At 50.2% G+C, this 137,904-nt stretch overlaps 3 protein-coding genes and 2 pseudogenes across 3 annotated transcripts; 3 read left to right on the top strand and 2 right to left on the bottom strand.

The window, feature by feature from the left end:
• Positions 1-526: 526 nt before the first annotated feature.
• On the top strand, positions 527-12,269 carry LOC119101375 (neuronal acetylcholine receptor subunit alpha-7; the record flags this gene model as incomplete). The annotated part of the gene is given in 5 exon segments (XM_037224707.1): positions 527-667; positions 2,184-2,270; positions 2,712-2,798; positions 9,541-9,650; positions 11,180-12,269. Coding segments are annotated over 5 exon segments (914 nt in total), but the record flags the coding sequence as incomplete, so codon positions are not given.
• Positions 12,270-17,285: 5,016 nt separating this feature from the next.
• LOC119100724 (acetylcholine receptor subunit beta-like 1) lies at positions 17,286-66,268 on the bottom strand (annotated as a pseudogene).
• A 6,644-nt stretch (positions 66,269-72,912) lies between these two features.
• LOC119100723 (chromatin accessibility complex protein 1) lies at positions 72,913-80,091 on the top strand. Its single transcript, XM_037223813.1, has 4 exons — positions 72,913-72,940; positions 75,642-75,770; positions 78,771-78,891; positions 79,795-80,091. The coding sequence occupies exons 2-4, from the start codon at positions 75,642-75,644 to the stop codon at positions 79,893-79,895; spliced, it is 351 nt and encodes a 116-aa protein (XP_037079708.1). The 5' UTR covers positions 72,913-72,940; the 3' UTR covers positions 79,896-80,091.
• Positions 80,092-80,136: 45 nt separating this feature from the next.
• LOC119100609 (uncharacterized) lies at positions 80,137-108,271 on the bottom strand (annotated as a pseudogene).
• Positions 108,272-120,367: 12,096 nt separating this feature from the next.
• On the top strand, positions 120,368-122,062 carry LOC119100608 (basal body-orientation factor 1). Its single transcript, XM_037223686.1, has 3 exons — positions 120,368-121,288; positions 121,373-121,555; positions 121,586-122,062. The coding sequence occupies exons 1-3, from the start codon at positions 120,368-120,370 to the stop codon at positions 122,060-122,062; spliced, it is 1,581 nt and encodes a 526-aa protein (XP_037079581.1).
• Positions 122,063-137,904: the final 15,842 nt, after the last annotated feature.

Below are 137,904 nucleotides of genomic sequence, written 5' to 3'. Positions count from 1 at the left end.
TTGCCCTCAGCCGTATATCGATAACGTATAAATATTGATCAGAAGACGGACGTTGTACTATTTCTCCAATCTGATAGTGCCGTGCGTGCTCATCGCCTCAATGGCAGTGCTGGGGTTCACGCTGCCGCCGGACAGCGGTGAAAAGCTCAGCCTAGGTAAACAGCCGCCTGCCGCGCCAGCAGTGTGTTGCTCGCTCCTCGGAGGATGTCAGAAATGACAACCCCGGAGGATCTCAGAGGTGACGTTGCCGGAGGATGTCACAGCGCCTGGGACACGACGGCTCTCAGTAGCAGCGCCAGACGGCCCGCACCGCCCAGTGCTCTCGGTGCGATGTCCGCCGAATTTTCGAGCCAAATTGGGTTCATCTTGACCCGCATGCGGCGGCCACCCCGATCTCATGAAAGGCGCTCTGACATCTTGCCGGTGGACTCGCTGTGTATGAGCCGCATGTTCACGGGTGCGGATGTTGCAGGGATCCCAGGCCAGCGCAATGAGATCTCGTACGCCTGTTGTCCTGAGACCTACATCGACATCACGTACACTGTCCAGATCCGGCGGCGCACGCTCTATTACCTGCACAACCTGGTCCTGCCCGGCATCCTCATATCCACCATGGTGCTGCTGGCCTTTACCCTGCCGCCGGACTCCGGGGAGAAGCTGACTCTAGGTAGGCAGGTGGGGGGCTGCGCCGGCCCCACCGGCGGCCCGCCGGCTCCTCGCCGCGGCGTCAGCTGCTCTGTCGCTGGCGCGCCGCGCCCGGCTTGCGCTCATGGTCGGCCCGGCCAGCTCAGCTCGTTACGGTCGGCTCTCGGCTCGCAGCTATTGACGTTCCGCGGAGGCAGCGGCCGGCAGCGCCCGCGATGTGTAGGACACGCGGCCGCGTGGTCCGGACGCACCACTCGCTCCTCCGGGTGAACCGGGCGAAGCCGAGCAAATCGTGGCACGGCCATTAAAAGCGGCCGATAATTCAGGCTCCGTTTGAATTGATTCACCCGCGCAATGTGAGGGATAACTCGTCATATGAACATAGCTCTTCAGCCATCACACGGCTCTCGTTGCTGTTGACTCTGATTGTGTTTGTTGTCGTGTGGGCTGCTCTAAGATAGTCATTTAGCAGCACATTAAAATATACATGGCACAGCAACGAGGCACCCCGTCCATGTTTAAGCATTCCAATAACCCTGAAAATGGAGATGAGACATATATGAGCTGGCCGGAGCTGACCATGAGGTTAACGTAGTTACAAACGCTTCTCAAAACCATAACATATTCGCAACGATTGTATTGCATTTACTGACCAAAGGTCATTGCTAGCATGCGCACTTTGCGCATATAGTACATAAACGCTCAAGTAACGGGTGTGCATTTTGACCTATGCATAACTCAACTCAAACATGAGCACAGGAGGTCACTTAAACGGTCTTTGAGTTTGTGTTTTCTGCATCTGTGGACGTTATACCTCCATCGCCGAGGCGGCTGTTTCGTCTGCCAGTTGTGGCACACCGCTACTCAATGTCATACCTGGGAGCCTTCCTCTCACCTGACCCTGGATATCATCAGGTAACCACTGCGTGCATGCCTGGGGTGCAGTCTCTCTCTCTGATGCATATATCAATGCGTATGAAAATATGCTCTTCTCTGAAGTGCTACTATCGGTCGTTGAGATGAACACCACTTCAGCCTGTCACTCATTGCGTGCGTTCCTTGGCTAACACTGGAATGTATTCACGTGTTCCAGGCCGGGAACTGACGCTGATCCCGTTCAGACCCTGTGTTAGACATGTTCACCCTCCCCCCCCCCCCCCCGACACCGCCACAAACCGCCCATGTCCGCTAGTGTACCGCACGCGTTCCCCCTCCCCTACCCCCACAACCACCGCTTTTGTACGTCCGCTCTTCGCCTAGGCTGTCACCTGTTCTTTGGGTTTGGCTCCCTTGGCTCGGTCGGCCGTTTCTGCTTAGTTCGCTCGCCGGTGGCCGCTTGTGACGTTTCAGGCCGCTCGGGGCCGCGTTTGGTTCGCTCGCCGGTGGCCGCTTGTGACGCTTCTGGCCGCTCGGGGCCGCGTTTGGTTCGCTCGCACCTCGCTGCTTGTGCCAGTGCCGCCTCCGGCCTCTCGCCAGGTGCTCTGTTTGAGCTGGGAGCCGGGCACCACCAGGCAGATAACCGTCTTCTCTCCCGCCAGGCGTCACAGTGCTACTATCTCTGACAGTATTTCTGAACCAAGTCGCTGCAAATATGCCAGAGACCTCTGAGGCTGTGCCCCTACTAGGTAACCTACTAAACCTACTAAACCCACTGCCCCTACTAGGTGGGGCGGAGCTCGTCCAGCATTCAGGGCTCCGACCGATCACTCACCGCGCTAGACTCTGCTCGAATCGATGTGCTAATTGCCGTCAAATAAATCACCAAAAACTGATTTCACGCCCACCCCCGGTGAAATAAATCACGCTACCTAAATTCGTGCCTGCTTTGCTGTCCGCTTTCCGTTCCTGTATACGTTTGCACGCTCTACTCGGTGTGTCCTCCCCGGCGTCGCCTTGGCTTCTGTCCCGCCCGTGCCGGCCAGGTCGTCTCGCACTCGTCTCTCACCCGCCAGTGGCTTCTCTTTCAGAGTGGTGTCTCGAGGCCAGGGCCTGCGCGGAGCCGCCCGCCCGTCTCATCCTCCGCTCCACGCCAGTGCTTCCACTCACTGTTTCCTTTCCTGTTTTAGGTGTTACCATTTTACTATCGCTCACTGTCTTTCTAAATATGGTGGCCGAGAGTATGCCCACTACATCCGACGCTGTCCCACTTATAGGTAAAAACCTCTGTAGACAGCCCTGACACAAACCTTTATTGCGCCAGAGGGGACACCACAAAATTCTCGCTCAAAATTCCTCGGCGAAGGGAGGTATGACGCACAGTGATACGCACTGGCCTTCACTAGTCGTCTACACTGTGTTTCTTTGTGATTTCAGGAGTCACGATTCTACTTTCCCTGACCGTGTTCCACAATCTAGTCGCTGAGACTCTCCCGCAAGTGTCAGATGCAATGCCTGTATTAGGTAGAGAGCCTGCGCCGCCCCGCGCGGCGTGCGCGACGTGTGCGCACCTGTCTGTCGCAGTGGTGCTGCTGAACTCGCTGTGGCCAGGTGTCACCCTGCTGTAGATACATCGATGTGATCTCACTGTGCAACGCTCACCACGACCTCTGCTCTACTCGCAGTGCCCCGCCCTTCTACTCTGTCCCTTAGACCGAGCGTGCAGTTGTGCATCATTTTAGCTTTCGCCCTGGTCACTGCATGTCTTCTCCAGTCGTGTTGCACTGTCTCATTCCAAAGCGGCCGGACCGGCAATCGCAGGAGGGCGGGCCTGACCTGAGCCGTCTCGTTTTGCAGGAGCAGTAATCCCCCGCTCTCTGTCGTTTCGTTTGTGGTAACCGCCGCCTCGCTCAGCGTGCTCGGACGCTAGACCGGTCGTAGGGCAGCAGAACGGTCGCCTGCATGCGATGGTGAGAATGCCACCCGCACCTGGCTTGACTACATCATACCAGCTGCCATGCTCAGGACGCGTTCCACCCCGAACGCACGCCTACCAAACACGGCGCCAAGTGTCCCCGCCTCCACACTACAGGAAAACACCGCCCACATGTGACCTTATTCGTTCCTTAGCAATAATGCGTTTAGGGGGAAGCATATTTTGCCGAGATTAACTCCCGGTATGGAAGGACATGCCTACCCAGGGCCCCGGGGACGCTGGGGCCCACCATGCATCCCGCCTGCATCTCCAAACGAGTTCCGCGGAGCGCTCGTGTCTCGCTGTCGCTTATCCGGCCATATTTTACCGCGATATTTCCCGAAACTCTGACTTATGTTCCGATGTGACAGAATCATCTCGTACTCTTGCAGCGCTATAAATTTACCCCGGCTGGCACACAATGCCACGAACTTGCCTGAAGAGGGACTGAGATTGGCTCCAAATTTATGTATCCAAGAGCAACGGAGAGAAACCACGTCGGACCCATTTTCTTTGGATGCGCTCCCAAGGTAGCCCTGGCCATGTTTTGATGGCGATTTTGCTTTTTAACAACTTGCTGCGTTTTTCCTTGCTAGCACCCTTCATATAAGAGAGCTCACTCCAGAAATGAGCGTCTCCCTGGTTTGTCGAGTTACACGGGATAAGTCAAATTTAAATGTAATCTCAAGAAGGTGAGTGGTCGTTGGAGATTTTAATTGGATCGAATTGCAAGCATTTTAGACTGTTTCATTAAGATCGTAGATGAAGTCCATTTCATGTTGAACGGATTTCGACATGTGCGTGTTCAGCAGGCAACGAATATGGGTAATGTGATATAATTCCCAAAGGTAAACATCTTAGCGATAACTAGATGGCTACAAATATCGGCACAACTGTTCCAAAATGACCTGTATGCCACTGATGTGGAGAGTTGTTAATAGATGAGCCGAAACGCTTAAGTCACTTCAGTGGGATAAAATAATTGTTTACCCAGAATTTTGATTCGGCCTGATTATCGACTAAAAATGGCCTTGCTTTGACTCAGAGTCGTCTGCTATGAACAGTATACCGAGCAAATTTCATTGAAATAAACCGATAAAAGAACTAACAGAATGCATGCAGACGCAGAACGCAGGTTTTGAGCTGCGTTCGAGGCATGCATAATTAAGCCTACTCTGGCTAGCTGCTACAGCTCTCTGATGTGTACAGAATGATGGCATAATACTGATGAAACGCAATTCGGTCATGGGATGACATACTGAATACCACGCGACACTGGTCCTTCTACCAGCCACTCGCTCAGCACAAAATGCTTTTTGCATGGCTATCTTGAGGAACTTGATGAACCATTTTCCTTGAAAACAAAACGTTGGACTTGTTCATCGGCACAGGCTCATCACAAGTGTTGCGAAAATTCATGCTTCTTGAACCAGGCAAAAAATTGTCTGATTTGCATATTTAACCCTAACACAATAAGAACGGCAATATCGTCACTTTTGGCACCTTGTATTCAGTTGATCTGCTGTGACGTGGTGGCCAACTGCACTGCGATGCTTGAAGGTGGCATCAGAAATGCTACCATCCTAGAAAAAACTGTCATCTAGAGGTGCTCACGGGCAAAGTAATCTTTACCCAATCCACACCCTACCCATGGTGCTGTGCCCATATCCACACCCTACCCATGTAGCTGTGCTCATATCCATACGCTACCCATGGAGCTGTGCCCATGTCCACTCACTACCCATGGCGCTGAGCCCATACACTACCCATGCTTATCAGTTCCACCCACCCTTTACTCACCTGTTTGCATTTGCCAGCACTCTAGTCTAGGTTTCTGATGGGTTTCGGGTAAGCTTGCGACCAAACTTTTGTCTTGTGTTAATCATTGAAAAGCAACGCGAATGAAGGTAAACGTATATTTTGTAACCCAAGCAGTTGAGTAGTTGAGTGAACACTGCTTTTATCGTCCAAGGAGCTCTGTGCTGAAGCGAAAACGTCGTAGGGTTGTTATGCATTAAATAATGAAAGATTGGGGAATTTAAACTGGCTTAGAAGCGCTGAGTTTACCCAGCTTTTGAGGCACTGAACCAAAACACCGATTTTTTAGTTGGCCGTTCGATCCCAACACGCCTGGAGCGTTCCACTGTTGTTTGCTCACGCTTTAAAGTTCAGAGTCGGGACATATTCTGTAGATGTTGTCTGAACTGGCAAGCGCCGATGCGGGTATGCTTCGGCACATTTAATCTTCGGCGGCGTAATATAAGTCTGCATTACGATGCACTAACAAAGGATGCGCAAAAGAAATTGCACGACAGATTGCGCGAATATGACGTTTTAGCCTCTTAGAAACAAACAGAAATGAAGACGTGTCCTCCTCGTTGAACTGCTCCACCACTATTTTGGTGATCATCTCTAACATGCGTGACCCATGCCTTCCATCCGGTCGCCTGGTCAGATTCTGTTGCGCAGCCGAATAACAGCCGCACGAAACTCCGCCAACCAATAGGAGCCTCATTTCGCTCGGCCGAAGTTCGTATCCGGAATATGCGCGCGCTTCAGCCGCAAATCAAGCGGCGAATAGCGAATGTCTGCTTCTGAAACTCCTTAAATAACTGAGATCACGGAGATGAGGCCGGCCGTCGCGCTGGGAGGCGAGCCGGTTCTCCGGCCGTAGGCGTGTCTCGTCTGGCTGGACATCCCCAAGCCAGGACGAAAGGCTTTCGCTCCGAGTGGGCGGAAGAGCCACGTGTTTGACGGCGGCAGGCAATGTCTCCTACCAGCACGACTTGGCTCACGAGGCAAAATTGCGCTGACCATGCGCCATTTATTCACTTCGGAGGCGGAGGTGCTTTACGGAAGTCCCATATCTTGGTCTGAGCCGGTTTGGGAGGAAGCCGTCCGCTGGCCTATGGTGGTTTGGGAGGGTCCATCTCCCGGTCCGAGTTGGCCTTGGACGCTTGTCTCCGGACCAGAGCAGACTTGACAAGTCGCTCCACACGACACCCTCAGCGTCAGCTCAGCCACCAGACGCCAGACCAGCCGTTGTCCATAACTCAGTCAGGCCGGCGGGCCCGCGACCGAACTTGGATCTTTACATCCCAATCCAGCTCGTCTTCAGAGAAACCTTACGACCCCGGAGATGAACCGCCTCACGGTCCGTGCCGGACAGTTTGCACTGAATGCCGGTACCTCGGGGTCGGCCCTCATATGTTCGCGATGCCTACATCCCGCTGCAAATGCCAAACCGAAACTCACAAAGTTCTGCAACGCGCGCGGCCCACTGCACAGCAAACTCAGCCGCCTCGTGTCCAGTAGGGCACGGATCACGTATTTCGGCTGCTAGTCCGCGTAATCCATAATGCATGCTCTATTTGTGCCATGCCCAGCTTCATGTTGCATGGAAGCATGGCCGGATCCGCTGCGCGTCCTCAGCGCGGCTGCCCGCGGCTGCTTTTGCGCTTCCCCTGTAGCTGTAGATGAGTGGATCACTGTCCGGTAACAGGCAATGTATCTGATGTGCGCATAAAAACTAAAACAGCTGGTCACAAGTGCGCCGCCAACCTTCCCTGCTTACCCTCCCCCTTCCCCCCCTTCATTCGTATTCTCTCTCCTCTCCTCTCGCTTTCGTACCTCTGTTTCTGTATCTCTCTTATCTCTCCCTGCTCTCTTTCTGCTCACTCCTGTTTCTCTCTGCCTTCTGGGCTCTTCTCTATTTCCCCCCCCCCCCTCTCTCTTCTCTCTCTCTTCTCTCTCTCTCTCTCTCTCTCTCTCTCTCTCTCTCTCTATCTCTCTCTCCTCTCTCTCTCTCTCCTCTCTCTCTCTCTCCTCTCTTCCTCTTCTCTCTCTCTCTTCTCTCTCTCTCTCTCTCTCTCTCCCTCTCTCTCTCTCCTCTCTGTGTGTCGCCGCATGAACAGCGGCGGTTTCTTTAATAATCACATGCTTCTTGCATCGGCAAGAAGCCCCCGCTACATGACAACCCTGCCACAAATGTCCAGTATCGGAGCGACGGATGTCACACTAGCGCGTGCGCACTTGTGGCTAGCTTAAACGTGGCGGACTAACGTGAACCCGAACCGGTCTGGGTGATAAGACAATGGGGACATGGCTCCTAGTAAGCCAGTCACTATACAATCCTACAGTCCTGTGGTTGTCCCCTCTACCGCGTCAAAACTCTTCCATTACTACGCAATGTTCATTTGATGGAACTTTTACAGTCACTTTCTAATGTTTGTTGCCAGTTGAGAGATCCCTTTTTAAGATGGTTATTCTATGTAAACGGTGCTTAAAATATGCATGCATTAAACCGGAGATCTAAATAAAGGGAATTGCGTTTACACGTAATTCCTTTAAAATGTTAAATTCGAGCTAAAAATAGATTATAAGATGACAAGCCTGACTGCTAATGCATGGCTCATGTCATTCAGATGTTTGAAGCATGCATATTTAACCCTGTCGCTCTTCCCATAAAACGCCATTGCTATATCCACTGTACTTCTTGAGCCCAAACTGCGTGTACTTCTCTCACTTCGTCAGATATATTCGCTTGAATTCATAATACAAGTATGACGATGATGTCTTCACATTTAACGGGCAATACGTGAACTTCTTTGTGCCCCTCACTCAGTGCTCATCTCAAACGTGCCATGTTTTTCTTGGTGCTGTCTTTGTGTCATCTTGCATGTTTCTGTAATAACAAAAAATGGGGGGTATTATCCGCAAAGAAAAGCCTGCCTAGCGTGCATATACCCGGGCCAGTCCACAATGTCACACGCGGGGTCACAGGTCAGGCCCTCGCGGGGTCCACAGGTCAGGTCCTCGCGGGGTCCACAGGTCAGGTGCGTGCGGGGTCCACAGGTCATATCCATGCGGGTCCATAGGTCAGGTCCATACGTAGTCCACAGGTTAGGTCCATGCGAGGGCCCATAGTCAGATCCATACGCAGTCCACAGGTCAGGTCCATGGGGGGTCCATAGGTCAGGTCCATGCGGGTCCGCAGGTCAGGTCCATGCAGGGTCCACAGGTCAGGCCCATGCACTGCGGTTATGAATTGGAATGTGCTCAACAGTGAATGAAGGGATAAAGTATTCCGCACATGATCTTCTGCTAGCCGTTGCGACCATTGATAATTCGCTGAGATAGTAATTGCAGCAATAGCTGCGTTGTGCAACTGTACATGAGCAGGCGTCTCTTTGTTGGAGCTCGTCACAGGGCTCCGGCTTGGCGTCCGACTCTGTCATAGCTACTGTAATCGCAGTGGGTTTCAAAGAAAAAGGAAACAATTTGGAAAACGATGCGTCATCGTCTGCCTCTACTTATTCAGGGACCGGTTTCAAAGTTTCGGGCAAAGTTTCGTACCTGTGCTCTTCAAGGCTTAGAGACGGAAAGTGTCCTGCAGCCACTCAGAGGAGTTGGTTAAAGGTGTGAAAACATGCTGTTGCTTGCCGCAGGGTGGTTAGGATGCCTCTCACAGTAACAGCAAGCCCCAACATCCTTCTTGGAACAGCATACCTCACGGCACATTTCTGATCCCGTGCCCCATGGTCAAGCATAGGGGAAATTCTAATCCTTTCGTTGATTACGACAAGGCAAAATACGTCTACAGCACATCGCAACAGAAAAATGCCCTCATGTTGGCACTGCCTCGTACGCCGGGACAAAACTACGGTTCACTCATGGGGATGCAAACTTCTAGCTGATATAGGGTATCGATTTTCTGACATAAAAGCAAAACCTTGTTACGGCTCACTCCTCTGACAGCAGACTGGCTCTCCGCTATCGGCAAGCGCAACAGATTAGCGTCCATCCTATTGGTAGTTTGCATTGCAACACATAGGGATTTCTTGGCCTCTGCACTAACATTGTGAACGCATATGAATGGGGAATGGGTAGCATAAATGTGGGGTATTTTTGAGTAGCAAATGAATTTAAACAGTATCCAAGCAAGAAAACATGGCACGTGAATGACTGCGTGGGGTATTTCAGTTGTCTTCATGCCCCACCCGGAAACCATCATTTCGTGCTGCTAACGCCATCTGTGTTGCTAGGGACGTACTTTAACTGCATAATGTTCATGGTGGCGTCATCGGTGGTGAGCACTGTTCTCATCCTGAATTACCATCATCGGTCTGGCGAGACCCACGAAATGGCACCCTGGGTAAGTTAAAAACACACACACACACACACTTTCCTTACTCGGGTACCCATGCCACCATGCTATAAGCCCAGCAGTGACACACGCACACCCTGTACCTACGGTTCCGCGTTTTGTACCACTGGTCATTATGTGGTATCGGTTTGCTCCGCGATCCACCTCTTTGAAACTTGCAGGGAGCTTTTCTTTCAGAGGGCTCCATTTCTATTTCAATCTAGCTGTCTGAAATGTAGGATTCTTGTTCACTTTGGTAAATACAGATTTCAGACGGTTTCGCGCACATAAATGTTAAATTAACACGCGCTCAGGTAGGGGGTCAAACCGATCCCCCCTCCGAAAGTTTTTCCAAAATGAGTTCCGATGCTTTCCTAGGAAACAAAAATATTGAATGAGCAAATTGTGCGGAGCTAAGGTCAGATATGAAGGTCAGACCAAGGTCGAAACCAACCTGTTTTATTCTCAAGGGCTTGCTGTATAGGAGAGCTTCTGGTGCTCATTTCAAATTTATTGATAGCAGGAACCGCTTTATACATCCTCCAGGAGCTTTTTGAAGGCTACCATAGGTCATTGACCTAGTACAGCGCAAGTCAACATTTTGTTTTTGGACATGTTGCGTAGCGCTGCCTGTCGCTTATTTAAACGTAAAACTCAGGGCAGTCTTGCATGATTTTGGTCACCATGACCTTTAAAAGGTCAAACAAGGTCTTTGACCTTAGATGATGATGTGACCTTTTGCTTAGAAACAGTTAACTAGGTTCTGGGGGCACTTTGGAGACCAACCTGAAATTTGACCTTGTTTGATCTTCTTTAACCCGAAGTTCATCACCTAGGGACCTTAAACTTTTCCCTAAGTGAGGTCACGTACAGTTCAATACACCCTGCAAATTTGGTGTTTCTAGCTTTTTTGGTTCCCGAGATCTCATGAGGGTCAAATTGCCCCCCCCCCCCCCCACCCACCCACATGAGTGAAGGGTATCTAGCCGGCCACCCGCACGTGTGTTAAGTTTCTGCTACGTGTTTGGAGAGTCAGAGGTACAGGGTCTGATTCCTTGTGGTGTCCGGCCTTCCTACCAGGGTGAAAGACACGCGACACCATTAAGCCTCAGCATCTGAGTGCGTCGTGAAGTCCCCAATGGTCACAACAACAAATTGGGTTCGGGGAGCTCCCATAGTTTGAGGTGGTAGCTGTCTTGTTTTCATCGTCAGTCAAGCTCATTGGCTGTCGTGTTTTCCGTGCAGTGCCGTCGTATAGCTACGCTTGCAGAGGTTAGTTTGGCGCCGACCTGACAGGCGGCTGGGCGGCACGCTCGCTCCTGAGTGCAGACACCGCTAGGGTGTGTGAGGCGAACATCCCGTCAGCTTTGGGGGAGACTGCACATTTGCGTGTGCTTTGTCCATATCAGTTATCATCACAGTGGGCGGGCTCCCAGTCAACCTGAGTCTGGACTCCAACAACACTTACTGTGGAACCGGACCCCTACGACTGGCCTGCCGCTGCTCCCTCCTGACCCGGTCCGTGGCGTCGCCACCAGGTGCGGAGCGTGTTCCTGCAGTGGATGCCGTGGCTGCTGCGCATGTCACGGCCGGGCGAAAAGATCACGCGCAAGAACATCATCATGAACAACAAGATGAAGGAGCTGGAGCTGAAAGAGCGCTCCTCTAAGTCGCTCCTGGCCAACGTGTTGGACATGGATGACGACTTTCGGGGCCTGGCGCCGGCGCCGCTCTCGCTGGCCGCCAACAGCGCCGCCTACACGCGGCTGCCGCCCGGCCAGTCGGTCGACGACCTGGCAGCGCCCGGCTGCATGGCAGGCTGTGCACGTGAGCTGCACCTGATCCTGCGCGAGCTGCGCACCGTCACCGACCGGCTGCGCCAGGAGGACGACGAGGCGGTCGTCACCAGCGACTGGAAGTTCGCCGCCATGGTGGTAGACCGCCTGTGCTTGATCGTGTTCACGCTGTTCACTGTGGTGGCGACGGTGGCCGTGCTGCTGTCGGCGCCGCACATCATCGTGCCGTGACGTCAGCGCGCGCTGCGACACGTCAGCGTGACGTCAGCGTGACGTCAGCGTGACGACAGCGTGACGCTGTTAGGCGACAGCGGACGCGCGCCTCGCCGACAGTGCTGTCTGCTCAAGGCCGGCGGCGCGCCGGCCGTCATCGCCACCTGACAATACTGACGGCAATACTCGATCCCGTCTTGTTACCCTGTAGCTCCAGCCATCCCGTCTCCATCTCTGCCCTTCTTCCCGGCCAGGCCAGTCGAGTCGGTATTTTTAGCATTACGGGTAGTCGGGTGCGAGTGATCCCCGGCCTCACCACGTCGGAGCCAAATTACAGTGGGGTGTAAGGCAGTAGAGTCTCGTGCGCTCGAGCAGTTCGAGGAGCGGGCGCGCTAGCCCGTGCAAGCCTGCTCCCCATGTCTAGACCAGCGTGTTTCTGTGATTCTTCATCGGTATTCACCAGCTGAGACGCTGTGTCGGAGCCGCGCCGCCCTTTGCTGGAATCCTTGCCTTCTGTGATGCTTTGTTTCCATTCATATCGATTCAGACAATGACATAGGCTGGAGCGCGTTTTACGACGCGACGCAGGCGCGCGATAGCACATGTTTATCGCGGTCTGTGCAGCCCTGTTTGATATTGATCATGAGACCTGCCGGTGGCGTACTTGTCAGATATTTATACCGAGCCTTGTCGCTTTCATGCTAGGAGGTATAGTTGGGCTCATTTCAGTGACCGTTCTTCCGAGTATATCAGCATTGTTCTTAGACTTTGAATGTTCATGGTTTTATGAATAATGAGGATTTTCTTCTGAATGTTGCGCAAGAAAAAAGAGGAGATCATAATCGTTTTTTAGACAGTATCAAATCTGGCGATCGATTGAACTCGAAGAAAGGAACGTCACAATTAAGTATAAATAATCTCCCGATTTGTTTCTCATATGACCTCGGTACTTGTGAACGTGTTAACAGCACACGAAGACACTAGCACGTCGGCTGCCGAGAGCAAGCAAGCACCAAAAGCCATCCATCAGCTAGAGAGGACATTGGCTGTCGTAAAACGTACTTGAGTGGTGTAGGTTGTTTGTGACCTGTCAGATATATCGGCAGCGGCGGTTTGTGGCGGTCACTGTCCATGTTGTTCGTTCCACAGTTGTGTTTTCAACGCTTAGAACTCGCAAGTTCATCTTCGCTGATTTCGCCGAAACTAAGGCTGACCGAAAGCTTAATCTGGAAAACGAATACAACCACCGAGCGTGAGTATTTCCGAACTCCTTGTGGCAACGGTGTGATAGCCGTCCTACCCTCGGATCTTGTAAGCTACTGGAGGTTAATCACTAATGTAACGGTCATCTATGCTCAGGTGATGATGGGCGAGGGCGCGGGCCGAATGAGCTTTGTCTGAGCCGTGATAACGGCCATCTATGCTGAGATCATAATGGGCGAGGGCGCGGGCCGAATGAGCTTTGTCTGAGCCGTGATAACGGCCATCTATGCTGAGATGATAATGGGCGAGGCCGCGGGCCGAATGAGGATTGTCTGAGCTGTGATAACAGGCTTAGCTCGGAGTTTGAGCGGCCTGGCGCGGACCAGTGCGTGTAACGTTTCCAGTAATGTTGTCATGCTTTCTAGTCCACCCAGCCACACTCTTAAAACTAGTCATTTTGCAGTCACTAGTGTCAAGATCATGCAGCTTCAGCAACAGGGACAGTATTTACGACAATGTGGCACGTAAATTGTCAGACATTTGCAGCAGGCTAAACACCTTGTTCTCTGCGGGCCTTCGGATTTACGTGAACATAAGAGGCAAGGCAGAATCTTCCCCACTAGACATCCCGAGAATCACCGCTCTGAATTTGAAAATTGTCATTTGATCGAACTCAGCAGGACCTTCATTTTTTTGCCCGAAAAAGAACATGCTTTAAAATTGTAGTTTTAGAGGGCAAGAACTCGTAAATTTGTGGATGTATTTGGTAGGCCACCACTTGTATATTCAAACATCAAGTTACATAGCACCAATGTGGGTTAACTTGAAAAACATTCGTATAGTCAACACATAAGTTCGAAACCAAGGCTACAGTCAGCTCTAGGCAGTGCAAGTGAGGGTTTTTAACGATATAATGATATAGCTGTGCTCATTTGCATGAAAAAAAACATCAGATAAAAGTTGGCAGTCCAAGTTGTGACAGGAAGCTCAGTTCAAGTTCAGTTCAGTCTAGTCCAAGTTCAGTCCAAGTTCAGCAGGAAAGGCATGGACTCTCCAGGCTTTTGACGTAAGTTCCTTTACCGAAAATCATCGACCTTCAAGAAGCGAGGAGTTAGGAGAGGAGTTAGGTGAGGAGCTAAGCAAGGAGTTAGGTGAAGGTAGCGTCTGGCTCAAAAGTTGTAAACAATCATTCTTCTCAAAGGTATCGGCCTCCAAAGAAGTTTCTACGTTTTTGTTCTTTTTTCCCACCCATATCACCCTGAAGTGTATTATTACCATCCTGGTTGTTTTTTAACTATGCGATCATCCTTGGCCAAAGCAGTTCAAACTTTACCATACGGTTGGAACCTCAATTGCCTGTATCTTACAGATTTGAAAGGCCTTTCTGATGATTTTCCCTCATTGGCGTGGCACGTTTAGTTCTTAATGCAGCCCGAATGGCTAATGCACCAATAGCCTCTACTTTTCGATGTGATGTGGCACGTCACACTTAACATCTGTTGGCTATTGATTTTAAAGAACTATTCAATGCTATCATCTGCATAGTCGTAGCATGCCTGGGTCTTGAGATAACAGGAGAGGGCGCTGAAGTGCTTATCTGAGCCAAGGCCTTTGATATTACCAGGTAGTCATCTACATTTGTCACTACGGCGAATGCGTAGCAAGAGGATGTGATTGACGTTACAAGCCGGGAGCAGTTGAATCAGTATAAAAACTGCACATGCAGCAAGTCCACTCAAAAACCTTGCTTCGCAACTTGTTACCATGACTGTTCCTTGTAGCCTCAATGACGCCATCGAGCGTCCTTGTGGTAAGAACAACAAACACACGTATTTGGTAGCGCTATCAAATACGCATATTCGTTCGATGAGACCTGAGACATCTCTCGCTGCTTCAGGCCTGATCTGACCCCTTTGACGTCAGTTGACCCATGACAGATTTCAATCACGACTACAAATTACAACTGATAACGACAACTAACAGCACTAAGCTCAATTAAACAAACCATGAATGTTAGGAGTCATACCCGTGAAGCTTGTGCGCGTGCTGCTTTATCTGCCGCGTTGGCCGTGAAAGGGCGGATTGTGCAGTTGTGTCATAGGCAAATGGCATTGGGGCCATTCCACGCCAACTAAACCAGTAATAGTTAAATTTTGCATGCGACCACTGCATATCTGGACAACATTGGCTATGGTGGGTTATTTTGTGCTCCGACCACGATTCTGAGGCAACCTCCACACCTAGCCGCTTTTCGTTGATGATGACTGCAGAGCATGAGGCAACGACGGAAATGCGCTATGTAAAACGCCATGACTCCGCAATCATAGCACGTATTTTCTTTCAGAAAACAGCGTGACATAGTCCATACAATGCCCTAGCTGACAATATAAAGGAGAGTTAAATTACTTGTATCAGGATTGAACTGTCCTGTTTTGATAATAAACGAACTTGATTTCCAAGTTGATAGCATCTTTGATTTGTTAGACCTCCTGATTTTCGAAAACGCTGTTGAGTTGTTTGTCGGCTACCGTCGATAGAAAAGTGGAGACTTGGTTTACACTGGCACTGCGCGGACGAGATCATAGACAGGTGGAGCGGTGCGGAGCGGCACCCCTGGCTGGGCGATCCCGGGCGCCATCCAGCCGGCTGCCGGCCGGCCCGTCCCGCAGGCGGAGCGGCACCCCTGGCTGGCTGATCCCGGGCACCATCCAGCCGGCTGCCGGCCGGCTCGTCCCGCGCCCATACTACCACCAGTTGTCGCCCCCCACCCGTGTCGGTTCAGAGTGACGACTCCAGACGGCTGGAATCACCGCTTAAAAGATGACCGTATCGCGGCTACCAGCTTTCCCACCAGCTCTAATGGCATCGGTCACACCAGCTGTGGCTGGCAGCGCCGCGAGCTTTGTCTGTAGTTGCAGTCCTACGTGCAGAGGGATTATGAGGCATTCGTGCATTTCAAAAGGGAAGGTTCGCGTATGTAACAGAAACACGTGTATGACCTCCATCGTGCGTTTCGGCTGTGGGTGGACTCAAAATGTGCACTGAAACGAACAAGATATTCGTTGATATGAGTTGGCACTTCTTATTCTGAATATAGTCGACCTTCAGTTTAGCGAAGTGCACCTACCGGTAAATGGACATAATCAACCAGGTTCTACCTCCACTGGCACTACTCCTCGCTTCAAACATATTCCATGGTCTCGAGAGAACAATGCGAAACAGAGCGATGATAACTACATTAAAGCTCATTGTGGTTGCAGTATAAAAGTGATCGTGAAGTCTGTTTCTTTGAAGTTTTCCTGTGGGTTGAAGCCGGAATTTTTAGCTGATTCGTTGCTGATATGACTCAACCAGTGTAAGTAACAGCATGTCTTAAAGGAAATGTTCAACATTCCAGGATGAAAGATGGGTATTACCCCTTTAACCGTCGTCCTACTAGGGGGTCGATACGATCCCTCCCTCACCCCGGTTTTTAAAGATACCACTCCGGCATGGTACGCAATCGCGACCAACTTTGTATGGAACACTCATTGCTCGTGTTATGACACCAATAGCGTGTTCTTAGCTTTTATGGTGTTGGAGCAGCGGCAGTTTTTGTGGAGCACTGCACGGTGATCTACGGCCTGAGCGAGCGGGCGAGCGGGCGGGTAGGCGGAGACCGACGGTGCCGCGGAACGCGCGCGCCGGACTCACATCGTTACATTAGTGGAGCCATATATCATAAACAAATGCTCAAAATACATCAACATATAAACCATTGTACTCAAAGAAGAACAAAGAGTGCGCCTGTTTAGGTTTCGTGTCGCCATAAGGTATGATCTCGTATGTAAGATGTAAAGCTGAACAGTGCGATTTTCTGGAAAATTTGACTTTTGCCTTGGCGTAATGGGGTCAATTGTTAACCTGAAAACATACAACATGATGCCAATCGCGAGATACTTTTAAGACGAATCCACTGGTGTTTTTCACTAAGCTGTAACTTAATTGTGCTGGAAACGCCAGGGAGTCATATCTAGGGTTGATATTGTGACAGCGAGCATGCTGACTCAAACGTCCACAGTAACACGCAGGTGGCATTCTATCAAAATGCATGTCTTATATGGGCTTTTATGAAGTCCATAAAGTGGCCAATTTCCTGAACCGCCGTCCAAAGTATCGATCCCACCAAAATCAATATACAAATAGAGCATCGTTCCTTATTCGGAATCGTAGTCGACTGCAAATTGTGCTGCGTTGCTCCGATTCGAACCCGCAATCTGCTGCTTGCATTGAACAAATCTTGACAGAATCGATTCGACTTGAAATCAAGTCAAGCACAGGTCTGTGTGGTACTTTTGTATGGGTATGCGTGTGCAGTTATTTGTGTTGCGGGGCTGACCGAGTTAGGAGAAGAGTGCGTCGCTGGTTTTGACATCTTGGAAACATCCGGTCAGACATTTCGCATCATTTATTGCTAAGCAAATAGACTCCACAAAAAGCATGATGGCACATACCATACATACGCGTGTTTAAGATGGATATAAGACAATGCTTCAGTTGTGAGCAAAACTGTACCGATCTGATAAAATCTAGGAGGCAATACGACATGGTGTAACCAACAAAACCAAACAACATTATATTGTGTTTACGACATGTTTTGCTTCGCCACGTCGTGTTTGGCAGACAGCATTACGTCATCATTACGTCATCATTACCATTACAATGGTCGATATCCGACCATGCCTGATGCCTGATGAACGCGGTATAAAGTAATGGGCAGCGTGGATTTCGGTATCGATTCAGGACACTCAATTACATATGAAACGGCGAAAGTATGCCCACGTATGCGGTCGTGAGCAGATGGCTGCCGTTTGTAGAGATCATAATCCAGCACTGGTCGCGTTTTTAGTTGAACTGGACAGCACAAACAAGCACTTTAGCGCGTTTCTGCTGATGTTTTTGGGAGCTGAACACTCTTGTGATCTTTGGTGCACTTAGCCCGGACCGGTGTGTCACAAGCCGGTCATTGGATAATACGCAGCCACTTCGGACTGTGGCTTTACGTTTTTGAAAAAAGATCATTTCTGAGGTTTTTCAGCTAACCGCTTGCATTATATTGCATTGATCTAAACAAACATTGTTCACAACTTTCTAATGCTCTTAAAATACGAAGTTGGAGATAACAGGCGTAATGTACCTCTACATCCAACAGTTTTTATGGCCTGGTATAACAACGTTTTAGATTTTACCTCAAACGGTTCTGATTCCCCACCGCAGCCTTTCAAACCCAAGATATCGTTAACTGATATATTGGTTTTTGGCCTTGTCTTCGGTAACAACATAACGTCATGAATAAAATGCGGCCATGATGTGCATTCTTCTACCTCGTATTCGTATCATGCAGTTTCCATGCTGGGACCGAATCTTTGCAGGATTACTAGAACGTGGAGTGAAACGCTTGCAAATGAAATGCGCCACATGGATAATAAGTGTCGTTTCTATTCTAAATTTTTTAACCCAATGAAATCACACAATCGTTTCGTGGTGGACACAATCGTTTCGATAAACCAAACACAAACCCGTGATTTCCACCTTGGCAATTAAAATTGGTAAAATGCTCACTCAACCGGATTCGTTTGCGTTCAAATAAAGAACTGTGGTATTGAAAACTAAACGTTCATTATTCTTACATGGCCGAAGCGGTTTTTCCGATTTTCGGGTGGTTTAGGTGCAGACGCAAGCATATATGCAAACTTCACCTCGCACGTAATATCGAACACCAATAGGAACAAGCGGGGCTTTGTCGTACAAATCACAACAGCTCCAGCGAGACATACCGCGTCGGCGGGCAAGCATTGCTGAACATTCGCACGCACTCACAGCACTCAGTTGGCCGCGGTCTGTCAACACACTCCGCATTTCCTAAAGCTTTGCCGCTGCGCCATCCTCGCCGCGCTGCGGCGGCTGGGCTGAGCTTATCATGTGACGCCGCTCCCGCAAACCAGTACAAAACAGTCCCTCGGCTAGCGTGCGCGTTCAGCGCTTGCTTACTGATACATGGCAGTAGGCAGCACAGCAGGCACGGCCAGTGCACACGTGTACATCGCTCTCTAGCATGCCGCGACCACCGGCCAAATTGAGCATTTTCTGTCGCGAAACACCTATCGATCTTCTAGCCGAGGCGGACCCGTGACGGATCGCGCAGCGTGCCCCGGCTGCCGCTGCTCCCGTCAGCACGGAACGCACCGGCGTCCACGTCCGCGGAGGTGGACCCGAGGTGGCTCACATCAGGTCACTGGTGCCGGGTGTGGGCCTTACGTCGACCCGGCAGCCCTGCCGTTACCCGACAGGGGTCCTGGCACAGCTCCTGGCCCGCCCTGACAGGGGTCCTGGCACAGCTCCTGACCCGCCCTGACAAGGGTCCTGGCACAGCTCCTGGCCCGCCCTGACAAGGGTCCGGACACACTTCCTGGCCCGCACCTGACCAGGAGCGGAGGAGATGCCGTTCCCGCACTGGACAGAGGTCCTGACACGACTCCTGACCCGCCGCTGACCAGGAGCGGAGGAGATACCGCTCCCGCCCCGGCTATCAGGCGGACGCCGGGCAACGCTCCATTGTTTTCAGTAGGAGTGAGATGCCACGGTCACCTCGGACCGGCGCCCGACCAGGGATAGTTTCTTAAAGGAGCGGCGGTGACCCGTTGTGTCTGCTGCCCGCCGGCGGCGCCAGGCCGATGCTAGCGCCATCTATATCCAGCACGGCTCGTCTGGTTCGACATCTATCGACGTCCAGTTGCAAAGGCCAACGCCTTCCGCATGGTCTGCCAATCAGCGCAGACTCTGGCGGCTGCCGCTTTTGAGACGATGACAGATGCACTCTACCGGCCCTGGTATATCTTGATGATAGTGTCTTGGTCGACGTACTCGAAGATGTACGGCGCATCCATAAGGATGCCGATTGTTCCAGCCGTGGTGACTACGAAGAACAGGTACAGCTGGAGGCGGTCGATCACCATCGCGACGTACTTCCAGTCCTCACGGATCTAAGGAAAAGGCGGGGTGGTTGGTCGCAAACGAATGTTTTAAGGGCCTATTTGTTTTGCAGCAGATCAGTGCTAGGTGAGTTCTGTATAAGAACCTGGCACAGCGCGGAAGCGACGCAGTGCGTGCATTGCAGTGTGAGATGAAACTTGTTGAGTATCTCATACGCCGTATGCGGACTTGTAACTCTGAACAACTTGGCACAGAACAGCAAACATGGGGAGAGATATGGCACCGTCACAGAACAATATCATGCTTAAGATTGGAGCGCTTCAGGACAATGCAAAGGAACAATACAAAGCAGAGTTGCGTGTCCTGCTCAATATGAGGAAAAAGATGAAAATAGTTGTGTTCATCAAATATTGACGAAATTAATATGGACGGATGTAAGTGAAGCATAAATGCGCATTTAACGGGCATTTGGAAGATGGGTAATTCAAATACATCCCGTATAGGGATTCTGAAGCATTGAAGAATACAGACGCATTTTGGGTGAAGAATTGGCTTAAACTGGTCCGCAGGAAGGATGCAACCAAATATAGTTCCTTGTTACGTTATGCCATGCATATGGCTTCAGTCTGGCGTTTGACCATTTTATATGCCACTTGGAAGTTAAACTGAACCAACCGCTAGGAACAATAGAGACTGGAACACAAATTCGGGAGGAGTATTTATACACTCTGTTTCCTTTGAGTGTCTTAAACGGGGAATATATTATAGAAAATTATACGTTTTCAAGGTCAGACACTTCTTCTCGAATCCAGGCCCGGACCGGATGCACTGCGGTGCGAAGCAGTGCATTGACGTGAACGAGAGCCGAACAGACAGGACACCGGGCCGCCTGCCTCACCTGGATGTACTCGTTCTCGTTACGCAGGTGCTCGGCGATGAACTCGACGGCCTCGGTGGCCTTGTAGGCCTCGGCCGTGAGGAAGAGCGACTCGGAGGCGTCGCTGTCGCGGCGCGCGTCGGTCTGCGGCGGCGGCGCGTCCCGGCCGGCTGCGCAGTTCGGGTGGTGCAGGTCCGACAGCTCCATCGAGTCCAGCTTGGCCTGCGCGAACTGCGACGACAGGCCGACGCCGCCACCGAACGAGGGCACAGCGCCGTCGCCGCGGCCCGCCACGCCCGGACCCTCCATCATCCATCGCAAACGCGTCTTTTTGGGGCGCTTCATGAACAAGAATATGGGCGTGTACCTGAGGAAAACGACCCGCACCCAGTTGGGCATGTGGTGCGTGCGCGGTCCCCGAAAGTTCCAGTTGATGATGACCACCGTGACCAAGATGCTGAAGGTGTTCATCACAAAGGTGAAAAGCAGGTACTTGGCGATGAGGGGCAGCACCAGCGACGTGGGCGGCAGGATCTTGGAGACAAGCAGCAGGAACACGACCAGGGAGAGCAGGATGCTGATGCCCAGGGTGACCTTCTCGCCCGCCTCAGCCGGAAGGTAGAACACGAGCACGCACAGAAACGAGATCAGCACCGTGGGCAGGATCAAGTTCACCGTGTAGAAGAGCGTCTTGCGCCGGATCGTGATCCAGAACGTGATGTCTGTTTCCTTGGGCGACGTCTGGTTCTTGTAGTTGAGGTAGGCGGGCACCTCGACGATGTCCCACGTGCCAGACTTCCAGTAGTCGGAGAGGTCCACGAACTCTTTGTATTCGTACAGTTCGAGCGACACCTGGTCGCCGTTGAAGGTCCACGAGCCGAACTTCATGACGCACGTCTGCTGGTCGAACGGGAAGTACGTGACGTCGATCGTGCACGAACTCTGAAAAAGATGATGCGGTGTTAGACCAGGGACCACGGGTCACCGATACAGTACGCGATTGGAAGGCAGACAAGTGATTTCTGTTTGAGAGTGATAGTCATTTTTGCCTTTAATGCGGTGTTCTGTCGTTTTGTTTATGGTCATTTTCGACTTTATTGAAAGGTTGGTAGCTCACGGCCGGTTCTCCGGTCGGTGGCTAGCCGGTCCGGGGTACCAGTGGCTAGCGGGTCCGGGACCAGTGGCTAGCGGGTCCGGGACCAGTGGCTAGCGGGTCCGGGACCAGTGGCTAGCGGGTCCGGGACCAGTGGCTAGCGGGTCCGGGACCAGTGGCTAGCGGGTCCGGGACCAGTGGCTAGCGGGTCCGGGACCAGTGGCTAGCGGGTCCGGGACCAGTGGCTAGGAGGCTGAGTCGTCACCATTGGTGTCAGTTAAAATCTGGCGTAGTAAGCCGACCAGACGTCAGGGCTAAAATCTCCGATTACGGGCGCGAGGGCATGAACAATCCCCAAAATGGATTAGATTCAGAGGCCCTGAATAGCCCCTGTCCCTTAAGTCCGTAACTGGTTAGGCCCTTCTATTTTCTGATTGCGGACAATTTAATTGACATTTCTAGTATTTCCATTCCATGTCAGGCAAGAGGATATCGACCAACGCAAGTGGCTCCCTGACATTTAGGGCCTGGTTCTGTTCTGTGGCACTGACCTTGTCCCTGCCTCGTAAATGGGACCCCAGATTCCAGGCCGACTCAGAGCTAACTGCTCAGCATTGGTGATCTTGGACCTACATAGACGTATTTGTAGTCCCGGGACTACATATTTGTAGTCCCGGGGACCCCGACAGGCGCGACGAGTCCCTTTGCCTGACCTTTGGCCGTCAGGCATTCGCCGCGGGGTCATCTTTCGGTCAGCCCTTCGTACCCCCCAACTGGGCCCTTAATAGTTTGTGCCGATGGTCCCGAAAGGCAATTAGGACCTAGCCGGAACATATGTCCCTTGTGCCCACCCCCCTTCCCTACCAGCTGGCTACGTCCCTGGATGTGTAGGTATACAAATCTCAATGGTAGCCAGCGACAGTCGCTCTCATAGCTCAATTCCAAGGTGAATAATGGCGTCTGCATCCCAAAACACTCCCAACTTCATGCCAGTTTGGTTTAAAATATCGTCGTTTTTTACTGGCGGGCTGAAAATTCTATATTCTGGTACAGATTTTTTATTTCACACTACATCTTGGCGGTTTGTTTTTCCTATTTGCTGGAACTTGACCCAGTCTATTGGATGCTATTTTCCTCATGTATTGAAATGAATTTTCATCATATTATAAATATCTATGTATAAATATATACATATGTACAGATATGGATATGTACGTGAATATATATATACATGCATATATATATATATATATATATATATATATATATATATATATATATGTATGCATATAAAACGTCTGTATTGACGGCAATAATCCAAATTGTGGCAGAATGTTTACTTTGGGTGTGATCTGGTATCTGGTATCTGGTAATCTGGTAGAAGTAGCCGTTTCGGTTATTCTAATATATATATATATATATATATATATATATATATATATATGATGTATCTTAATCATGCATCATGGAGGCATTTCCTTCGTGTATTTGGTGACTTAGGTAGGCATCAACAACTGCGTTAGATCGGTGGTGAAAACGTCTGTATTGACGGCAATAATCCAAATTGTGGCAGATTGTTTACTTTGGGTGTGATCTGGTATCTGGTATCTGGTAATCTGGTAGAAGTAGCCGTTTCGGTTATTCTAATTCGTTTTTGGTTAACAGTCTATAGGCAGCCTTTTTGTCGTCTGGTTTCCGCAGTTGGCCGTGTCGACCAATCAGCTGATCGCTCGCGCTGTTCCGCCCATCGTCCTGCGCGTGGGAACAGTGTGGGGCTGCACGAAGCTGTACCTACTGGTCGGTCGGTGGGAACGTTCCCGGGTGTGGGTGTCCCTCGGTAGCAGACGGCGGATAAGTTGCAGATTGTTGCGCGCGGGGGGTTGGTTGGGGGGGGGGGGCAGACGGCGAAATCGGTGCAGGGTCAAGCAAGGAGCGTGAAGGGACAGATATCATTCGGCATATATGCATAGATATATGCATATATTATTGTGTATATAATATATATATATCATTGCACGCCGCGGTTAGTTATCGTCAGCTGCGGACCACTTCTTGGCGCTGAAGCTGATACATAACATGACGGTGCGCCCATTGAGTCACGCGGCGCAAATAGATGTTCCGCAAACCTTATTTCACAGCGCGAGCGCCTGTCTCTTCATATTTATTTTATGGAATCCGTTTGATGGCCTAAATAATGAATTTGGGGCGTAGCAACGAGGAGTGTCCGCATCAATTCACCAACGGTGCTACAGATATATCTCCCGTCCGGCAAGGAATGCATCCGCGCTAAACGCCATAACTCTGCAACATTGTGGGCTGGTGAGGAAAGCACAACACATGCCACACGAAATTTTTATGGGACTCAAAGACAACGCTACCAGTCAACATTTCGCCTGCAATACGGTACATGCCGACATATATTCGCACAAGCTGTGACTGTTCCCAGCCTAAAGACGTGCGTTCATGCTAGCCTATAAACATGCTGTCGTTCCGAGCTTGCAGACCTGCAGTTGGTCGTGTCTGCGGACGTGTGGCCGGTGCAGGTGTGCAGGCATAGTAAGGGCATGAGATGGTAGTGGGATGTGTTCATTTATACAAGAAGACCTGCGATCAGACTATATAGAACTTGTCTATTCGGGGTGTCTTGGCCTTTTTGGCGTTATGGTGTGCTTTGGTATTGGGCCTCTGACCGATGCGGCCAGACCAAGTAACAAACGAATTATCATAATTCAAAACAAGGGAGGAACAAGCAAATTTCAATAACTATAGAAAAACAATTAAACGCACAAGCCTTGACCTGCGTTGTTTGCAATTCCAGGATGTGTACGCAATGTGCAAGAAGGGATTTGAAATTATCGCACGGATATGAGCTTCTATTGGTTCCCCAGTAGCTACCGAAAATCGAATGAACTCACTTTCTCCTTTGAAAGTGACTCAATCAACTCCAAGACGGCAATCGCTAGTCAACCCCAATCCCCGTGTAGTTACGGATCAATGCTACCAGCTGCCTGGGTATTTGATGACATAACTTGACTGGGACCTCTGGGGCCATGTAGGCCCCACCCGAGGTCTCTTGGGCCTATGGACTGTTTTTGTTGCAAGCTAGCTGAACTCGCCTTGGATACGAGTTGCATTCTGTCCAATTACGTTTGGGCTGTAGAGGCGCCTGTTTCGGAAACGAGGCGGTAGTACCGGCTTAAGCATGCCAAACTGGTGCCAATAATTATTGTAGCGCGGCACCTCTAAAGGCAGACAACATGACCTCTCTTCGTGACCTCACTTGACATTAATTACCAAAATCCCCGCACAGGCTTTGACCTGCGTCGTTTATTTTGTAACATCATCTGACGTTGAGAATTACGGTCCACCAATGCGCGAAACCTCATAGGAGGCTCTGAAAGTTGGATGGACAGGACTGGAACTGTTCTAGCTGTTTAAGAAGGTTGGGGCTTAACCGTTGTCCCTCCAGCCTTTGCCGAACCAGATAAGTTTATCCGTCTTTTGTAACGTTCAGGTAGAGCGAGCTTTAAACATACCTGGTCAAGGCAGACACTAAGGACGTTAGTATGGGCGACACAATTTTACATTTAATTTCCCTAGAGTGCATAACTGCGCTGCAGACAGAGTCATTAAAAACTGATTTAGATGACCAGTTTAGTCATGGAATTGTAGCTGCAAAATTATGACCTGGGGACAAAATCAAAAGTAGCATGGCCGTTGACATGTGTTCAAGGTCAGATCAACCTGTGACTTGCGCCCTCATCTCTTGGATTTTGACTAACTTGACCATGCAAGGAATCAATAGCGTTAAGAATGCCTGTAAATTTGATCAAGCATCTAGCTTAAACACTTTCCGTTCATTGCCCCTCGCAATTTATTGTTGCGTTGCTGGTAGGGTATCCCTGACAGCGAATTCATCCACCGTAACGAAACGAGATCAGGAAAATGTGATAAATATGCGTGATAGCCACTATATCCCAATGCTTACGCAAGTTATAGTAAAATTGAGTGAACCATTTAAAAGGCGCTAACGAGTAATTTTCCGGATGATTTTGTACTTTACCTGTTGCACATGAAAGACCGCGTCTCGACGTACCAATCATAATGCAACAAAAAGGATGGTTTTCATCACGGAAAACTTCCACCTGGGCACTTTAAGACAACGCCAAACTATTTTTTTTCTCAAAATTACCGGGGCCTCGTGGGGTGCACGGCTGCGCAAGTAGAGATGCTTTGTGCCGGTCATAGGTGGCTTTCAACCCGCATCACGGTCATCAAATCATCAAATGGTCAAAATGTGCTGGTATTTTAGATGATAATGTGAGGTGCAAACGCTGCATTTCAGACAAAAACTATCTGTAATACGTTGTTCTGCTGACGCGCGTAGATTCACAACCTGTGTGAATATATATATATATATATATATATATATATATATATATATATATATATATATATATATAATATATGCGGCCTATTTCAGAAGCAGGGACGAGGCCGGGACTGGCGATTTGCATTTGTAGGGCCCACGTAACAATGAGGGCCGTACGTCAGTTACGAGCCCACAGTGCCGAACAAGAGGTCCTCTGCCGGTAAGCGGTCCCAGTAATTTACGGAAACATCTCCTGGACAGGGACAGGGAATGGACCCCAATTGCCAGAGGACCTCTTACATTTGTCGTGGTTATCAGTCAGTGCAAGGAGATATGATATCTCATAAAGGCGGCCCACCACATGCAATAGACGGACGGAGGGAGAAGCGTCAGCCAGGGCCCCCAGTACGTAACGGAGGCTCTCCACCCCAGTTCAGATAAGGGCTAGTTGAGCCGAACTTTTACATTTTATGGACTGTTGATCAGTTACCTTGTTGCGTCAATGAGGGCCTCTTTGTCAATCTGGAGCCGACTGTCAGGTCAGACAGCCTCCCGCTTCAGTGAGGGGACCAATGTATAATGCATCCGTCTGACGACTCCCGATCGGCCAGGAGACCCCACTTCTCGTCGCCAGAATGGCAGTCAGTTCGCACACCGCGCTGGGACGGAATGACCTCTGAATCAAGCTTGCAGGCGTGCATGGCCCTTGGATCTGAACTTGCGAGGACACCTGTTCACAATAAGACTCAAGGGCCAGCATTCCTTTGCGAAAGTGGGTTGGGCATCTCCATACAATTTTTACCCCATCTCTACCTACAGCCAACGTTAACAGGTCCTCAGTATTTCTGCAGAACTCAGAAAATATCTGTCAAGGACTCTGGACTTTATCGGATGAGAGGAAGAGTCTACTTAAACGTGGTAGAATAAATAGCGTCAGTGTCTTATTGCGTGCAGTCATTTCACGACCGCTTTGTTCAGGTAACTGACTTCAAAATACGAACAGAATGGTACTTCCGTTTGTTTTTCTGGCTTTTGTTCCAATCAATGAAGTTATTAATAGAAAAGCAGAAAAAAACGCGTTCACTCGAAATCAAATGGACCATGCCGTTTTTGGGGGGAGGGGGGGGAGCTTCACCATGAGCAACCTTTGCCCACACTGTGCCTCCCGCCCCCTACCAAGGCTCTGGCTTCGCCCATGCTCCCAACCTCAACCTCTCGGAATATGCCTGCACATCGACGTAGACAGTTGCGTTTCAAGTGCAAAATTACAACGCCGTTGCTCATTGGCACTTAAATGCCGTTTCCTGCTCAGTAACAAAAGTGCAGATGATCGCAGACAAACGCCAGATATCTATCCAGCTGTGAGCAGGTACGAACGCCGGCCCTGGCTTGTGATCTGTTCATAGAACTGCTCCCCTTAGTATCAGGATAGCTCTATGAGCTGGGGCAGGGAGGGACAGATAGTACCTAGGGCTGGTGTTGTTTGTATTGCTGCAATCATGCTGGCAGCGCACTTGTAAAAATGTGCATTTGTAAGACTCTGTAAAATAACAGGATGTATAAACCATAGGATCAATAGCATAGGACAACCAATCAAATATGGATATAGAGACAACCGGACCGGGTGAATACTGTCAGCATTGTGTCTCCATTTCGATCAATATAAAAATTGTTTCTATGCGATTTTCTTGCATATTCAACGGTTTATGCGGTTTCAAATACATGCTGCATCACCCAGACCAAAAATAATTATCATAGTGATACCACCCTAAGTTGCACCGAACGCTAGCACAGCTATCATGGCTCAGCCCTCCCCCTCTGGTGACTGAACGGTTATATGCCGACGCTATCACCTCCTTGATATCGTCGTTTAACGAGCGCCTTCCAGGAGACTGAGGGTTAGTTATTGTAAGAATGAAATATTCCAACGCACAACGCGTGGCAGGGGCTTTGGTTTGTTATTTCCTTGTACCACCCACATACATCTTCACACCATGCGTCAGAACCACTACAGTCGCGTGATGAGCGCTGCTTTCAGCAAACAGAGCGTGTTCCGTGCGACGGTCACTTGTCGCCGTCCACGCTCAGCATAAATATACCGATCTTTTGTGCGCGTGATGATCTGGGAACACGATAGCGCCGTCGGCTAATGATCGGAATTGGCTCTCTCTCTCGTGCCCCATTGTTCGCAGCACAAAGGGAGAGCTCGACTCGTTCATTAGGGTGCGTCGAGTGTTTGCCCACACTGCTCCAGTCCGCCGATAACGAGGGCGTCGTTGGGAACAGATGTGACGGAGTTTTGGTTGGAGTTGAGTGAGGAGTCATCACGCCCCGCCAGTCCCAAATAAAGCTCCGCGGCAGCGCGCCTCAGAAGCGACAAGTTTTCGTCAGACTCGTTAGCTCAGTAACTGGCAGACATTCGAGCGTTGTTTAAAATATACGAACGACGCTGTTGTTCACTAAGTACACTCGCCTTGAAATTCACGAGAAGGTATATAAGGAAGCGGGCAAGGCCTTCTGTTTTGTAATCCGAGAAAATTTTGTCTTAGGCCATTGTCCATTCAGCGCAAATTAGATGTAAAATAAGCGAATCAGCAGCGAGCCCCTGTGCCGTAATTGCACTATATCAGCCAGCACGTCGTTACATTTTCAGTACAAAAACTACTGAACACGCACGGTGGGGGATCTTTGCGAATTACATACGGGGGCCACGGCACCCCCTCTACCATCTCGGGAACTGTAAAGGGTCGCGGTCAGAAGACATAAATACTTAGGGTAGATCAAGGCACTACCTGAAAATTTGCTTGCGTAAAAATTTAATGACCCAAGCTTAATGACGTCCCGGTCGAGTGAGGTCACACACGCCCAGTTCTCGGATGTTTTGCACTGTTTGGCTTACGATACGTTGATAACCGAGACTGAGGTTAATTGTGCCGAAGTTTCCACTGGTTATATCATCGAAATCGATAATGCAACGATGTTATAATACAGAAATCCGGTCACTTATAAATAAACAAAGACGTATGACATGCAAAGTGTTTTTCAGAGGGTAGAACTGCAATTTCACAAATGTTGCGAACATATGTTGAACATTTTGAGCCTATTCTGAAATCGACTCGAGGTGACTTCGGTGATCTCGGCATAATGATGCACGCCAATATACAGCAGAAAAGTCACCAGTGTCGTTGCAACGTCCCCTGCTGTGGATCTACCAAAAACGCATTTGTGCCAATTTTGACGCCCTGGTGCAACTGCATTGCTGACTTTGCCGGCATGCAGTTTTAAAACCACTATGCCAATTTTCTTTTTCATTTCTTGAAACCATGCGCTATCGCTTTATTTGCGAGAAAACACATGCAGATCTGCTCACTCACTCCGGAGAAATTTACGAAAAACCGGAGGGGGGATTTCGTCTCCCTTCACTGCGGCGGCTACAGCGAGGATGGCATCCAACGTCGAACTAGAAAACATATCGTCGCTGATGTGCACTAAGACATTATCGCAATGATAATGTCTTATAATTTTTCTTAGAAAGAAGGATAATTTTTCGGGACGATTTTTTCGAAAATAATAAGGCTGGACAACACAGACCCCAAACAAGAAAATTGGTTCATGCAAAGTTCGTCCAACTTCAAACTTACACAAACTTACACTAGGATCCTAACGTTTTCTTAAAGCACCGAAAGACCACTTTGGATATGTTGTATGGTGTGATGTGTCGGATTTGCATGCGTGGCGATACAGGCCACATCCGCCCAGCCATCACAGAGGATCGGCATTTGTGCGAGGAGAAATATCTGATTCGTCTAATAAAGTTGGATTAAACGGTGGTTGCTGACTGCGGGGTGGCAATTAACTACAGGGACATGTGAGGGTTAAATTTGATGCACGGTAGAAAATGGGCTCGGAAGTGATAGGAAACGGCGATAAATGCAAGGATGGGGACATGTATCATAAGTACCAGAGATGTGAGTAGAGAGATAGACAAAGCGCCGCTTGGATTAGAATATCGTGGTTACATAATATGTCAGAGGTGAGAGGGAATCGTCCCATGGTGAAAACCAGATAACTAGCTAATGGGATAAGGACCGGGTGAAAATATGAAGGGTGGAGTCCAGAAAACACATAAAGGTGGTGGGATGAAGGCCGCGCAGAGAGCCGGTTGGTGATGATCAGATGGAAAGCTGATGAGATGAAGGTGATATAGAGAGCTTGAGAGATGACGATCAGACAGAGGGCTCCTCAGATGAAGATGGGATAGAGGTTTGTTGGGGATGGAGACCGGATGGAGAATCGATAGGGCGGAGATCGGATGTCTAAACTTGATTGGATGGAATTCATGCAGAGCTAGTATGATGAGCACTGGACTGGGACATTTTCTGGACATTAGAGAAAACTGGAGGAGATTTAAATGGTATAGGGAGATGGCAGACATTGTCAACATATTCGTGCGAACTGTGACGCAGCGCACCAATTGTGGATGCAGTAAATGTACATCTCATTTTCATCTCATCCCTCTCCATGTCATTTTGCTCGAAAGTTCTCCAGGCTACTGGGTGGGGGCAGCGCAGGCCTCGCTGGAGCAGCCTTGACCTGGACCTGAGATAATTCTCTGTCTGGTTCATCTGACCAGACGATAAGTGGGACACGGCGCCGTAATGAAGCTAGGTATGATGTGTCCGCCACCCCGTCACAGTACAGCACATAGGACCCAAGCTGGCGCTGCCGGGGTGCACCACGCTGACTGATCTTCCAGGGTCTTCACGACCGCGCATTCCGCAGGCCCAGTGCCCATACTCGGCTCAGCGCATTGGTTCTTGCGTTGGTGATATATAACCGGGGAATGATAAAACCTGCTTCAAACGAGACAAGCGAGGGTAGCCTGTTTCTGTCAAATGTTTAGTTTGGGTTTCGTGGCCCGCATCACGAGCGTTGCCACATGGCCGTGGACCGTCAGTCTCCACCGCGATTCACGTCCAGATCACACCAGATCACAGCATCTCGCTCAGCTGCCGATGCCGTATTGTTTCACGATCGCCAGTCGAGTACAAGAGTATTTAACACGACAGTCTTGCTGCAAAAAATGCAAGGTTAGTTCGCAATGTCATCGATATTTATTATCGCTACGTTGATCTCAGTCCGGACGGGACGTGGACTCGTAAAAAAGTAGTTCGACGCGGACTTCCCTGCAGCACATAAGACCTGGCTACGCCTCAAGCCAGTAAAAGTATGCTTCAAGAACGCATGAAGACGTGTGAACCAAATCCGCAGTTGGTATGACACCAGTTCGGTGTCATCTAAAATGTCCGTCGCCATTGGGGCTTTACGACGCACTCAGCTAATGGGACTATATAGCGTCACCTGCCTCTCACCCTGACAGGAAGGGTGGGAGTCTAAAATGTTAGAAAACCAGGATCAACAGGAGTGAAGCCAGAAAGAAGAGGCCATAAAGGTTATGCAGTTCTCCCTGAGCACGGAAATGTTCGCTATATATTGGCAATTTCTTAGGAACTGCATCCAAAGTCGCAGGAGTTTGAACAAATTTGCATTGCCCATGAGGAAAATGTTTCTCACATGCTTGATCAAAGCCTATTGTTTACCGTCAGGTCTCAAGAAAGCCTGGATTTTGCTTTTGCTCGAAGCGCGTTTATATTTTGCCATCATGTAGTACTTTGTCATTTTACGTTTGCAAATGGGGTCCAATGTAAATAACTCATAAGTTACAGCAAACCTGAAATGAACAAGTATTTGATGACAGTATGAACACCTCTAATGCAACATTTACCGGCTATTTTGACATATTTTGAGTCTTCAAAACACTTGAAGAGTTTCACATCCCTTTATCATATATTCAAGGTTGACGGGAAGGGCCTGGTAAGAAGGGTGATCTGTCAAAACCCCAGCAAGCCTTATGTTTCATCGTCAAGAAACTATTTGCCATTTTACCTTTGCCCATCTGGTCCGATGGAAACAAATCATAAGGTACAGCAAACTAAAAGGATGAATAGGTGTGTGATGGTGAAGTAAATGTGATGTGGATAATGCCTTGAAATAAATGATTAAGTATAATCCGTAGTACACTACAGCATATTTCATACGCAGCAATATTACTTAAGTAACAGACACAAGTATAGGTAATGGATGACAAAGCGTATGAGAAAATAATACAAGTGATAGGTGTATGCAAACGGATGTAAGCCTACTACGGATGTAAACCTCTACAACATGTCACTACACTTGTTTCTCTTTATCATAATTTTTGCGCAGTTCAGATAAGGAGCCAAATCAGGTTCCTGTTGACAGCGTGGAAAGAGCAATTGCTGGCAAAGGAGCGTTTGGACCTGACAGCGCCCATCAAATCATGGTGAAAATGACGTCACAACGCCCATCAAATCATGGTGAAAATAACGTCACAACACCCATCAAATCATGGTACAAATAACGTGACCGAAACCATCATATGGCACAAATAACGTGACAGCATACATCATACCATAGTGCAAACGTTTCACACTACCACGCATTTACAGCCTTTGTCGCACCACTCAAACATTTTAGCGGGCGTCTCCAGAGCCATCACGGACACCGCGTAACACACTGTGACCAGTCTGCGGTCGACCAGTGTGTACACAGCGGCGGCCACCGTCGCCCGGCGTCTCAGGGGAGGGGAGGGGGGGGGGGGGGGGGGCGCCGGACCGGTAATTGCCACGATGTGCGACCACCGGCAGCCGCAGCGACGCTACAGTGGCAGCCAGCCGGCTGCACACCGCCGGCGGCCGCAGCGACGCTACGGAGGCAGCCAGCGTGCTGACGGGCCGACACGCCGCCGGCTATTGAGCCGACATGTAGTCGGAGGATTACTGATTGAGCCGGCTGCCGTTCGGCGGCCAGATATGCGGCCGGCAGGCAATCGCGCCGCCAGCTATTGGGCGGCAAGTGGCCAGACAGCCTACACGCGGCCGGGCACTGGCCAAAGACACGCAACCAGGCAAACATGCGATCAGCAGACCAGAAGTTGATCCGTCATGCCGCCTGCCGGCTAAATGGCGGGCGGGCGGGGGCGGCGGCGGCGCGGGCGGCCGCCAGCCGGAGTGCCACCGGGCGGGACCGGCTCGGGCGGACCGGTCAATCTGGCCAGCGCGCGGCCGGACAGCAGACGACAGGCCGACACGGACCATCGGGCGGACACGGTGCGGGCGGGCGCGCTCCGTCCGCGGCGTCGCCGCACTCCGCCTCGTCTCGGTACCGTACACGGCCGGCCCGATCAATAACTCCCTCCGCGGCTCGAGTCGGCCGGCTTCCGGCCGTAGCCATGACAACGGCGAGCCAGCCTCCGAGCGGCAGCGCAGCGGCCGCGCGGTGGCCGCCGCCGGCCGCGGTAAAGGGTGTTGTCACCTCTCGCCGGTGGGGTGCTGATGATCCGGCCCTGGCGTCGAGATCGGGGGAGGAGAGGAGTGGGGGTTCACGATGGCGGGTGGGCAACAGAGGAGCGGGGAGATAAAGCGTGAAATGCGTGTCATTGGGCAGATCGAGCGTTAAATGGATGCGGTTACAGATACAGTGGGTTTACACATTTATTCTAAGACGATTCTCAAAGCTATTGGGATTGTATAGTCACTGATCGCACATTCGCATGCGCAAGGCAAAACCGCTGGCATGCCTCGAACCCATGTCACTTCCGTCACAAGATGGTCTGCTTCTGAGGTACGGAACCTACATGAACCGTGCAAACCGCAGACAACCCACCGATCTCACGCGCCGTTCCTAGCCCGGCGTTCCTCGGTATGAGTCCTCGCTGCTCGGTGCCGGATGCCTGTGGCGGCGCGAGCAGATGCCGCGCCTGGCGTGTGGCGCGCGCTCAGAGGCGGTCTGGCGCGGAAGAGACCGCCGCTCACCTGGTATATGGCCGGAGGGATCCACAGGACGTCGCCGTTCGAGTGGACGAGCACGTTACACTTGTAGCGCACCTCGTAGTTGCCGTCAGCGCTGGAGACACACGGATAGGCCGCCGTAAGGCCACGACTCCGCTGCCCATGATGTGAGTGGAAGCATATACACCATTCTTAAACTTAATATGTTTCGGGTAATCATAATGTCAAGCTACGCATAGTCGAATCCTTGTACCTTGACAGATATCAATTAACTTTTTAACAAAATGGTTATCAGATTATGCTTAGTATTACCTATAAAACTTAAAATAGATGGAAGATTCCACGTTTTAATAAGATCTGGCAATGGACAAGGCCTCGGGCTGAGCGAATCTGGACGTCGACAAGGCGGAAATTTGGTGGATTTAGGCTCCACCAGCACAGTAAAAAATGCCTTTAACGGGAGTTTATTTAAGTTATCACCAATCACATCGCCGAGACATTTCCAGCAACAAATAGTACAATCATTTTGCAGTTGCGCCGGAATATTCTCAAAGCGCTAAAATGCAGACTTTTCGGGGGCATATTACCGCAACGTTGCAATATCCCCAACATACCTCCCCTTCAATTATCATGGTAAACGCATCACTTCCAAATGTCGGAAAAGCTGAAGACCGTGGATCGGAAACAGGTCTCGATCTCAGTTTCCAAACATAACAACGACATGCAACTAACCAATACTGACGGAGCGGGAAACGGACCATTGTGTGGTGAAAAACCTGGACCTAAGTGCCGCAGTCTCGCATGCACCATCAAACGAAGCCAATGGGTATGCACGCTTTTGGGCGTTTTTGAACGTTAATGTCGGACTTTGGCAGCCAGAGCACAGAAACTGGAAATCAACTGTACTTCGAAGGCAAACTCACCATCTAAAGTTCATTAAACGAACTCAGTTCTGCCCCACCCACTCAGCACAGACGCGCCAGTAAGGCAAGACACCGACAAGACAACAAGACAAGACAAGACAGGACAATCGTTTCCCGAAACCGGACTCAAATGCAACACGTTGTGGCCTAAGCCGAGGCGATCGGGTAGACGGCAGAAAACTATACATGAAAACTAAATACTAGGTATGAAAATAGATATGATAGAAAACCGAGACGAAATGAAAAAAATTATCAGGAACGTAGCCCAGTTTATTGTTACCGGATGCCCTTCTACAAAATCAGAGATGCTTTTGGCAGGCGCAAAAACCAGACAATATTCCGATCGGTCGATATGCATAAGTGCAACATCACGAGTCAAACTCATGGAAGTAGGATATTTCAGTGCATTGATATCACCTAAGCATGCCTCCAAAGGCGATCAAGTCCAGTTCGCTTACATTAAGCATCATCTGGACAGTGAGATCATGACTGTTGTCACCTGGCCCGTCCCATTCCGCAAAGGCATCTTACTAATAGCTCTTACTGCTGAGACATCCTGGTTGCTAGTTGCACTCACTTGTTGAATAACACGATGTCGGGCTTCCAGACCTTGTCCGGTGGGCAGCCGAAGGACGTGGATTCCTCTGTAGGTCCGACTCATCCCACATCAGCTGATAGTCTTGCCATTTCTGAAACAAGGAGACCAGCTATTTATTGTGGGAGAGGGTGTGAGTCTGGTGTGTGGAGCCCTAGCTGAATAAGAGTCGGGTGTCACGCCATCAAAAGTGTTGTTAACGAATGAAAGCTTAAAACCATGCAAGCGACGCATACCCCGAGCATAAGTCTTTACTCTCGTAATCTCCATTGTAGTCGACGCACCAAGGTGGCATTTAGGCAAACCGTAACATGGGGCTTAATGTTCCCCATCGATCATTAATACCGTAAGACGCCTTTATAAGCAGTAGATTTGTTGCACTTTGCCCTTGCCTTGAGAGGAATGTTAAGTCGCTTCGGATTCATTAGTAAGAGCTTCAGACTATAGGAATATACATTGCTATTTTCCTGTATATTATTTTCTTTTTTAAATCCAAGCCTTTTAAGGCAAGTCTGGCCCAAAACGTTCCCATTAGATAAATTTCTGGGAATGCGGACTTACGCTGAGCAGTGTTTGTTGTCTGAACTCTGACATCATCCGATCGTGCAACTCCGTGTCAGCACCAGCATTGGGTGGCGAAAGCTTAATGTACCACAATGCTCGGCACAGTCCGCCCCGCCCTCTGACCTATGATCTAATGCGGCCGCTGCCATGGATGGGTGGGATGGGAGTCCCCGGAGACTTTCGCTCTAACCAATTGAGCTACGAGGATGCTTACGAAAGACGTTTTCTTTAACGCGTAGTTTCCATAATCGTGCCTAACACGAAACAATATGCTCAGGTGGCAAGCATATTTGAACCATAAGGTTAACTGACACCTGTGGGTGACATATAAACCAAGTATTACGTTTGTCCATAACAGCAGCCTAAGGGAAGACTGTCCGTGTTTTGGTGCGGAGACTGGTACGACATCATTAGCGGCGAGACACCATTAGCGCCAGTATTGACATCGTCGTGTGATGTCAGTGCTGCGAACTGGCAAATTGTTGAGCGAGCAGCACCACTGACACTAGCAGTGATAATCATGTTTGGCACTTTGGTTGACCCTTTTACAGCACAGCAGCAAACATGACAAGCAAAGATTAATGATGTGCTGATCTCGGGAAACTGTTTCCAGTTTTCGTTCCATGAACTGACTACGAGGAAGATCCAGCTCTCTGGTGGTACTTTTGTTGAAGGGATGTTTTGAGTAAAAGTCAGTCCCATGGTACTCGTAGTCACGCTGCCATTTGTGGAGCGCCTGCGACTTCGCACTCTGAGTGCCTGTGCACTGGATTTCATATGAGCAACAAATATTATGTAATTAGCTCACCCATAGGACAAGAACCTTTTTAGTGTTTGGGGTTCATGCTTTGAAACCGGCCACAGCGCATACATGTGAACTGCCAATCAGAGATAAGAGACTAGGCACTCGCTGGACATGAGAGCTTATGACTTCAGGTGCATTGGACCTACGACTGCAGAGTGCGCTACATACTAATGGGTTATGGATTGGCATCTGGAGGGCAACTGTATGCCTCAAATTCATCTGCACAATTTCTTCCCAAATTATGCGACCAAAGTTATTTTTGCATTTTAAATATTTTCAGATATTTGCATGTTACCGTATTGTACTTTGCAAAAGACATAATTGCATTTGATACCTTTGCACATCTTTCAATTATACTGCGTACCTACCGGTTATCATGCGTGCTTTCAAACGTGAGCATTACATCGAACGTGAACATCACGGCCCAAACATATACTTTCAATTTATCTGTACAATATTTGCCTAAATGTATGCGGTTAAAAGGCGAGTGAGCATATCAATCTTCGTATCTGCCGGCTGCCATGCGAGCCTTCAAAGGTGAGTGTAGGATACATGCGGCTTTCATATGGCTGAAGCGCATCTTTGTGTATGATATATTGATTGCGTTGCAGGAAATTGGGTATGAATTAAACAGTTCAGACTTTTCAGCTGAATGTTGATGTTTGCCGATTGTTGATGCTGATTGATGCGTCAAAATGTATCGTCCCGGCAGCGAGCGGCTGGTTCAATTTGGCCGTGGGCCGTTTAGGGGGTGTTACAGTTGCTTTGGGTATAGGAAGGATAGAAATTTATATTAGCCTTACACAAAGCCACCAGCATAATCCCACTCCCCATCGCAAAAGTGTTTTAAACTGCGGCATTTAATGCGGCAAGGGGGAATCAAATGTATCAGCGACGCCCCGTCGGACCATAATCGGCCCGCCTTTCGATGGGAGTCGGTTTGGGTAGAGTGATCGGGAAATTCATGGAGAGCGGTGGCCTACATATCGGACAGCGGCGCGCCTCGCATGGGACACAATAGCCTACATATCGGACAGCGACGCGCCTCGCATGGGACACAATAGCCTACATATCGGACAGCGACGCGCCTCGCGTGGGACACAATAGCCTACATATCGGACAGCGACGCGCCTCGCATGGGACACAATAGCCTACATATCGGACAGCGACGCGCCTCGCATGGGACACAATAGCCTACATATCGGACAGCGACGCGCCTCGCATGGGACACAATAGCCTATATATATATATATATATATATATATATATATATATATATATATCGGACAGCGACGCGGCTCCCATAGGGGCAGTGGCCTATATATCGGACAGCGACTCGGCTCGCTCGAGACAAGCACATCATGCTGCCAATGCGTCGTTAGTCGCAGGACCTAGCCGCAGCTTCTTGGGACAAAGGCGATCCGAGCATTTAGTAGACATTTGGTGTGTCGTAGCGAGAGCACCTTGCTACAAGTTCAGTCGACGAGCAGCTCAGGAAAAGGAAGGAGTGTGCTCATGTGTGGAAGTGGAACACATACAGGGCCTATGCATAGGAAGCTTTTCGATATAGCATCCGCGCCAGTTTTGTAGTTTTACCCACTGCTTCAGTCAATGTAAGGGGATTCAGCAATCAATGCCTCTACGGTCTGATAACGAATCGTCCCTGATAGCCAATGGATAATGGGCTCCTCCGTCAGGGGCTGACAGGACACGTGACGTGACACCCGCGCCGATTCGGTATATGGGCGCCATCATCCTTGCCACTTTGAGCAACTGCTGGACGCCGGAGGCTGCGAATGGTGACCGATGGCCAGGGCGTTTCACCACGGCGCAGCCGCCGGGATCTCACTGTTGTGTAAGCCCTCACATTAACCGGAAGGGGAAAACGGCCCGTGCTGTCCCTCCTAGCCCAAGAGCGATGGGTCGTGAGGAGATGACTCCGTTATGTGGCTACGGGTAAATGACCGCTACTCTTCCACACCCAGCACAAAACAGTTAGACCAAACATGGCATGAGCAGGTAAGGGAAAAGCGCGTTTCTGACGTCCGTACCATTAATTCCATTCGTTTCCTAAGTGGGTTATTGGTATTTCTGTAGACGCTACATCGACAGAAAAGGATAGACACTATCGATAAGTGTATCAGTAATTTGGCCACGGTAGTGTACGCACTCCACTTGATTATACCCAGCTTATCTGTAAAGCACGCTGCATTATACCTATCCTTGCACGCCTGGCATTTTTTCATTCGGCATGGTTAGCCGCCTGTGGTTGGTTTCTGAACACTTTGCTTTTTCCTGAGCTTTGTGGTTGTATCATAAGATGTGTCCATTTTGAAAAGGACGGCATCAAAACACATTCAATGTGAAATGTGACACACAGAGTTAGGAAAAAGCCTTGAGAGCCGACAACCATGTTGGTTAGTGGATTACATTGACCAACGTGTTATGTTATTGACGTGTGAGATGAAAAATCAGGATGGCTGTACATGCTTAACGAATTGCATTTGAATTTGAACCTGAATTAATCGGACAGCACTGATCACCAGGAAATGATACGTATTGCAGACATTCAGATCTTATATAACGACTTCGGGCCTCTCGGCAAGCTGTTAATGCCTCTGGGCGCTTCTTTACCCCATGTCAGAGGTCGGGGCTTTATGCCGATCCCTGGTCAGATGGCTGTTAAACTTCTGATACAACAGACCGCTACACGCTGCACGAAGTTATCTGTATTGCGTACGACTTGGCATCTGATGAATCCCTGAGGAGCCAGTCCGAATTTATCGTCTACTTCACACTCACGGAGTCTTTCTGAAGCGAGGTGCGGGACGTGCCCGGCATTGAAGAAGGGTGACTGCTGGTCCTCGTGAGTAATTCGCTCTCCGCCATCGTCATAGCCTTAAAATAATTATTTCCGGAGGGCCGCTAGCTGGCCGAAATTCTGGATTCCTCCTTGGACCAGCGGTTTGACGATCCTTTGGTTGATCGTAAGGTCAAAGGCGGTGTCAAAGAGGATCAATACAAACGCTGCCTGGCTCGGGTACCGGAGCTGCTGGGATACTGCGGAGGGACAGCAGTCTACAGGCTTGCTCGTGAGCCGGCGATGGGGAGGAAGGAAAGAGAGAGAGAGAGAGAGAGAGAGAGAGAGAGAGAGAGAGAGAGAGAGAGAGAGAGAGAGAGAGAGAGAGAGAGAGAGAGAGAGAGAGAGAGAGAGAGAGAGAGAGAGAGAGAGAGAGAGAGAGAGAGAGAGAGAGAGAGAGAGAGAGGAGAGAGAGAGAGAGAGAGAGAGAGAGAGAGAGAGAGAGAGAGAGAGAGAGAGAGAGAGAGAGAGAGAGAGAGAGAGAGAGAGAGAGAGAGAGAGAGAGGAGAGAGAGAGAGAGAGAGAGAGAGAGAGAGAGAGAGAGAGAGAGAGAGAGAGAGAGAGAGAGAGAGAGAGAGAGAGGAGAGAGAGAGAGAGAGAGAGAGAGAGAGAGAGAGAGTAGAGAGAGAGAGGAGAGAGAGAGAGAGAGAGAGAGAGAGAGAGGAAGAGAGAGAGAGAGAGAGAGAGAGAGAGAGAGAGAGAGAGAGAGAGAGAGAGAGAGAGAGAGAGAGAGAGAGAGAGAGAGAGAGAGAGAGAGAGAGAGAGAGAGAGAGAGAGAGAGAGAGAGAGAGAGAGAGAGAGAGAGAGAGAGAATCTGTTTTCGAGTATCTTGTAGACACCATCATGGTGCGCACCAGAACCGTCCGTGAGAATATTTCCGTTGCCACGGACATGCTCAGCACTGTCTGGCAGAAATCTGTCTACGTCATTGGGCATTTCGTCATCTGACACGCAAGGTTCGAGTACAGGGTATCATGATTGTTTGAAAAGTTGGAAGATGTCATGAGAAATATCTCTATCCGCCGGGCTGAGAAAAGGCAGCAAGATCATGCTGCCTCTCGCAAGACTTAATGGTATTCCGGTTGCATGCTCTTGTCCCTGCTCCCACTGGAAAGTTGCTTTGTGACGCACAAGCTCCTGGTCGCATCGGCGAGTTCATTATATTTATATTAGCGGCAAATATCAAATCATCTTCGCATACGTATTCAGCCGTTTTAAGACCCTCCCTCATCTTGAGAAACTCAACTGGCACAGGAGATCCGCTTTGCTTTTTTGGGGTACGAGAGCAAGACGTCTGTACATTTATTACATCTTTAACTACGTAGAAGACTCGTAGTGCTATGGTTGCTTGATTCTGAATGCAATGCATCGATTTTGCGAACAATTCACTCCAAAGACACATTCCCGTAATAACGCCAACGGAACTACTGCCAAACATCTAACATCTCAAAGGCTGTGCAATAATTTGTCTGTTTAGGACTGGGGAGATTTCGTTCATAAATATGCTTTCCCGAATTTGGAGGCATCTTCCGTCATTGCATGCCTGAAGGATGCCAGTGTTGCCCGTCAGCTGTTGTGTTAATGTCTTGTAATGTTCGTGTCGCATGTGCTGCAGAGGCGCACCGTCGCCTGACTGCACTGTCAGACGTTATGAGAGTGTCGTTATTACACCGATGTAGTGCATGGACCGAACAACACTCTGCAGCCTTCGAGATTGCATTTGAATCGACACACTTATTGGTACACTTGACTTGGCTGGGTTTGTCAGGGCTGTTTCTGATAAACACGATGGGGAATTTATGTTGCGACAATAAATAGCAAGGTCTTCTCTGTGATCGTTTTTGCCTTTTTCGTGCCGAGAGATTATTTCTCGAAAGGGCATTTCGTTTTTTTTGTGCGCAGATATAAATATAGTTGGCAATAAACTCTGACGGCTCTTTACCTTTTCTTGGTTTATTTTCGAACATGTATTGGCGTGACTCGTTGTTGTCTATATGTCGTCGTATATATGTTGTCTATATGCCATTGTTATATGCCGTTATATCTTTACAGCACACGCGGCACGAAAATGACACGTCATTAACATGACAACAGCTGGTGGAAAACGCTAACATCCTTCAGTCACACAACGGCAAAAAAAAACGCCTCCAAATATGTGGAAGCAATTCATGAGCGAATTCTCCCAGCCCTTAACATTTTTTGTATTTTATTTTGGCGTGAAGGCAGAAGGCCAAATAATCTGTGCTAGGATAAACCGACACACACACACACACACACACACACACACACACACAACACACACACACACACACACACACACACACACACACACACACACACACACACACACACACACACACATATATATATATATTATATATATATATATATATATATATATATAAGGTAACCCACGTCAGATCATTCAAGAGAAACATAACCACTTTCAACGTTCCAGGTTTATTTAGTCATCAGAAAGGCCTCGCTTTTGCCGCACAACTTAATCACAAAAATCATACAGCACATAATCACGCGTGTTTTGGCCCCACAGCATGCACGTTTCGTGGCGTCAAAACATATATGAACACGTACTGTGTGATTTCTGTCTTCTAATTGTGACTTTGCGCGACAAAAACGAGGCTTTCCTGATTTCCTGGCCTTGAAGGAAGCGTTCCAGCTTCATGTGGGGTTTTGAACTGAAATGGCCATCTTGGAAATATTCCGGTGCTGCTCACAATCCTGCCCTTGTTAAGACCGAAGCCCCTTTAGTGCCTGAGCTACATGCCGACGAAAATGGAGGGAGGTTTTTCCGGTAGAGTAATTCAAAGTCCCTCTAACATTCATGACGTCACAATATCGTCATTCAAATCCTGTCATTCCATAAGCCATAGGGTGATCAAGGCCAGCACAAATGTGATTGTCGAGCCGTTCATATCTGGCGTTCGTGAACGCGATTTCCAGATATAACGGCCGTCAACTAACTCTCAATCAATGTTGTGCAAGGTGCGATGACATAATCAAACCATGACCCAGTGAGGAGTATCTTTACTCAACAGAGTATTGTGCCGTCTAGAGCAGTATTTTCCACTTGAGAAGTATACCAATAGTTATACGCGAGCCTGTTTCATCATATCTGATAATCCCTTCAATATCTTCAAACGTCAAACATTCCCTTTAAACGAAGGTGAAGCGTTCAAGACGGTTCTGTTATATATGCATGTATATATATATATATATATATATATATATATATATATATATATATATATATATATGTGTGTGTGTGTGTGTGTGTGTGTGTGTATGTATGTGTATATACAACTATGCGCGTGTATGTGCGTGTGCGTTTGTGCGTACGTAGAGGAACATAGGCGTGTGGTTGCGGTACTGGTGGTGTGGGTGCGGACAGTTCACAACACATATCAGCTCTCGCGAATTTCAGAAGAGTAAACAACCCTGCCATCTGGCCTCAAGCTTGGTTCACCACAATTCAAACAGATCCGACAGAAGCCGACACAAGCCTGTCAGCCAAGCGAATTGTGGTCGGAGTCACGGTGTCCAAACAAGAAAAGAAAACAGCTGTGGAAAATCTAGTCTTCGTATATCGGTATTGGCTAACACAGCGTATCGGGGCATCCGTCGCCTTCACATTCTGTGCATTTTGCATATATTTTTGTTTCGATTACGGCACAACCGTCCCTTTCCAAACCAATGGAGGATGGCCCATGCTCATTTCACACCAATGAGTATAACACAACATCCAAAACTCAATGTTCCAGCTGACAAGCGTTGAGAGACACTTGAGTTGCCTCGACTGTATGGAACGCCGCAACAACCAAAAAAAAAAAACAGTCGAGAATAACGGAAAATAGAGGAACAAGGCGTGCGCCGGAAAGTTATGCCTTTCGTAATCAGGAGATAAAAATACAACGCGCTTGAGGCTGTCGAGCAGCGCCCTCTCGCTAACCATAACATGGCTGGCGCATGGAGGCCCAACGCTATGACCTCAGCAGCAACTGCCGACATGCATTTATCACCAACACAAAGCATTAACGTATGAGAAGACAGTCGCGTGCTATGTGCGTTACATCTTCACGCTGAATGGAGCGACTGTTATTTGACCCGACACTTTAAACTTTGCTCCCCAAATATGCCTCAGCAGCTGGAGCTTGGACGGCACACAAAGGGCCTCCAAGAATTGTACAGTGATTAAAATGGTAAAATAGGTAACACGCTGTTGCCCGTCTGATCGCATGCTGAAAAGCGGGCTCATATTTTACTGCCGTTGCCCGCGCAGCTGTACCAGGTTGCGTAACTAAGCGAGCGCCCGAGCGGGCGCTCGGATACAGCTGGCTTGGGTGGGGGTCATTTTTAGCACAGAGGTCTCAAAAATTAAGGCGGCTAGATACCTAATTTACAGGGCGTGTAGGCCTGTATTTTGACTCGTTATACGTTTTGAGGTACGCATATTATGACCTTTGAACAAATAAGTTTAAATAAGGTTTAACTCCAGATCGGTGATCAAAGCCCCCTCAGCCTCTTCAAGCATCCACCTCTAGCCTGGACAGCTAAGTTAATCGAAATGTCACGGAAGTGAACATGAGGTCAGTGACATGATGGCTTTGATAAGTTCGAAATGCCACGGAAGTGAACATGAGGTCAGTGACATGATGGCTTTGATAAGTTCGCAGGTAATGAGCTAGAGTTAATTTGATACACTTGTCAATACATTCGAGCAAAAATTGTGAAAGGTGCAACGACAGCATCTCTGCACCGTTTTCAAGTAAGGAGACTCACAGTGGATGACGTAAAGACCGTCGCAGATCTCGGGTAAAAAACAAAAACAAAAAAGCATTGAACCGCTTAGGAGCGAAACCAACAAGACCATTCCCCTCTGCTCGAACTAGTTCTTTCGTCGCGAAAAACTGCTCAAGTGTGACCAGGAGTGTTTCCGTTGGATGATGAAGCGATGAACATCTTTCGGAATCTCATCAAACAAAATGATAAATGGAGAATGATATCTGTAACATAAGGAAAGCATATCAGAAAAAGGATCTCGAGACGCTATTGAACTCTCCAAACAGCGCCGCCAAGGAATGCCGCCAGACAACGCCGCCAAGTCCCAAAAGAAAGTAGTTGTGGGCATTATATTACGATGTTGCAGACGTTGGCGAGGCAATCAGCAAAATATGGGAAAAGGATAGACCTTGTTTAATACAGAAAAAATTAAAAAGAATTCGGTTTTATCAGGAGTAAATCCAAGTATAGCCAAGAGGAGTGCAGAAATGAAGGACCCACTCCGGCCAGGATGCGTGGAATAGGTGAAGACGGCTTTCCATAAAAGTCTCAGAGGAATGCATGTGAAAGGTGGACGCTAAATCGAGCGCATGTTTACGATTGTAAAAGGGACGTGATCCTGTCGATGGAGTCTGACGCTACCAAAGACCAGTCAGCAAAAACGCACTCGGGGCTTTTATGAGCGATTCGTTCGCCGAAACCAGCTTGTCATCGGTGCGAACCAGACGCTGGTTACGAGCAACGGCAATGTCGCGAGTAGCCGGAACGAGATGTGAGCGGAAATTCATGCATGAATCAGCTGACGCAGGTTCCGCCAGTCGCGGGAGCACTGCAACGGCCAGGTGTCTTCCATCACACCACGGCTGTACCACCACCACTATACCGCTGCCACCGTCCTCAGGGCCATGAGCGCCTTCATGCACGGAACTGGTACTCGGGCGTTCGTGACCAGACATACGGCTGGTTCTGAATCTTGGTTCACGTCAGTCACTTCCCTCATGTAAACAAGATTCTGGTTCCGGGTTCCTACTAGTGTTTCGTAAATGCCAGTCCTTGGTTAGTGGATTTCAATGGTCGCATGGCAAACGCAACACCCTGGTTTCTGGTTCTCGCTGGTTTCTTCTTAAACACCAGATATGGGTTCCTTGTCCCAAATGGCTTCTCAGCAAACATCAGACTCTGGTTCCTGCATCATATCGGCTATTTTATAAAGAGCAGTGCATGGTTCCTGGCTTCAATCGATCCCTTACAAGCACTAGAACCCGGTTTCTCGCTTCCAGCTAGGGTTCCCATTTGAAATTATTGATCATGAAAAGCGTACCGTCTGAATAAAACTGATCTTTTATATGCTCTCTGGCACTTACTTACTTTTTCAGTGGACATGATGTAATTCCTCTATGTAGATACGCCCCGGTTCCTGACAGGTGAGATATTGCTACTCCCTGTCTGAATCTGGATTTTCCTCGATCTCTGACCATGTCCAAGGCTGGATCTTGGTTCTTGCTGGATCTCGCGGCGTAAGTCCAGGCTAAGCCTTGGATCTTGCTGGATCGCTGTGTATACTCCAAGCCGGATTTTTAATGTTGCGGAAGTCACTGGCCTCGCGTAAAACTGGATCACTGTTATAGCTATTGCCCTCGGCACAATCATTGGTCCTGGATTGGTCCTTGAGGGCTCTCTGGTTTCATCTCCAACCGATCCTGATTTTTCCTAGTTCCAGAACCAGGGACCGGAAGCTCGTTCCCGAATGGACATCTTGAGAAGGCCCGTGTCTGCTCGTGGCACACCGGACAATAGCAGCGTGGATGCATCATGGCCATCACAGAGGCACAGCAATCATTTCAATCGGTGCTGTGTGATTGGTGTTCATTTGATGTGAACACTACGTACGCAATGCTTTATCACTCACATGTCCAAGCTTATGTTTATTGCGTCGTTTAATATCATGTGTCGTCAAAAACACACCACAAACTCAGATTTATACAACAAAGTGAATGCTGTATCGCTCAGCCGACAGGCAAGCGAGACAGATTGTTGACCACAGATGACGTCACTGTGGCTCGATCAGACGACGACGGCGAACTCCGTCGCCCGACTCTCAGCTCAGCGTAGCCGTGTTGAGCATCTAAAAATACATCAAGGGGAAGACGTGTCCTCGCGCGTGATGTCTATGAACACGTGCCTGTACTGTGCAGTGGTCGCACAGGCTCGACCTCTCGCTATCGTTTGGTATCCTGAACTGTGTCCGGTCATGCAGGAGACAGGTGGCCGCCATCTAGGACAGGTTGCGTAACACAATGAGAGTGATGTGTTACAGAAAGAGCGTTCGCACTATGCAATCGTTGCTTTACCCTGAGTCATGTTATCGGGCGACGGTGACGTTATCTGGCTTCAACGGCATGACACTACAAACCGCAGATTCGTGCATTACTCACGTACTGCTCCATTTACAAGGTACCTCGGACAACTCAGGAAATACAAATATGTATGCAAATACTATTCTGCCCCACGCTTTCATTGCTATGAGGTGCATTCTGAACTTAGCATGGTGTTCGGTGTATGTAGAGGTATGTGTGCAACTATTCTGCTAGGTGTTCTTCATTGTTGTCGCAAGCCATGCTTTGTCTTTCCAAACAGTCCAAATAGCTGGGAGCACATATCACATGTATCCACCATGAAACGATCACTTCTAGCTAAACAACCAATAAACGTACAAAAATACACTTCAGACGATATATCAATATTTTGGCTGCTGTGGCAATGACCTTTACAGCCTCTCGCATGTCTCAACACACACAAAGTCTAGGATCACAATTATTTGTGTGCCATTTGCTTGCAGAGAAAAGTGTTCTAATGCCATTAGTTTGCTACTATGGCCAACTGAATACCTATAGCGAGGATAAGACATGGTCTGGGCGCTTTTAAATTCAAGGACCCATTCGAGAGTTGCATAAACATAAGATGCCCGCAAGAAGGTGTTAACTAGCGTTAAAACAACGAAAAAACAGCGAGCGAAAAACAACAAGGGGAACAATAAAACTTTTCAGACAGATGATGTCAACCCACGCAAGACGTAACTTCATACTTCGAGTGACAGCGCTATGGCTTGGTTCTCATGTTCTTGATAATATCACACGCATGCAGAATTAAATCGGCAGCACTTACCAGTCGGAGCCAAACGTTGGACTTCATGATCTGGTTTTTCTCATTCTGGAAACAGAACAATGAGACTTACTAACGTAAACTACAGTACAACTGTTGACACAAATGCACATCGCAGTGCCATTAACATCAAATGTTGCATTGCAACCTTTGATGAGTTGTATGAATGGCTATGGGTACAACAACGCATTGGCATTTATTTTATCACCTTATTATTGACACTTGTGCTGCCTACGGGACCTGTTGCCCACAATCCGAGGGGAATGGAGAACTCCGCCTGGACCATGACTTGATGCACCATTTACTGACAGTCGTAACCACTGAGATCATATTCGCGTCAATAAAATCGCAAGGGTCAGTCACGTACCACGTGTATGAGCTGAATGAAGGCCAGGCCGAACTGTACAGTGACGGTGCGAGTCATGTTCTCCACCGGCCGGATCAGCTTGTTGTAGCCGAAGAACAGGTCGGAGACGAGCCGCTCTTCATCTTCTGAGCCGAGTCCTGCAGCACGGGGGACGTAGGTGTCAGAGGTGAATGACCTGACACAGAGGTCACGCGTCGGGCCTACGATGCGTTCTCTGCGGACCTCCGTACATCACATCTGAACACAGCCAGTTGGATAGTGGTACGTCAGGACCAAAAACACGGCGATGCCCTCAGAAGGATAATGCGATATCGGACCTGAAACGAGCCCTCGTTAAGGATAACTCAATATTTAGGCTCAAGCCAACACCAGTGGCTGTGGATAACCAATGTGGTTTTCTGGGTCGTGAGGTCGCATCAATGGGTAAATATGATAGATGTTTTGCATCGCTGGGTCATCGACGAACCAATTTGGGACAAAACAGCCAAAACAGTTTCTAAGGAGAGTGGTGTTATTTTCTTTCAGTGGAGAAAGACGTGACTGTTCAAAACTCACGGTGTCTACTGACCGCGGAACTAGCAAAGCAATGCATCGGTAACATACCACAGTATATTCGCCAACTGCTGAATTGCGCAAGCAGTACAGGTAGCGATAAGCTTCCACCACGAACAAGACGACGATGTACAGGGTCTCTTGCGAACAATTCTGTCTCATATAGAGTGTCCTATCAGGGCGCGGAGAGGCAGGCTGTGACGTCAAACGGAGTCCCGGGGCGTCGAAATGAGCGTCTAGAAGACAGATGGATGGGATCAGCCGTGCCAGAAGGTATTCGGCCGGAAATGAATGTGCTGCCCAGGGAGCGGCAGATGTCTGGATCATACGCGGCTAGGGCGAGCGCGCAGCGGGCACCCGGCTGCTCCGAGCACCGCCCGTCCATCCGCCCCCCCCCCCCCCCCCCCCCCCTACCGGATGCAGCGCGAGTAGTAAGGGCGACGTTTTCGCCTACACGAACTGAACCTGATTAGAGTAGTCCTTTTTGCCGCAAGCTGGGTGAAATTGGCCGTTTCTTATGCAAATGGGTATATCTGTGTTAAATCGGGCCTAATGGCTGCTAATTTGTCGTTCCCGAAGTTGTCTGGTTGATCTAATTGTAAAGCAACGACAAATCCAAGCCAGCTTAATCTTGATTAGTCAATCACTTACAAACTCCCGGGTTGTCTGGTCCAGCCCCGTTGATTAATGGGGAGCTACATGCTACATTGAGTACCAATGAAGCCCATTTCTCTGCAAATTCAATCAAGGGTTCAGCATTTCCCGTTACTGATGCATCGTCTCATTAAATGCTCTGAGCCGTGGTTAGCGCAGGACGCATGGCACATTGACGCGAAACGCACTGCGATTTTTTAAAGAGCAAAATCTTCCGAGCTGTTTGCTGAAATGGATACCTTTTTATCTCCGAAGCCCCTCTTCTTAAAGCGACTGATCCTGCCAAAATATATTTCTGTTTTCCTGCGAGCGAGCAAGGAAAAATCCAAAAAGCAAGGTTCTAGCCTTCCAATTTCCAAACGCTTAAAATGTTGCCACTTATGTAGCTTGTCTTCAGCTCTATTGCAACGGATTACTGCCGACATGAGGGCCCACTATGACGAATTCCTCACCTAATTCGCCAAGGCAAGCCAAACTTTACAAGCTCCCCACAGGGTAAAGAGAAAGCTCCTGGTGAAAGGACACGCAGGGAATCAGAGGGCATGATACACTTTTGTACTTAATGAACTTTTAGCTGTCTTAGGGGCGGTAAGCACAATGTCTTCATGACTGTAGCTTTTGCCAGATGGGGTGACTGAGCCATGAGACTCTGTGACCACTAAAGATCTACATGGTGGATTGTGACAAATTGAGGTTGTGCTGTGTATGATATTCATTTGCGAGGTTGGACTCGACGAAAACCTGGCCTCAAATGGCCATAAATGTCGTGATTATTATTGTAGTAAATGACATAACCGCTTTACGCGCTCGCACAGCCGGGGTCACTGGATCAGAAGGCCTTGTTAGCCCAGAGCCAAGAATGTGTCACGTGCTGTCATTTTGTACACATTCGCCGCACAGTTCCTTGAAAACGAGAGAATATGGGTCAAGTTTTCGTATGGTAAGGACTTAAAAATGGCCGGCCAGTTGTAAACCAGTTCCAAACTCACGTGCCCCAAGCTTTATTATGATGCGCTGAACAGTTAAGACATCCCAAAATCCAAAGAACGCAAAAAGGGCTAACCTTTCAACGAGGGCTGGTCTTTCACGAATGTCCATGGCCCTTTCGCCTCTAGCCTATGCGTGGAACGCAGCTACGGATCAAGTACTCAAGCAGGGGCAAAGCCAGGATTTTTTTCAGGGAGATGGCCGAAGCTCGGTGGGTACGCATCACGCCGACTTCCAGCTTTCTGTGCGGCCCCTATGGATAACAAACGAAAAATATGTGCCTTGGGAGGGGGCTCAGGCCTCTCAGGCTTTTTTGGTGCCAAAATTGAGGAAATTGAAACAAATTACAACAGACGTTTTCAGTCAGACGAAACTCAAAGTTTAGTCTTAGTCTGCATTCGCTAACGCTTCACCGTGTGCTTGTGTAGAGAACATGTCGAAACCCCGACGTTTTGTTTTATAAGCAAGTTGAGCCACAAAATATCTCGAAACACAGTAGCTCAAATCAGGATAGCATTTTTAGTAGGCGACAGAAACAAGCTGCAAACTGTGCTGTATTGGTGCTGATTTGATAGATCAGTCGTGGCAATGTTTCTCCGATGCCCCTCAGATCAGTGTTTTCACAGATTTTATAGCCAAGAGCTACTTTACACACTAAACAGTATACAATACCAAAAAACGGGCCTAAGTACCATTCGTTATAATCGTAGCTGACCTCAGTATCTTGCGACGGAAGTCATCAGTCTGCTACGCGGTGTTTTGAAGCGTCGTGCCATTTGAGACATATGGCTTCGTATGCTCGCCATACGGTCATGAATTTGGTTCAGTGCAAGGCTGTAGGCTGACGATGGTTATGTTCGTGTCGTGAGAAGCTGATTAGCTTGAAAGACGTAGTTGATCGTCCGTTTCTTTAGGGCTCTGTGCGGCTCTTCTAGAGCTGTACCTGTGCTCGCTGTGCCTGTGCTGTCTGTGTCCTGTGCCTCTGGCTGTAGCTTTAGAAAGCACTGTCGATCTAGGAGGCTTGTTGTTTGTGGATACCCGGACTTTGCATGAAAGGCTGAGTATCGGTGGCGTAGACCTTGCATACTACCCACTGCAGCACATATTTTGTGAGCTGGCCGGTTGGCAAGCATGAATTAGCACGGTCTGTATTGCCATTATATCGTAAAGACAGCATTAAACGGGTAGCTTATTTGCGGACGGGCTCATTTCAGTCTAGAATTAATAAACACTCTCCTGCATGTCACACAGCTGTGAATATCAATTTGCCACTAACATAGTCATGATTCACTCAAGAAGCCAAACAGTGATATCCAGCAGAAACTGTTGCTGAAGGTAGCCAAATTGTCGATATGCGGTAAATGTCATCTGTGAACCCTGCAAGGCATATTATATTGCTTTACTCAGCACATCCAATCAACAACGTGTTAGTGGTGATGATGATTCTCCTGAAAACTTGGTATCCAGGAAATTTTTACTTTGAAGATTTGAGCGTATACTGGTAAGGCTGTATGTGCATGCATGCGATAACTATGATCACATAAAATGCTCTGTTCATAAAATCTTCTTCTCACAAAGAAGTGGTTAACGGCAGAAAACTGATGGAGAGAGGGGGGGGGGGGGGCGAGATTTACACCTCGGTGCTTTCCATGCGTCGCCAGAGAGTTAATGTGTAATGTTGCCCGAAGTTGGAGGGAAGAGAGCCTGCACTCTTAATCTGCTACCTACGATAAGAACCACTGATGTCCTGCCTCCCGGTTGCCGTTTGAAAAGTGAAAACTTTTTTATCGTTTGAAAACTGCATTTATCATCCTTCATCTGTGCAGGACACCATGCCACAGATAAATCGTACCAAATGTATCACCAATGGCGCATGCAGAAGAAGTAGAGGCGCAGGGGCATGGGTCCACCTTCTTAGTTTCCGAGGGGTCAGGTGAGACCACCGAGGCCGACGATCAATGACTCGACTGGAGGGCCTGTGGACACGAAGGAATGAACGGAATTTTTCAGTGGAACCATTTGTGAGAACGGGCCCTCCGATGACAGTCAGAGGGTTGGTCAGAGTCAGAGCGTCTTTACGGGACTTCATGACTCGAGAGCCTCGATATGGGCTTACCTGTCAGTCAGGCACTACCAGCGCCGTGCAGTCGGCTCCGGTTTGGTATGGGCCTGAAGACCCACTTCCAAAGCAACGACAAAGCCGGGACCAGTGGTTTACGCTGGTCGGGGTCCCTGCAGCTGCCAGGGCCCACAGCGCCTAGCAGAGGTTTCTGTGTTGGCATGGGGTCTCTGGTCGACCAAGAACAGCGTTCAATGATGCCCAAAGACGGGCTCAAGAGCCTGCCTAAGCCGACGATCAAGACCCTGATTTGAGGGCGTAAGTGCTCGAGGGGCTGTAAGTCACACAAAGGACCCTGGCCCGTGGGGCCGTGACCTGACATATCAGGCAGAGGGCCTCTTGCACCGATTAAGAACCTCCTGAGACAATGCAGTCGTCTACGCTACCCAGAGACCACCAACAGCGCACAGCTGGCTCCGTGGCGGTCTGAACCCAGGAAGCTAATTTCCGAAGCAAGAGCAAGACCGGGGCTTGCGACTTGCGTTGGTCTGGGTCTCTGAGCTTATGATGGAGGCCCTCACGTTGGCTATGGGCGCGCAGTGCCCGACAAGAGGTCATGTGTCTGCAAGCAGTCTCGAGTCCGTCGCGGACTTTGCTTGAGGAAGCCCGAAGAAGGACCGAAGAGCCCTGGGGACCTAAGGTCAGGTCGATTGGAAGGCTGAAGGGCTGGAAGGCCTGAAGGCCTGGCCGTAGATCACAATAAGAACCCCCCCCCCCCCCCCACCAGTATGGCCGTTGCCTCAAAGGTCAGTCAGAGGGCTTCTTGCATCGATTGGATATCCGTGAGATAGTGCGAACCTGTATTTCGGCCAGGAGCCACCAACACCGAACGGTCGGCTCCGTGTCGTTCTAAGGCCTGGTGGTTCATTCCCCAAGCACGACCAGGGCTGGGCCTGCGATTTGCATTGGTGGGGGTCTCTAGAACAGTGAGGTTGTCTGTCTGGTGTCCAAAGTGCCCGTCAGGTGGTCTTGTGTCGATAAGGGACCTCGAGTCGGCCGGGGAACCTTTGCTGAACAGGGAGAGTGACGGGGCCCGAATTGCCACGGGGCCTTTTGGGCTGGCGGGGCCAACAACACAACGCGTCTTCAGCTTCCACCTAGCCTCATTTTGTGTCAGCTCAGTAGGTCTAGACGTTCTTAAAGTTTCGCCTAGAGTCACAAGTTAGCGCTCCGCAAGGTTCATTTAAACATTCCACGAATTGGGGATACTATGATAGCTTAATTCAAAATTGCACATGCTGGTGTTTGGGCACTTAGCCTCATTTTGTGCCAGCTCAGTCAAAAATAAAAAGTGTGGCCGGACGAGTTCACCTTGGATAAGGGTGGGCTTGGCTACGCATCTGGTGCATGCGCTGTGCATTTAACAAATATGGCGGGCGAGAAAGGAAGGCACTGTTCGGGTCCCTAGCAATCGTATGCCCAGCACCGAACTAACCGTCTGAACTGGCGTCGGGAATCGATCGCCCACTGTGTCAGGTGTGTCAGCTCATGTGAAAAACTCGAGACCTGCAGCACGTCCAGCCCGATGGCATCTTCAGCCATCAACAGCTCATTCACTCAAATTTGCAACTTACCCAGCATTGGCCGACCATAAACCCGCTGGAGTTAGGCTGATCCCACTTCTGCGTTAATGAGATGACATTGCACGGTTGGCAGCCGCATATCTAAAGCGTTTTGTCAACGGGAAATGTCTTTGTTAATTGACACATTGCAATGAATATGAATAGCCAAAAGCCTATGAACGTAGGCAGTGGCGCGCTGTTAGGCTGCATTTGGTTTTGGGCTCGACCAAGTCCTATCCGGTATTTGCTGGGCATAGGCGGAGCAAAGCAGCGGTACCTTTAGCAACATGAAACTAAAAGCCTCAGGGCCATGCTATGGTGAATGACTGGGCCCCAGTGTGCATTGACTTGGCTGTTCCTGTTAGATGAGCCCGCACGAATATGCCCGGCCGGGTCCCAGTCTGAATCCCCGACCGAGGGGTTTAGGGTACCTTCTTGTGCTGTTACACCCGTCCACTCCTCAAGCATATCTCAGCCAGAAAGGTGGGAGGTACGCCCGCCGTCACTTCGGTGCACCGTCCTAGGTTGCATAGATGTGACCATTTTGAACTGTCGGGTGAACTATCTGACCGGGGTCAATCTAAATGTCAACTGGGGCCCAGAAGTTTGATGGATTCGTTGGTTATTATGGCTGGCTTCCCGGAGGGTGGCAGTTGCGATGCACAAAATAAAATGGTAAGCCAGGGGTGCAGTTCTGAGTCCATCTGGTGCTTCCAAAGTCATAAATGATTCCTTACGCCGAGTGCTTCTTTGGCGCGAAACGCGACGGATCATCCTCGAATAGCTTGCTTTCTGGGTCCTATATTACCGCTTGGGCTCTTGAATTACCTTCCAAATTAGACACAACTGTTAAATCCACTCATTCATTCGTATTTTCCTCATCTTGCTAATCGTTCCACCTCCCAAACGTGCTGTCATACATGTGGTCGCGCATGTCCGTTACCAAGTGTGCGGCCGTCGCAGCATTAAACGTGTACCTCGGTGGCGTATAATGGGGATCTTCGCCGGGAAGCGCGAAGTTGGGACGGTACCACCTGGTATGTACCGCTTTGAGTGGAATGGCGGGATTTGAATGGGGTCGCTATGGTGTAATGGGTGACTGGGCGGCCTTGAAAAGTTTGTTCATCTTCGCGGACATATAGCTTAGAAGCTGGAAGGCTTTGGGTGTTAAGAAAAGCAGAATTGTGAACTGCACCAAATGATGCTCAAGATAACTATTTCCGTTCAAAAGCCTGAAAATGTAGAACGCTCCCTTCAACAGACCCCTCTATCATGAATATGTGTAGAAATACGTCTGTTTAAGTGTCGCGTCGTTACGGAGAATGATCTTTTGTACTAATGTACGCGAAGGTAAAAGTTGGATTTTCAGGAAAGTTTGACTCTTGACATGGCTTAATAGCGTCAGCTATCGGCCTAGTAACATGCAACGTGTTAGCAATCGCAGGATGCTGAGGCCCACCCACTGAATTTTTTTCAGCGACGCACTAACAATCTTAGTTTGGAAATTCCAGGGGCATCGCATCATTTCATCTCCGCCCCCCCCCCCCCCCATCAGCTCTCGCTATGAAAACCGGCGAATCAGCGCGAGGGTTACACGCTCCACAGCCAGGTGCCAGAGCTTTCCAGCCATGCATCGTCTTTTGGCTCCTTCAGTGGTGGGCCCGGGAACACAGCCGCTCCAGTCCAGGACGCGCGCTTACCCTAGTGCTGGTCGCGCACCCACACCAGTGCTGGACTCCGGTCTCTCTACACCGGACATGCGGCCTGTCCTGTGTGCCGGACATTCAGCCTCTCCTGCGCCAGAAATGCTGTCTGTTCTGTGTCAAACATGCAGCCTCTCCTGTGCCAGACATGCAGTCTCTCTTGTGCCAGACACGCGACAGTCCCAGAGCCGAAGGTGCATCTACTCCAGTGCCGGACGACCTCTCCTGTGCCAGACACGCGGTCTTTCCTGCGCCGGACAGCCGACAGCCCCAGTGATCGGCTCGCCGCAGTGGCAGTGACGCACTGGCGCCGCACGCTCCGTTCAGATGCAAGACATTAAAACGGCGCAGTGCGGGTTAATGCAACAAGCATTCCAGGCACTGCTCTTTTTTTGAAATCGTGATATGCAGTCATTAGGTTTTAGTCTATAGCTGGGGCACATGATTTACTGTACGTGAATACATCCATAACAGGTCAGCGTAAAAATGTAATGGGCAGATATATGCATTTTGCACGCTGCCCAAGTATCACTGAGAAATTCACAATGTTGTTAACTGAGCCGTGCTGAAATAAGCATTGTGTTAAACACTAAAACAGATCGTCATAAAATGACTTGTGGCAGTGCTTGAAATCCGAAAAAAATCAACCAATGTCGTTAAGCACGGCTTATTACATCGATATTGACCCGCCATGCGCGTAACCCAGGCCATAAAATAGCTTATTATTCAGCCTTGAATTCCGGGTCGATGGCTTTTGATTAGGGAGAAAATACTTCCTCGGCACGACTGGTAAATGCTATAATGTTGAATTTTAGGCATTCTGGAAAACTACGAGATATCCTTTTAAGTGATGCGGTTATAGACGTGTGGCTGTGATGTGAAATAACATAACAATGCTCAACTTAAGGTAACACGATTTGCCATATCACATATAAAAAGATTACTTTTATCATATATAAGGGAGTGTATAACTGATAGCAAAGCGGTGAAGAGTGATTTTTATTGATGGATTCAACCCCGCAAAAGCTCTTTCTCCAACACTGGTATTGCCTCAGTATGTCGTGAGATACTGCAGTTATGGTTGTGGTACTGCTGTTGGCTAAAAATGTTCTCGCCTTTCTCCGTACATGTGTCATCCTAGGTTTGAACTAAACCGACTTGCTCACCCGCCTGAAACCCGCTGCGCCGGTTATTGTTATTCGTGCACTAAAACCCGCGTTGTAACTACCGAAATTTTTTGGCGTGGCGAGGAAATGATACTTTGGTGCAAATGAAGCTTTCGAAACGAAGATATTTGCTATCTTTAGGACGCATTGCACTTCATTTATTTTGTTGTGTGCGATTTATCGCTTTTAGAGTTACATTGCAGCGGTGTCTGATAGATCTGGCTCAGGTGGCAATGGCGCTGTTCCAGCTTTCGTCGGTGACGGTAAAGGCACGTTTTCAACCCTGCCTATACTCAAGGGATGCAGTGCGTTCTACGAAGCTTGGTTTAACAAAATCCGTTTCCACGAATGATTACGGTGCGGAACCTCTTAAATCGTTTTGAAAAGTTTACATTTGTTCCAACTGCGCAACTTTTATCGGCGATGTTCTGCTAAAAGCATTTTGCAGACTTCTAAAAACATTTTGGTAAAAATGTATGCTTGAAAATCTCGAGTAGCTGTCAGTAAGCAAGATCGTGTTTTTATGGTTGGGTATTATGCCAAATCCCTTCTCATTAAAAGATTTCGAAGCCCCCCCCAAAAAAAACAAAAAAAAAAACGTTCGGTAACATGTCTGACACAGAGGCGGCAAAACAAACCCCAATACCCGGGCTGTGTTCTTGTTCACAGGGATGCAGAACTTCGCAGCTTACATAACTAAACATCATCTTCGATGAATGATCGTTAAAGGTAATGCTCCGAATGATACTTAAAGCCAGTCTTCTTACACACAGCACAGGTGTGAACACTAATTGTGCAGCCAGCATCCAACGCCCTTGAAAGATCCACACGACCGATTTTCAGGCTTTGTACCCCCCACAAGTCGCTTGAACTTCAGGAATTGACTGAAGAAAAATGCATCTAAAATGCCTCGGTTCATAAAAGAACGCATTCTTAGTTACATACACATGGCTTGGCTCTGGAATGTCAATGAAAGTAGGACTAATTTCAAAAACAATGATTTCCTTGTCAGAGTGCTGGTGCATCCTTAAGCTTGATGGAAACATTAAAACAGAATCTAAAAAAAAACATTTTAGGGCATTAACCCATTGGGAGAGCGGCCAATGTATCAATTTCAAACGGAAAACCTTTATCTCTCTTTGCTTTGAATATTAGCAATGGATGGCAATGACCGACATTCGATATGCCAAAAACAACCGGGTGTTCAAAATCATTTGTATTTGCCGTTAGTAACTACGGAGAGCTTAGAACCAAGATGCGACCATAGCGACAATGTCGTAAATCAATCAGCCAATACGCCCATGAAAATACTTTCTGCTGTGACCTGGTCGGCTTGCAACCTTTTCCTTATGTACTTAATCCCAGGCACCTTTCCTGATCATAATATCTCAGCCCCGCCTTATGCAGCGGCTACCAGGAGTGGCCCTGTACTGGAGAACTCTACGGGTAAGATTCCCTTCACCTTGATCCAGCCCTCCCATTGCCCAAGGGAGTATACCTTAGCTACCCGCTACCCAATCCAAATCAGTCGTTCCAGACGATATTCCAGACGATGTTTCAGACCCTCTATCCACGTTTTCCAAGCGCTCAAGCCCTAAGTTTGTAAATGTTTAAGGGAATTATGCACACTATCCTACCCCCTTGGTATGATAATCTCTCCGTATAATGCCGTCTATTTACATTTTCCAAGAACTTAGGTCCAAGTTTTGAAGGAGTTTTAGGAAATTATGCACACTGACCTACCCTCTTGGTATGAAAACTGCAAGATGACCTAGTGAAACGAAGCTAATTATGACGGCACGAAGCGCAGGTAGTAGCAACTCCCAGTCCCTGCCTGCCCTGCAACTGCGGCCGCCAGCTGGCCGGTGAGTACGGCGGCCGCGCCTCTCCGCGCGTCCGCCCCGCTCGGCTCTCCCCTGACCTCAGCGGCGCGCCGGCTGCCCACGGCTTGGCCCTGCCCCCGGCCGGCCGGTCCCTGCCTGATGGATAGCCGGGAGCTCCGCGCCCCCCAGTGGGGAGCACGTAGATGAGAGAAGGATTGTCTGGCCAGCGGCACCGACGGCGGGCGCCGACGGCTGGACACGGAGCGGTCGTCGCCGGGCGACGCTGATGCATTGCCCGCCGATGGCCGGCCGACTACGCTCCGCCCCCGGCGCTCAGCCGTGCCCAGCAGCAATGCTATGTACCCAGCTATGGCCGGAGCCTGGAACGTGCAGATATGACGTCACTGGACTCAACCCGCAGGTGCTCTTTCATGCTCAGTTTTCTTTAAAGGCGTGATGGCAAAAAAAACGTTATGTTTAGTTAGAGACAGAAATCTTTAACATGCATGCACATTCATATGTTTTTTTTACCACGGTCAGGATCATGACGCTGGAATATTTCGCAGAACTTTGTTCTGACACCGCCCTAATGGAAGACCGGATGTCACCTACCTAATGTCACCACTGTGATACAATACACTGAAAAAACGATTTGAGGACGACATAATTTTTATTTTACACTACCCGGGCTCAACATCTTGCTTTATGTAAAGGTGTTGGTTTCCTCTTAAATTGTGGGCCTTTTACATTTCTCCCATGGAAGAGGCTACTAATACAGTGGTAAGCATCAAATGAGTCGGAAATGACATGAGGGCAGCAAGTTTTGCTGCTGTTATCCCTATACTTTTCACTAGGCTCACGCGCTACATGAAAAATCTCTGGCCCCTTAAATGTCAAGGATACAGAGACATTTTGAGCAGAATAGGAATGCTTTCCGCGTGATGTAGCCGCTGTCGAACACATAATTTGTCGTTTACTTTATCGCAGCCGTTCCTCCAATTAAACTTCGCCATCCAACGTTGTTTAACTCCGTTTTTATATAAAGACTAGTTTTATTTATTAAGATATCTATTTAAATTTCTTGAAAAAATATATCAACGTTTGACAGCAGTGCGAGACTCCATGTCGCCGGTGAAACTTTTACTCGCGGTAGACGCTTCGTGAGTTTGCTGTGTTGGTTGTTCGCTCAGGTGCCCCGCCTAAAGTGAATCAGGTACTGTTTTTTGCTTGAAGCAGAATGTCCTCGCACGTACCGAAGGATCACCGTACAATGTGCTGCAAATTACGGAGAGCCACGGCCGGGATCTGTGTACGCTGTTGAAAACTCAGAGGTGTGCCGAAACGTCTGCATTTCATTGAGTTGTGTGCGTGTGTGTGTGTGTGTGTGCGTGTGTTTGTGTAAGAGGTCGCATCCACAGGATGTCTGGAGCGCTGCAGGCCTGAGTATATGAGGATGTCTGCTTGCGCAGACATCATCATTAATAGCCGTTTCACAAAGTATTGCACTGCACAGCCTTCCAAAATGTTTTAAAAAAGCTTTTCATTGTTATGCCATTACCACGCACCTTTCATCGCGATTTTCGGCTAAGAAACGTTACGCAGATATTCAAACATTTGCTGCAAAAACAAACTTTTTTTTCAAAACTGCGTAAAATTCTGTAATAAAATTGCGTTTAGCGGACTATCAGCAAAATCATGTTCTAATCGTTATGTATAACGTCAGATCTCTTCCTCCCGTAACTTTTCAAAGCTCATTAAAAACATTCGGTGACATCGCTCACGCAGACGCGACGAAACAAACTCCGACGTGGTTGTAGCATCCGTGTTCAAAGGTGTGCGGTAATTACAGACCTTACTTACAGTAGTTGCAGAGCTTGCTTAATACCCTCAGAGCTAACAGGGTTTTCACACCTTAACATGCCACAAGATTAATAGTCCTGAAATGAAATAATCCTCAAAACCCGTCTTGCTCCATGCAGCACTAACATAGAAATAATGAGACAGCCGGTATCCAACGCCCCCGACCGATACATCTCGCTGATCACCAGGCCAAGCGTTCTCCTAAAATTTGGGTGAACTAAAGCCATAGTCGGAAGAAATGTTTCTAAACGGTCCCAATAGCTAGTTTATTCTTTGATGCATGTGGCTTACCTGCGGCATGTCAATGGAACCGCATTAAGACATAAGTTTCTTTGACAGAGTGTTTAGTATATACTAAAAATTCACAGACATTTAAACACTTTTTTAAACTGTTCGGTGCATTGATCCATGATGTAAACTGCTAATACTTCACAGCTAAGTGATGATGTCAGTTAAACCAAAAAAAGCAAACACGTGCTTTTTCTTACTTTTCGTCACGTGGTGACGTTGGAATGTAGCTATACTGTGCAGGGGCGATACAGAAAAGGGAGGGGCAGAGCGGGCAGGTGCCCCCCCCCCCCCCCCCACTCTTTATCGGCAAAAGGGGGCAAGAGATGTTTTTGCGCCTTCAAAATTGTTGTGCGAGTCTTCTTTTCCAGAACTATAGGCATGGCAGCTATCTGTAGATCATCAAAATTTATACCACGGAGACCCATAGCTGAGCTGGAGATGAATAAACAGCGTTCAGAAAGTCCTTTTCCACTGCAAGAAACACATTTTCTGGACCATAAGACCATCATTTTGAATAAGGCAGCCTATTCAGCAGATCAGTAGGCCCAATGTTGCGTTAAGGATGCTCCTTCGCTGGCTGGGGAGGCCCCCGTTACCAACTTGAAGGCCCTACTCTGAGTTAGGAGGCACCATCATATTCAGCAGGTCCCATTTCTGGAACAGGAGGCCCCTTTCATTCATCATCATATTTCCGCGATTCTGGATCAGGATGTCCTATTCTGGGATAACGAGGCCCCATAGCGGGATTCTGAGGCCTTTTCGTACATCGGAAGCCTCAAGTTCTGGATTAGGATGCTCTTCCTTGCACCAGAAGGCCATTTTCTTAAACAGGAATCCCTGTTCTATGATATTCAAACCTATGCTTGATAATCATACTGCGCCATTTCTTTTTTTTTGAACTGTCGGCATTTATCAACATGGATGTGATACATATAACGATGTGTTTCGTGGCACACGCCCCCGGTGCCCTTAAACACGACACTGCCCAGGAGGGCCCCGTTGGAGGGATCCTATTTTGTTCTGGAGGCCACTGAAAATGCCCCTTCTTCTTGCCCTCCCCCCTCCCCCCCCCCTCAACTCAAAATCCGTGGCGCCAGCCCTGGTGCTGGGTGTAGAGCTGTGAACGCGCTGGCTGCGTGTTTAACAAAATGCTTGCCGGCGCCGTTGCGTTCTGCTTTGCATATTAAGAGATACAACGATTTCGACAGGGGACACGTTTTCGCTTTCATGAAGACAAACTGGTCAACGCTTGAAATGGAACAAACAGCGGTGCAAAAACCGACGGTCGTGAAAGGGACAAAAAATGACGATTAAGAGTTTCGAGCCCAGGTCTTGGCTGGAAATGAGCCGTGTACAAACGAGACTGATGACACTATTTTAACGTGATTATAGTCCCACGCCATTAAAAAAATCGTGGGCTGCTAATTGTATCGCATTTCTCAAAAGAAAATCTCTCCGCGTGGAAAACAAAGTATACTAGCTTCGGTGCTGAAAGTCTACCTTCTTAGACCGTGTTCTTCGTAAGCTCAGACATTTAAATGATAAGAGCTAACCCATTTCTAACAGACTTTTCAAGGGGAATGTGATGGTTATGTTCGTTTCTTTCAGTTAAGTGTCGCCTAGGTCTTAGTAAGGAAAAACAGATGTTCTATTTCCAGCTTACACAAATTACTTTTTAACTGTGACATTGCGGCCCAGAATTTATTGTTCTTGCCGCCTCATGACATCACAGCGCGGAAGTTGTCATGGTATTGCATTGTCACATTTACTCCAACTGCAAGAGGTCTGTTTCAGTTATGTTACATGTGGTAGTGTTTAAGAATGCTTTTCATTGCGTTTTGCTTTGCTTTCGCAATAGAAATCTGCAAAGTTAGGAGGCATCTCTATTGATGCAGTCACTTCTAGAAAGTGGTGCAAACTGGACTATGTGCCGAACACAAAATATAATCTTTTGAAAACTTTGTATATCGTACTTAATCTTTCTAATCTTTATAATCTACTGAACACCTTCCGAATGGCTTGCTCGAAAAGCTGTCTCTATGATTAAGCTCTTACCACATTTAGTTTCAATATCACTTTTGTATCGTGTTACATGTGATGCGGCCGAGCGTCCTTTGGTCCAGTTGAGCTAACAACTGCATACACCTATATGTGAAACCTTCGGGGAAATAATTAGGACTGGGTGAGGAAGGTAAGAAATCATGTTTGCATGCCACATTTCAGTTTATGAAGCTCATGGGATCCATTTTTAATACAAATGGATTTTGCGACTTTGAAGTCAATGCAATTTTTACTGATGATCATGCGTATTACATTAATACTTGAAAGTGATCGCAAGCCTAGGGCTCATTTGCATACTGACATGCACCTTGTGATAATTAAATGACATATATATATATATATATATATATATATATATATATATAGGCGCAAACGTCCCGGCCATGCTTAGAAAGATCAGGGATGGTTAGCGCCAGACATGAGGACGACCTCGACCTCGTCTTTTGCTTCGACCTTGCGAAGGCGATTTTCGCCTCCAATTCGGCTCGGCTTCAGCTTGGGCCTTGTGTCATTTTAAATGGTTGGCTTCGGCTTTACCTTCGGCTCTGTACCATCCTTAACAGCTGGCTTCAGTCTCGGTTTCGGACTCAAGCATTTTGTAAGTGATGTTCCGGCTTCGGCTTCAGGTTATCTTGAAGCGCTGGCTACTCCCTTGACATGGCATTTGGTACTGCGGTTGCCCCCCATCGTGTCGTTGCAGTTGCAACAGTTCGAAAAGGCAGACTGCATCGTCCCTTCACCGCAATGGACCAGGCAACTTTTCAAAACTGCGAGGCATACTTGGCAAACAGACAGAAACCAGCAGGTTGCGCTCAGAACCATGCTGCAGGAATGCCAAAAAAGTTGTTCACAATTTACAAACGTAGCATGGCTGCTAAAGCCCAATAAAATAGCTCATTCGTAATGCTAATGCGTGGTCACAATTGCTCCACAAAACACCAAGGACATGCGTTTATACCATTTGATTGCAAAGACAAAAAATGTTTTTTGGTTTTCAAAATAACATGCTTCCCTACATTTGGCTTCGACTTCGATAGCATCATTTTGAACTGATGGCTCGGTTTTGATTTCGCGCTTTCTAAGCTCGAAGTCACTGCTTTCAGCTAAGCTTGTAGTAAGCTTGAAATCACTGACTTCGAATCAGGCTTCACGTTTTAAAAGCACTAAGCCAGTCGGTTCGGCTTCCGCTCCACAGTTCTAGCCTTTGAAGCCACCAGCTGTGGCTTCGACCTCAGCTTCATGTCATCGCCTTAGCCTTGCATCCGGCTTTGGATCCAGAAGCTTAGCTTTGTTGTCATGCCCGGCCAGCATAGATTCCTGATGAGGTGACAACGGAGTCATTATACTACATAAATTGCCTTGCAATATAATATCGTTTTTTGTGATCCATACAAAGACCTCCCTACCGCCAGTTCCGCAAGTTGAGAAAAATCAAGTCGCTTGGTGGCTTGTATTTTCAGTACCGACTGCGACTGCCTGTTTTCGAATTTCTTACGTCACTAGTTGGCGTTGTTACAAGTTCCGAACCAAAACTGGTCCAACGCACGATAGTGAAATATCAGCCGTGTGCAATAATGCGAAAAGGAAATTGCGTAATACAATTGGCAAACGCTCTCTGCAGGATGCATGAGCGCGTACCACTCTTCTAATCTGTCATTGGTGTCTACCAGTTTCAGTCTTAGGTTTGAATCCAACAGAATTCTAAACAGGGCTTTGGGGAAATTACGTGATCCGGTCAAATTGCATCCACAGATTAATCCACAGACGTGTATTGATAGTCTGATGCTCGTAGTCTGTAGGGAAGCTGTTTTGCATAGCCGGTGGGTACGTGGATGTTGGGAAAATGTGTTCTCTCATTGCTGTCGAAGCTATCAGAGGTCAGATTTAATATTTTATTGGCTCAAAAACAAAGTGGACTTATCCAACTGCGAGGCAAAATAACCACTTCGTTGCACCTTTCCATCGCTCCAAACTACCTCTAACAACGAAGAGTGAGTAAGTTTCGCCAGCCATCTGATCGGTGCTCCGAGATAATCAGCAAGCCTGCCAAAACTGTGGATCTCCTGGGAATAAACGTTATCAGCACAATGCCTCCATCATATATCGATCAGGCATCGTAGTCAACATTTTCCAGTATCGGTGGGCTACAGATTGTTTTCCCACCAGATTGTTTTCATTAGAACGATCATTGACTAATCAGGCAGGGCTCGCTTGTCCCGACGCGTTCACGTGAACATGTGATCTATCGACATTCACCAGGCATTTAGTGTCGGGATATGCAGCTCGCTCTACAAAACGGAGGCGTTCAGAGCCTTTGGATTCATAGCATATCTCTTGACTGCGCTTTTCGACTATTCGTAAGCCTGCATATTGTGCAGTGGTACAGGTCTGCCCTACCATCTTCCTCAGATTTGATGTTTGACATTTGGTTATTATCAATTGAAATTGTGACCACGTCCGCGATCGGACACGACTTGCACCATGGGCGTAATATTGCGTGGAATAATACGGGGGTGGCGGGGGGATATGTTTTCCCGAATTCACCAACTTACATTTTTCTGTCCATTTTTGTACCGCAGCAGGGCCATGTCCAAGGGCCGTGCAAGTCACTTCCGCTCCCCCCTCCCCCTCCCGGAGCCCGAGGTTTAGACGAGATACTGCCCCGGTCCCAATACAGTGAAATTTGAGGAAAACTTGACATCTCCCCAACCCCAGTTTTCTTAGGAATATTCCCGTTACGAGTATGGCACGCAAAACGCACGTCTTCTCGTTTTCAATGTCATCTTCAGTTTGACTTGCGGCCATAAACTCCCATTTGACAACTTCAATCCTGAATGCCTTCCCACTTTCAATCCCAGAACTTTGGTTATTGACACCCGTGGGCAACTGAGCCGGTGTGGTCTGTTTCCAGTAGCCTTTGGTCAGATTGGACAGTTTGTGCATCTTGACTGCATCAAGTGTCACCGAAAAATAATTGACCAACAACGTGCCGTGACGTTTATGACTGACACTTTCACTCTAATCACCAGACATATAGCCCGATTGGTTTGTCAACGTCCAGTGGACCACCGACGTGGGGGCATGGGCTATATCACGCGACAATGTTAACACCTTACACCGAAACCATTCGGAAGCTCAGCAAACTCGACCATGAGCCTCGTGTCGATAACGTGCATTCTTAGGGGCATGTCAAGCCTCAACCTGCCATTCAAGTGCCGCTCTCGTCATCACGCGATCCGCCGTCGGGCGCGGCCGGCCGGCCTACCTCTGCCGACGAGCCAGATGAGGAGCAAGAGGGCGGCGTGCGCTCCGGCCGGGCGGCGCATGGTCGAGCCGGGCGCACGGCACGCCGTCGGCGGACGGCCACGAACGGCCGGCGCACATGCCACTCCGGCGGGGTCGGCACTGGCGGCGGCCGGCCGGCGGCGGCGCGCCCGGCGCTGGTCGATGACGCTCGCCTCTGATCGCCGCCGGCTGTCGGCCAATCGACGGTCGCGCACCGTCGGCGCCGGCGACGGTATCGACGGTGGCCGCCGCGGGCGCCGGAGCCGGCCGGCGGCGGGGCGGCGCGCCGACGCCGGGGGCCTCTCCGGGCCGCGGGATGGGAGGCAGAGGAGGGGACGGTCTTGAACACGAGGGGGTTGTGTCGGGCACATGTCTGCCACATGGGAGGCGGACATGTGCCCGACAATGGAAACTGCCTCAATGGTGGAAGCGATTGTCCCGATAGACACAAATGAGCGTCATCAGATCATACGTACAACGGGCACTTAACCATTGCATTTCAGTGCCCCTAGTATATCAGGAGCTCACCAGAGTGAATCAAAGTCTTGTCAATAATAACCTCACTACGATTGCGGTAGATAAAGTGATACAGCAATAGCTCCATGGGTAATTCTCTACCAGAGAGCAGGGAGAGAAAAGGTGTGATACCTGATGTGAAATTAGTATGATTCCTTTATAATACAGTTACATACATCTTTCTTTGTTGTAATCCAGCTGCACACCACTCTGGTGCACTCCCGCGACCTAGTCTACACCCTGCTGCTCGTGACCGTGTGGTCCTCTTATCTCCTGCCCTGCATGATGTGTGTAAAGATTTGTGCGGGGGTTTATAAAAGATGAGAGCAGACTTTCTGCAAGTATGTGTCGTTGAATATGACAGCATATCTGGTTGCAGTGCGTTTCTTCGATACTGGCTCTAGGTTTCGCACCAGTTTTTTCCCACTTCAGATGAAGTATGTAACTTTATTTATTTTGTAGCGTTCCGATAGTTCAACCAACATCATCGGTCACAGGCACGGCCACACACGATGCAGAGTAAGCAGTTACAACGTATATTCGGTTCGATTTCGACGTTGCATGGAGATAACCGAGTCATGAATCGCACTAGGATTCCGCCTTTTTGGAGGATTCATCGTTACTTTCAGCAGATCGGCCAAAGACAGAATGCCCCATTCGCTTTTGAAGCCCATGGAGCGGGATTAGTCGGGTCCTTTACCCGCCATGCTCTGGCGTTTTCCTGCTCCCACGAGGAGCCTAGGTTTCGTCGCATGTCACGACACTTTTCAGAAAATGGTCGCCTCGGATAGTTAGCATCTCTTCGTCGAGACCCAGCCAAATGAGGGAAGGAAATGGTGAAGTGGCAATGCTGCTGTTCAAGGCCGAGGAGGTGGAGAAGGAGATCCACCACGTTGCGATCTGTGATCTTCCTGTGATGTGAGGCGGTGCCAAGAGCCTGTAAGTGGGATATTCAGTTCACAGTGATCTTTCTGACTGTCATTCGGGGGTCCTTGTTTGGTGTGGCGGACACTTGCTCGATTACAGCTGGGAAAGAGACAATAATGGGGCGGCCTGATTTAGGCTCACCATTGGTCACCAGTGACCATGTGTAGTACCATCGAGGGGGGGGGGAGGGGGGAACTCCCTCCATCGTTGAATGGATGGGACATCCCCCTACCTTAGCAATCTTCTTGCAGGAGGAAATATATTTTTCGTATGAAAAATGTATCTAATGATAATCCAGTAATATGATATCTAGTATATAATATAATAATAATATAATCTGCTAATAACTTATAGCTAATAATGTAATATAATATTGTAATGTAACCTAATAACTAATAATCTAATGCAATCGAATGATAATCTAAGTATATTCAAAGAAAATCTACGTGCATTTTTCTTACAGATTTTTTCACTAAGGGCCGCTTATCCCCAATTTTTACCATTATGTAGAAGTTCACTCACATCGGTAGGATAACATGAATGCTAATGCAAAACTACTAGGGCTCCATGAGGCCGCTCGATAGTTTTTCCCTGTTTGGGCCGGGCACATTCAGTGTCTTTGTCGTCCGTGCATATAGCTTTACTCGGATTAGGAGGTGGTTGGAGCATAATGTGCCTGTAGCCTATAAAAATTAGCACATTTTCTAACGGAAATGTGAAAACTGATCATGAATTGCAATATACGCGCCATAATACAACATAATTAATTTCTTAGGTACGGCTGCTATTTTCCTACCCTCTCGTCAGTGCCCATCACGTTTCATCACCGTTTCCACCGTCGCGTTTTTACGGTAGCTTTAGAACGTAGCTAGATGCGGTCATTTCATTTTATGTGTACTTTCTATTGATTGCGAACCTAGGACCATATTCTTCATAAATGTCTTGCATGAACTGGTTATTACATTGTATTGTGCTTACCAATTACTGTACTTCTAGTGACCGTTTGAAGGCCAACTTTGGTGGATTTTTTTGTTGTAGCTAAGTTTGTCTACAGACCTGTACTGGTCGCGCATGCGTAATAACGAAACTAATGCCACCTGTCGTACCTTCCCCTCCCACTCCACTCGCAGTGTTCCACCGTTATGACGTTAAGCGTTGTCACATCCCGTGGCAAGCGGGAATCATTTTCACCAGCATTAATAGTGAGTGAGGATAGGCCATCTCGCTACAACTCAAAATGATCATTTAAAAAATGTTCGACATTTCTATTGGGTTTTGAACTGAACTAGCTATATTGAAGATTATTCGGTGCAGTTCGCAGCCCTGTCCTTCTTAAGATTTCAACACCTCTAATTTCTGAGCTACGCGCTCGCAGAGATGTGCAGCATATTTCGGGGAAGCACTTTCAAGATCACCCAGGCATCCACGACGCCATAATTGCGTTATTCAAATCACGTCGCTCCATTAGGCATGCGATAATCAAGGCCAAGAAACATATAACTTTCCGGTCCTCCATATCTGACGAATGTAAGCACAATTTCCAGATGTAACGGCTGACAATTGACTTTCAGTCAATGTTGTGCAAGGTACGATAGGGTATTCAGACAATGACATATTGAAAGGCACATTTACTTAACAGAGAAATCATGTTGTCTGGAGCAGCCTTTTCCACCTAAATGTATACCGATAAATATAAGTGAGCTTATTTCAGTCTGCGTGATACTCGGTTCTACATTTTCGAAAGTAAAACATTCCATTTTAGGTGGCCGCACAAAATTGAAAAGAGTGTTCCACAATTGCAATGGGTTTTGAACTGAAATAGCTATCTTGGAGAGCATTCTGTGCAGTTTACAGCCCTGCCCATCTTAAGACCTGAACCCTTCTAGTGTTTTTGGTTACAAGCCCACGATGATGTGCAGACTATCTTGGAGAAACTATTCCAAGGTCACCCAGGCATTCGTGACATCATAATAACGTCATTCAAGTTATGTCGCTTCTTTGGCCATGCTACGGCCAAGGCCAATAAAAATACAGTTGTTGAGTGGTTTATTTATGGCATTTATGAACACAGTTTCCAGATAAAGCGGCCGTCAGTTGACTTTCAATCAACGTGCTGCAAGGCGAGATGACGTAATGAAATAACTACTTATTGAGAAGCCTATTTACTAAACAGGGGATATATATATATATATATATATATATATATATATATATATATATATGTGTGTGTGTGTGTGTGTGTGTGTGTGTGTGTGTGTGTGTGCGTGTGTGTGTGTGTGTGTGAGTATGTGTCATTATCGCATGCTAAAGATAAGATTGAATCCAAGGTGCCTTTGGTTATCCAATGAGGGACAGCTTGCACATACAAATATGTGAAGTCATTAGTTCGCAGAGTTGAATGATGCTGTTACAATGAATTGGAGAATGAATACCGTTATACAAATCTGTGTTCCGTAGCCTGCGTACCTAAATGCATGCATGCCGACCATTTCTATCCATCTATACATAGTTAAAGAACAGCAGCCCGCTACAGACCTATACTCGGCCATCTCTGCCATTTTGCGCGGGGAATGGCAGAGCACATGGGATGCGATGGGCACCAGTAATCTCAAAAACGTTAAGCAGATTGTTCAGGAATGGCATTCATCCTATCAAAAGTCCAGACGGGAGGAAGTAATCCTGTGTCGGTTGCGGATTGGCCATACTTATGCTACACATCGATACTTACTGTATCGCGACGAACTACCACGATGTCGCCACTGCAACACCACGCTCACAGTGGAACATGTACTCATATGCTGCCCCACACTACGCGTCGAGCGTCTGAGGTACTTTGGCCCGGCGGCGCCGTCCCTGGCGCTCTCCGATTTACTATGTGACAGCTCACCATATATCGAACACCTCAGGTTTGTATCGCATATTAAGTTCTACACTTAATAAACACCTGGCTGAATAGTTCATACCGCGTGTACGAAGTTTAAGGTTACCGAAAATGTCGTACCATTATGTTTTTATGGGTTCAAGTATTCAAGTATTCAAGTTATTATATCATTAGTTACGCGTTCCTGTCACAACTCAGCCGTTTCCATTTCTGACTAATATATACTTTTAACCATTTACCGCCGTAGGCACTCATTTAGCTGTTATGGGCGCAAACTGACCGCAGTAGTCGGCGCGCCCTAAAACTAGAATCAACAACAATAAAGAACAGCAGTAGGTGCCAATGACTGTTTGGAACCAGTAGCTCCGCCGCCGAGTCAAAGTTAGAAAGCGACATCGAAAATTCTAGTAAGACAATTCCTTTCATGGAACGTCGTCTGCGTAAAGTTACCTTATGAATAAATAAATGCCGGTGGGCCATAGGCTCCCTCATGGTACGGAATTTATGCTGGAACCAAAGGTAGGAGCACTGGTCGTCGGGCAACCCAGGTGATTTATACAAATTATGTTGCGCTGTCCCTATCACGTTATCATGGGTTGAACGCCGGGTTGACTAAACCAGCTGGTTCCAAATAGGGAAATATGTCACTGTACTGTCATTGAAGGATAGGAATCCGCGCATACTTTGGGCGTCGTGGCCGCTTGATGTTACGAGCATTGACTGCTATGAGTCTGAATATTGCAAGCTTGTACGTCATAAACGCCGCCAGTTGACACGGAATTGAGTGCATTTTGGATGTCATGAACAATGGACGCTGCGATCTTGGAAGTCCTGATGGCTACACGGTCCAATACACCCGCAGCATTAACTCTCTTACCCCTCGCAAGCCAATGACAGAATTCGCAAGGCCCTGGTACCGCTCGCGTCGTCGGTCGACCGACGCTTCAGGTAACGGACCACGCGGCGCCAGGGCGCCTGTGCGTCCCGCCAGACCTGCCGCGGTGAAGCACATCAGACACCCTCTAGTGTAATTTTCAGCTAAAATGTAATTATTTAAGTAGAGAGGCTCGCTCTGTGACCTGCCACCCTTCCCAAAATACGCGCCTGATGCATTTGCGCGTGCCCGGGTGGCTGGTTGAATATCCTTCTCTTGGGTAGGGGTTCAATTGCCCTCTCCCCGAGATCTAAAACTAAGAAATATAGATGCACCAACTTTGCGGAACTGGTTAACCTGTATGTAAAATCACTTTGTGAAAATACAAGGTTCCTAGGTCATGACCTTTGGGTCAAATAAGGTCAAATAATGTCAAACTCTAGATTAGTGTCTCAAGTGCCCCCAGACCTCCTCACGCAGTCGCCTTAAACCCATATGCCTAGATGCCTAGATACCTAGATGCCTTTAAGCTGAGGGCTACTAGTTTTCGTGTAATGTCAGTTACCTTTTTACCTTAAAAGATTATGGCAACCAATATTCTGTCAGATTGCTTTTATTTTGGCATTTTTATAAGCGTCAAGGGCAGCGCTAGATGTTCCTGAAAAGAAATCGTTGAATTTTTTTGGGTACTTTTTAGTCAGTTACTTACTCTGACCTTCAAGAAGTCCATGGAATACGTTTCTCGTGGTTCCTGTCATAATAATTCGAAATGAGCGCCAGAAATTTTATAATGCAGCAAGCTCCACATCAAAACAGCAGGTTGGCTTATGACTCGGTCTGATCCTCCTACCTGAAACCAGTTCAATGGAAGTTGTTGCAATCCTAGATTCGATTGCTTTATTGCCAAATAAATCATCTCACCGATGTATCGCTTCGTCAAACATTCCGCTTTCGCATGACATTGAACGATTCCTAGACATTGTCTTTGCTGACAGCTACGGCCTGACTACGACCTACCATACGCTAGGAAATTAGCAAAATGTATCTAATTATCATACCAGAAGATCCGTACCTTAATTTTCTACAGCTATGCAAAGTTTGGCGCGGCTACGCCACACTGTTCAGAAATAGGTCTGGAAAAACCTTCAAGAGATTCAATTGCCTCCACCTGAGTTGGTGCGAGACAGGACTGGTAAAAGTGTATTCAGATTTGGAAACAAACGATGCTCTCAGGGTCCATTATATTCATACAAACACTACGCTGGTGCGACATTCCACAAACCTGCTCTTTGTCGGGTCCGTGCGTTGGGTGGTGAGTTGTGCGGCGGGATTATTTTTCAGGATTTGAAGTTTTTGAACGTTACGGCTCTTTCCGGAAAGCTACCAGGTGCTGATTGATATTTCATTGCATGTTCTGTATTTCTTTGACCGTAATTTAGCGAGCTTCTTGAAAGATTTTGCACATTATGTCGAAACATTGTTATGCTGGTAGGCAGTATTGGTCATTGTGAAGGACCTCAGCACTATGTGTCCAGGTTTCACTTTTCTCAACTAAAATATCTCAGCTGGTATGCGTCAGCAGGGTATTCTATGTTTTGTCTGCGGGTCTATGGATAGGCTTCTAAGTGTGCTGTTTAGAAAAGTAAAGATTGTATTACATTGCATTAATCTGGCTTCATAGTATCAGTTTTCAGAATGAAAACAGCTCAAAAATGAAGAGAATGCATAAACCGTTTTTCCCAGGAAAGCCTCTTTTTAAGAAGCATTAGGGGATTATGTATGTCTATCCTGAAATCCAGTAAATTTTCCAGAGTATGGCAAGATGGGAAATTTTTTGGCTATGCATAACAATGACTGTTGGCTGTGCATGGTGCAGCCAGCTTGAGAGTTGTGTCTGGGGGTTGTTTTCCAAACATGTTGAGTGTGAATAGGGAATCTCTGTAAATAGTTATCAGTGAGACAATCACCTGTAAGATAATTTTTCCTTTGCCAAATGTGCTGCATATGGAATTGTATTGGGTAAAACACATTGACAAATAAGCATGCTCCCTTGCTTGCATGTTTATGCTGTGGCTTTGGTGCACTTAATTGTGCACAGCTGAAGCCTTCTTCCAAGTGTCTGGTGTCTGAGTGTCTGGGATGTACATCGATATGATTTGTAATTCAGTCAGTTTTTATATCCTGAAATGGGCTGAGGAAGCCTCAAAGATAAATATAAATTGTGTTGTGTGTATTTGTTCAGGCCTTGATGAGATGTTCAATTTATTGTGTTTACCATGCATTATGATATGTTTAATTCATTATGTTCATAACATTGGTTTTTGTGGTTGTGAATATTATGGTGTTCTTAAGGCTGTTTTGTCTTCAGATTAAGGCCATATAATTTGAAACCATGTCAGCCTTGATAAGGTGGAGTTATATGATCACTCAGTGTTATTGTTTTTTAGATAGTGTAGAAAGTCAAGACTCATCCATCAGGAGGGGGTCAATGAGTTGACCCCATTTTTATTTAGTTACCATAAGGTTAACTGACAATATTTTTGGGACATGTCTCTGCCAGTTGTAATAGACACATTATACCATACTGGTGAAAAGAAATGTGTGATTGGGTGCTCAACAGAAATATTGTGGTATTTTGCATGTTCCTTGTGCATTCTTGCATGTTGAGATAAGCCATTGACCCTTTTATTCAAGGTAGTGAATGTGTTTTTCCTGGCCCTGGTGTAATATCTTTCATTATTATACATGTAATAGTGTACCATAATGGTGGGAACAAATGTGTACAAATATTTTGTGTGGTGAATGAGAAGAGGCTCCATGACATCTGATATTGGTTAACAAAATCATAAATAACCACTAATCTAAAAGCCCAAAAGTGATGTCTTGAAACATCAAGATAGTATAGAAAATGGGGCTACATAGCATAGCCTTTTGGCATATTGTGATAGGCTGTTGCTTGAATGTCATGCACATATATGCATTTACCAGCATACAGTTTCTCACGAGAGATGACAACATGGGAACAGCTCAGGGACAGAAAAGGGAAGAGTGCAATGAGGCATGATGCAGTGAAAAAGAATGGATTTCTCCATCAGTGTGCTTGGTATTTGGGGCATTGGTGTGTAATCCAAATGTTGGCTCCACTAACACTTGATGGTGGATTAAGCTCTGAGAATATTCCATGGCTAGGTACTTTAATAGGCACCTGCATGAACATCAGTAGTAGGACAACTAGCTTTTTGCATGCCTTGTTGTCAAACACTTTTGCCAGATACAGAATGTTCAGTGCTGTTTTAAGTTGGGAAATGCCTCTTTCCTTAAAAGTTGTTCACAAATGTTCACACATTTCGGATCACAAATGAGTATGTTCTACTTACATTGAAGTATTTCATATTTTATCAGTGTTTACCCCAGCCAGGAGGAAATCAAATTCAGGGTAGCTGATCCAAAGAAAAACTTAACTAAGCCTATTTCACACTCATAAGTGTTCAGTTGAATTTTAGAGGAAATTGTTTTTTATCATGCATGGCAGGTGAATGACTTTTCAGTTGCTGGTTGCTTGATGTAAATGTATATATTAAAAACTCTTGGTGTCCACGGTTGTATTTAACTGCACCATTTGTTTGTGATGAATACACTACCATATACTGATGAGAATATCATTAGTCACAGATCATTGATTTTGCATTGTCGAAAGCAGGGACATTTTTGTCCTCATCATCTCTGTTCCATAATTTTTGTAAGACTCACCCACACTTGTAACCACTAAGGACGTTGACATATTGGGATGTGCCCTGCTGGAACCAATGGCAGGGTACTGCTGCAGGAATAAAACCTCAGACCTCTCGGTCCTCATGCTGCATACCACTCGGCCACTTCCAATTGAGTGTGTATTGTGTATATGTGCAATGCCAGCAGTCAGCTGTGCTCAGTCTATGAGCCAGCAAAATGTATCATCGAACAGGAAAGGCCTGCATGGAAGCATGTTAGTGGGATGATAGAGGAGCATTCGTCACAACATGTATACCGCCGAAGCAAACCACATCGTTGGTATTAATTGGGTCGATAAGGCACGTATTTACGCAAAAGTCCAACAGGACGTCGCCGTACAGCGCGGTTGTCCATGTGTCGCCTAGCCAGTCGCGATCAAACCCGTAAAGCACCGATTGACACCTACTGTCAATATGGGGGAGGACACGCACGGGGGGGGGGGGGAGGGCGGGGGAGGGGGGCAGTCGGAGGGCGCCTGACACCGTCATCTGCTGGCAGATGGAAGACCAGAAGTCCAGACCGCGGGATGACTGTCTGCCGCTGAGCAAGATCCGGACCATCATGAAGAGCTCGCCGGACATCGAGCTGGTCAGCCAGGAGTCGTTGCCGATTGTGTGCCGCGCCACGGTGCGTACCGTCACTGCCTCCTCCTCCTCCCATACGCTGCACCCGCGGGCCAGGGGCACACTGGGCGAGCCGCGCAAGTGGTGGCGTGGCGCAGCGTGTGTTTAAAATGACGCCTACTTTTTGGTGCTCCAATCGCTCGTAACTTAAGCTGCTTGGTGTCATGGGCTACTAGTGGACATGTACATTGGAATTTGGGAGATTTAAATGTCCGACGGAGAAGTCGGATTCGGCAAAGATTCGGAGATCAACGTCTCGTGTGAATATTTCGGAGCATTCCAAAAGCTACTGAGAACGCACAGATATTTGCAGCAACAATCATGAACAAATTTGTGCGGAATAACCAGTCAGCGTTTGGGTCATCGCGCGCGGAGGGAAAAAAGGTCGAGCGCTCTCGGTCCGCTGACACCGGGTTCGTGCACCAAAAAGGCCAAGCTGCACGGCAATAGTACGTGAACCGGATCCCTTATGATGCGTGTTAAAAACAGTGCTGCGCGGAAATTATGCAGCATATAGATCGGGACGGCAAAATGAAATGTCGCAATCTACTAGCTATATACCAGGAAAAGTTTGGACGGGCTTAGTCGTTCAGGCTGTAAGTGTCCTAAAACACATCGGTTCTCCTGTGCTAATCGGTTCGCCCGATGACATACGACCTTGATCCGATATCCTCTGATCCGAAGTGCGGTCGAAATTTGATTGTCTTGCCCGGCATACTCTCATTGGAATGTATGTTTGTGATTCCAGATGAAATTTCCGGACATTAGAACACAAACTATCTGAATAGGCTAACCATAATATCCAAATACGGAAACCAGGCCGGATTGCTGTTTTCTCTCTAGCGAGGTAAATTGAATTGCAGTAGTGTCAATTTTTTTGTAAATTATTGGGCGGCCGAACCGAATGCCCGACGGCCTACCTCCCTCTTATTTTTTCTCACTAGATTTAGGCAACTGAATTGCAATCACAATATACGTTTTTATGGTATACTTTAAAAAAGCGTTTTATTCAAGCAGTATAGGAGTCGTGCAGGGTTGGATCCAGGGAGCAGGCGCTGGACGCACGAGTCTCTCCTGATCGACACGTAAAGGCGCTCCTTTAGAGGCCATTTTAGGGCGCCGATGATGCTCTCCTTTGGCGGTTATGGGAGGCGCCACGCATTTTGGTTATGGGGGGACGGGCACGAGATCAGCCATGAAGGACTCAGGCCATCCTCATATTCCAGAGTTTTTCACTTCAACCTCACGAACCATTGCGTGTCTTATGGCGCCAGGTATGCGAAGTTTATTGCATCGTTTATCCGCTCGGCTGTTGCGATTTTTATCTTGTGGTGAGAGCAACCATAACTTTTTGTTATGAACGTCGTACGAGACGCCACCACACAGGAAGATCAAAGAAGAAAGTCTTTGTGTTGTGACCATCTTTTATCCGCGTTTTTTTGTAGTATTCCAGCCAAAAACGCGGAGGGCATCTCAACAGGGTCCTCCCAAAAGAATACAAATTGACACCCGTGTTAAAGCGTATTTTTGTTTGACTTTTTTACCATTACGTAGCGATCACACGTGTGTTTGCGTAATGTGTGGTTCACACCTGTTCCATGTTCTTACTCACACGCAGTGGCCTGGTACTGTGAACGTGCGACTTGACAGGTCTCTTTACCTTTTGGCTGGCTGGGCGGCCAGCGCGTGTCGCAGGGACGCCAGTTATGTTAGCACGCGCTCAGGTGGCCGGTTGAATGCCCTTCGCTGGGGGTGGGTCAATTTGAACCTCCCCCTGAGATCTCGTAAACTATGATAGCTAGAGACACCAAATTCACAGGATGGGTTCATCTTTATGTGAAGCCACATGCGATGTTTGGGTCAAATAATGCCAATCAAGGTGGAACTCCACATTCGTATGAAAAAGACCACAGACTCCCGCATGCAACCGCTGTCAACCTAGATACCTGTTGTAAACAAAAGGTCGATGGGGTTTATTCAAGGTCATTGACCTTATCTGACCTGTAGAATATCAAGATAATCAAGCGACTACGGGATCGCTGCTATTTTGCCATTTTAATAGGCGTGAGATATTACGCCAGATGGTATGTTCCTTAACACAAAATGCTGGCCGGCGTCATTTTATGTCATTAATCTAATGTGACCTTGTTGAGTCTATGGAACATGTCTTTGGCGATTTCTGTCCTTAATGAATTAAAAATGTGGAACAGAAAATATCTCTCAAAGTGAGCATTCGGTAAAAAGCCGGTTAGTTTTGACTCCGGTGTGACCTTTGTACCTGACTCTAAGGTCAATTGAATTTTTTGCAGTTCTGAATTTAGTTGGTGAATTACTTAAGAAACTATCCCAGCAACGTATGGCTTCGTCTAACACTCCGTTGTCGCATCAAATGGAACGATTCCCAGAAATACTTGTGCTGACAGCCATGACCTGACTTTGACCTGTCATGGGTCAACGACCTGACAAGGTACATCCACTTTTATACCAAAAGAATCTTTATTTAATTGCGTACAGCTTTCAAAGTTTGGTGCGGTTACGCAGCGCCGTTTGCAAGTCACTCCGGAAAAACTTCATTTGACATCACTTTGACCAGCGGTCACATTGCCCCCTCCCCCCACCCGGGGTCCATGCTAAGCTCCAGGGGGAGGCACTGGATAGGTGCCCAGCTGTAATGTGTGCATTGTGGATGTCATTTAAACAGGCATGTAAATGGGAGTCATCATCTTCATCATCAATCCAGAACGTAGCTGAACACGAGCTTCCCTCGTTACTCGATATCCAGTTCGTAAAGCACGCCCTGCAAATCGAAAGGAATGCTGTGCAAGTCACGTACCACCTTATAATGCAGTCGGTTTTGTCAGTGGCACGTGCGCCTGCTTTGTTGCTAGGTTACGTACATAAATGTCGTGATGTTAGCAACCTGCCTGGTGTGTGATACAGTTGTCCATGCCAAGCGTTGTTGCGCGATGTCTGTAGCCGATGTAACGGATCATCTGTTTTCCAGGAAATGTTTATCCAACATTTCATCACCCAGGCCTATGTGCACAGCAAAAACAAGAAGGCCATTGAGTATGCAGATATCGCTGTCGCGGTAGAAAATGAAGAAAATCTGTCATTCCTTGCTGGTAAGCTGCTTGTTATTTCCCATCAGCGTGTCGCATTGAAACCGCTGCGGTTAACATCTTTTGTCCGTTTGGTTGGCTGCGCCCCAGGCCGGGATCACGGCCATGGCGACCAGTGTTTCATAACCCCGTCCGGGTCCGCTGATTGTGCATTACAAAAGATGAGCGCGCGCCCGTATCTCATGATTTTACAACATTGTTGAGCCGGATTTGGTCACCGTTCGAGATCGTATCGTGGAGCCGGGTTTGGTCGCCGTTCAAGATCACATCGTTGAGCCGAATTTGATGACCGTTTGAGATCATATCGTGGAGCCGGATTTGATCACCTTTCGAGATCATATCGTGGAGCCGGATTTGGTCAATGATTGAGATCACATCGTCGAGCTGGATTTGATCACTTTACTGGTCGATGTCACATGTAGACAGCTCGTTGTGCGACGTTTTCGTATTGTGTTCGGTCATTCGCTGTCGTGAGACAACGAATCTGTACCACTCATGGATACAATGGGATGTATTGCACACGCATAGTGCTCGTAATCCATCGGATACGAACTAATCCGGTCTTAAATGGAACTGGCTTGCAAAATGCGACTGAAGTGAATGAATAAAATAGCGAATAGAGATAACGGAATGCTCGCATTGAAACCTTTATAGATAATCACTTTATAACATCACTTAATGTAATGAGATGATGCTGTCTAGTTTTGGAAAGCCACAATTGCTCAAAAAGTGCACAAAGATGTCGAGCTGCCTTTCCAAAATAGAGTCCTGTGCTCAGGCCATCAAAACGGCTGCGGTGGTGTCCGGAAATTCACCCTTCCGTGACAGTTGTTTTAAGCGTACCACCTGCCTTTAATCGACGTTCCGTACCGTTGCCATGGTGATAACTGCATGCATTTTCTTCAGATATACTTCCCCGGAAGCGGTTGGCCGGCGAGTGTGTCGATTTGACCAAGAAGAAGGCAGCAACGACACCGACCAAGGCCGAGCCGGCGCCGCAGCGGTGATCCCTGTGCAGCCGGCGCTGCAGCGGTGACGCCTGTGCAGCCGGTGTCGCAGCGGTGACGCCTGTGCAGCCGGCGTCGCAGCGGTGACGCCTGCCCAGCCGGTGTCGCAGTGGTGATGTCTGTGCAGCCGGCGCCGCAGCGGTGACGCCTGCGCAGCCGACGCCGCAGCGGTGATCCCTGTGCAGCCGGCGTCGCAGCGGTGATGCCTGTGCAGCCGGCGCCGCAGCGGTGATCCCTGTACAGCCGGCGTCGCAGCGGTGATGCCCGTACAGTCGGCGCCGCAGCGGTGGTGTCTGAGTAGCCGGCGTCGCAGCGGTGATGCCTGTGCAGTCAGCGCTGCAGTGGTGATGCCTGTGCAGCCGACGCCGCAGCGGTGATGCCGGCACATGACTGTGTTTAGTGCTTCATTCCAGACCGCACGCTCGCGGTCTCAAGCTCATGCTCAACAACAGTCCTGGAGTAAACGCATCGTCTTCCGCGCAAATGATGCGTGGAAACTACAGAATTGTTACTGTTTAGTCGTGTATTCCACGCATCTGGTGGGCTCATCATAACTTGTTTGGTGGTATCCGCCGTATCATGTGTGCATCCAAGTTCACAGTCGTATAAATACATTCACATATCTCACACGTACACGAGTTGTCCATGGCTGGCTGTCGTGGAACTGAAGGCGAGATCTCTCGTCTTCCGCTGCGTCACTTGTAAATATGTGTGCTACAGGTTTTCACAAGCCAATTCATATAACCTCATGCTTTGTACACACTTCCAGCAAACAGTGCAGCACTGCAGTGTGCTCTCAGGAAACATGTCATGTGTCAAGACGTCGCAATCATCCAGGTTATCGAAATAGGAAGCAGAACAAATCTGAACAATGCCCGTGCATCCGTTCCGCCTCGCAAACGGAGAGAGAGTCCAGCTTGCTCTGTAAGGATTGTCTTAAATCGCGTGATCTCTGCGCCCAGAGATCCGAGTTTGAATAATGCCACGTTAATGCTCGGTAGTCGTGTTCCGCGCACTCCCTGCCACGAGCGAGGGTGCTCGCTGCCGCGCGCCGGCGCGTCACCGGCTCCGCCAGGCCGCGCGCTTAACGCCGCCGCATGCCTCCTCAGACCACCTTGTTGCCCCGCGCCAGCCACCGCTTGGTGAGGACGCAGAAGATGGTGCAGACGTAGACGAGGGCGAGGAGGGCACACGTGACGGAGAGCGCCAGCACCGACGTCCGCGTGGGGCACTTCTCCAGCAGCTCCACGCCCTCCTCGGTGAAGCTGAAGTCATCTGCGGGGGAAGCGACACGTTACGCTAGCCTCGTGAGGGGCTTTGTGGTGGGTGTTTCGCTTGGTCAACGACCAGAGCTGACTCGGCGTCCTCACACAGGATGCAGCGTCTAGTCGACGTTCCTCACGACGGCGATGAGAGAACAGTAATAAGTGGACGTCCAAAAAATATTTCACCGGTGCCTGCGACCCCGTTGATTTCTGGCCCAGAGAATAGAAGTCGGGTGGTCCAGAACCTTGACGTGCCCACGCTGTGCAGCGGTCTGTCGGCACATGCGGACCCATTGGAAAAGCGCTGCCGGACCGGCAGGGGAGCAGCGCGCTGTACTCACTGATGGCGTTGGCGTGCGTCGGCGGCTGGACTGGCGCGGGTCGGCTGCGCGGCGTCATGTCTGCTGTCCCGCCTCTCCGACGTGCCCACCGCCTCGTCGCCCAAGTCCAGCACTAGGATCTCCTGACTCAGAGTCATCGACTCGGAGTCGCTGTCGGGGCCGGGCCGGTCGTTGGTGGCTGAGAGGACGGCGCGCCGCCGCCGCCGGCCCCAGGACGAGAACTGCTCCCGGTTGTGGCTGCACTGCGCCTGCGCGGACAGGCGGCCGGGCCCGGAGTGAGCGGGTACAAGACGAGACCGCGGCACAGATGGTGATATGCGTCGACCCATGCTTTACTTCGTGCCATGTTTCACTTTCCTAACCATAATACGCTCTTTGTGTTTTCCCTTTATCTGCTTCTCAATCAAGGTCCATCACCAAAACTTCAGTGTGAGAGTTACTCTGGCACATGCTGCCTGCAAGGTAGCCGCACTGCTCAACTTTGCTAACCCACATTGACAACTTCCTGCATTTACTGGGTACGGTGCACTCCTGCTCCGAACACGCATGAACTTCGTCTCGCGTGTTCAGCCGTCTGGGGTAGTAATCAGATCAGCTGTGTGTAATTGCGGCCCCACGCCGCTAACCGGATTACGTGAACGCCACCGCACTCTGGATACAGCGACGCGCTTTGCTCAGCATTTAGAACCGGTGTCGGACTCTCACCGGCTCGCACTGGCCCAGGCAGTACTTGACGTTGCACTGGAAGATGACGCCGTAGGACTCGGTGAATCGGAACGCCTCGTAGCTGGACTCCAGCGCGTAGATTTGTGATGTGAAACGGGGGAAGATGGCAGGATCCACCGGACAGCTGGCGAGAGACGCAAGTATGTCATGATCAGATAATGACTGAATGATATCCTCTCCAGCCAGACGCGCCGCTAGATGGGCGTTTCTTACTCTCCCCTAGCCTCAAGGGCCACAGTCTTTTATTTCCGCACCATTAACGGCTCGTCAGGTTTCCTTGAGTGCCGCGTGAGTGTCCGCCCCAACCCGACCCTTAAGACAGTCATGGCTGTGCCCCTGCTGACAGCCACTACGACTCAGGATTCACAGTTGCCTACTTTGTATATGCTCGGCAAGCAGCTGTCCCTGAGCTCTCCATGGTTCTGGGTGTGTTTTGGCTTAGAAAAAATAGCAGGTGCCCAGTTGCACTGCCGTCAAAATTGCAGTTAGCCTCATCTTTTAAGTTTTCTGTGAGCGTTAACGGCGTTAAAGGTGGCGACCAAGGACTCCACTATGTGACCTTCAGGTATAATCTCTACTGTCTCCTGAGTTCAATCTTGCGGGACTTGTAACCTGCGTGTGGCAGTCTAAAGCCCGCAGTCTAAAGCCCGCATAATCGTCGTGTTGAATGTTATTTGAGCTGCCGTATAAACAAAGCGTTGATTCGATCGATATGTGTAGCGAAGCGAGCGCAGTTTTATAGGCCTGCCGGAAACATTGGTGGTGCTGCAATGTCATGGGTAATACCGGTGGTAGAGCCGACTGGGTGATACATGAGTGATACAGAAGTGCTTGTGTGTCTCATGAAACACCGCAACATAGGCATCACGCGACACTTCGCCAATGATGACGGCCAGTAGGGATTCCAGCCTCCTCCAAAGCCTGGAGGCGTGCCGCATGTCACCATGCAACGAGCGTTCGCTCCGCGTTCACGGATGGGTTTGGTTCGTGCTGACCCGTTCTCGTCGATGATCTTGAAGGTGCTGCGGGCATCCTTGGCCATTGCCACACAGTTGCGGGCGAAGATGCCGTACGGTGCTGGAAACAGGGTGGCATACATTGTGAGGGAACTCGGCTGTTCTGCGCAAAGGAATAGGACACTGATGTCTGCTCTTTCTTGAGGGAGAATGAAGTTGCACCGCATAGAAACGAGCACGCTTGCTGGGTTGCCACCATATGTAGTACAGTTGCCACCATAGTTGCCACCATATAGGACGCACCATGGTATGTTCTTTAGCCAGCGCCCAAATATGAGAACACGTCAGCCCCATTAGTGGTAGGAACCGAGCTGACTTGTTTGGCCGTCTCTGCAGCACGCGGACCAGCACCCATTACGACCACGAATCGCTGCGCCCTTCCCTTCGATGCCCTGAAATGCAAAAGGCAAGCCGCTGCCTGGCTTGAGTAGTGGTCGCGACGAGTACTCACAGTTGGGACCTTGGTGCGAAAGCTGGACAGCTTACTATATAAGGGGAGGGGTATGAGTCGGTACCCGGTGCTGATGTGGAACCCGGTGCGGAAGCGGAGTAGGTACTTGCTGGTGGATCCAGTGCTCACTGCTGCTAAGGGTCTCGACGCCGAAAGTGAGCCCCACACTCAGTGTTCCTGGCGGGGGGGGGGGGGATGACGAGCCAGTACTCACTGTTGCTGGGGATCTCGATGTCGGAGGTGAGCCGACACCCAGGAGGTCGTGAGCTAATACTCACTGTTGTTGGGGATCTCGATGCGGAAGGTGAGCTGGTCTCCGATGCGGACCGTCTCGACCTCGCGTCCAGCGCCGTTCAGGATGCTGATCCGCGGCGGCGGAGCGGCCGGCGCTGACGTGATGGAGATCATGTCCGGGTCCCTGGTGGAGCGTCCGCCCGCTCAGAGAGCCGCTCGCCCGCTCAGAGAGGCGTCCGCCCGCTCAGAGAACCACTCGTGGAGCGTCCGCCCGCTCAGAGAGCCGCTCGCCCGCTCAGAGAGGCGTCCGCCCGCTCAGAGAACCACTCGTGGAGCGTCCGCCCGCTCAGAGAGCCGCTCGCCCGCCCAGAGAGGCGTCCGCCCGCTCAGAGAGCCGCTCGCCGTGTCTCGCACGCGGACGCCATTTGATTGCGGGGGGGGGGGGGGAGGGCGGTCGACGCTCGTGTGTACGGCTTTCAATGGCACATGTTCTGAGATAAATCAAGCTTAGCATGCGCAGTACCATGAGGGGGGGGGGGGCTGAAGTATATGCCACGCATCAGGCAGCACGTGGCACGTGTTTGTTTTGCCGCTGTGCGGAAGGCCAGGGTGACGGAGAATTAAATATAAGCAAACATGTCATCAGGACACTTGGACATGTACGCATGCGTCCGCTGAGCATGAATGGTGGCCTCTGCCGATTGTCGAACGCCGCAGAAACATCTTGCGCATCTACCTGATCGGAAGCATGCCGAACGTGATGTTCTTGGAGGACATGTCGTACGTGCAGCGGACCTTGTAGATCTTGTCCGTCTTGGTCATCACCACCGAGTGGTGCTGCACTACCACCGTGTTCGAGTAGACGGTTCCCTGCATTGGAGAGAGCGTGTTCGCGTTCATCTCGGCACGTGAAAAGCGTGCTCGGATCAGCATGGTATGCCAGCATGGTATGCCAGTTTGGTATACCAGTATGGCAAGGAGGTCACGATTTCGCCGGATGTCTTGTAACAGGGGCTCTTACAAGATCGTCTTTTAGGATTGCTTCTGTACTGCGGGCGCCACGGCAACCCCCCGCGCATCGAATCCCCGCGTGCGCGCTCCAGTTCAGCTCAGCGAGTCACGTACGAGCCTGGGGCGTGGCCCGACTATGTCGGCCGGCGCCGCCGCCTGACACCGGACGGGGAGCCGACACACGGACGACAGCTGCTCACCATCGACTGGGTGTTGCAGTCCTGGCCGGTGAGGCTCAGGTCCAGCCGGAACCGATCCGAGTTGATGACGGCCACGTTGCATGTCTCCGACCGGCCCAGCGCGTAGATGCGGCCGTTGAAAGGGCGGTTGGTGGCCACCTGGACGGCGATCCGTGTGTCCTTGCACTGCACCGTCACTGGAAACAGAACCTACGGTCAACCGTACTGGATCGGTTAAAATTTTGTGGACGTTGGTATGTGGCGTGTGTTTTTCCAGTTGCCACGAAAGTTACTTTGGGAGCAAATGCGACATGTATTCTAGCTTGTACTTTCGGGATCCGTTAATTTGCACAGGGGGAAAAATGACGTAGGTAGAATATTATCCCTCCACAAGCCGCCGGTGGTGGAGGCACATGACCTTGCAAGGTCAGCTGACCAGCGGGCCGGGACCTCGGCCGGGACATACCGTCGTAGCAGGTGCCGGTCGAGTCGCAGTTGATGTCGCCGCTCTGGGAGGCTGTCTGGTCGAAGTTGCCGGGTGGACCTCCGGACGTCGGGTTGGGTATGGTGACGGTCTGACCTCCCGACCCCTGGCACGTCACCAACTACCGGGTCAGGGCCGCTCAGGTCAGGTCAGGTCAGGTCAGGTCAGGTCAGGTTGGTGCAAGACCTTGGCAGCGGCATGGCAAGGCGATCATTGTGCCGCACTTGCGTGGCGTCGAATTACGCTCAGTTGCGTATTGCATACAAAACAACGCATACTATCTGTCAGATGGTCATACTTCACTGGTACTGTTAACGGATTTATGCAATTATGTAGCAGTTTGTGAGCCAAATTTATTGCTGTTATGGGTCGCTGTTTCTGCGGCGTTTGACTCGCCAATCGTAAGTAAGGCGGCATTTAGGTTGAGCGTGGCATGCTATGCTTTAGTCGTGCTTTATCCAGTTACTGGTGAGAGGTGCGCTAGTGTCTGACCTGACGTTGGGTCCACGCCCACGGCGCCGGGGTCAAGGTTTACGGGGTCGGAGTCGGCTCCGGACGGCGGGGCTCCGTCCAACGATCCTGATGCAGCATCGGCGGGGTCAGTGACGTCATGTGACCCCACTGCCACTGCGGTCAGCTCAGGGCGTCAAGCGTTACATTGGTCTGGATTGTGTCACAGTTTAGCGGTCTAGCTGGCGAAGGCAGAGCAGAAATTGTTACAACCCGTATTATGACGCCAGAGAATGCACCGCATCAGTCACTCTGACGAAAGAGCTCTGCAGCTTGTGATATCAGTTCAGCAGAAGTCCGTTAAAGTCGATGCATTATGCATGCTGTTGACAAGTGGGTTAAAATTGGTCGCCACTGGTGAGAGTACAGCCCAGCTAGTTCCGCGGTATTAGTGGGTTCAGTATTTAGCTCCGGACAGGAGGTCACAGGCAAGCTGCACACAGTCCTGGGGTTAGTTCTAACGCCCCTATCGTCGTCTGTCCGACAACAGCCAGTGTCATTTGCGGGTACCGTCCCCGCCCGATCTCATATGCTGGCCAAAGCTTGGTGGTTCGAGGAAGAGGCTTCTGAGATCATTAAGTTCGTCGTAGTTTTTTCTTCAGGCGGTCGCACTGCAAGTTATCTCGCAGCCTCCAACGAGAGGTCTCGCTGTTCCGATGGGAAAGCTCGGCGTTCCTTTGCTGCTGTGCATATCGGGGGACGAGGGTGCAGTCTTAAAACTTTTTCGAATATATCACCGCCCTACGCATAGCTTTCGCCGCAAGGATTTGGTTTCAAATGCCACGAGTCTTCGAATAAATGAGTTTCACTCAGAGGCGTTGGTAGCCAGGGAGGAGCGGCCCTTTCCCCGCAGTAGATTCGTATTCGTCATTGTTTGACGACAGATAGCTCCTGGCAAAACGTTAAAATGAGAACGGTGCGTTCTCGCTGAACTGCTGCTGACTGCGCGCCTTCTTTCACAAGACCATCCGAATGCTCCCAGTGATTCGTCACTGCCGTGCTCCTGGCCTGTGAAAATACTACTAAGAGAGGAGGGGCCTTCATTCGGCTGCAGCAGCCCCCGATCACCCGCGTCCGCCGTCCCAACCAAGCACCATGCACAAGAGATCACCCGCGGCGGAGGACCAGAGCCCGCGTGCCGCCGCTGCCCCACACCAGCGTCCGCCGTCCACAGTCACCAGAGCTCGGCCCGTCCGCCGCGCCGTCGTACCTAGATAGACCTGGCCAATGCCCGGCACATGCAACTGCGGCGGAATCTTGGCCACCAGGCCGGCATCGCTCTGCGGAGGGTCGGCCGGCCCGGCCGGCGCCGCAGGCCGGCGCACGCTCAGCAGGTGCAAGGCATTGCCTGTGCGGAGAAGGTCACGTGCCAGTCGTGGGTCAGTGCGGGTCGGCGTGGCGTCCTGTCACGTGGTCGTGTGAGAACGAGATCCGCCAGTCACGGGTGCTACAGGAGACACTTTGGTGATAGGCTTCTACGACAGGCCTAGTACCAGTAGGTGCTACATGTGCTAAAGAGATGTGCTAGGCAATGCTATGGTGCTACAAGAAACCCGCTAGCTAAACAGTTTATACGCTACGTGAGGTGCAAAATGCGACTGATCGTGCCAGAGAATCAGATTGGAAATTAGTATCGAGGCGCCAAGCGGTTACGTGCTTCAGACTGCTAATAACCTATTGGAATGTCCTTCACTCGACCTCGGATGGAGGGCATCCTCTGATGTGATGGAGCGGTAAAAAACTTATGGAATGCTTCCAGCAATCTAACCGGTGGGAAATGCATACAACTCTGAGCACCTTCCACTAGACGGACTGATGAAACAGTACCGCCATCTTTCCTGAACAGACAGCGACATCTATGAAAGCCGCACATCAGCCACACAGTTAAGCCATTATTCCTCGCCGCAGCACATAAGCTTCAGGTGCCGTGTGACACGAATTAATTAGTTTCTGCTCGATCGTGCGATCTGCCGGACACAACCTGCTCAGTGCACACGCCAGGTCTGATACGGCGCGGGGGAGTGATCCCGAAGCAAAGTCTACATGCGCTAACTTGAGTAACATGAAAGGGACCAGGGCCAAGCGACAATTACGGATGTTTTGGGACACCGCCTGAATTCAGCTGCAATTTTTGGGAGGCGGTGCAGGTCGTTGGGCTTCCGACGCATCGGTTTAACCACCTGAGGAGCGGCAGCCAGCTGGGCCCTAAGACAGCAGCCTCAGAAGGCGTAAAATACGAGTATCCCATAGGGTATGGCATAACTTTCAGGGAGACAACACCGGGGACCTGGTCATGTAAGACAGCACCACGGGTTCGAGATGAACAACTCACACAGATTCTGAAAAAGAAATGCCGGCTTTGCAGTGTTGAAGGGCTTCCCTCCCACAGGTGACCCAACATGTGTTCAACCAGAACTAAATGATTATTGAAAGGAACACACAACTCTCAGGCAACGCACCGTAACCTACCAGAGCAAGCGGAGGGCTTGAAAACAGACTGCGAAGCTGAGGACAAAGTAACACAAAAGCAGGCGCCGATAGTGATAGCTGCAATAGCGCAAGAAGAAGCTACATGGCCTAAAGGCTGTACTATGGGCTCGAACGACGACATCATGTTTCACCAACGATGGGCATGATCTGTCGGCGAATAACGGGAGGCACTCTCCCTGGATGACGGGGACGCTCTCCCTAGATAACGGGAGACGCTTTACCAGAATGAGGGGGACGCTCTCCCTTAATGACGGGAGACGCTCTCCCTCAATAACGGGAGACGCTTTCCTTGGATGACGGGAGACGCTCTCATTGGATGACGGGAGACGCTCTCCCTGGATGACGGGGGACGCTCTCACTGGATGACGGGAGACACTCTGCCTCGCCCGACATAACATCGCAGCCCGTTACAAAAGTCCGGCGAGCACGACAGTGGCCGGGCCCGGGACACATCTGGAGGCGGCACTCTGACACTGAGCAACACGACAGGCGAGCGCGCTGAGAAGAAGAGGGAGCGCGCGCCGCCGAGCGAGGCGGTGCCATCGGGGACCGGACGGAGGCCGAGCACCAGCCCCCTGGCGTCGTCCCAGCCGCGGCCGACTCACTCCGGCAAACGTTCTCGTAGTAGACGCCGGGCTCGACGCCCACGTCGATGAGCGGCCGCTCGCTGGACAGGAATGTCAGCGCACCATCCGGCAGCGTCACATGGTCCAGGTGGAACAGCTGGCAGTTGTAGGTGGTGCCCGTCGGCGGACCGTGGTACAGGAACGACCGGCACATGATCTCGTTCTCCACCTCGCAGGCGCGCCGGCAAGCGTCCGCGTTGTTGGCCTGGCGGTCGAGGTCGCTCCAGATCAGCCGAGGGGCGCCAGTCACGAGCTAGACTGTTTGGGATAGGACGTGGGCGGACTGTGAGGACATGCATGGCAAGCAAGAAGTGCCGGCGCTCCGTGTTTCTCTACGTTTTTTTTCTCTACTCTACGTTTTTAGCCTTCACATCGCATAAACAAAAGCCGTAAAAAATGGGCGAGAAGCTGCATCCTCCCAGCGGATGTCGAATCAACTGTCCGGTTAATAACGAACGAGGGTGTCCATAATTACAAACTCAAACAACCGGTTAACTCATGGACCTCTGTGAGGCAAGCAGCAGGCAATGCAACTAGGTACGGACAGTCGTCCCAGCATCTGTCTGTGGCCGCGCAGGGTGGCGCCGAGGCGCCGGCATCAGACACCACCATCCGAGCCCTCACATTACCCCGGCACCCACCATCAACAGAGCCCTCCCGTTACCCCGGCACCCACTATCAGCCGAGCCCTCCCGCTACACCGACACCCACCATCAGCTAAGTCCTCCCGTTACATTGGCACCCATCATCAACAGAGCCCTCCCGTTACACCGGCACCCCCTATCAGCCGAGCCCTCCCATCACACCGGCACCCACCATCAGCCGAGCCCTCCCGTTATACCGGCACCCCAGCTCCAGCCGAGCCCTCCCGTTACACCGGCACCCAGCTCTAGCCGAGCCCTCCCATTACACCCCCCCCCCCCCCCCCCATCAGCCAAGCCCTTCCGTTACGCCGGCACCCGCCATCAGCCGAGCCCTCCCGTTACACCGGCACCCAGCTCCAGCCGAGCCCTCCCATTACACCGGATCCACCATCAGCCGAGCCCTCCCATTACACCAGCACCCACCATCAGGCGAGCCCCCCCGTTACACCGGCACCCACCATCAGCCGAGCCCTCCCATTACACCGGCACCCACCATCAGCCGAGCCCTCCCGTTACACCAGCACCCACCATCAGGCGAGCCCCCCCCGTTACACCGGCACCCACCATCAGCCGAGCCCTCCCGTTACACCGGCACCCACCATCAGCTGAGCCCTTCACCACCACCCACCATCAGCTCGAGGTCGACGTAGTAGCTGGTGTCCACGTAGCGGTTGATGATGTCGTTCGGAATGCCCAGACTGGGCGCGGGGAACTCGCGCTCTCCCTTGCACGCCTCATTGCCTGGAGAGGAGCGTAACGGGGCGTCATTGACTGATCTCTGCCATCAGTGACCGATGGCGCCCGCGCTGTGCGTGCAATACTCTGCCTGTCAGCACTGCCCAACATACGATATGTTTGGCTACATACCCGGCACCAGGGATGGGTGACCCGGGGTGCTCCCGTCCCGGTCCTCTCGACGCCGAGAACCATACATTATATGCACATTCCGGTGGGGCAAGGTCCTGGTCTTGTGGCGTGCTTGTCGAGACCTCTGTCAACCCTCAACAAAACAAGCTTGGAGTCAGCAAAGCGACATAGGTGTAGGTGTAGTGAGATCCTGGGGGCTGCCATGTACCTGGATTGCAGATTCTGACGCTCGCGGAAATGTGAGTGATGTAAGGCGCTAGCATGTATATGTGATGTGTAAAAATCGGTGGAGAGTGTGGTGGAGTCCGGGTGTAGTGGGTGTCAAATCAGGTACTGATATCAAGCTAACTGCTCAAAACTTAAGGCAATGTATCATGGACAGATGAAAGTACGTGACGTACATTTTTGGCTCATGTGTGCTCTGCAAAATGTCTAACACTGTACAGAACAGGAGAGCATTTTATGCTTTCCTTTATATCTCCGTAAACATGCATATCTGCATTCCTTCCTTTACGTATGCAACACTAGGAAAAAAAATTGGGGATAAATGTGTTCGCAACGAGGTTAGTGATGATGTGCATCCTAATGGACGTATTAACATATCAATATGAGATATTGACATCACATGATGGTGCCGTGAAGGGTTTTAATCATTCGCTTACATTTTGAAACCGATGCTGTATTGGGTCGGAGCGAGATTTCAATGAATTACTTAGTTTTACTTGCCATGCACTGAACAGAATTTGTCTTCAATTGCGAATATTTTGCATCGCAGGTGACATGGCTGTTTTACGAAAGCTTGTACCCAGGTACTCTTTAAGTTTATAAAATATTGTGAAAAATGATACATTCAGATTAAGTTCCAAGCTGTTCCAACAACGTAGCTGTTGCTTTCAACACAACGCTCATGATTGAGAGAAAGGTTTCTCGCCGGCATGAATTGCTTCGAATTTCCAAAAGTTTTGAAATATTCATACCAACTTTAAGCACATTTTGAAATTGAATTAAGCATTTCACGATGAATGTCCCAAATGCATGCGTATCAACCACATCCGGGTTTGTCGCGCACTGCAGCGCGTCCGGCCTCATAATCTCCCAGCGTCTGTTGCCACTGCCGCCATTGCAGACCTGTCATGACATAACGCAGCACGACATAAGCAATCCCAGCGCAACGTACCGCGTGAATCATTGCCCGGACAACATCTACCGTTGCCCGTCATTGACATGCATGCATGACCATGCATTTGGTTGTAACGCTTCGCTGCACGCGACTACCGTAGCAGTAAACGACAGGGCGTCTGCATGCGCACTGCGAAGCACCGTTCGATTCATACGGTCCAATCAAATGAAAACAACAGCTGAGGCACTTCACTAATTACATAACTACGTGTTGTCAATGCCAGTCCGGTGTTGGATAGGTTTTTCATGGATGCTGTGGTGTTGTTCTCACAAATGCACAGTTCTGTTCAGTTAACACATCTGTGCAAATGTATTACGCGTTAAACAAGATAACATAGTTGTTAAAATACGCCCGTGGTCGTCGCAGCTTTCTGACGGTTTCTCATGGCTTTTTGAGGTGACTGGACCAGCTTAGGTGGTTACACATGCTTTCCACGTCCTTTTTCGCACATTTCACTGAAATAGTCTCATAAACGTGAACCCGTTGGGTCAGGTACATGCATTAGTTCCCGCATTCGTCGAATATGAAATGTCTCCGTGATATCCTCATCACTGAGCCGCCTGCTTATGGCGGAAAACGACCAGCTCTCAACGCCAAGCGCACGCCTGCCTGTCATTACGCTGCCGCGGTTGACTGTAGTCGCCGTATGCCGGTGGTCGCGTGCGAGCGCCGAGCATTGTTGACGTCAAGCTTCGTTACCAATGGTCATGACTTCCTGGCGCGGCTGGCCGAGCCCGCCCGCTTCCTTACGGTGCCGTCCATTCAGCAGCCGTCTGATGGTCGGAGCGATCTGTTGACAGGTCGGAGCGCCTCCGACACGATCCGCTCCGCGGCGGTGCGTGCACGGGTTCGCCGGCGCTGCTCGCGGCGCGGCGCTCGCTCTGCTGGCGGCGGCGCCGGTCGCCGCCGAGGCGTCAGCCGGCGGCCATGCGCGCCGGCCGGTAACCATCTGCCGTCGAAGGCGGCACGTTTACCGTTGAACGGTGCGGACGTCACGCCTCGGCGCGACACCTCGGCGGCGACACTGCACCGGGCTGGCGGCGACACTGCACCGGGCTGGCGGCGACACGGCACTGCACCAGCGTGACACTTCACTCTTCCGGCGGCGGTACGGCGTGGCGCAAGCGGAGACACCGCACTGCACCGACTCACGGTAACTGAGAACCGAACGCTCAGCGACACTGCACGTGCGCCGGCGGCAACACTGCGCTGTATCCGCGGCATCACTTGAGCGGGCCAGCGGCGAAACTGCACTGCACCAGCGGACACTGCACCAGCGGACACTGCAGCGGCCGCGCGCCGCGGACTTCCATCTTCCTTGCACGGCCGGGGGGAAGTTGACAAGTTGACTGGTTGTCAGCGACGCCGTACACTTGCAGGCCGCGGCGAAACTGCATTGCATCGGCGACATCAAGCCTCGATGCTGCACAGACCCCACTGTGATGCTGCGTCTGGCATTACGCCAATATCATCGGAGTCTTTCGTTAGGATATCAACGCCATTTATCCTTGATCCAGAATAAGTTTTCGTCGCGGTAACTTTAACAACTCGTGCTTGCAAAGGGGCGTATCCAAGGGCACTGAACGGCTTGTCGCTATCAACAAAGCGACCGAAAATATCCGGGCTCAGGTGTTTCTAAGCACAGGAAATAAGTGGGCGTGTAGGTTGTTCACGCATAGTTGCATGACAAATATAGTTTTACCGTAACGGTAGGGTTTTGTCCCATCATCGTGGTAGCTAACAACTTATGAACAAAGATGGCCCAAACCCATGGCTCCGAGGTCAATTACAGTGACAGGCGGCGGACACGCTCTGGATCCTAAGCATCGACGAATCATCATGACACCTGCTGCAGTGACTCATGTCTTTAACTCGCGTTTCGACCGTGTTCCCTGGCGATTGGAAACCTCACGCTTTGTCAGCCAAAGTTGTTTCCGAATACATGAAGACGTCGCGTCAGCACGAGCCGCACGCGGCCCTCGACCTCGCCGGCGCCGTTGCTGCCGGCTCAGCCGGGGCCGGTCGGCGCCGGCGGGCCGGCACCGGTGCGCCCGAGGGCTAACGGGCGGCGCGCGCACCGCTGGCGCCGGTGCAGCGGCGCGTGCCCCGGCACTGTGTCACCAGAGCGGCGGTCAGGGGCGGCGCCGCCCCGCCAGCCGACGCTAATGACCGGCACGGGCCGGCCGCGGCGCGGCGGCGACGGGCCAATGAGCGGACTGGAGACGGCGGTGAGTCCAGGGGACAACGGTACACGGATGTCCACGACGGAAGTGGTGGGCGGCTCTTCTAGCCGTTGATTGGCAGGGGAGAGAAGGTGGAGAAGAGGTGGAGGTTAATTATCTCTGCGGGGTGAATGTTCTAGGTCGGCCCAGGGGCAGTAAACCCAGGTCCGGGGACCGGCGACCCAATTGTCAGGACACGATGTACCCTGCGTGGACGCGGCCGGGTGGTTTGGCCCAATACAAAGATAGCGGTGGCACGACGAACCGCTGTACCTGGGCAGCCGCGGCTCAATAGCGGCGCCGATACCACGCTCGTTTTATGGTGGCGGCTTCAATTTTCCACTCGACTGATGCCTGAAGAATAATTGGCACAAGAGGAGAGGATACAGAATGATACCACAGGGAAGCAGCCGCCCGTGTCGCTATACACTTAGATGGTGGAATCGCCCTCACAACTATACTCCGCGATACTGAAACCGGTGCTCGGCAACCTGTTTGGACAATTAATACGCATAGGATCATTCATAAGGAAAAATAGGAATTACAGATCCCAATACTGCTGAATTGATGACTACGACCGTAATCTCATAAGCGTGGTATGAATATCATTGCCTTCAACAGGGATGAAAACCAATGCGAAACGACAATCGCTGCAAACAACAAATAACGCTTGACGGAGGGATGTGGTTTTCATCGTGTATTGCAATTATTTATCAGATAGCAGGCAGCTGAAATACCTTTATTCATGTTGGTATTAAGCATTTCTGCTCACTGTTTTCAGCCAGCATATCGATTAGAGTGGAATGTAAATCGTGAAGAAGATTGCGGCATGATATGTCTCCGTCCGGCGAATGAACCCCGCTTCCTTCAACGCGTACGTGCCGCGTGTACATGTAGATATGACTCCATCAGCCGTGTCATTGCCAATACACCATGCAAGACCTTTCCCCGGGGCCATACACTGTCCGTGACGTACCGTTGAGGCAGAGATTCTCGAAGTAGTCGACGCCCTGGACGTCGACGATGTTGGCCGACTGTCCGCCCGTGCGCCGGTCGTGTTCCGACAGGTGACATTGCAGAGTGACGTAGTTGTACTCGGACGAGCGGCACACAAAGCGGCGCTGGCAGGGGGAGGGGCGACATCGGTCACCGGACGACACTGACGCCTGATGTCCTGGCCGAACGACAACGCAACCCAACCGGACCAGGACAGATGGGGCCAGTTATACTTGGGTAGGATCACATGGGGCTGGGCTGAACAAGACTGAAATGAGTTGAGTGGACAAGGCCATAGACAAACAAGAACAAACTGTAGAGTATAGACCAAAGACTATAGAAGAAATGGCCAAATTAACAACTATAGAACCGACAATACCATAAAACAAACGAGACCGGATCGAATTGGACCGGACTAGACCAGAGACCATGCTAGCGTAAGAAAGACTAGCCGGAATTTGACGAGACTGGCTCAACAAAGTCACAATAGTCAGAAAAGCTTAAATCAGTCTGGGATATATGAGCTTCTCCTGGTCAGGCGGGGCCAGACCTATGGGTCAGCGAGACCAGGGACCGCGAGGTCATGATATGCCGTTGCCTGCCTTGTTCTTTAACAGATGAACCACGATATCAATCACAGCACTTGGAGACCGGTGGCAAGCGAGCGTAACGCGGCCTGGGAACTTCCGAGCGCGCCTTCCGAAAGCGTTCACACACCGAAGGAGCACATTCCTGCGTACGCTGTGAAGGAGGCGCCGTCGTGTGCCGCAATTAGTGAACGCCTGCCACATGCCGCTGGTGCCCAAAGCCATACACATAGCGGCTCTGCATGAGTTTGCGGTAGGTGCCTGCGGTAGGACAAAGCAGCGGTGGCACTTGCGTTTGTGCGTGATGAACGGCTCACCTCGTTGAGGCACGCTGCAAGGCAGGCTTCCTTCGTCGACGTGAAGATGAGCGCGTTATCCAGACCCTGCAGCATCTTGTTGGGAACGCGTTCGAACGTCCAGGGGCGATTACAGACGTTGTCTGAAAATAAGATGATGTTATTACGAGCAAGTTTAACATCCGTGTGGTGGCGGACTTATCTAGGAAAGGACGATATGGTGTGTTTGTCGCATGTACGCTCTCAATCACCTTGCCAGCATTGCCAGTTGCTAGTACTTCGCATGCCGCAAAACCGCATTGCCTCGCACTGACTCAGGTGATTGGAAAACATCGGCTTGTTCGTTAAGCCCTCTTAAAGGCGTTAGTTCATTCATCTTGCCAACATTGCCATCAGCGTAGTGGCGAGAAACGGTGATTTGAACGCAGTACAAACCGATAAAATGGGTGTTAATGGAAATGCTGAAATGTAGTGCTGGGCTACGGTGAACATATAGAACAAAGCGCATGGGACCTGTCTATTCGTGAAACGTAAGCTGGAAACACAGCCCTTGCCAAGGACAATGTGTTGTGTAGATACCAACCCGCCACCTAAGTGATCGCTATTGATGGACAGCTTTGCTTCAGTCTGTTGGACGAACAGTGCCAGGATTTTTCACGAACCGCGTGATGTCACCCGGCAACAATGTTTTTCATCCTTGTCGACCCAATAGGAAGGCGTAGATCTAAACCAAACGCACATCGTTATTGCGTCTCAAGCCCGTGGGTAGATGATCTCCCGCATCTTAAGAGTAAACCTGACCATAGAAATGGAAGGATTGGATAACGAAACATAAGCATGTATCGACCTGCACTGCACTGCGGCCCGAAGGCGCCGATAACTGGTGCACTACAACGGAGACTGCATTTCCGCACAAGTCAAGGGCGCTTTCCACGGAACGATGCGTGCAGTAGAGCCACGAATACTACAGTGGTGCATGAAGGGGGCTCACGCGAAGGGATGACGACGACTCGAGAAAACAAATATATATATATATCTACTCGGCTTTAAAAGCTGCGCAGAGTACAGAGTGAATCGAGAAGGAAAGGTCTGGACATCTGCAAACATTTGATATATGCGACGGAAACAAAGGTTGCCGTGAAAATGCTTAAAGCATGTTAAATATGATCTCTATATCATGGGAGAACACCACTTTTGATTATTTAAGGCCCGATTGGTTCCTGTAAGCACAAATTGGCCAGATGTGTCTTGTTCGCTTTAAGACGCGATCATTCACTGACAATCCAGTAAGTTTTGTATCAGTTCCGTTGTTCTCAAAGTTTGAGCCCTCTAAGTTCTTAACACCATTTCTCGGGAGCTTAATTTGTGACGGTGAGCTTGCACATGCAAGTCGTAGTTTGGCACATCTGGCACCCACTGATGTAATACTATCATGCATGTCACTGTAGAAAGTCATTTTGCATTCATGCCATTCAGTTCATGGCAACGGGGATGCATCGCGTTACAACGGCTGCCGGCATTCAGCCACAGAACGAGCCAAAGTATTTGATGTCATTGTCTGTCACACAGGACGCTAATTATGAGAAGAAGGAAGAAGCCCAAATGGCGCGAATGATTGATGTTGCTTTGTCCCCCAAAGTGTTCGCGGCCAAATTCGCATTTCTTGGTCCATGCGCGGATCTTTAACAGAGCCAAAGCTGGTAAAATTATCCGAAGTCAGCTGTTCTTTTTCATCTCAATTGCTTCCTCCTGGCTGAAAGACCCGTTGACATCTCTCTATTTCCGTTCGAAACGCCACAATTAAGATCAGATCTCCATCTCTCGGTCATAACGGTGGTCGTTATATCAGCCCGGGCGCAGCCCGTATGACGTCATCAGAGCACAAAGCCCGGAACCGTTGGCAATTCGCCGCGCTCAGCTAGTGGCCCGTGCAAGATGCACGCAATTTCTGTCTTGCCTGGGCCATGACCACACAAAAGGAACAGTTACCTGACCTAACTGTTCGGCATTCTGAGGAGATTCGACACGGTATCAGCGCCGCGTCGTCGCTAAATGTCGCGCGTCACATGGCCGTATTTCAGCCTCGCACGGTGGCTGTACGCCCGGCGGCCGTGCGCGCCTCCTCACATTCCTTTGTCAGCTCCATTGTTTTTTTGCGGAGGCGTCGCTCGGTATGTGCGAGCTCGAGCCACGGCGCTGCCGGCGGCGGCCGGGCCGCTCCAGGTCGCCCGCGGTCAGAGAGGCGCTCTCCCGTCACGGATCAGAGCCGCGATTGCTGGCTCTTCGGCGCCGCCGGCCGGCGGTCGCGGCTTTTTGTGACTGCCGGTCTGTCATTGCTGAAGGCTCCCGGTTGAAGGCGGTGCGTTCGGCCGCTTGCCACACCAGGCGACCGGGTTCACAGCCATCATGTGTGTGTGTGTGTGTGTGTGTGTGTGTGTGTGTGTGTGTGTGTGTGTGTGTGTGTGTGTGTGTGTGTGTGTGTGTGTGTGTGTGTGTGTGTGTGTGTGTGTGTGTGTGTGTGTGTGTGTGTGTGTGTGTGTCTGTGTGCGTGTGTGTCTCATATCGCTACGTGAATAAGAATGGGTGCTTTTAGATCTGTTGTGATCACGCGTGCGCGGAAGCTGCGGGGTTGAAATGGATCTGACTCCTGAGCTGTGACGGAGTGTCGCTAGTGCTGACCTTCGTGAGCCGCATGGAAGGTGCCTGCTCAGTCACGAGAAATGCTCTGACGAATACATATGTAAGTGATTAGACAAAGGGCAGAAAAGAAGCGGAGAGAGGAACTCCCCCGTACTCTTCAAAGTTCCAATCTGAGGCTCACACCGACACGGATTTGCTCCTTTGCGCTCACCCCTCGCGCTGTTCAGATGTTGTTGTTTTTCGTGCTGATGGTCCCGTGTCCAGTGAGCCGAGCAGTCGACACAGAGAGGCTGAACGGGGTGTAACAGTCAACCCGTTAGTAGCCGGTGTACTAGCCAACCCGTCAGCAGCGGGTGCACCGGTCAACCCGTCAGCAGCGGGTGTACCAGTCAACCCGTCAGCAGCGGGTGTACCAGTCAACCCGTCAGCAGCGGGTGTACCAGCCAACCCGTCAGCAGCGGGTGTACCAGTCAACCCGTCAGCAGCGCGTGTACCAGTCAACCCGTCAGTACTTACCTTCAGAGGTCGAACGCGGACGCACCAGTCAACCTGTTAGCACTTCCCTTAAGGGGCTGAACGCCGATGTACCGATCAACCCAGCAACATTTACCTTTAGAGGTCCCCCGGGAAAGCGTGAATTACGAACAAAGAGGTATTGATTGCATTCTTCGGTGCCGGAGGATTATAAGTGTTATCTCTCGCCACATTTAGATGGCTTTGTTGCTTTCATTGTCGTTGACCACATGCCGCAGTCGTTTTTTAACACATTTCTTAAACACCACATTACTACGGGTACACCCGTTACACTACCTACAAGATCATATCATGCTGCACATTTGGCATTTGTGGCAGGGGTTGAATTAGCTCGGCCAGTTAGAGCAGCTTTGTCGGTGACGACCTACCGGAGCGTATGCGCAGCTTCACCATGTAGTAGGTGCTGACGGCCCTCTTCGGCAGAGCTGATGGGTTGTTGGCTGAAGTCTCGTTCTGCAGAAGGCACACCGTCTCCTGCACCGGTGTCAGTGGATTTGTGACGAAACTGAGGAGAGTAGGGAAGACATTACTACACAGTGCGCACGCCAAACTATTCAGACGGTTTGATATGTGTGCGGTTTTGACGCATTTTGAACGCCAAAAGTACCAATGATCTTATCGTTTTAAGGTGAATTCCAAAATAACGTATTTGCAAGACAGTCGTCCAGTAAAGAAACAAAACGCAGACAGCTATAGGATGCTTTGAAGACTCTGCCTAAGTAAAATAATCCAGTTGATCGCCATGAAGAACGTAATGAGCCAAGCGTATGAATTATCTACTTCTATTATCAACTGTTGACCTGCTATTTATTGCAGTAGTATAACAGTTACAAACGCTTGCGTATCGGTCCGGTTCCGGATGGTGCAGTACGTGATGCCTCTTAAGTTACCTGAAAGAGGCCGCCTGACACTCGGGCTCCTCTCTGCACCAGCCCTGACACTCGTACAGCGTCAGGTTACGGATGGTGTAGTACGTGTTGCCCCGGTAGTCCATCTCCGTCAACTTCTCAAAGGCGATCGTCGCTGCAACGTACCGTTCATGCTGCTGACATGGCATATTCTGAACAGATTCTATGTATCCTATGTTAACATCACTCATAGACAGACAGTGACGTACTATTGACACCGCTGCTGACAGCATAACGAGGACAAATAGCCCCGGTAATCCCTCATTCATTACAACGCGATGGCATTCGCACAAGGGCAACGAAAAACTTTGTCGCAGCTCAGTTCTTGTCCAAGGCGTCACTCAACGAACAGAACGTCATAGCATGTGAGCTCGATGTGAGGCGATTGGAGCTTATAGATTGTCACGATTACGTGGAATCAGAAGCCGTTACTACTTCAGAGATCGTCACCGCCGGTATGAAGCATTTGCGGGAGCGCCGCGTCACATACCGTCACAGGCGGAGAATGCGAGCGCCGTGAGGACCAGTGAGCAGGCGACATCGCGCGCGAGCCGACCGCCCCTCCTCAGCTGGAGCGCCATATTGTTCCTGAAACAATGCGCAGACTGTGTCGTCTTGGACTTCCCGACGCTCGTGGGTCAGAGGTCATTGCATAACAGGTCACTGGAAAAATAAATTGCGCCAAACAGTGCTTCTATGTGTAAGTGCAGATTACATGCAAAATATTCTCTAGTTCAGTAAATGACTGGGTAAGTTTGAGGTGTTTTTAATGTAACCTTGCTGGTTTGCAAGCGCGGTCCAAATCATATACCCAAAGCCTTTTGTGCAAAACCTGATCCATGATCCCGAGCTCCAAATAAGGAGTCGCCTATCAGATGCATTAAACCTGGTAATGCTATAGAATTCCTCGCAATCTGTCAAGCACAGGGCGCGACCGAGGTAAACACTCCTACCCATATTAAAAAATACCAACACATTTGTTGGAGAAGCTGTCAACATAATCTTTAATGGTGACTGTTATCACGAGTGTTGCTAGCCGTGAGACCAAAACGGCCTCAATGGCACTTAACAAACAGCACAACGAATGTTGTCCGATTCTTCCGATACGGCTTCACAAAGGTTGTCCAATGCTCACGATGCGAATAATTATCATGGACGTATGCTGTTCATACTAAAAATCTGCACGAAGTGAGAAGACGTGCAAAAAACAAATCGTGTTTATTTATACATTAACACTTTGCGATATGACCTACACCAGATCACCCCGATTCCTGTCAGATACCGATCACGGCAATTTCTGCGGGTACCGCAGTCTCGGGCTGGAACCAGCCTCGGTCACCGTTCGAGAGCTGAGGCGCCAACTTGCCACCAAGCGGCACGGTGTCAGCGACGCGTCGTTTTCCGCTCCGGCGATGGCGAGGGCGGGTTATTCGCGCCAGATTGGCGCACTGATCGATCGGTGCCTGCCGTAAGTGGGTTGATTGTGGCAGGTGGATGCGCCCGACAGCGCCCGCTCGCACCGGGATCACGGCCATCCCTTGACCGAGCTCGGCCCCACCGCCCCGCCGCCTACCGGTGTGTGACGCCAGAGACGCCAGAGTGTCCAGAGCTGGGCCGACGCGTCCCGACCTGGACCCCCTGGGTCGGGCTGGTATTACGTTCCGATCTGCGCTGCGGTAGTCACCGCCGCGTACTGGTGCGTGCGGCTGAACCCCTGCCCCGTGCTCGTCATGGGGAGCACGCACCAGGCCTGTGTCTCTGCGCAGCTCTCCCGACAGTGCGCGGCTGTGACCGGCGGTGGGGTCAGCGGACTCCGGCGGTGTGACCGGACCCGGGCTGCGGTCATGGTCACGGCGTCCGGCCTCAGCCATCTCCTGTCACGTCCGACACGGGGCGCCATTATCCGTCTGCCGACTGGAAGAGCCGTGATAAATCGAACATTGGTCGCTAATTGTGCGCGAGACGGCGTGTTATCCCTAGCTCCCGCGGCGTGCGGTGGCGTCGAACACCGCCAGAGAACGTGATCACGCGATCTCGCTGGCAGCGGGCTGCTGCGTGACGCGGCCCGCCGGCAGCACCGCTTCGAGATTGCTAGCAGTAACAGAGAATGCGCGGGGCACCACCGCCCCGAGATAACTCGCAGTTACAGAGGTGACGCAGCCCGCTGGCACCACTGCTCCGAGATTACTCGCGGTAGTACAGGTGACGGACGCGCAGAGCTGCGGTGTCGCTATTGTGAGCATGCATATTTCAGCAGGGTTTCGGGAGCTGCGTGGGTAAGCAAATGAAGTATGCATGGCGAGCAAGTATGCCCGCTATCAGGTGCACCTTTCGTATTGGCATCTGAACTTCAAACATGTCTCGATTGCACATGGTTCGATTTAATAAGGATTGAATATGATCAATGGGAAACTTTCAAATATTGCGTAATGTTTGTCATGCTCCCCTAGAGCTGGTGCGCACCCAGCTATGGAGTAGACAGGCAAATGTAAACATCGCTTCAGCGGATAGCAAAGCACACCAAATAGAACCCATCACATTGACCACACATTTGTTTGACCATACAGTTTGATATGGTACGAAATGCGGTCAACACCGAGCAGGCCAAGAGGGGTTGAAAGTGTTGAAGAATTAAAACATCTTAAGAACTGAATCAAACATAATTTTTTCCGAAATATCACCAGGAGAAGTGCGTTACTAACTATTCAAATGCAAAAACTCGCTTTGTTTAATGGTCATCGATCTTTTCAAGAGATTCAGGAGGAGCTGAGAATCTACGTGTGTCCTGAAGAATAGCAAACTCCTTCAAGAGATTCAGGAGGAGCTGCGAAGCCTATGTATGTCCTGAAGAATAGCAAACTCCTCCACGGAAGCCGTCATTTGTGAGGTGATGCACAAAATGATTTGATTCGGCCTTTACCCATTAAAACAATCCATTTTATTGCGGTGATATTAAATACCGTTCCTCGAACACAGGCGTGTTTGGTTACCTTAATTTGTAGCGACTAGCATACAGTTTGAGGCAATATGATCGGCTTCGGAACATGTTGCCAAAAAACGCATGCCGTGGTCGGAACGAAACACGTACTTCCGATCCGTTACCCAGTTACCGTGGGAAACTGCCAAGCGTTTCTCGCGCCGGGTGGGACGTATGCTCCATCTCCAAGCGGCAAATCGATTCAACCGCAACTGGGAATCTCGGGCACCGCCAGCTTCGACGCGCCTCTCTCCTGCCGCCACCTGTCCGACCCGCTCAAACGAGCGCGGCACGAGGCTCTCGTCCAATCACTGTCTTCCGTCCGTCTCTTCCGCTGCGCCAGCGCCGCGCTCGACAAGGTCGCGGCAGGCGATGAGACGGACGCGGCCGGCGGGGCAGCTGCGGCGCCGGCCGGCGGCGGGGCTGGCCGTCCGGCGTGAGAGGGGACGGTCGGTCGGCGCGCGCCGCGTCCACACCGTTAGCTGGACTGTGGCCATCTTTCCGGTCTGCTGGCGCCGCACCGGTACCGGGGGCCAGCTGCAGCCGTCGTGTCCCGTCGCGGGCCTCCTCGGAGGCATCGGTGGAGCCTCCGGTGTGAGCCGTGCGGGCCCTCGTGAGAGGGCCGACATGGGCGGGCCTGTTGCCACTGTGGGTCCACGGACTGGGTGACCCGGTGCAACCCCGATGCACTTTGCTTGCCGGTCATTGTTACAGGCGGAGCGGAAAGTGAGGTGGCGAGTTGGGGAGATGACATTTGCATGAGTCAGTCAGTAGTTCTTTAGTGCGCTGCAGACTGACTTTAAACTGAAGCTCTGAGATGGCCCTAGGCTCTCAAATTGCCGAGTTCGACGAGATCGATCTAGATCAGGCTGAATCAAGGCAGCCCAGGTCTCTGCAGCGCGTCATTCCAGTGCCAGGGTAGCAGGAACACCAAGGTTGTCACCCGGCCGATGTGCGTCCGCACGGTTGACGCAGTGAGTGTCAGCAGTGTCAAGCGGGATGTCAGTGTATGCTGAGTTTCAGCCGAGTCAAAAGCACCCTGATGCTTCTCTTGGAAAGCGACGTCGAGCTTAGAGACAAGTTGATTAACACCGCTTATAACTTTGAGTTGCTGAATTGCTGATCCTTGCAATAAAACTGCGGGACCCTTGGTCTGTTTTACATTCTGGTGATGCACGCTTATTATGCACCTATCAGTCATCTCGTTTCGCATTCAGTGATCATACAGAATAGACCCGTGCCATTGTTCGGGAAAGCAAGACACCCGAACGTGTGTCAGTGAACTCGAAAACGCGTACAGGAAAGACCGGAACGAAAACAAACGCTTCAGGTCTAACACATGTGTGGGGTTGGTATCAGTTTCGATGACCGCAAAGATAAAACGACCAAAGGAAGGGGTGCTCTGACGATTTCCTTTTGGACTATAACGATGTAATCCAAAGCGCAAATGGATGTGTTCGAAACAGAATCATGACCGCCCTCAAACCTAAGCACCCTGCTGCGACTATCATTGGTCGCCTTTTCGCTGGTAACAGGCAGCTGGCGAGTTGCAGTAAATCAGTTGCAGTTGCAGTTGCAATTGTCAGTAAATAAAAGGGCTCCGTAGCACTTGTCCGTAGTCCTAAATTTTGTCGATGACTACTCGCAAAAGATGCAAACATTGAAACTAGTTTAATTGAGCAAAATGTCTCTGCACGACAAACGGTGCTTAGCCAGTTTCTAAATGCGTAACAGCACCCTCACTTTCGTCGGCGAATTAAATTCTCCATGTAATATTTGGTGCAACACCTACGAAAAATCTGAAAAACGTCATCAATAATTCATAATTTATCGAGTAACGTGAGAACCGGGGCTATAACGTCATAACACCAATGCGGTTAGTTGTTTGCGTTCCCAACTTGAGTCAGTTGCGTGGATTTTGTTCCAAAGCCGATGCGTACCTAGCTATTTGCCTTCATTGCCATCACAGGACAGTGGTGTATGAATGCATGCCTGGCATGATTTTTTATGGAACACACTTGCTGTGTAATGAAACTAAGCGTTGTTGATGGCGTAATTGAGCATTTTAGCTTCACGGCATGAAGGACTTCTTGATCAGTTTTGGCAATTCAGTCGGCGCACGGGAGCTTGCTCGCGCCGCAGCGTTCGCAACGCCTTGATTCGTCCACAGTGTCCTCTGCAGTGCCGACCCCGGCTGCGCCGTCCTCCGCAATGTCACCCCGGCTGCGCTGTCCTCTGCAGTGTCAACCAGGCTGCTTTGCCGCATCCGCGCACTAACATTGTGGAGCTCTTTTACACCACCAAATGCCTTAAGTGTCGGGGGGGGGGGGGGGGGATCTGGCTGCGTGGTATCGCCGGAGTACCCGCACCTAACTGGATCGCCGTGCGCAGTGTACCATCATCAGTCTTCATCAGTCTGGCCACACCGCTTCATTTAAATGCTAGCACCCGGAAATTGGCATTTGCGAAATGCCCACACCGATTGAGTTGTCACTTTGCACATTGGCATAAGCAATCACTGCACTCGTAAAAAACCCTACTGAGCTGCCTGTCTATGGAATTTATGTTATTATCATGTTATTGGAAAACAAGTCATGATGAAGTTGGCATCAGCAGAGTGCCGAGATCCGGCTGAGTTGATATCTGCAGAGCGCCAGAGCCGACTGAGTTACCATCAGCAGAACGTCGAGATCCGACTGAGCTACTGTCAGCAGGGAGCCAGAGCCGGCTGAGTTATAATCTGCAGGGCGCCGGAGCTGGCTGAGTTACAATCTGCAGAGCGCCGAGATCCGACTGAGTTACTATCAGCAGAGCACTGAAATCTAACTGAGTTACTGTCCCCAAACCGCCGAGATCCAACTGAGTCACTATCAGCAGAGCGCCGAGATCCAAGTGAGTTACCGTCAGCAGAGCGCTGAGATCCGACTGAGTTACGATCAGCAGAACGCTGGGATGTGCCCGAGCTACCATTAGCAGAGCGCCGAGATTCGATCGAGCTACCATCAGCAGAGCACCGAGATCTGACTGAGTTACTATTAGCGGAGCGCTGAGATCCGAATGAGTTATCACCAGCAGAGCACCAGAACCGGCCGAGCTACCATCCACAGAGCGCCGAGATTCGACTGAGTTACCACAACCAGAGCGCAAGAGCCGGCTGAGTTATAATGTGCAGAGCGCCAAAGCTGGCTGAGTTACAATCTGCAGGGCACCGAGACCCGACTGAGCTGCTGTCAGCAGAGCGCTGAAATTCGACCGAGCTACCATCAGCAGAGCGCCGAGATCTGACTGATTTACTGTCAGCAGAGCGCCGAGGTTCAATGATTTATCATCAGCAGAACGCCGATATCTGACTGAGTTACCAGCAGCAGAGCGTCGAGATTCGACCGAGCTGCTATAAGCAGAGCGCCGAGATCTGACTGAGTTGCTATCAGCAAAGCGCCGGGGTCTGACTGAGTCGCTATGAGCAGAACGCCGCAATTCGATGTGTTACTATAACCACAGCGCCGAAATCCGACTGAGTTATCCTCGGCAAAGCGCCGGGACGCGATTTAGTTACTATCAGCAGAGCGCCGGGACGCGACTGAGTTACCATCAGCAGCACGCCGGGACGCGACTGAGTTACCATCAGCAGAATGCCGGAACTCGGCCCGCCCGGTCACGCCGCCTCCGGACGGGCCGGCGTCGGTCCAGCGAGCCGCCGCCGCAGAGACATGGACTGTGCCGCTCGTGAGGGCCGACCACGGCCGGATGACTCCGCGCTCACCCGCGGCCACGTGACCTCACCGGTGACACGGCGTGAGCCGGTCAGGCACAGGGTTCAGCCGAACCGTCTGGCTCCAAGTTCGCTACAGCTGATTTTCCTTAGGTGTACTGCTGTGACCTGCGATGGGACAAGCTCAAGCTCGTGGACCTGCGCTGGGACAGGCTCAGGCTCGTGGACCTGCGCTGGAACATGCTCAGACTTGTGGACCTACACTGGGACAGGCTGAGGCTTGTGGACCTACACTGGGACAGGCTCAGGCTCGTGGACCTACACTGGGACAGGTTCAGGCTCATGGACCTGCATTGGGACAGGCTCAGGCTCCTGGTCTGGGTCAAATTCACGCCCGTGGTATGGCCATTGGCCATTTAGTAACAATCCCATTCAGGCCCCGGTTGTGGCAAACGGACGTACATGGCGGTGAGCTGAGTGGCCTGGCCTCACTTGGCATGAGCTGCATGGGGTCAGGACATCAGAAGCCAATAAGTACTGCTTTTCATTTCCCACCGCCGCGGTCGAACTGCCGCCGAGATGGAGTCAACTTTAATCAGAACGAAAACAAGAAGAGAACGAAAGAAGAAGAGATGTCTGTCGATTGACACATGAGAAACGCACTCATGGGGCATGAATCATAAAATGTGCCCGGTGTCAAGGACGGAGTGCATGCACCTACGAAACGGTAGTTGAAAACTATGCACGGCTGTTAAGAAACGGCAGCACATCTGCTGCCTTGTGCTGCTGCCGTAAGTGTTTGCAGATATTGCTAGTGTTTTGAATAACGAGTAAGTTGAGCGAGCTCCGTGGAATACGGCCGATCCCGCGTTTGCGTCATGTCAATGCCAAAATATGTGCAATGGATGTGGATCGCTGGTCACGTCATCATCAAAAATTCGTGTTGGGTGGTTGTAATGACATTTTTGAAAATAGACGTAATTCACGGTCCAAGTCCTAATCAGACTCTAGACAACACATTATAAAACAAAAAAGGAAGCATTTCTTTATTTGGAGCCTTTGGTCCTTGATGTTATCCATGGTTTTAATGAACGCGCTGTTATTTTCTTTAATCACGTAAGCGTACTTAGGCCTCGGAGATTTATGCCCCCGGGATACAAGGAAGCTGAGCCGAGTAGCATCTGTGCTCGCAGCCAATAGGACTAGGAATCAAATTACCGTAATTCTAGCGATTTGCACAGTACCTGGCCTTGTGAACAGGCCACCAACAGACATCAGCTGTCTGCTGACACGCGGCAGACCAGCCGATCGCGGCCGTCCTCACAGCAGGCTGCCCGGCTGTGCGGCTGGAGCGGGCTCCAGTGCTTACCTGCCGTTGGGAGCGGCGCTCGGGGATCCGGCGCCGTGTGCAGCGGCGGCGCTGAGCTTCGTCAGAGAGCGGTGCGTGCCGCGCCGGTCTGCGAGGAGCGATCGCCGCTGGCTGCTGCGCCCGCAACTGCACGCCGCCGAGTGCCGGTGCGCCGCCGCCGTCGCCACGAGCGGACCGCGCCGGCGCCGCTGACGACAGCTGCGGCCGCCCGCTGCCGCCCGCTGCCGCCCGCCGGCGCCGGCGCCGGCACCCGCCGCCACCGGCGCAGATGCGCCGGGCCGGACGGGTGAGGACTGCTATCATGTGCACAGTTGTGGCGGTCAGGCAAGGAGATGCAATAGCCATGATTTTACTGGAGACGGCTTGGCTGCAGGTGACCGAGATGGGGGATGAGGGCAAACGGGCTGGTATCAAAGACCTGATGATAATTTATTGGAAAGGCATGGACATGCTGCTTGAGACATATTACGTCCTTGTGTTCACCGGGTCGCTCAAAATAAGCCGACGATTTTTATTGATCAGTAACAGGACTGTGCTCATATACACAAATATAGGTCATGAACACAAATGTTGCGCGACGAATGTATTTTTTTCACAACAAGCCCTAACTATACTCACAGCCTGCCCTTTCGTTGGGAGCTCCATCGCCGGCGCGTGGCCAGTGGGACATGATTTGCCGCCACTTTGGCCGCTGCTTCAGTTCTTGGATCAGCTGAAGATTGCCTTGCCCGCCTCAGGGTTGAGATAGACTCGCAAAACACGCGTGACGCCAGTTTGAGGGAGCACGTGGTCGCTCGTGGTGCTGACACCTCGCGATCAGCTGAATGCCGATGCCCGGTCGCAGCTTCGTTTTCTCCCCTGGCACGTTGGGGCAGGTGCTCCATCCTGCTGGGACCACCTTTGGTGCAGCTCATCAAGCTTACCTCTGTTTCGCGTCTGTAAACTGCTTTGTCAAGACTTTCGACACCATGCAGCTGACTGTTTCGCGTCTGTGGACTGCTTTATCAAGACTTCCGATACCGCGCAGCTGAGACGTCTGCTCATCGTGCGGGTGCCGACAAAACTTCTTAAGGGGGGGGGGGGGGGAGCGGTAGGGACCGAAGTTTGGTGAGTATGCGTCATGCCAAATTTAACTTTTTCGGGGTTCATCTGTCGAGAAAGGCAAAAACAGCCTCCTCCTGCCTGCAACCCTGGATGAATGCCGCTATTTAATCTTCTACCAGAGCTAGACCACTGACGCTTTGTGCACTAATCACTCACCATGCCTTGCGACTGAGGCCGTGTACGACGCCCTCTGCTACCTCTTAAGTGGTTCCTAACCCCCGAACCGGAGGTTGTGGCTATTCTCCGGCGCATTAAACTGAAAATGTATTTTACCTGAGGAGAAGACGGTTTCCGCGAATAGAGTATGGGCTACATCTTTCAAAAAATAGATACAGTATGGCACATCCAAACCTCGTGATCGCACTTGTGTGTGGTTTTTTTTGCACTGATAGTTTGCATTATTACCGCCGTGGTCAGTTATGGGCAAATGAGTGTGAAGCGTGCACAAGTCGAACATGAGGGCAAGAGAGAGAGAGAGAGAGAGAGAGAGAGAGAGAGAGAGAGAGAGAGAGAGAGAGAGAGAGAGAGAGAGAGAGAGAGAGAGAGGAGAGAGAGAGAGAGAGAGAGAGAGAGAGGGAGAGAGAGAGAGAGAGAGAGAGAGAGAGAGAGAGAGAAGAGAGAGAGAGAGAGAGAGAGAGAGAGAGAGAGAGCGAGAGAGAGAGAGAGAGAGAGAGAGAGAGAGAGAGAGAGAGAGAGAGAGAGAGAGAGAGAGAGAGAGAGAGAGAGAGAGAGAGGAGAGGAGAGAGAGAGAGAGAGAGAGAGAGAGAGAGAGAGAGAGAGAGAGAGAGAGAGAGAGAGAGAGAGAGAGAGAACAGGAGTCGGAAAAAAGAGAGGGATAGAGTGAACGATGAAAAGATTGATGCAAAAATGTAACTCTCATAACAAGGCGCAGATCTTTGAGTTAAAAGTTTTTGTGTTGAGCTGACGCTCTATATATATATATATATATATATATATATATATATATATATATTTATTATTTATTTATATATATATATATATATATATATTTATATATATATATGTTTATACATATACATATATATTTAGTTATTTACATATATTTATTATATGTATGATATACAATATATATCAAATATATTTATATCTGTATTATTATATATATTTGTTATATTATATATATATATATATATATATATATATATACATGACATATAATGTACCAAAAGGCACCAGATAAGCGATGCTGCAGTGCTAAACAACGATTATATTGACGAGGCTCAAGATTTCGGATTGCTGCAATCCTCAAGATTCATACCGAAGCTATGTTGATCTTGGGTTTATCCCTGAAGCGAGCAGATGGCTTGGCTTGACTTCCAGTAGGATGCAGACCATGCCACCGAGGACCAATGATCAAGCAGTAGGTTAGGCAGGAACGGGCTCAAATAGACAAAACCACAGGGAGCGATGGGTTAAAAGATCGTCTTGATTTGAGGCCGAGAAGGTGGTCTTACGTTTCCTTAGACTACCTACCACAGACCATCCGTTTTTAATGTGTCCACTTTTTACAACGTTCCATTGATACAATTATCTGTGTGTATTCGGAATGCATTTAATCCTGCTTGGGACTAAAAGAGCACATGGTTAATTAAATCCGCCATAGCAAACTTGATGGACCATGAGATGCCGACGATCTTTCGACTCATCGCGCGTTCCGATCGTCCCATTTGGACCCCACCTGCAGATTGGTCGGGGCGTGCGGCCAGCGTCTCGTCGAGCCGGGCCGCGTCTGAGGACAGGCCAGCAGCCCGGAAGCCCCAGAATACGCTGAGAACGAGCAGGAACGCGCGATGAAGATCCCGGCATATGTCATGCCTGCTGTTAATCAGGCTGAACGTGCTGAGAACGAGGCCAGGAGCTTTGAAGATAAATTCGGGGCGTGATTGGTGCGGTTCGTGCGTTAAATTGTCTGAGAGAATGCCAGCCGGATCAAACGGTTCGCCGCACGTTAAGTGAACGGTCCGGCGGTGTCTTCGGACGACGGACGTCACTTCGGCTCACAGCTGCACGCAGCTAATTACATCCTATCAGGTCTTCGGCCCCGGGTCGTACAGATGGTATTTCACGGATGCAGAATGCAAGCAAACCGATGAACCCGATATAAGTAACAGTTTTTTGGATGTTAGAAATTATCATCGGTGGTACCCCATGCGAGCAGCGAGGAGCACCACTGCAACGCATGTTATGCAGTGCACCGGTGGCACTGTGTCGCTCCTAATAATGTGAAAATTGTGTTTTCGCATGCGCTGTGTGACACCTTCTAAACAGCGACATATTAACACACGGGTCTGACGAAATCCTTCGTAGTTAGTATTCATACTAATGAACATAGGCATAGAAAAATGGCTATAAGGTGCCTAGGTATTTGCCATTGGGGTAGTTGAGTTCCTTATAGCATCCTGTGTTATGTTCTCGTTTATCTTAGTTAAGATAAACGACCGCGAATTCCACGAGTCCCTGTGTGAAGTATAGAAGAGCTTGGCCCAGTAAAGAAAACAGCCCAAGAATCCTTTGTGGAAGGATTTTAGTGCCTTTGTAACGATTATAAGATTATGCAACGCATTTTTCCACACTTCGCGCAAAGTCCAACTCATCCCTGTTAACGATAGTTTGGCAGCTTGCTTCATATTCATTAACAATGTTACGTTAGCTGTGACCAGTCCGTAGGCCAACAACAACCACCATTTTATTAATTGTCCCCAACCAAAAGTGCTCATCGGCGTGTATTCCTGACAAGGGGAGGAAGGGGGAGGGGCGATAGACAGTCAGTAGGCCGAACGATAGACAGTCTTGGCTTTGTCTCTACAGTCAGCACCCAAGGGCTAACCTCTGGTGATCGCTGACGACGCTCTCTTTCCCAGGCTTTTGCTTTCGTGAGTATTTGTTAAGGAATGATCAGACATGCATAGTCATCCACATGCTTTAAAAGACGACTGTAAAAATCAAGCGGAAATTGTAAAACTGCAGATGAACAAACTCAAAATATAGCCATTAAACAGCGTCAGTGTGAAAATTGGAGCAGACACGTTCCAAGTATATGTACCAACGGGTCATGCTGGTCACGGAGGTCAAGTAAGTTCGGATTAATGATAGGTCAATGCTAGCATTCCACAGTCAGCACTTACCAGCAGATGTTGTAAACAACCTGGAATTTCGCCTCGGAAAGCGTAGACCATGTCGTAGCCTTAGAACTTATTTGGTTATAAACGACGTGATGTAAACATTACTTATTTCATCTGTATCGCATCGTATATTAGGTCAACAACGAAACTGAGTCCCTTTTCAGAACACTCAAAATTATTACAGCGACATATTGTAAGACCTGTGGCGTCATTTGGCCTGGCACAGGTGTTCTACATCCCTTCAAGCACAAATTATTGGAACAGTTCGTCACAGTGGACCGAATGTCGTTTATTGCGTCGCTGTAACACAATGATAACCCGATGACACGTAGATGGAATATTTGGCCTCATGAGCCAATTTGCCCTCGACGTGTCAAAGGATAGAAGCATAGAATCCAACATACCTGCAGCCAAAACAGTCTCAATGAATTCACCTTACGGCTTCCATGACCGCAGTACAGCTATCAGCGTTGTATTGCGGTTCAGAGCATGGATGACACCAAGAAATTGGCTTGACCTCAGAGATCACAAATTTACCTAACATAAAACGAGTGCAATATTGCAGCTTACATGATAGCTACTTAACTGGCTTTTCGACACCAACCAGCTTGTTCAGCATGGCACCCACCGGTCAGGGGAATAGCTATGATGCGCTCCAGTCAGGATTCCGGCTGTGATGATATTTCCGTGCCCTGAAAGGCCACACAGTTTAACACTAGCACAAAAACGCTTCGATCTTGAGCAATACGCTGATGCTGTCGTATTGCTCTGTCTCAGTTCAATAGTTAGTCGTGGACCGCCAGCACCCTCCCCCCCCCCCCTCGTCGGGCAAGGGTATGAAAATGTCTCCTTCAAGCGACAGATGGCTAACTACCAAGGATCACAAGCCAAGGCAGACACAAATATTCAGAACTTGACATACTTGGCCGCGCAGGACTCGGAGATATTGCAAAAAGGTCTTGGATTTGTAAAACAACATATTTTCTTCAAGTGCGTGCCTACCCTAAGTGTCAGCGCAATTCCAGTGGGTACACGGCTACGCATATATATATATATATATATATATATATATATATATATACATGTTGTATCATCAGCTACATGGCCAGCACCATGAACACGACGCCTGACGTCCCCGTCTCTGGCAGGATCCGGTCCAGAAGCGGCCTTGGCCAGCCGCCAGGAGCTGGACGTCCCCGTCTCTGGGATGATTCGATCCAACGGTGGGTTGGGCCAGCCGTCATGAGCTCGGCGAAAGGGCAAACACTGCTTTACTGGAATAAACTTGGCGTGAAACTCCAAGTGGTGGGCAATTCTGATAATGTAGCCATATATTTCTGTGACGGCTTGAAACCTTAGCGTGGCGTCCGCATAAGAATGCATTACAATTGCACCGGTGCGAAGGCTTCGTGCCCGTGGCACATTTAGACACTCTGTTTGTCAACGCGCTCTTTGAGAAGTCTGCTGCCGGCCGTGCCCAGCAATCTTGGTATTTAACCAGAACAAATGTGCGCTTGTTTTTCATTGAGATGATTGTTGCCCATGATAGTCACTGGCACAGTCACGTTATCAACATTGTGTATCCCAGAGGCATTTGTCTTTTGTCGAGTGTAAAATGGCTTATCTCACCCAGTGCCCATCTTGCAGGCAAGCATGTCTTAGTGGTAGCTTGGATCATATCCCAGAGCACTCCGCGTTTAGTGGTCCAGCTGTGCTTTTCACTGGGCGCTCTTTTTGCTCTCATCATTGGTGTTGGTATGATATCCTTGTGAGTCATAAGACATAGACTGCAAATATTGTTGAACAGCATACGCAAGCATGAAAAAAGAAAAGCACACAATATACATGCATGTGCGCTGTCACGTATGTCTTTCATGTTTCTACGCACATCATGCTCTTCCTTCCGTGTTACAATCCTGTGTCCTCTTTATTGCGCGCGTGCCGTAAGTACCGTTAGTGTGGCAATTCCAGCTGGCATACTGGACTTCATTCAAGACTGCCAGCGATTTGCGTCACACTCTTGACACTGCCGCGCGTGCGGCATTTGACACGATAACACACATTCTTGCGGAACATCTTTTCACTCTGCGGAGTCCTGGCATTGACGGGGGTAAAAACGATCGTATCGCATGCGCGTTTATCGTTTTTACAGAGGCTAGACGCATGGTCGGCGCACTTCTTGCTGCCGTCGCCCACTTCATTGGTCGAATGCGTGACTAACTGAATGAGCGTACGCATCTGGTTACGGCCAGCGTGCGCTGCAGCCAAATGGAGCGGGCAGTCAGCAGACGTGAGCGAAGGCCCGCCAAGCACTGATCCTCCCGTTGCCCGCCGTCGAGCACTCATTCCCACCGCCCCGCCATCCGCGCCTCGTCCTCTCGCCCGCCGGCCCCTCAGTGCCCTGCAATCCTCCGACCCGCTGCCCCGCCGCCCGCGCCTCGTCATCCCCGGCCGGCACGACGCCACGGCGGAGGGCGTGACTCGAACTGGGTCGCGCGACTCGGAGTCACGGGCGTGACGGCCGCGCCGCCCGCCGCGCCGGGGCCGGGTCGGCGCGCGGCGAACCGGACACCCATCTGCCGAGGGCGGCTCGCGGGCGGCCGGCGGCCGGCGGTTCCGGTCGGCGCGGCAGCGGCAGCGGCGTCTCCGGACCTGGCGCTAATGGAGCGCCGCCCGCCAGATGGACGGTCGCGGGCGCTCTCCCGACGGGAGGCAGCGGCGGCGCGGCCGGCCGCCACCGCCCGGCGCCGTTCGTTTCCGCGTTTTAACGATTCCAGGCCGGTACGGTGCTGCTCGTCAGAATGTGGACGGCGCGGAGAGGCGATAACTCGCGAATCGCGCGCACGAACCGGTGCGGCAACGGACGGCTCTCACAAAAGAAGACGGGCGCGAACGAATGGTGTTTTGCCACGCCTGCCTGATGTCATTGCCGCTCAGCGCACGGAAACTTGACGCCTCTGCATCCCGCACCACAATGTCGCCATCATTACGAGTGTGATAAACGGTTTCGGTTTGTGGAATGTCTTCTGCTACCGGTTGAATGTTTGGTGACAGAGTCTTATCTCATCACGCTCCTTCCAAACGCATGCGTGCGAAGTCTGAAGGGTAGCCGTTTCGCAGCGTTAGTCAAGCTGTGTCCAGCTCTCTCTACCCCCAGATGTGTAATTCATCTCCGTTCTGTAACCTTCTACGACATGGGCACTCCCCGGCCGCCTTCCGTTAACCCAAGAAAGCTTGCCATTTGTCCAGCCCGTTTGCTATCATGGCTGGTCCTCGCCGTAAGACTCAGCCCTCCTGGCTGAGCGTGGGTCGTGGCAGCCCTCCCCTGTTGTTTGTCATCTCCGGTGTGACGGCTATCGTCCCGGCCACCTCCGCGTCTGCCGCGCGGCGAGCGTCGGCGTCGGCACCGGCGGCTCGGGGAGCGGCTTCCGTGGCGGGCCGGTGACGCTCATGGCGCGCCGGGGCGTGCACCGCGTGCGATCCAGGACATTGGACCGTGGGAGGGTGACACGGTCCGGCGGGGCTGAGGCCGCAGTCACGGCCGTGAACTGTTGGCTCACCGGATCACCGGCTGACATGCCGGCTGATAATGCGCCGAGTCAGGGAGCGACAGCCCTTCGGACAGGCTAGGCGAGCCGTCTGGTCTGTAGAGAGCTCTGCCCTTGATGGCGACGGTGACAGGGACGGGGACAGCAGCTCTCTGGACAGACTAGGCGAGCCGTCTGGTCTGCAGGCAGCTCTGCCCTTGATGGTGATGGTGACAAGGGCGGCGAGAAGAATCTGCAGATAGCTCTACCCTCGATGTTGACGGTGACAGGGTGCGCTAGATAAGAACGTATTAAGATGACCAACGTTATACCGATTTGTAAGGCTCTGGTTGAGTCGGAGTGCTCAGGAAAGAAATAATTGCTTTCTCAGGCACAGACACCAAGCTGTAAACATAGCTTGGCTGTCCTAGGTGCCGCTCAAGCGGCATAGGCTCCGACTGAAGTTCATAGTGCATGTGGCGGATTGTAATTTGACCACGTGCAGCACAGGATCACATGCAGCATTTTCCAATCCTGACTCCAGGAGATGCAGCACGATTCTGGACCTGATTCTGAAAGATTTGATTCATTCAAAGATCTGCTTCTGATTCATTCTGTTGACAAGAGTTCAGGAGTTAACTCATTGCTAGGGTCTTATAATCGTGGGGCATCAATGTTGGTAAGAAGACGGGTTCCAAAATGGTCCGCTTTGCCGACGATATGCGAGTGGCTTATCTACAGCCGTACATAACACCGTGTCGACGTTACTCGACATTAGGAAACTGTGCTTGCTGACCCCATTAGTTGGTCCAACCGGAACGAGACGGAATTAACACGCACTCGAATCGGGTGGCTCAATTGAACCTCCTCTCCCCCGGGTTTTTCCTTGGGTCAGATATTGAGGTCAGATCAAGGTCAAAACCAGACTGCTTCATCACTGGGAAACTGGCATCATGAAGTAGTTTGTACGCGCCCTTCGAGACCCTGGATTACTGCGGTGTCGAAAAGCTTCCCATTTTGACTTCATGAAGTGCAGGGGATGTCACTGACCTAAAACAGCCTAGACCAACCCTTGGCTTCGAGGAGAATGTAGCCTCGGATAGAAGTAAGTGGTGTGGATCGTAAAATGAAATGTCAACAAAATCGCAAAATTTTTCCAGGTGTACAGGTACGTACTTTTAAATTCCCTCATCCACGCCGGTCGTGTCGTTCTGCGTTGTGTATTGCGTTGAATCGCTGAGGAACTAGTCATTTCGTCAATTCCCTACTGTCTGTGGCGCATCGCATCTTCACCGAGTCTCAAATCAGGTCAACCCTCTTTGTCTGCGTCATCGCAAACAACCAAGCGTGAACGCATTTCATGCGCGGCATGACATCGACACGTTATGCGAGCTAAGCGTATTGCACATTGACACACCTGAAGCGATTCGACAAATGTTCCAGCAGCTCCGACCGGCTACACCACGCGCCAGACCGCACCCCTGCAGCTGCAAGGGCAAGGGTCGATGCTGGCGAGTGCAGACTCAGCCACGAGGCAGATAATTCGTTTAACCGGCTGCCGTCGGTCATGCTAAACATGGGGAACGTCCCTCGGTGCGAGGCAGATCTCGCAGCTCGTCTTATCGGAAGTGTATTTCGGACGTGGATAGCCACTGATCGTGCGTTGCATCCAAAATATGGGGGATTTTCGGAAATTCGTGTGTTGTCTGCATGTGTCTCGTGCCTTTCTGGCTTTTGTTGTGTGCTTAGATTTTGGCTTTGCATTATCACAAATTTGGGAAGCTTCTGATATGAAACCTCAGTAAATTGAAAAGAAGTGAAATTAAATGCTACGCATGGATGTTTTCCACCTGGTGCGCATGCACACTGTCAGATTATACACGTGGGCAGTGAAAATATAAATTCACCTGAACATAGTGGCTATGCCTATGGATTTTATTCTAGTCGAGTACCTGGTGATTTCCTCAGGTACAGTTTGGCTACGTCGCAGCAAAGATGTGTCAACATTTGATTGGCTATTGACTCAACGAGTGTGTTGGTGGCATGCGAGGTATATTGCGACTTCATAGGACATCAAGCATAAACCTGGCCTGCAGATGATTAGTGCTTTTATATATAAATCGCCTGCTTGTTGACGGCAGCACCACTCTTCCTTTCGCCGCTCTCTCTTTTCGCTCTAGCAGATTGTGTACGATCCAGAGCCACACTCTCCCTGAACGTTTGTTGCTTTACTGCTAGCATGGCTTCGTGGTGCCCGGAAAGGAGGGAATCCAGACAGGACGGGCTCCTTCACCAACAAAAAGAGAAACAAAGAGCTCTGTCCTGATTGAAGTGGCTCCTTACCGAGGTTCTGCATAGTGAACATGCCTATGGCGGGTGCGTTAGCCAATTAGACAGCTGTTTATGGTTTGTCACGTGATTAGGCCAATGATCATGCCACCGACCGGATGTCATCCGAGCTCCTCATAATGAACTTTTATTAATGACCCACCAGTCCGGATGGCTCGTCAATCCGTCATCGACCAACCAACCGATTAATCAAACAATCCATCGATACGCGTTGTGACGGTCTGGGAAAACCAGCCGATGAAGGGACGCTTCTCGTGTCATGTTTCCGAGAGACCTCGATGAAGAGGTGTAGGATTGCTTTCGGCTGAAGATGAACGGTTCTAGATAGCAATTTAAAGTGAACCCGAAGAGAATACAGCATGTGGTGTGCTGGATGCTGCTTACCCTGGGGGGGGGGGGGGGGATCCTTGTAATGCTTTTGCGGAGGTACCCTGCACAGAATTGAGGCAAGTCATTGATATCGTACAAGCTGAGCTCGTTCTGTTCTCAAGTAATTGTTGCTTGCTACCAGCACACACCAACTCTTCACAGTGCACGATATCCCAGCTCCTGGTTTGGAGAGATTGCTGTTGCGCATAAAGATTTAACAGGCGGCCCGGAACCCGGCCTGATCCCTAAATGACGTCACCGTCAGCAGCCCCAGCTGAACCTGACTGCCTGAGGGTATGTCAGCTTCCAGCTGAATGCGGCCGGTTTACCGACCCTCCAGCCCGCCACCACCACCAGCCCAGCCGCAAGCCACGGTCCGCCCACCCGCCCGCTTCTCCACCCACCGCTGGACTTCGGGTCGAAGCACCGTAGCGCGTCGGACCCGGCGCAGGCCGTGTCTGCACACTGGCCCCGGTAGCGCCGCCATCCATCACGCAGCGGACGCAGGCACCGGTCTCCAAGAAGATTCACTGCTGCCCACCGGAGCAGAGAGAAGCAGGCCGCGCCGGCCGGGCGGGCGCCGCTGCACCGTCCTGACATCTGGCGGCATCTTGGTAAACGTGTAGTGTAGGTATCGGCCGGGAAGACCAGCATCTTGTGATGCTTTATCCGGCCGTCTTCAAATAGCATCTGATTCGTGAGCGTCTCCGATTAACGTAACGCCTGCTTAATGACAGAGCTTTGGTTCAGCTGTGCCATGATGCTGGGCACTTCTAGGTGGCTTGCGTGGGGAAATAACGTGGTACGTTGTACCAGGGCCCACGCCAGCTTTTTTAAATGTCGACTAACTTCCATTGCTTATGACTGATGGCAGGGTCTTGACAATTGTTGCAGATATTTTTACGCTGAACATACCATTAAATGCAGCCACTCATCAGCTTTGTGCCGACGCAATTCATTTGGCAACGCATCTCATTAATTGCTTTTTGGGAGTTTTGTGAGTTTCTCCGTGTGAATGATGCAAATTGAGACAGGTGTACAGCACTGTTGTTCAGCCAATGCACTGTTGTTTTTTTTTCTTTTCCTTTTCAGCGGCTGTTTACGCATCCGCACCCCAATGCTTTCGTTTGCAAATGGTCTGATACACCGATATAAAGTAAACCACAATAATAAAGCATGCAATTGTTCGTTTGCTCGTACTTGTTGGCTTGTTTAGTCGTCCATACCTTAAATGGTCCTCTCTTTAAAGAGGCGTAATCTTGCACGCCGTAGGTTATTTTACTTTATATGTTGTCTTATCGTTTATCGTCTTATGTTGTCTCTTATCCCTAATCGTCTAATGAAAACATTAGGCATCGTTGTTTTATCATTTTTGTTGCTTTGCCAAGACTAAACTCATCACTTTGCTTTCTGAGAGGGCTTTGTAAGATTTTTTCACGTGTGCAGTAGGAAAATTCGGACAGACGGACACCAACGGTGCATGTTTGTTTCATCTTGTTTCTCCTATTAAATGGTGGGTAAACCCACATCCCGTTGCTCTTTTTTGAAAAGTGCTTTATTACTGATGCCATGAAGCTGCCAGTTGCTTGTTTTAATTGCCTTTAGCTTGAGCGGTGTTCCGTTTCATAAAAGTTATCTTGCACGCAGTAGGTAGCACTGCAGTCTCGCATACTTGGCCGTAATCTCGGAATACAGCACACGTCACCTGCACAGACATGGCTCCTGTTCTGAAGACGATGCCAGGCAAGGTTTCGGCCCGCGGACGCAAGAAGCGTCCGAAGAAGGGTCGCTCGGGTTCCAGTCGACGCAAGTCAGCTCGCTCCTCCAAGTCAGCTCGCTCCTCCATGAAGAGCACCTCATCCAAGGGGAAACGCGGCAAGGGCAAGAAGAGACGCCGCCGGAAGATGATCTCACCCGAGCAGTACGGAGATATGGAACAAGAACTGAAAACCTGCCGGAGAGAGCGCGAAATGCTGGAGATCAAGCTGACAGCGATGACGCATTCGCGAGAACAGTATCGCAAGTGTTCTTTCAGCTTGCTTGATGAGAACGAACAGGTTCACAGGCGGCTCATTAAGGTAGAAAAAGAATGTATTGAGGTGGTGGGATACCTGCGGCAGAAGAGAGGGGCCAACGAGGCAAGACTCGAAGTGGTCGAAAAGGACCTGGCTGAAGTAAGACAGGTGGAGGACAAGAAACGGAAGGTTTTGGCTGAAAGCTACGAAGCCAAGATAAAAGGACTGAGTGATGTCATAGGGCACAAGAATAGCGAAATAGATATGTTGCAATATGAGGTACAAAAGTTAAAAGTGCTAAAGGACACAAACATGAGGCTAGAGAACGAAAACGAAGACATCAGGAAGGAGCTTCTTGAAACCATGGTCCGACACCAAAACCAGCTAGTTGAATACGAGGCGATGATTCTGAAGGAGAAAAAGGATCTCGAACAGTTAGCGAGGACTGAGGTGCACAATCTGGTGGACAAGGCGCACGAGATGGCCGCCATCAACGTGGGCGCTACTACACTCGATGTGTACAACCAGAACCACTGCCTGAATCTGACTCTGCACAAGTACCAGCAAGAGCTGCGCGGGCTGGAGGCGGCCGCGTCAACCCGCAGTCGCCAGTTGGAGCAGGCACAGACACGCGCACTCCTGGCCGAGGCGGCGCTGCGCCAGCTGCGCCGGCAGCTGACGTCACTGCAGCTGACGGCCCAGCAGCTGCAGGAGCGGCTAGTGCAGTCCGAGGACGACCGGCTGCAGGAGGTCGTTTCGCTGCAGGAGGTGCGCGCCGAGCTGCGCGACTGGGCGCTGCACGAGCGCGAGCAGGACCAGCGTCAGGCGCAGCAGCTGCGCCGCCAGTTGGCGCTGAAGGAGGCCACCGTGCGCCGGCTGCGCCAGCTGGCGCGGCGCGTGCTGGCGCGGCGCTCGCAGCTCGAGGACTTCTTCCTCTCGGCGCTGGACCATGTGACCGGCGAGGCGGCGGCCGAGCGGCGCGGCTACTGGCGCGACGCAGAGCGCCAGTATCGTCAGCAGATGGCCCAGGGGCTGAAGGAGGGCGCCACGCCCCCGGAAGTGATGACGCTGGACGGCAGTCGGACCTCGTCATGCGACATTGGCGACGGCTGGCGGCGGCACAACGCCTGGCACCAGGAGGCCCACCAGGTGGACGTGGCCTCGCTCACCTGGCTGCAGAAGGAGAGCGTGCTGCGTGTGCTGTTCGCACACATCAACGGTGTCTTTGGCAAGGTCAAGCGCCAGAAGCGAGAGAAGCGGCCGCGGAAGAAGACGGCAGATGTGGGGGTGCAGAAGTTCGGCGGACAGAAGAGGAGCGTCAGCGGGCAGGGCACCGCGGGGTATCCGGTACTTAGTCCCTACATGGATAAGTCCGTGCAGATGCTGAATCTGTAGCAGATCAATGTCTGTGTTTCTTTCACCGGACGCTGTTTGCTTGAGTCAGTGGTCTCCCGTTTTATATCGGAACCTTTATGAAGCCTTATTGAATGAGAAAGGATTTCATAGGAAAGAAGAATATCCTTCAATAAGGAATCTTATTGAATGTGAACGCAGTGTGAATGGATAAGAAAGAAAATATCATCTATAAAAGGGTTAAATAGTAGGCAGCCTCTCGCAAAAGCAACGGATGGCACAGCACGTTTTGCGTGGCATCGCAAAATCCAAACAAACGTTCACTGACAAGGAAACCAAATGGCAAACCAGCCTAACGAAATGGGACACGCCCCTAAGCACCTGGCAAGCTGCATCACCATGCATTCCATTACCACGAGCTACCACAAGCAGCAGAATTGGATTTTCATCCTCCACCTTCTGCCTGACATGTCTGTGATCGAGGTTGTGATTTGTCCATGCTGGCTCAACATGCATCCCATTGGCAACAAAGAGCATTGCGATGAAGTGACTACAGGGTGCGCTGCAGGTGTTGATATCCTCCAGCATCAGCGCTAGCAATACTTTGATAGCCCGGCCCATGTACGGACCCCCGCGCTGCCGGGCCAGCTGCGGCGAGGTTTGAATCATGGTATGATTCAATGCTCAGGAGGACCGTCAACGGCTCCGATCAATACCACCGATTTGGGAAATGTGTCAACCGAGGTCAGTATCATCAAAGCTCAAAGCAAAGCCCGATCAAGTGTCGTGACTGCTCTTGCGAGCCTGGACTGGTCATTGGTGACACTTGCACCACATTCCCCTACATCTTTCTTGGTGACGGTGAGGGTAAAACTGTTTGACTGCAAGTGTACAACAAAATGAGCGCACTGCCTTCTTGTAACAGCCCCATATCCTGTGTTCCTTGTCTCCTTCAGAGCACCCTACTTTCTTTATTTGTAGGGTCTCACGCTCCGGCAGCGCTGACATTGGCTGCGGTTGGACATGTGCACGAACGGTAAACCGGCAGCATTGTACCCTCTCGATGATCCCTTCTGGTGCCATGCCGGCGACCTGCGGGTGTGCCTGGAATGCAGCCGCTAAACCCCTACACTTTTGAACAGAAAGTGAGGCCAGCAGCGAATCCTGCCAATGCCCTGGTTTCCCGCTCTCTTTTCGGTGCACGCTTCAGATTCTGAACGGATGCTTCGCTTGCGCTGCCTCCGCCGTCTGTCCACCTGCGTCGTTCTTATATACGATATACATGTGCACGAATTTGGTCCCTATGATGTGTAGGCGCTCAGCCGTGGTTGGTAGAAAACAATGCGATCAGCGTGATATTGACTTTCACGAGTCATGCCACTCTCGTGCACAAAGAGGCCGTCGGCAAAGCAGAGTTATGCGCATATGGAATCAGTAGCCCTGCCTCTTTTATATTTCTCATCAATCACTAAAGTAACACTTGGCTCTCCGACAAAAAAGGATACCATACACACACGCACACACACATGCACACGCACGCACACACGCACGAACGCGCGTACGCACACACGCACGAAAGCGTGCGCGCACGTGCATGCACACACACACGGTGTTGGCATCATACGTGTCAATCACGTTCGCGCGACTGTCCCCGCCCCCACCCCCACCCCCTCCCCGACTACGACACCGCGGAGTGTGATAGCAGTTTCTCCGATTGGGTATGTCAGAGTTGGAGCTGGAGCCTGGAGCTGGCCGCCCCCTCGTCGGAAGAGACGTTGCTGAGGAGCAGATGTGCTGCCCTGGAGGTGGGTTATTGGGGAGTGGTGTCTTCCCGATCGAACGCGCTCAATAAACCTTCCTCTTGGCTGATGCGGCATCTAGCGAGGTCTTCTAGGAAAGGGCAGTCCGCACTTCAGATGCTCTGTGCACTGCGCACCGTCAGATGCACTGGGAGCGTGTGTACTGATCTAGGATAAGCACGGGTGTAGGAACAGAGAGGGTCGACAGGGGACATGCCCCCCACTTTTCAAGGTGGGGAAGGGGCAGCAGAGTCAGCTGCGCCCCCCCCCCCCCCAACCCCCGCCCCCACCCACACACACTTTTCAGATCAAGGTTGTGTTCAGCTTGCTTTTGCACTACATTCAACACACATGCCGATTTACGTAGTTCACCAACCTCTATCCTCAAGATGTGTTATCCATTTCGTTTGCTCATTGGTCATCGCTTAATGTCACACGAGCGGGGTCAACGCCGCGCGGCCAATGGAGACTGCAACGCCGGGCGTCCAGGCAGTTGTTACTATGACTTCCGGCGCGCATGTTCAAAACCATATTACAAGGCTTTTTACCAGTAATCAATTGTGACTGAATCTTGAGAATTTAAGACCAGCCTGGATCAGCCATGTTAATAAGAATTTGGGACACCATTTATCTTCAATATACGTTCACGGAATCCTCGATATCTCTGAAGAACATAGAAAGACAGGGAACTGCAGCCTATGTGACAGTTGTTGGACCACCTGCGGTGATCACGGATGTTATTGCATCAAGGAGGGCTTCTGTGCTGATCCGGGGTCAACTGTGTGGGTCAGGAGACCACCCATGTCAGGGAGGGGAACAATGTGATGTGATATACCCTGCTAATGATCTCCGGATCGACCAGTAGATTCTGCCCCGTGTCGCCGGAAAGACGGCCAGAAGATACTTCGCTATGGGACGGAATGGCCTTTTAGCCGTTGACCGGGAACGGTAATGTGCCCCTGGTGTTCTTCTCAAGGGCCCCTTGTCCGGAAGGAAATAAGGGGTCTCAATATTGTTGAATAGAGGGTTGAAGTAAGTAAAAAAAAAAACGAGCAAGGGTATCTCATGATTGCCTCAGACCGCTCATTTTTTCAGAATGTATTATTGTAACAGCTAACATGAAAAGGCTTGAACATGCCCGCCCGCAACCTCGAGAGCAAGGACAGCGATGGCCTGGGTTGCGGCTTCCGTAAAACCGAACGGCGTCAGGCGCTGCAAGTGCCCCCAGACGGCGGGCGCCGTGTTGATCTGTCTGCTGGACAGATTGATAGCTACAGAAACACAAGATTAGAGATACTACCTGTACTCTTGAAGTTCCTCCACCAGATTCCAGCACCGCTTCGCGCCGCTCTAAGGGCCAATCCGCTATCATTAGTCTAAAAATGGTACACGTGAAACATGCTGTGAGGTCTGATGTCTTGAAGCGTTTAAAGATATGTTTAGGACCGTCATCATTGTCGTCCACCCGTTGGCCACGACTCAACATTAGCTGTTGAGCCGACGCCGCGAGGACTACGGAGACTACAATGCACGGAGTCAAGTTTCTGTTACTTATATTTGCGCGTGCGCATGCTCAAAATAACGTCACATAGGCTGTATTGCTAATTAATTTAGGTGTTTAAAGGCAATTATTTCAGAAGCGTCATCATTTTCGTCCATCTGTGGGTCACGGCTAAAAGTTAGCCAATGGACTAGCGCTCCGCAGACTATGGAGACTGCAACTCCTGGTGTCGAGGTCTTTGTTGCTAACATTTGCGAGCGCGCATGTTGAAAAGTCACGTTACGTGAATTGTATCACTAATCGATTCTGTCTGAATGTTGATCATTTTCTGACAAACATAGCTTGGCCGAATCAATAAATATTGTTGACCGCTCGATCTACAATCAATTTTTCTTCTCCAAATTTCTATCAGGCATATCGATCTAGAAGCTACCTTCACAAGGTCCTTAATTTCTGTAGAGCCCAGAAAAACATTAAACCTTCCGAATTCTATCGGTTGGAAAGGCCCCACTAATCCAACATAAATTAAGGGCGCCTGTGGACTTATTCCATGCGGTCCTTCAACGCATGATTTCTGCAGTTTATTCCCTTCAAAAAACAAACGGAATTGATCTCACGGTATCTTTCGGTCTCTGTCCTGGTTACATGGTAAAAATAATCATAAAACGAAGAAAGCCATGTTTTTCCTAACAAACAAGCTATATCAAGAAATGTTAGGGGGGGGGGGGTCACCATAAGAGAGGCTTTTGTCAACCCTGTGTTCCCCTTTGGCAAGGCTCTAGTTACGCCACTACCTACACACAAAAGCAGCTCAAGTTGTCTATGTTGAGTGATGGGCCATTAAACGCCCGTTGGGCCAAATCATACCCAAGGCAGGAAGCTTCCCAGAGGCCTTTTTTCTGCGGCAGTGTGGTGTAAGGAAAGATAATTCGGAAAAAGATACTGCTGCGAGTGTCCAACATACGTTTCACACACCAATAAGCAGTAATGCTGATCCATAAATATGCAAAAAAGCGGCCATACTATCAGTTAGCAGTCAGTCATGCATGAGACAGCCGAGCCTGGGCAATGGCCGCAGACGGCGGATGGGAGCAGGTCCGAGATAAGGAATGTAAGCTGAAGGGCCTTCATTCTGTGGCTCGGTTTATAAGGAAAACTTCCGGTTTTATGGCTTTTCACCTTGTTCTTGACGGTTTCAAGCTTCCGAATTTGTTTCCGCCTAGAATACTGCGATAAGTCTTATCTCTTTAAAAGCAGTCAGCGAAGTGAACGCGCATAAACAATCTGACGCACTGTGAGACATCGATTCACTTTCAAAATTCTCAACAGCCTATGCCAAGGCCGTATTTTGGCCTCTACCCCGTGTAGGCAGATGCCTTCTCAATGACCCAAAATGCCTGCCCGCTCGTGGAATTTCGGCTCCCCAGAAAATATAATGTTGAAATGGGCGAACGATCTTGGGAAGCTGGACAGCCTTATTTGCTGAATGACATAGATGAGTCGAATAGGCAAGGTTGTGTACCAGTGAGAAACAGCTCTAGACGCATATCTAGCATAGCAGGAATAACATCTGAATAAAAAGCGATAACAACCTTCGTCTCTACCCCTTTCCCGCTCAAACCCCCGCCCCCCCCCCCCCCCCCCCCGGTCATTGGGCTTGCTTTCCAGAAAAATTCCTGGAGTACGCCCTGTACTTGCTCCCCCTCACACACATACTTTTGAAATGTTCCTACGCCTATGAGGGTAAGTACCCTGGACCGCCTGACATTCTGAGTGCGTTGATGGCATGGGTCCCTCCACGCGTCCTTGTCTTCAGTCCGGTATGGGCCGTTTAACTGGACGCTGCTTGTGACTGAATGTAAGAAAGCGAGGGCGTGTTCCCTGGAATTTAGTTTGCCTGCACTCAAATCGGAGCATTTTATTCGTCTCTCATCTTAATGATGTGCTCCCAAAGCTTATCATGCACTTCCTTGCAAAACCCCCATCTCTCCCCTCTCTCCCTCTCCCTCTTTCCACGCCCATGATGCATGCCGACACTGAGAACTTTACTTATAGAGGGGACGGGATCTCGGGCCGTCAAAACAGAAGCGGTCACGTGGAGAGGCTGATTCCATTCAAGAAGAAGTGGCTGCCAGTCAGGGGAGCTCTTACAAGGCAAGAACGGTGGCCACAAGACGCTGTGAATGCTGCGACTCGGCGAAGTCGTCACGTGGTTCTCGTAAAGATGTTTAGGAAAGATGTCGTGCTCGGCGAAGACGTAAGGCGTAAGATACCAGCTAGGAAATCCTTGACTGATGGGCACTGGGAAAGTCAGGCTCTCCTTAGTTGCAAGGACACTACCTGGGTGACAATAAGGAAGAGAGCCATCATGCATCGACAGAAAGAATGTTTTGCTGCACATTATTGCCCTTCACCCAAGTGTACCCGAACCCTCCTGTGAAAGAACCTGACGTGTCGAGATAAGGAGGAATTAGCAAGCCAAACGTGCGTTTGAGGTTCCTAAAAAATCTGGTAGTATGATAGGGAAGAGGATTCCATCCAGACCCTGCATGCCGCTGGAGGGGACTAATAAAGCAAAATTGCGAGGCCGAGGCCTATTTCGTTGGGCGCAACGAATGAATGCAACGCATGGTGAAAGGGGGGTGAAAGCGTGGAACTGAATGCAGGTCGGTAAATCATAAGCATCAGTAGGAGCAACAGCAGCTCAGCGTGCGGAGGGATGCACAATGATAGCTGAATCATTATTATTTTTTAAGTTCACTCATGTTAAACCCCAAGACTTACTGGAGGGTGGAGGTGAGATGTCCGGCAGAGCGTGTCGTAACCCAAGCCTTGTCAGGCGGGTGTAACAGGGCAGGGCCCACTTCACGCGCTGTTCTCAATCTCTCCTGTATCTCAACCTCAGCCTCCAATCTGAGCGGTGAAGTATCTATGTGTCGCACGAGGCATTGATCAGCCTCACACTTGCACATGGTTTTGAAAGGAACACGAGGCGCACCATATTACTGAGTGCAGTTTTCGTTGCAAGACGGCTGGGTTGCATGAATACATGAAGACACCACTCACATGAAATGGAAAGGGCATGAAGAAACGAAATGTCATCACCGATCTCGTAAAATCTTAAAGCTCAGGAATTCAACTATCAAAATATCTGCAAAAGGTTGCAGACTGTTGCAAAAGTGATTAACGGCCACGTAAAGCCAGATTATGCCCTGGTCCCCCCCCCCAGCGTTCTTGTAAGATAAAAAAGCTTTTAAAGGGTAATTTTTGAAAGGGCTACAAAAGGTTGAAGAATGCTACAAAAGTAGCTTACCGTTAAACAAAGCAAGATGGGCCTTGCAGCCAACCTCATTGATCTCGAAAGGCACAAGAGCTCCTATAGAAAAATGTTCAGCGTTGTTGCAAAAGGTTGCAGATTGCTGCAAAAGCGATTGTCAGTAAAAAGTAGCATTATAGAGCTCCAAGCCCAATCTAACTCTTCTTCTAAGCGGCGATGGCCCCCAAGTTGGCAACGGAAAAAAATGCAGAAAAATGGTTGCATAGGACGCAAGGAAACCAAAGTACGGGGCTCTATTTTACGCGGGGCCCGCCCTTCATACCAGGATGAGCGGCAGGTAACGCCAAATGGCTTTAGTAGCTGGGTGCGTCGTAAATCCCCAATGACGAAGACTTCGGGGCAAGTCTCATCGCTCTAAAAACAGATGTCGAGTGGTTTCCTCAGCCACCGGATTCAAGTCCACTTCGCTTTTACCTATAAAGCGTCTGCAATAACAATGTAAACAGGAAAAGGTAAAGACCATCAAATCATGAATTGGAGTGACAGTTAAGTTGAATTCAAGAGTGAATGCATTTTCCTGTGGAGTAAATTCATTTTCCGTCGCAATTCATGGAAGGCCCTTCCTCCCCATTAAAATTTGGCTGTGCGTATACACCCTCCAAAACGTAGGGCGGTTACGCACCGGGCTTATACACCCTCCAAAAATCTTTCAGGTGGTTGTACGTGTCAAGCATACGTGCAATGGCAGTCTTGGAGGCAAGGAGGTGCTAAAATGCAGAATTTCGTGCGAGAAGTCGGTTCTATGCTTGATAAACACCAAACGATCACTGTGATACTGTAGCAAATTACGGCAGTGTTTCAACATGTTCCGCTTCGCCGTTTGGAAATATAACTTCACTGAGCGTGTATGGAGCAAGATTAGCGGTGAGGATATTAATTTGCATTTGTTATTTTCACGCTGAATTGCCCGCCATAAGTTTAGGATCCCGTCTGAAAAGAGATGGCATTGCCGCAGTTTGATGTGACGCACACCGACCGGTCGCCTAAATCGCTCTGTCGGCTAGAAAACATGTGTCTGGCGATGGAAGTAGAAGATCCTGCCCGGAAAAAGGCTACTTGCTCCATTTTGCTGGCCCTGCAGTGTTTGATCAGCAAGAAACACTGCCACAGCCCCCGCCTGCTGCGGGAGAGGCCGCAGATGTCCACAAAAAGATGTGCAGGCAGCTTGGGTCTTATTTTGTTCCGCAGAAAAATAGTGTGAGTCCACTGACGTAATCAGTCCAGAGGGTGAATAAAGTGAGTCCACTGACGCATTTGTGGCTGGCCTTGGGCACCTTGCCAGTACTTGTGATTTCACTGATTCCGCCTGGGAAATCCGCCAGCAGGTGATTATGGGAGTCAGAGATTCCAGGGTGACGGAAAAGGCCCTGCAACAGAAAATGACACTCAAAGAATTGCACTCATTTGCAAGAGGCTTGGAGCAAGCCAGAGCCCATGCATGTGCCATTGAAGCATGCCATTCAAACAGATTTGCTGTGCCACAGGCAAATGTCCAGGCACAAAACATAGTGCAAAAACAAGAGCCCACCTCAAACCTGACGCAAAAGAAAATGCACCAAAGCAACCAGGCTAGTCACAGTGTTTCAAATGCAGAAGATGTGCAACATGCTACAGCCCAAAACATGGCCAGTGGGAGTGCTCCTTTAAAAAGTAGGACTGCTTTCATTGTGGAAAACGTAACATGGTCACACTCAAACAGCATGTTGCAACAAAGGTCAGCATGGTTTTACCATAGTAAAACAGATGGACCAACTGCACCATATGCAAGCCCAGCATGAAAGCCCACCTGAGGAGTACCTCCTGAGGATCAACAAGTCTATGCAGGAGACAACAGCAAGTGAAAACCATCCAATCAAGATAACAGTGCAAGTGGATGGAAAGCCAGTGCAGTGGGAAGTCAATACTGGTGCAGCAGTGTCAGTGATGCGGGAACAGCTGTTCTGCAAGCTGTGGCCGAACAGGAAATTGGAAGAATCCGGACAGAGACTGGAAACCTATGCTGGTGAGCCCATCTCTGTGATAGGGGAAGTCAAGGTGATTGTGCAAGAAAGTGCTACCCCTGATCATAGTGTGTGGATCCAGCAAATCCCTACTGGGTATAAATTGGCTCTCCAAGGTGAAACTCAAATGGCATGCAATCTTCCATGTGAAGGCCTCACTGGAGGGAACAGCACAAGAGATACTGAAAAAGTTCCCAAATCTGACAAAGCCCGAGTTGGGGAAAGCCAACACTGAAGCCCACCTGGAGATAAATTTGAATGTCAAACCAGTGTTCTGCAAACCGCGAGTGGTGCCCTGGGCTCTGCAACCATTGGTGAAAGAGGAGCTAGATCGTCAAATCGAAGCCAGAATCCTGAAGCCCTGCAAGTCAGCACAGTGGGCTGCATCCCTGGTGACAGTATTGAAGCCAGATGGCAAAGTAAGACTGCGGTAGGTACAACCTAACCGTAGACAGAGCCAGTCACTTGGAGCAATATCCACTGCCCAAAGTGGAGGAACTTCTCACCCAACTTGCTGGAGGTCAAAAGTCCACAATAATCCACCTGGAATAGGCCTACTTGCAGATTCCATTGGCAGCGTCAAGCCAAGTCTGCACAGTGGTCAACACGCACAAAGGTCTTTTTGAAGCAACCAGACTGGTGTATGGAGTTAGCATTTGTCCTGCTATTTTCCAGCGCCACATAGAAACCCTGCTAGCTGGCATCCCAAACACCATGATGTTTCTTGATGACATTTGTGTCACAGGTCCGAACGACGCTGCACATCTCGCTAACCTGGAGGAAGTACTGAGACGACCAGATTAGGAGAACCTGAGAATTGACCCAAGAAAGTGCAGGTGGTTCCTGCCAGGGGTCTCCTACGTCGGGGTGCAGATCGACAAGGTCTGCACGCAACAGAACAGAAGGTAACCGCTGTGCGAGACGCCCCACGTCCTGAAAACGTCGGACAACTGAGGACGTACCTCGGCATGCTGAATGACTACAGTCGCTTCTGCCCGAAGCTGAGTGCGGTTGCTGCACCGTTGTATGCACTCCTGAGGAAAGACGTGGAGTGGCGATGGGGCGCAGAGCAGCGGGACGCCTTCAGGGCAACGAAGGTTCTTCTCTCAGAGGCTCCCTGTCTCGCACGCTTCGACGGTAATACACCAGTCATCGTGTCAGCAGATGCCAGCTCCTATGGCCTAGGAGCTGTGTTGTGTCAGATGACACCAGAAGGAGAACGCCCAGTCGCCTTCGCCTCCCGCACTTTGAACCAAGCTGAAACGGACTAAAGTCAGATCGACTGTGAAGGTCTGCCTCTGGTCTTCGCCGTCAAGCGGTTCCACAGCTTCGTGTATGGAAGACCCTTGACGCTCAGAACCGACCACAAGCCGCTCCTGGGGCTCCTCGGGAAAATCAAGAACCTGCCAGAAGCCGTCTTACCACATATGGTGAGATGGAAGGTCACGCTGGACGTCTACGAGTACCAGCTGGTACACGTCCCCGGCAATGCAGAACAGCATGCAGCAGCAGACGCCCTCAGCCGCCTGCCAACCTCTGAAACGGTGGCAGAGGCTGCAGTAGCTCCGCTCATGGAAGTCATCCAGATGCGTGAAGCTGTTGATGAACTGGTAACTGTGGACGATGTTCGAGAATGGACCAGAAGGGATGCCGTTTTCTTTGAAGGTCTGCACTTCACCCGGTACGGATGAAGTCGTCAGAGGTGTCGCCAGCTCTCCTGCCGTACCAGTGTCGAAATGCCGAACTGAGTATCCAGGGCGGTTGCTTGCTCTGGGGATGCCGAGTGGTGATGCCGCCACGGTGCCGCCAAAAGGCACTCAAGCTCCTTCATGAAGGACATCCCGGCATTTGCTCTATGAAATGTCGTGCCCGCAGTCAGGTCTGGTGGCCTGGGATGGACTCAGACATGGCCGAGCTCACCAAAGTCTGTGATGCATGCCAGCTACACCAGAAAGCAGCGCCTAAAGTGCCCTCTCAACCATGGAGGTACCCAGACGCTCCGTGGGACAGAGTACATGTTGACTACGCTGGCCCTGTAGAAGGCAAGATGCTTCTGATCGTGGTGGATGCGTATAGCAAATGGCCAGACGTCTGGATAACAAACGACGTCAGCACAAGAACGACCGTAGACCACCTACCGATTACATTCGCCACACATGGGATCCCCGTAGTAATCGTGAGCGACAACGGTGGTTGCTTTACCAGTAAAGAGTTTAGAGACTTCACAAGCGCCAACGGCATCCGCCATGTCTTCACCCCTCCGCTTCACCCTGCATCTAATGGTCAAGCGGAAAACATGGTGAAGCTCGTGAAAACCGGAATCAGGAAGCAACGCCTCTCTCCTCTGCTCACGAAGCTCCAGAGATGGTTGTTCCAGTACAGGAATACGCCACATACAGCAACAGGGAAAGCCCGAGCAGAGATGCTGTTCAAACGTGCTCCAAGAACGCGCCTGACGCAGCTTCACCCGTCGGAGGAAAGGCAGTACCGCAGCAGCACAGCGAGTGGTTCTGTCAACAGATCTTTCCGTACGGGAGACCCAGTCTTCATCACAGAAGTGACTGGTTCGGCCTATAAGTGGCTCCCAGGAACCGTGCTGGATGTCTGCGGACCGTCTTGCCAGGTTCTGTTGCAAGATGAACATCAGTTCCGTCGTCACTTCGATCACATCCGTCCCCGTTATACGTCTGGAGAGGATGGACTGTTCGAAACAGAGAAGCACTTGGCACCCGGTAGCCTAACCTCACAGCCGTTTGTGGCTGCGCCCAGGAACGTGACGGCACCACAGCCGACTGACAGCAAGCCAGCGACGTTCGCTCCGTCCGCGAAAGCTGTCAACCAGCCAGCGATGTCCGCTTCATCCGTGGAAACTGAAACTAGCCTCCCGCAGCCCAGTGGCGCGCGAACGACGGAAACAGCGAATCACGTTCCGCCGCCTGCTCGTCCGGTACGCAGCCAGAGCACGCCAGAGCGCCTGGACTTATAGTATGTACCGTTAAGCTAGTTTTTGCCAAGAAGGGAGGAATTCTGGTACTGTAGCGCAGCGAATTACGGCAGTGTTTTAACATGTTCCGCGGCGCCGTTTGGAAATATAACCAACTCACGAGTGGACTGCGACACGCCCTGCCACGTGTATCGCATTGTGCCTGAAAGCCTGCCCAGCCAGTAAACTCCCATCATTCTGCACTGAGCGTGTATGCAACAGTCGCGAAATCCATCAACTCACTCTGAACCATTTCTATTCTCATCACGAATTTTCGGCCGCCGGGCCCGCATCTCCAGTGGATGGATGGTTGGAGTGCTGGTCTCTCGCGCGGTAATCCCGGGTTGGAATCTTGACGACGCCCGCTGTTAAGTGGGTGGCTTCATGGTCTATCGGCGCGGCTTGATGATACTAACTCGCTTCACTTCTAAGCGGAATGAATTATAAGTGGGGGTTTTCATATCGGACAGCACCGTAGTTTCTAATACTAGGGGGAGGGAGTCCACACCCTGCAAAGATATTGAGGATCCCGCGAAGGTTCACCGTAAATCTAACTTTAGTGTGACACACTAGCCAGTGGAAATGACGCATACGACGGCAGAGGCATGTATAATTACGTTCGGCAATTGCACGTAAAAATTCATCGGCGCGTATTCGACTGCTGCTCAAAGGTGAAGGCATTAAGGCCAATAGGGAGGGAACCTGAGCAGTCATGGGTGCCGCAGGAGACCAACGCAGTGGCTCCCATCAACAAGTATAGGGTCCTCAGAGCAAGCAAAAACTGAACTCAAGACCAGCGTGGTGGGCACCTAAACGATCTGTAGTGCCTCGACAGGCTGACCTATGAATCCCCGGTCATAGCACAGGACCCTCCGAGGAAAGGGAAACCACTCAGGACTATGAATTGATTCCCCCGTACAATCAAGAACGCACGGGCAGATTAACGACACGAGTCTCGATGGGAGTGAAAAGTCAGCCGCAAATGAGACGACACGAAAAGAGCTCTCGAACAAAGAAGAGGGCCCCTGAGCATCGGGCGTCTCCGTGCCTTACCTTATAAGAGCCCTAGCAACGGTACAAGGCCCTTCAAGCAAGTAGAAAGTACCTGAGATTTATATGAAGGACCCCTGAGCAACTGAATGTATTCTGGAATATGGAGCCCCGGAAAAGTGTATGTAGCCTTTCGGGTGAATGGGCAGAATCCGTGGAGGAAAACCCGATTGATCAACAGTGCTCAAGCATGGAGGCAGGAAGCGTTCCAACAGCACATTGGGCCCTACGAAAAAATGGAAAGAGATTAAGGGTAACGTGGAGAGCTCCTTAGCGATCAGATTGACTCAGCAAGTGGACATATAGAGACAGGCAGCCAACAGCGTAATGCATCTAGACAGCGTAATGAGCCCCAAAATTCCCCCAGCAACACTCTCAATTAGCGAGGAATGAACTTCGTTTTCTTATGAACTTTTTACTTTTGCTAGCAATGGTTCTTGGTCATATGTAGGCCCAAATGCATCCAATTTTGTTGTGCGTTTGTTGTAAGGAAACTGCGTCCGTCGGTTATGTCCGTCCGTCCGTCCGACGGTTATGTCCGTCCATAGCCGTCCGTCGGGCGGTTATGGGCCCCTTCGGAGCCTTTAGGTTCCCTCGGCGTGGTCCATGGGACATGGTCCTGTGCCTCCCCCCTCCCGCCCCCCCCCCCCCCCCCCACCCCCTCCACCTTCTCCCCCCCCCCCCCCACCCACCCTCTGCATCCGCCATCGGCCCGAGAGTGTGCCCGAGCAGGTTAACAGATGGGGCTCCGGCAAGAGCGTAGGGCGTTCCGTTCAAGTGTGAATTTCCCACGGCACGATGTAGAAGGCCCCGAATAACCAAGTGCGTCAAAGCAGGTTAACAGATAGCGCCCCCAAAAAGAGCGGAGGGCACTCCATTAGAAAAGGAAGTACCAAAGCCAGACGTGGAGGTCCCCTACGATCGAATGGGCCCGAGCATCTTATCAGATTGGGGCCCCGACAGGAGTTTAAGGCCCTCCATTCAAATAGGAAATACCTAAAACTCCATTCGCAGGGCCCCGAAAGATGAGTGTACCTGAACAGGTTATCAGCTAACCCCGATACGGACAGAGGGCCCTAAATTCAAACGCTGAGAACCGATGTGCAGGGCCCACCAGCAATCCAGTGTGGGCGAGGAGGCGAACAGGGGGGGCCCCCGACAATTGCGTAGGGCCCCATTCAAATAGCATGTGCCTAAGGCCCAATATAGAGCCCCCCCCCCCCCTCGAACGGTCGAATGTCCCCGAGCAGGTTATCAGATAGCCCTCCCCCACCCACAGACGCGTAGGCCCCCATTCAGAAAGGAAGTACCAAAAACCAGGTGTAGACAGTCCCAAACGACTGAGTGCGCCCAAGCAGGCCATTAGATGGGCCCCCGATAAGAGTGTAGGACCCTAAGCAAGTGACAGAGAATTGGAAACGCCTTAGACCAATGTAGAGCACCCATGGGCATATCGCAAGTGTGTCGGTGGGTTAACCGACACTCACGTAAAGGGTCGCTGGGCAACCGAGAGTACCCCGGCAGGTTAAGGTATGGGACTCTGGCTACCGCTCACAGAGCCTTTCTGGCGAATGGAAATAATCCGAGGAAGGGTCCGCAATTGACAAGAGTTCCTCGGCACGCTAACAGCAAGGGCCCCAACTACAGCGCAGGGCCCTCGGAACAAATGCAAAGAAATGAAGGACAATGTGGGATGCTCCTAAACGACCGAAATGAACCTGCAAGTGACATATAGTTTCCCGGAAACAGCATGGGGCCCTAGCCGGTGTAATGGGGCTTAAAATTTCCAGTTCGCAACTTTTCCAATCATTGAGTAATTTTTGCGACTTCTCAAAGGCCCTTCATGTTCGCTTACAACTGTTCTTGGTCGCCTGAAAGTCCAGAGATACCCAGTTTTGTTGCGTTTTGTGTTAAAAAAACTGCACCTGTTCGGCCGGTTGTCGGCCCCCCGCAGCCAATGGGCCCTTTCGTGGCCGGGGGGGGGGGGGGGGCATGCCCCGTGGCAACGCTCTCTGGACCCGCCCCTGCTTGCTACCGTATGTTTTGGGGGATACTTTTGTTATTTTCTACTTGTTTGCCCCTCCACGAACTCAGTTTGCCCTTGATGTCGGACTGTCTTGGAGTCACAGCCTTCAGACTCTGCTCCAGGTCAAGGCGTGGCTAGAGATGTCTTCTCCTCAGGACGTTCTAGCCAGAGCGCAGCTGGAGGTACCCGCCCCGTCTCCTCCGCAGACAGCTCCAGGCAGGGCGTGGCTACAGAGGCGCGCTCCGTTTTCTCCTCAGGAAGTTCTAGCCAGGGTGAGACCGAGGAGGGCCGCCAGGTCCCTTTCGCTGGCAGTTCCGAACAGGTCTCTTTTGGTGCTGGTCCTGTCTATGTCACAGATTGAGGCATGTGGAGGCGACTGGGGCATGTCGCCGAACTGGAACATCTGAAGGAACCTGCCAAGATCACCGAGAATAAGGGTCGACCGCGCGGAAGTACGGCAACGTCATCGGACTGCCAGAACTGAAACAGAGAACTCTGTAGACCTTCCCAGATCTGCTTTTCCACGAAAAGCAGAATGCTAAGTTACGCAGTTTCGCTGTTGATGTCCCAGCGCGCTTGCGATAACTGCGATGCGACGACTTACAATTGGGATATTACATGTCAAGTGATGGTTTACACCTCTCTTTCGCTCTCTATCGCTCTCTATCGCTTTATCGCTCTCTATCGCTCTCTGTTGCTCTCTATCGCTCTATTGCTCTTTCGCCTTCTCTCTCTCTCTCTCTCTCTCTCTCTCTCTCTCTCTCTCTCTCTCTCTCTCTCTCTCTCTCTCTCTCTCTCTCTCTCTCTCTCTCTCTCTCTCTCTCTCTCCTTCCTTCCTTCCTTCCTTCCTCCCTCCCTCCCTCCCTCCCTCCCTCCCGCCGCCCCCCTCCCTCCCTCCCTTCCTCCCTTTCTCTTCCTCCTTTCCTTTCTCCCTTCCCCTCTCTTTCTCTCTCTGCTTGTCAACAGTGAGTGTATTACCAACATTGCGGGCCAACCTGTGGCTTCGAGTTGACCGGCACTCGCCTGCGAGCTTAAAACATAGCTGCGCCTTCTTCAGCGTATAAGGGTTTGTTCTCCGGGACCTCCAGCGGACAGAAAAGTGCGACGAAGCACCTGGTGAAGGCGTTTGCAAATTGTCATGTCATCCCGACACCGTCCGGCACGAAGGCCCATTAATTCGACGGGAAA

The sequence above is a fragment of the Pollicipes pollicipes genome, unplaced genomic scaffold (assembly GCF_011947565.3).
Source record: "Pollicipes pollicipes isolate AB1234 unplaced genomic scaffold, Ppol_2.1 Scaffold_4881;HRSCAF=5763_pilon_pilon_pilon, whole genome shotgun sequence".
Lineage (NCBI taxonomy): Eukaryota > Metazoa > Arthropoda > Thecostraca > Pollicipedomorpha > Pollicipedidae > Pollicipes > Pollicipes pollicipes.
This window is presented reverse-complemented; position numbering and strand designations above follow the sequence as displayed.

Excerpts from the sequence above, each read along its gene's own strand:
- LOC119100608 (XM_037223686.1), top strand. The coding sequence starts at position 120,368 with ATGGCTCCTGTTCTGAAGACGATGCCAGGCAAGGTTTCGGCCCGCGGA. Across the intron at positions 121,289-121,372 it reads GCAGTCGCCAGTTGGAGCAG|CTGCAGGAGCGGCTAGTGCA; the intron begins GCACAGACACGC and ends ACGGCCCAGCAG. Across the intron at positions 121,556-121,585 it reads TGCGCCGGCTGCGCCAGCTG|CTCGAGGACTTCTTCCTCTC; the intron begins GCGCGGCGCGTG and ends CGGCGCTCGCAG.
- LOC119100723 (XM_037223813.1), top strand. The coding sequence starts at position 75,642 with ATGGAAGACCAGAAGTCCAGACCGCGGGATGACTGTCTGCCGCTGAGC. Across the intron at positions 75,771-78,770 it reads CGATTGTGTGCCGCGCCACG|GAAATGTTTATCCAACATTT; the intron begins GTGCGTACCGTC and ends TCTGTTTTCCAG. Across the intron at positions 78,892-79,794 it reads AAATCTGTCATTCCTTGCTG|ATATACTTCCCCGGAAGCGG; the intron begins GTAAGCTGCTTG and ends CATTTTCTTCAG.